Genomic DNA, 127,068 nt, shown 5'->3' with positions numbered 1-127,068 from the left:
TCTCAAACTCCTGGCCTCAAGTGATCCTTCTGCCTCAGCCTTAGTGTTGAGATTACAGGTATGAGCCACTTCACCCAGCCTTTTGTTCATTTTTGAAACTGGTTTTTTATTTGGTTATGTTTTTGAGATTCTTTTTTTTTTTTTTTTTGAGACAGGGTCTCGCGCTGTCACTTCTGTCACCCAGGCTGGAGTGCAGTGGCGCGATCTCAGCTCACTACAACCTCTGCCTCACGGGTTCAAGCGATTCTCATGTCTCAGCCTCCTGAGTAGCTGGGACGACAGGCACGCACCACACCTGGCTTATTTTTCTATTTTTTGTAGAGATGGGGTTTCGCCATACTGGCCAGGCTGGTCTCAAACTCCTGACCTCAAGTGACCCACCCGCCTTGGCCTCCCAAAGTTCTGGGATTAGAGGTGTGAACCACTGCGCCTGGCCAACACTTCTTTACATATTCTGAATGAGTCCTTGTCAGAGGTGTGATTTGAGAATATTCTCCCGTTGGCCAGGCGCAGTGGCTCAGGCCTATAATCCCAGCACGTTGGGAGGCCAAGGTGGGTGGATCACCTGAGGTCAGGAGTTCAAGACCAGCCTGGCCAACATGGTGAAATTCTGTCTGTATTAAAAACATAAAAGTTAGCTGGACGTGGTCGTGGGCACCTGTAATCCCAGATACTTGGGAGGCTGAGGCAGGAGAGTTGCTTGAACCCAAGAGGGGGAGGTTGCAGTGAGCTGAGATTGTGTCACTGCACTCCAGCCTGGGTGACAACAGTGAAATTCCATCTCAAAAGAAAAAAAATATTTTTCCGTATCTGTAGTTCTTTTCTTTCTTTTATTAAGGCCTTTCACAGGACAAAAAGTTAAATTTTAATGAAGTCCAATGTGTCAGGTTTTTTGGTTGTTGTTTTATTTTTCAAACGGGGTCTTGCTCTGTTGCCCAGGCTGGAGTACAGTGGTGCAATCTTGGCTGACTGCAACCTTTGCCTCCCAGGCTCAAGCGAGTAGCTAGGACCATAGGTGTGTGCCACTGCACCCAGCTAAAATTTTTTCCCCTATTTTTGGTAGATGATACAAAGACGGGGTTTCACCATGTTGGCCAGGCTGGTCTCGAACTCCTGACCTCAAATGATCTGCCCACCTTAGATTCCCAAAGCGCTGGGATTATAGGCTTGAGCCACTGTGCCCACCTTCTCCTATATTGTTATGTAAAAATTGTAAATTGGCTGGGCTTGTTGGCTCACACCTGTAATCCCTGCACATTGGGAGGCCAAGGCAGGAGGATTGTGTGAGCCCAGGGGTTCCAGACCAGCCTGGGTAACACAGGAGACCCCATCTCTAAAATAAAGTTAGCTGGGTGCAGTGGCTCACACCTGTAATCCCAGCTACTTGGGAGCCTGAGGCAGCAGGATCACTTGAGGCCAGGAGTTTGAGACCAGCATGGGCAACATAGCAAGATCCTGTCTCTGTTTAAACAAAGGAAGGCCGGGCGGGGTGGCTCAAGCCTGTAATCCCAGCACTTTGGGAGGCCGAGGTGGGCGGATCACAAGGTCAGGAGATCGAGACCACAGTGAAACCCCGTCTCTACTAAAAATACAAAAAATTAGCCGGGCGCGGTGGCGGGCGCCTGTAGTCCCAGCTACTCAGGAGGCTGAGGCAGGAGAATGGCGTGAACCCAGGAGGCGGAGCTTGCAGTGAGCCGAGATCGCGCCACTGCACTCCAGCCTGGGCAACAGCGTGAGACTCCGTCTCAAAAAAAAAAAAAAAAAAAGGAAAAAACCCAAGTCATATACATATATACACACACATATATACAGTATACACATATACATACACACACGCATCTATATACACATATATACATATATATACATATACATATATACATGCATATATACACACATATACACACATATACACGCATATATACACATACATATATACACACATATACATACATATATAAAATTTTTTTTTTCTTTTTAAGATGGAGTCTTACTCTGTCTCCCAGGCTGGAGTGCAGTGGAGTGATCTCAGCTCACTGCAACCTCTGATTCTCTTACCTCATTCTCTCAAGTAGCTGAGATTACAGGCGCTCGCCACCACACCCAGCTAACTTTTGTATTTTTAGTAGAGACAGGGTTTCTCCATGTTGGCCAGGCTGGTCTTAAACTCCTGACCTCAGGTGATCCACCCACCTCGGCCTCCCAAAGTGCTGGGATTACAGGCGTGAGCCACCGCGCCCAGCCCAGCTGATTTTTATATTTTTAGTGGAGACAGGGTTTTGCCATGTTGGCCAGGCTGGTCTCAAACTCCCAACGTCAGGTGATTTGCCCGCCGCAGCTCTGTCGCTAGGCTGGAGTGCAGTGGCAAGATCTCAGATCACTGCAACCTCTACCTCCCGGGTTCAAGCGATTCCCCTGCCTCAGCTTCCTGAGTAGCTGGGACTACAGGCACACACCACCACGCCCAGCTAATTTTTGTTTTTGTATTTTAGTAGAGATAGGGTTTCACCATGTTGGCCAGGATGGTCCTGATCTCCTGACCTTGTGATTCACCCACCTTGGCCTCCCAGAGTGCTGGGATTACAGGCATGAGCCACTATGCCCCACCAATTTTTATATTTTATACTTACACAAGATGGTCTCAAAATGGATCATAGGTCTAAGTTATGAGGTTTAGGTCAAGATTCATTTTTTCTGCATAAGAATGTACGGTTGTTCCCACGCTGCTTGTTGAAAAGATCCTCCTTTATTGAATTGCTTGTGTACCTTGGTCAGTAATCCATGACCTAAGTCACCTTCCTTTGGTGTGTGTCTGTCCCTTCTCCAACACCGAGCTAGCTTCACGCTGTCACTCCAGAGTCAGCGTAACATTGGGTTATGTGAGTCTTCTTTCATTTTTCCATGCGTGGTACATTTAGAATCAGTTTGTCTATATCTACAGAAAGTCCTGCTGGGACTTTGATTGGAATTGCCATGAATGCATAGATCAATTACTGAGAACTGATACCTGTATGATATAATGTCTCCATCTAAGAATGTGGTATGTCTCTCCATTTATTTAGGTCTCTTAAATTTTTTTCTTCAGATCATGTAGTTTTATTTTTATTTTATTTATTATTCTTTTTTGAGACAGGGTCTCGTTCTGTTGCCCAGGCTGGAGTGCAGTGGCACAATCTCAGCTCACTGCAACTTCTGCCTCCTGGGTTCAAGTGTTTCTTCTGCCTCAGCCTCCGAGTAGCTGGGACTACTGCACGCGCCACCACACCCAGCTAATTTTTGTATTTTTAGAGACAGGGTTTCACCATATTGGCCAGGCTGGTCTTGAACTCCTGATCTCATGATCCGCCCGCCTGGGCCTCCCAAGTGCTGGGATTATAGGTGTGAGCCATCGCGCCTGGCACCCGCCAACACCTTTTTTTTCTTTTTTAGATAGAGTCTCACTGTCACCCAGGCTGGAGTGCAGTGGTGTGATCTTGGCTCACTGCAGCCTCCACCTCCTGGGTTCAAGTGATTCTCCTTCGTCAGCCTCCTGAGTAGCTGGGATTATGGGCGCACGCCACCACACTTGGCTAATTTTTGTATTTGTAGTAGACATGGGGTTTCACCATGATGGTCAGGCTGGTCTCAAACTCCTGACTTCATGATCTGCCTGCCTCAGCCTCCCAAAGTGCTGGGATTACAGGCATAAGCCACCACGCCTGGCCCCCAGATTGCTTTTTAAAACTATATATTGCTGGGCGCGGTGGCTCATGCCTGTAATCCCAGCACTTTGGGAGGCCAAAGCGAACAAATCACCTTGAGGTCGGGAGTTTGAGACCGGCCTGGTCAATGTGGTGAAACTCCGTCTCTACTAAAAATACAAAAATTAGCCAGGCATGGTGGTGCGTGCCTGTAATCCCAGCTACTTGGGAGGCTGATGCAGGAGAATTGCTTGAACCCGAGAAGTGGAGGTTGCAGTGAGCTGACAATAGTGCCACTGCACTCCAGCCTTTGCGCTTTGCTACAAGGGTGAAACTCTGTCTCAAAAAGAAAAGAAAAAGAAAAAGAAAAAGAAAAGAAAAGAAAATGTATACAAAAAATGTCAGAATTTACTTAACAAAACAAAACAAAAAAGGCCAGGTGAGGGGGCTCACTCCTGTAATCCCAGCATTTTGGGAGGCCGAGGTGGGCAGATTGCTTGAGCTCAGGAGTTGAGACCAGCCTGGGCAACATGGTGAAACTCCGTCTCTACAAAAAATACAGAAATTAGCCAGCCATTGTGGTGTGTGCCTGTAGTGTCAGCTACTCTGGAGGATAAAGTGAGAATCACCTGAACCCAGGAGGTTGAGGCTGCAGTGAGCCGTGATCGCACCACTGCACTGCAGCCTGCATGACAGAACAAGACACTGTCTCAAAAAAGAAAAAGCATTGATTAATATGCTTAGACTATTTGCATTTAATGTAATTATTGATATATTTGGATTTAGATTTTAAAATTTTTCCATTCACGCTGTTTGTTTATTGTATCTGTGTCCCCTTTTCTGCCTTCATTTAGGTTATGTGTGCTGTTTTTGGCAGCTGATTTTAATTGTGTTTTATTTTTGAGATGGAGTCTTGCTCTGTCACCCAGGCTGGAGGGCAGTGGCGTGATCTTGGCTCACTACAACCTCTGCCTCCCGGGTTCAAGCAATTCTCTTGCCTCAGCCTCCTGAGTAGCTGGGATTACAGGTGCATGCCACCACGCCCAGCTAATTTTTTGTATTTTTAGTAGAGACGGGGTTTCGTCATGTTAGCCAGGATGGTCTCGATATGCTGACCTCATGATCTGCTGGCCTCAGCCTCCCAAAGTGCTGGGATTACAGGCTCAAGCCACTGCACCAGGCTGTAATTGTGTTTTTGAAAATATCTCCTGGCCCATCCTGGCTAACATGGTGAAACCCTGTCTCTACTAAAAAATACAAAAAACTAGCCGGGCGAGAGGCTGAGGCAGGAGAATGGCATAAACCTGGGAGGCGGAGCTTGCAGTGAGCTGAGATCCAGCCACTGCACCCCAGCCTGGGCAACAGAGCAAGACTCTGTCTCAAAAAAAAAAAAAAAAGAAAAAAGAAAAAAAAGAAAATATCTCCCGGCTGGGTGCAGGGGCTCACACCTGTAATCCTAGCACTTTGAGAGGTTGAGGTGGGCTGATTGCTTGAGCTAGGAGTTCAAGACCACCTTGGACAATATGGCAAAACTCTGTCTCTGCCCAAAATACAAAAATTAGCTGGGCATAGTGGTGTGTGCTTGTCATCTCAGCTTCTCAGGAGGCTGAGGCAGGAGGCTTGCTTGAGCCCAGGTGGTCAAGGCTGCAGTGACCTGCGATCACGACACTGCACTCCAGATGCCTGGGCGAGACCCTGTCTCAAAACGCACACACAATAAAGCAAAGGGTAGGAACAGGCAAGACCAAGCGGAAGCACGCCTGACTAGTACTTGGTGAAATGCCAGCTAGATCCATGGTGAGTTACCAGTTCATATTCTCATGACTGGGGTGGGGACAGGGAGGCCTGAGGCAGTCGAACCAGTGCCTGGTGAAGGTTTGGAGCAGGGAGGGAGCCTGTGCTCTGGGGCGGGAGTGTAAATTCTGAGAGCCACTGCTGGGGGGCGATTGGGCCTGGCAGGGCGTCTGCCCCGCGCCCGGGCATACACAGGTCCGGAGTGCGCTGGCGTTGGCAGTGTTTGCATAAAGTCCGACAGAACGGGAGCACTGGTGAGTAAATGCCGGTGTTCAGGCAGCGGAGCAGTCAACAGCAGCTAAGATGAATAACCAACGCCCTCTCAATATGGACAATTCCCACCTCAATTCTGTTGAATGGAACCAGAGACTGGCGTTCAGAGGCCCAGGAGAGGCTGGGAAGGCGCAGGGGTGAGGACGGCCTGAGGGACGGGAAGGACGGAGACCCAACTCAGGCGGCGGAGGCCTCCGGGAGGCCCTGGATGGAGGAGAGAGGGCGACTCGGGGGGCTCCGGGCATGTGTTTAGGGGGAAAGGTCAGGCCTGCGGCTCATTATTTTTAAAAAACCTGTTTGTATGTTTGAAATATTCAATACTAGGCCGGGCGCGGTGGCTCATGCCTGTAATCCCAGGACTTTGGGAGGCCAAGGTGGGTGGATCATTTGAGGCCAGGAGTTCGAGACCAGCCTGGCCAACATGATGAAACCCAGTCTCTACTAAAAACACAAAAAAATTAGCCGGGCGAGGTGGCGAGCGCCTGTAGTCCCAGCTACTCGGGAGGCTGAGGCGGGAGAGTCGCTTGAACCCGGGAGGCGGAGGTTGCAGTGAGCTGAGATCGCGCCACTGCAGTCCAGCCTGGGCGACAGACCGAGACTCCCTCTCAAAAAAAAAAAAAAAAAAAAAAAAAAAAATCCAATAATAAAGCTCATATGTGTATCAGCCCATGTCCCTTTATGAAGAAACACCGAGATGTAAGGAATGCGTGCGGCCGAGGGGTGAACTGCGGGTGATTCTCCCTCTTCTCATTTGTACTTGTATGTTCTGAAAACGTCGTCTAGCTTTTGCGTCGTTCTTACCTGAGAAAAGCCGGACAGCAGGCTTTTGGCGGAAGGACCGGTTTACACACCGGGCGGCACACGGGAGCGGCCCGCGCGGCTTTCGGAGAAGCCTCCCGGGTGCAGCGCCTCCCGCGCCCTCGTTAGCGCGCGGCGTCTTCAGGCCGCAGGTCCCCTCGGCTTGGGGCTGGGGGTTCTAGGTCACGTGATAGGGAGACCCCGCCCCCCCCCCCGCGGCAGGCGGGAGCGGCCGGCAGAGGGCGCCCGAGTCCCCGGCCTCGCTCGCGCGTTCGGGGCGGCTCCTTCCTCGCGCGCCGCCGGCCGCGTCCATGAGGGGGCGCCGCGAGTCCTGTCCGGCGGCCCCGCCGCGGGCAGCCCCGGGCCGGCTCCTGGGCGACCGGTTCCGCTCTGGCTGCGTTTCCCGCCCCACCTGCCAGTGTCGGCTCGTGCGTGCCGCCTCCCCCGGGTTATGGGAATGGAATACAGTCCCCAAGTAATAAAACGACCAGGCGGCCGGGCGCGGTGACTCATGCCTGTAATCCCAGCACTTTGGGAGGCCGAGGCGGGCGGATCACGAGGTCACGAGATCGAGACCATCCTGGCTAACATGGTGAAACCCCGTCTCCACTAAAAAATACAAAAAATTAGCCAGGCGTGGTGGCGGGTAACTGTAGTCCCAGCTACTCGGGAGGCTGAGGCAGGAGAATGGCATGAACCCGGGAGGCGGAGCTTGCAGTGAGCGGAGAATGTGCCACTGCACTCCAGACTGGGCAACAGAGCAAGACTCTGTCTCAAAAGAAAAAAAAAGAAAAATTTAAAAAGCTTCATAAGGCTGCTGGATTCTGTCAAATGCCTTTTCTAAGTCTACTGAAATGATGTATTTTTGTCTTATTTAGAGACCAGGTCTCACCATGTTGCTCAGGCTGGCCTTGACCCTGAGAATCCTCCTGCTTCAGACTCCCAAAATTCTGGGATCACAGACGTAAGCCACCATGTCTGGCCGTGTTTTTGTCTTTTAATCTGTTTATATGGTGAATTCCATTGGCTCATATTTCATGTTGAACCAATCTTGCATTCCTGGGATAAATTCCACTGGGTCATGGTGTGCAGTTACTTATATTTGTATTGTACATGTATGTGGGCTCATGGGCCTGTGTTTCAGTGTGTGGCAATGCAGTGCACCTACAATCATCAGAACAGCTCTGGAAAAGAATAGTCAAGTGAGAGGGCGTTCTATGCCTGACTTCAAGATGTGGGGTTTTTTTTTTTTTTTGAGATGGAGTCTCGTTATGTCACTCAGGCTGGAGTGCAGTGGTGCGATCTTGGCTCACTGCAACCTCCGCCTCTGGGAATCAAGTGATTCTTGTACCTCAGCCTCCCGAGTAGCTGGGATTACAGGCGTGTACCACCATGCCCGGCTAGTTTTTGTAGTTTTGGTAGAGACGGGTTTCACCATGTTGGCCAGGCTGGTCTTGAACTCCTGGCCTCAAGTGATCCATCCGCCTCGGCCTCCCAAAGTGCTGGGATTACAGGCGTGAACCTTTGCACCTGGCCCAAGATGTGTCATAAAGGTTCAGAAATCCAGACAGTGTGGCATCGGTAATAGGATAGACAAATAGATCAGTGGAACAGAACAGAGGATCCAGAGTAGACCCTCACATATATGCTCAACTGATTTTGAAATAAGCGTAAGCAAATTCAGCAGAGAAAGGAGAATCTTAGCAACAAATGGTACTAGAACGACGGGGCTACACATATGAACGGAAGCTTCAATCTATACACGACAGTACATACAAAAATCCATTCAAAACTTACTATTAATTTTTTTGAGATGGAGTCTCACTTTGTTGCCCAGGTTGGAGTGCAGTGGCACGATCTCGGCTCACTGCAACCTCCGTCTCCCAGGTTCAAGTGATTCTCCTGCCTCAGCTTCCTGAGTAGCTGGGATTACAGGTGCCTGCCACCACGCCTGGCTACTTTCTGTATTTTTAGTAGAGACGGCGTTTCACCATGTTGGTCAGGCTTGTGTCAAACTCCTGACCTCAGGTGATCCACCCGCCTCGGCCTCCCAAAGTGCCAGGATTACAGGTGTGAGCCACTGTGCCCAGCCTCAGAACTTGTTATAAGCCAAAATGTAAGGCCTACAACTGTAAAATGTGTGTAAGAATGAAAAGGAGGATGTCAGTGTGACTTAGGTTAGGGAAATGATTCTTAGGTAAACACTAAAAGCATGATGCATAAAGGAAAACCTGATCCACTGGACTTCATGGGAATGGAGGGTGTGTGCATTTTGAAAGGCTCTGAGAAGAAAGACAAGCCCGGGCTGGCGGAGGCATTAGCAAATATCCCGTCTGAGGAAGGACTCATCTCAGCATCTACGACGAGCTCCCAGGAGTCATGGGGTGCTGTGCTCTCGGCAGATGCGGGAGAGCCTCCCATCCCGTAATTCGTGTCCCCGGAGCAGCACTGCTCAAAGTCCCCTACCGATGCCCTCCTCAGCCCACAGACCCGACCCTCCGCACGTGTGCACCCACAGGCCAGGCCTTGCGGGTCTTCTTAGGACATGACCCCAACTTCGGGAGGAGGAAAAGCAGAGGAAAACCAATGAAAAGAAAGAAGAATTTACTGGTGGCCCTTTCAAGTCTGTCTAATGACCCAATTTCAGGTTAAGCCAGGCAGTGCTGACGAGGCAGCCCTGTGTTCTGCCGGGTCCCGAGGGCTCCACCTCCTCCGTGGGTGAGAAGCAGCAACCAGCCGGGGAGAAAACCACCTAGCTGCATCAAACTCTGTAGTGCTGGAAGTTAGCACAGGCGGACCGGAGATATCACAGTTCAGTTCTAGACACGGCAATAAGGCAAATGTCGCAATAAAGCCAGTCAGAGGGATTTTTTGGTTTTCCACTGCATATAAAAGTTACGTTGATACCACAGTGCAGTCAGGTGTGCAAACATTTTACAAAACAAGGCACGTGCCTCAATTTAAAATACTTTACTGACCACTCCTCACTCCCCCCCAACTAGGCTCCCACCACCCTACCCTCCCTCAACACCAATAATGATAATAATAATAATGATGATAATAGGCTGGGCACAGTGGCTCACACCTGTAATCCCAGTGCTTTGGGAGGTCAAGTGGGCAGACTGCATGAGCTCAGGAGACCAGCCTGGGCAACATGGTGAAACCCTGTCTCTACCAAACATACAAAAAATTAGCCGGGTGTGGGGGTGCGCACCTGTCCCAGCTACTAGGGAGGCAGAGGTGGGAGGATTGCTTCAGCCTGGGAGGCAGAGGTTGCTGTGAGCCGAGATCATGTTACTGCACTCTAGACTGGGCAACAAAGCAAGACCTCATCTCAAAAATAAAATAAAATGGCTGGGGGCGGTGGCTCACACCTGTAATCCCAGCACTTTGGGAGGCCAAGGTGGACGGATCACCTAAGGCCAGGAGTTCGAGACCAGCCTGGCCAACACGGTGAAACCCCATCTCTACTAAAAACACAAAAAAATCAGCCGGGCGTGGTGGTACGTGCTTGTAGCCCCAGCTACTTGGGAGGCTGAGATAGGAGAATCGCTTGAACCTGGGAGGTGGAGGTTGCAGTGAGCCGAGATGGCGCCACTGCACTCCAGCCTGGGCAAGAGAGTGAGACTCTGTCTCAAAAATAAATATATAAATAAAAATTAAAAAATAAAAAGTGATAGGCCGGGCGCGGTGGCTCAAGCCTGTAATCCCAGCACTTTGGGAGGCCGAGATGGGCGGATCACGAGGTCAGGAGATTGAGACCATCCTGGCTAACACGGTGAAACCCCGTCTCTACTAAGAAATACAAAAAATAGCCGGGCGAGGTGGCAGCGCCTGTAGTCCCAGCTACTCGGGAGGCTGAGGCCGGAGAATGGCGTGAACCCGGGAGGCGGAGCTTGCAGTGAGCTGAGATCCGGCCACTGCACTCCAGCCTGGGCTACAGAGCGAGACTCCGTCTCAAAAAAAAAAAAAAAAAAAAAAAAAAAAGTGCCATCCATCATCTGAGGCTTGAGGAAGTTGGGATCTCTTTGCTGGTGAAAGGTCTTGTTCGTGGCTGTTGACTCATCAGGGTGGTGGTGGCTGAAGGCTGGGGTGGCTGTGGCAATTTCTTTCTCTTTTTTTTTGAGATGGAGTTTCGCTCTTATGCCCAGGCTGGAGTTCAATGGCGCGATCTTGGCTCACTGCAACCTCCGCCTCCTGGGTTTAAGTGATTCTCCACCACGGCCGGCCGGCAATTTCTTAAAATAAGACAATAAAGGTGGCCATATTGAGCCTGTTCCTCTCACAAAAGATTTCTCTGTAGCACGTGATGCTGTTTGGAAGCATTCTGTCCACAGCAGACCTTCTTTCACAAGTGGAAAATCCTCTCGAACCCTATCGCTGCTGTACCAGCGAAGTTTATGGAATATTGTAAATCCTTTGTTATCTCAGCAGTGTTTAGAGCATCTTCACCAGGAGCAGATTCCATCTCAAGAAGGCACTTCTCCAGGGCGCAGTGGCTCACATCTGTAATCCCAGCACCTTGGGACACCGAGGCGGACGGTGGGCTGATCACTTGAGGCCAGGAGTTCGAGACCAGCCTCACCAACATGGTGAAACCCTGTCTCTACTACAAATACAAAAATTAGCCGGGCATGGTGGCACGTGCCTGTAGTCCCAGCTCCTCGGGTGGCTGAGGCAGAATTGCTTGAACCCGGGAGGCGGAGGTTGTAGTGAGCTGAGATTGCACCACTGCACTCCAGCCTGCGTGATATTTAAACTGGAAGGGCAGAGCAAGACTGTCTCAAAAGAAAAACAAAACAAAACAACTTGAAGCGGCAGGGTTACAGCTCCGTGATGGCCCCTGCAGGCCCATAGGCAGAATGTGCTGAGGGCAGCAGCTCAGGGCAGTTCTGCAGCCACATTTATACCCACTTTTTTTTTTTTTTTTTTGAGATGGAGTCTCGCTCTGTCGCCCAGGCTGGAGTGCAGTGGCCGGATCTCAGTTCACTGCAAGCTCCGCCTCCCAGGTTTACGCCATTCTCCTGGCTCAGCCTCCCAAGTAGCTGGGACTACAGGCGCCCGCTACCTCGCCCGGCTAGTTTTTTGTATTTTTTTTTTTTAGTAGAGTCGGGGTTTCACCATGTTAGCCAGGATGGTCTCGATCTCCTGACCTCGTGATCCACCCGTCTTGGCCTCCCAAAGTGCTGGGATTACAGGCTTGAGCCACCGCGACCGGCCTATACCCACTTTTAATTTCATGCAGATTAAGGGGCGGCTCAGGCAAAAGTTTCTAGGGAAGGGGTAGTAACTCCCACAACGCCTGGCCTGTTTTCTTTCACTTCCAGCTTGCCTTTGAATTGTTTCCTGGGCAAAGCCAGGAACCCTCGAGAGGCTCAGCCTCACTGTGGGTCTTGCCTGGCCTCCATCAACTAGAAGGCCACGTAGCATTAAGTTAATCGACCATTACTTTAAATGGCATGGATACCACTCACACAGTATTGAGAAAACGAAGTCAGATACAAAAGAGAACATGCAATGTAATTCCATTTACATAAAGTTCAAAATAGGCAAAGTTAGTATGAGGAATATAGAGGCTAGAAGACTGGTGATTTTAAAGTTCCGGGCCTTTGTACACGCTGTTCTATCTACCTAGGGTGCTGTTTCCTCGCACCATGTAAATGCAAACATACAGATCAAGTTACCTCCTGGCTGGGCACGGTGGCTCAGTGTCATCCCAGCACTGCGGGAGGCCGAGGCAGGCAGATCACCTGAGGTCAGGAGTTTGAGACCAGCCTGGCCAACGTGGTGAAACCCCATCTCTACTAAAAATACACAAAATTAGCCAAGTGTGGTAGTGGGCACCTGTAATCTCAGCTACTCAGGAGGCTGAGGCAGAATTGCTTGAACTGGGATGCAGAGGTTGCAGCGAGCTGAGATCGTGTCACTGCACTTCAGCTTGGGTGACAGAGTGAGACTTCGTCTAATAAAAAAAAAGGGCCGGGCGCAGTGGCTCACACCTGTACACCTGTAATCTCAGCACTTTGGGAGGCCAAGGCAGATGGATCACAAGGTCAGGAGATCGAGACCATCCTGGCTAACACGGTGAAACCTCGTCTCTACTAAAAATACAAAAACAAAATTAGCCAGGCCTATAAGTGGGTGCCTGTAGCCTCTGGAGGCTAAGAAGGGAGAATGGTGTGAACCGGGGAGGCAGAGCTTGCGGTGAGCCGAGATTGCACCACTGCACTCCAGCCTGGGCGACAGAGCTAGACTCCGTCTCAAAAGCAAAAACAAACAAAAAGGCTGGGCTTGGTGGCTCACGCCTATAATCCCAGCACTTTGGGAGGCCAGGGCGGGCAGATCATGAGGTCAAGAGATTGAGACCAGCCTGACCAACATGGTGAAACCCTGTCTCTACTAAAAATACAAAAATTAGCTGGGTGTGGTGGCACGCACCTGTAGTCTCAGCTACTTGGGAGGCTGAGGTGGGAGAATTGCTTGAGCCCGGGAGGCGGAGGTTTCAGTGAGCAGAGATGGCACCACTGCACTCCTGACTGGGTGACAGAGTAAGACTCCATCTCAAAAAAAAAAAAAAAAGGTCACCTCCTAATTAACTGATCAAGACCTCCCATGTTCTGCTGCTGCACGGCTGTCCCCTCCAGCACCGTGTGTGTGTGTGTGTGTGTGGGACTGGCTGGTGTTTTGAGTATCTTTGGGTTCCCGGAGGTTAGCTCAGTGTTTGACAGGGCCCTGTAGGAATGGCTAATTCTCACAGCATCTCCACGCAGGAGGGAAGGAGAGGGTCATGCCTGGGCCCTGACAGGCGTCGTGTATCTGAGGCCCCCACATCAGCACAGATCTCTTGAGGCATACACCGTCCTGCTCACTGGTCTGCTTTCTGTCTGATTGAAATTGGTGGCTTAAGCCAAGACCTTCTCACTTGCAGTGAGGAGCCCTTATGGGGCAAAGATTTCCCCTCAGCCTGCTCTTTATGAGCTCCTTCTGCTAAGCGGCAGAACTTAGCCCATGAATCAGAGGTACCCTACACTCCAAACCTTAGGAGCAGTCCAGTCACCAAAATTCAGCTGTCATTCATTGCCAGTGTAAGTTATAGAAATACTACCCACTACGTAACCACTCAGATATGAACCTGTAACAGCCACCAATCAAGTTGAATTCTCAAATATTTGCTACTTCATCCTCAATGTTTTCTTTTTTTTTTTTTTTTTTTTGAGGCGGAGGCTCGCTCTATTGTCCAGGCTGGAGTGCAGTGGCGCTATCTCGGCTCACTGCAAGCCCTGCCTCCTAGGCATGCCCTTCTCCTGCCTCAGCCTCCCGAGTAGCTGGGACTACAGGCGCCCGCCACCATGCCCGGCTAATTTTTTGGATTTTCAGTAGAGACGGGGTTTCACCATGTTAGCCAGGATGGTCTCGATCTCCTGACCTTGTGATCCACCTGCCTCGGCCTCCCAAAGTGCTGGGATTACAGGCGTGAGCCACCGCACCCGGCCTTTTTTTTTTTTTGAGATGGAGTCTCGCTTTGTCGCCCAGGCCGGAGTGCACTGGCATGATCTCAGCTCACTGCAAGCTCTGCCTTCTGGGTTCATGCCATTCTCCTGCCTCAGCCTCCCTAGTAGCTGGGATTACACGCATGTGCCACCACGCCCAACTAATTTTTGTATTTTAATAGAGATGGGGTTTTACCGTGTTAGCCAGAATGGTCTCGATCTCCTGACCTCATGAGCCGCCTGCCTTGGCCTCCCAGTGCTGGGATTACAGGCATGAACCACCATGCCCGGCCAATGTTTTCCCATTTCACGTGTCACTTGTGAAAGTCCAGCGTGTGCTACACTTACACTATGTGTGCTTTCTGTACATACCTCATAATTAAAAAGACATTTTTAGACAAACATATTATTTATTTATTTATTTAGAGACACAGTCTCATTCTGTCATCCAGGCTGGAGTGCAGTGGTGCAGTCTCGGCTCACTGCAGCCTCCACCTTCTGGGTTCAAGTGATTCTCCTGCCTCAGCCTCCTGAGTAGCTGGGATTACAGGTGCAGGTCACCATGCCCGGCTCATTTTTTTAATATTATTATTACTACTTTTTGAGACGGAGTTTTGCTCTTTGTTGCCCAGGCTGGAGTGCAAGGGCGCGATCTCGGCTCACCAGAACCTCCGCCTCCTGGGTTCAAGTGATTCTCGTGCCTCAGTCTCCTGAGTAGCTGGAATTACAGGCAAGTGCTAGCACACCCAGCTAATTTTTGTATTATTAGTAGAGACGGGGTTTCTTCATGTTAGTCAGGCTGGTCTTGAACTCCCGACCGCAAATGATCTGCCGGCCTCAGCCTCCCAATGTGCGGGGATTACAGGTGTGAGCCACAGTACCCAGTCATTTTTTTGTATTTTTAGTAGAGATGGGGTTTCACCATGTTGGCCAGGCTGGTCTTGAACTCCTGACCTTAAATGATCTGCCTGCCTCGGCCTCCCAGTGTGCTGGGATTATAGGCGTGAGCCACCATGCCTGGCCTGGATATTTTTATAGAAGTAGAACAGGCACAGGACTCTCCACCCAAAGTCACCCTGGGGCATCTCTCCCCGGGGTCTGACTGAGGCCTTCAGCACCACAGTGCTTTCTCTAGAATGGCATCTCATGAACACTGGGGGTCTCCTGCCTCAGCCTGCCCCTGGATTCCCTTTCATGGGGAATGTGAAAGCTCCCTCTTTAAGCTAATGTGTAGCCTGGTGGGGCTGGATATGTGAGGGAGGGGCAGGTGAAGAAGGAGAGGGTAGCATCCCTCAGCCCTGCGTGGCACAGGATCAGGAGGAAAGGCACATTCGAGTCGGCCAGGACCTAGCAGAAGCGACCAAGAGTGGTCAGCTCTGGGGCGGTATATAAAACTGGGGGCGGGAATATGTCCATATACTCCTAATTCCACACTGGGTGAACTGGGTAAGTTAAAAAACAAGATAAAGACATAACTAGGTGAGTCAAGTAAGTTCAAAAATAAAAATGAAGTCCGGGCACGGTGGCTCACGCCTGTAATCCTAGCACTTTGGGAGGCAGAGGCGAGCGAATCACAAGGTCAGGAGATTGAGACCATTCTGGCTAACACGGTGAAACCCTGTCTCTACTAAAAATACAAAAAGTTAGCCGGGCATGGTGGCGGGCACCTGTAGTACCAGCTGCTCGGCAGGCTGAGGCAGGAGAATGGTGTGAACCCGGGAGGCGGAGCTTGCAGTGAGCCGAGATGGCGCTACTGTACTCCAGCCTGGGAAACAAAGCAAGACTCCGTCTCAAAAAATAAATAAATAAAATAAAATAAAAATAAATAAAAATGAAGACATACCTTTCAGGGGCTGTGGCCGCACTGTCCAGGAGGGAGGCCCAGCCACAGACACCGTGCTGGCCACACACTCAGCACCCATACATACCTGGGCACCTTCCCCACAGGGTGTCACAAAAGGAAGCCCAAACAGCCACTTTAAACATTTCCTTCACTCTTATGAGAATTGCCAGGAACAAATCTAAGAGGTCATGGCATAGAAAAGAATGAAATGAAACCAGAACATTTTAGCAGCTTTCGCAAAGATGTCATTCTTGAAGTGGTCAAGAGAACCAGTCCAGGAGTCAGGCTGGAGGCATCCTTCCAGCTTCTTGTCATGAATTTTAAACCTCACATCCAGACTCCAAAGCTTAGAGGGTTAAAGAATCAGCTACTGGTCACCAAGCTCACGTGTGCAGGATGAGGGTCACGGCCAGGTTGGCTGCCTTCCGGCCCTGAGCTTTCCTGCGGGGGTGTGTGTGTGTGAACCACCTTCTTTTTTTGTGAGACAGTTTCTTTTTTTTTTTTCTTTTTTGAGACGGAGTTTCACTCTTGTTGCCCAGGCTGGAGTGCAGTGGCATGATCTTGGCTCACTGTAACCTCTGCCTCCTGGGTTCAAGTGATTCTCCTGCCTCAGCCTCCCAAGTAGCTGGGATTACAGGCAAGCACCACCATGCCTGGCTAATTTTTTGTATTTTTAATAGAGATGGGGTTTTGTCATGCTAGCCAGGCTGGTCTCAAACTCCTGACCTCAGGTGATCTGCCTGCCTTGGCCTCCCAAAGTGCTGGGATTACAGGTATGAGCCACTGTGCCCAGCCAGAGTTTCATCTTGTTGCCCAGGCTGGAGTACAATGGTGCGGTCTAGCCTCAGTGCAACTCTGCCTCTCGTGTTCAAGCGATTCTCCTGCCTCAGCCTCCCGAATAGCTGGGATTACAGGTGCCCGCCACCACGCCTGGCTAATTTTTGTATTTTTAGTAAAGACAGGTTTTTACCATGTTGGCCAGGTTGGTCTTGAACTCCTGACCTCAGGTGATCTACCCTCCTCACCCTCCCAAAGTGTTGGGATTACAGATGTGAGCCACTGCGCCCGGCCAGAACCACCTTCTTTAAAGATGATCAAGCCGGATACAGTGGCTCCTGCCAGTAATTCCAGCGCTATGGGAGGCTGAAGCAGGAGGATCACTTGAGCCCAATTCAAGACCAGCCTGGGCAACACAGGGAGACCACTTCTCTACATAAAATAAAACAATTAGCCAGGCGTGCTGGCGCCTGTGGTCCCAGCTACTTGGGAGGCTGAGGCGGGAGGATCGCTGGAGTCCGAGAGGTGGAGGCTGCAGTGAGCTGGGATCGCGCCACTGCAGTGCAGCCTAAGCAGCGGGGTAAGACCTTGTCTGGAAAATAAATACATAATAAAGGCAGTCAGAGAAGAGGTTTAGCAAATTGCTAAAGAACAAATCTGACGTACCGTCAGTTTCCTTGCAATCTTCATCTGCCAAAATGTCAATTTTGTGAACTGGGGACTAGTCAAAAACTTAAAGTAAACCCACTTTTGTGGAGGTGGGGTCGCTTTGCGTTTCCCAGGCTAGTCTGGAACTCGGCCTGCGCCCCTCAGTACCGGGGCTCGGGGCGGCGCTCGGGTGTCTTGGCCGCAGAATGGACGCGGGAGCAGCTGGGTCCGCGATGAGAGCTGGGTCCGCAGCTCTGCAGGCCTTGCGGGCTGGGGTCCCACGAAACAAAGGCGCAGCCAATGGCCGGGACGGGCAGCGTGGATCACCGGGCCGTGGCTCCCTCGAGGGTCGCGATCTCGGCGCAAAGGAGCCCCTCTACCAAGGTCGCCTAGAGGCGCGACCCCGACATGCGGAGCCGCCCCAGGGGGGCTTCTCCCGGGTCCCTCCTGTCCCGAGGCCGCCGCTTTCTCCGGGGGCCGCGCTCCGCGCCCCAGCCAGGCCCGACCCGCGCCTGCGACTCCGCCTCCACGGCGCTGCCGCTCCGGGTCTGGCCGCCTCCTCCGAGGATTCTGAGGAATCGCCGAGAAGTGTCTGCCAGTGCGAGGCCACAGCACGGGCCCGCCAGGCCCCGCCCCCAGCACCAAGCCCCGCCTACTAGGGAGACCCCGTCCCCACGAGACCCTCTCGCCCCCGCATCGAGCCTCGCCCCACGAGCCCCGCCCCTGCGCCGGCTGTACTTCGCCGAGCCCCGCCCCCGAGCCGAGCCATGCCCTCTAGGCCCCGCCCCCGCATCGAGACTGCGCCCATCAGGCCCCGCCCCTGCGCCGAGCCCCGCCCAGTAGTCCCCGCCCCCGCACCTGACCGCGCCCACCAGCCGGCTCCAACACGCCCGCGCCGCTGACTCTGGCGGCTGGAGGTGTCGACACATTCAACCCGTTCTGCTGGCTCGAGAAGGAAGTCGGCCGTCTCGCTCTGGGTCTCCAGGCCTGCGACCGTCCGCCAGTCGTCCCGAGGTCAGTAGCTCCAGCGGTGCGTCAGCCTGTAGCCAGGCCTCGCCCACGCCGGCCTCGGTCGGGCTTTCGGAAGACGCGCGCCTAGCGCTACTGAGGCCCCTGCTGCGCGGGCGAGTGGCGCGCTCCCGCGGCGGGGCGGGGTCGGGCGGGGCAGGGGTCTGGGGCCGGCAAGGTTGCGCTGGGCAGATGCGCCGCCCGGCGGATGTGGCGCTCCCTGAAGACGTCATCGCGCCGCGAGCTCCCCTTTGGGGCGCGCCGGAAGCCCCTGCGCGGGGCGGGGGGCGGTGCTGCGCCTACGTGGGTCGTTCTCGCGTGGCCGTCATTCCCCCTAGTGCCTTAGATTCCAGCGAGCTACGCAAGCAATCTTGGTCCAGCCGAGCTTTCTTCCCCAAATCACGTAACCCTTGACCTTATTCCCCCAAAGAACCGGCCTCCCGGGAAGGACCGCTCTGGCGGAGAAGACTCGAACGGCTCCCACCGCCGGGCGTTGGGGGAAAGGTGGGCGGTCTCGGTCGTGCGAGGTCGGGGAGGGAGGGTCCTTCGCCCTCCATTGCGGAGCCTCGCTCTGGGACCACCGGGAGACCGGACGCCGGGCCGCGAAGCTACCGCCTGGGGCTGCGGGGAGGAGAGCGACAGAACTGGAACGGCTCTTAGGGGCCGGCGTCAGGGCCGTCCCCAGGGTTGGCGGAAATGATGAAGGGGCCCCAGGCACATCGTGTTATTGGGCGAGGTTCCAGCCAAGGTGCCCACGCGCCTCGGGGGAAACCAGAGGATTTCTGCACCCTTTCCCGAGGACAGTTGGGTAGTGTTTCAGAACGGCCTTAGAACCAGGCAAGGCCCCTTTCTAGGATGGTGGAAAGCCTAAAGATATGAAAACAGTCTCAAGTGTCGTCTTAGCGATTGGTCGAGTAAACCGAATACGAGCGGGAGACTGCACACGATATTGCCGTTAAGAGTTACATTGGGGCCGGGCGTAGTGGCTCACCCCTGTAATCCCAGGATTTTGGGAGTGCGAGGCGGGCGGATCACCTGAGGTCAGGAGTTCAGGAACAGCCTGGCCAACGTGGTGAAACCCCGTCTCTACTAAAAATACAAAATTAGCCGGGCGTGGTGGCAGGCGCCTGTAATCCCAGCTACTTGGGAGGTTGAGGTAGGAGAATCGCTTGAACTCAGGAGGCGGAGGTTGCAGTGAGCCGAGATGATGCCACTGCACTCCAGCCTGGGTGACAAGAGTGAAACTCCGTCTCAGAAAAAAAAAAAAGGTTACATTTGGCTGGATGCGCTGGTGCAGCCTGTAATCCCAGCACTTAGGGAGGCCAAGGCGGGCGGATCTCTTGAGCCCGGGAGTTTGCGACCAGCCTGGCCAACATAGTGAGACCCCCGTCTCTACAAAAAAATGGAAAAAATTAGCCAGTTGTGGTAGTGAACGCCTGTAGTCCCAGCTACTTGGGACGCTGAGGCAGGAGGATGGCTTGAGCCCTGGAGGAGGAGGCTGCAGTGAGCTATTGTCTCATCCCTGCTATAACGAATTTGCCATAGATAGGTTGTTTTATAGGCCTGAAGCTCAGAAGCCCAAAGTGAGTTTTAGGAGGTTAAAATCAAGGTGTTGGCAAGGGTAGTTGCTTCTGGAGGTTCCCAAGGAGAATCTGCTTTTCCAACTTCTAGAGGCCATCTTCTTCCATCTTCAAAACCTGCTGTCTCTGCATAAGAACCCTCACGATAATATGCCGGCCGCCCAGATACCCCAGGATAGCCTTCACATCTCAATATTCCTAATATTTGCAAAGTCCCTTTTGTCACGTAAGGTAACACCACAGGTTTGAAGATTCGGATGTTGACATCTTTCAGGGCCATTCTTATTTTTAAAAAGGTACTGTTGATAATAATAGTTAAAATGTAAAATATTTGAAGGGATTAATTCGGAACCAAAAATGAGTGACTGCGGCCGGTGGAGATCCTGGGAACATGTGTCCAAGGTGGTTGGGGCAGCTTGATTTTATACGTTTTAAAGAGATATGAGGCATCAATGAAATACATTTAAGATATACATTGGTGGGCCGGGCGCGGTGGCTCAAGCCTGTAATCCCAGCACTTTGGGAGGCCGAGACAGGTGGATCACAAGGTCAGGAGATCGAGACCATCTTGGCTAACACGGTGAAACCCCGTCTCTACTAAAAAATACAAAAAACTAGCTGGGCAAGGTGGCAGGCGCCTGTAGTCCCAGCTACTCGGGAGGCTGAGGCAGGAGAATGGCGTAAACCCGGGAGGCAGAGCTTGCAGTGAGCTGAGATCTGGCCACTGCACTCCAGCCTGGGCGACAGAGCGAGACTCCATCTCAAAAAAAAAAAAAAAAAAAAAAGATATACATTGGTTTTGGCCGGATCTCAGCTCACTGCAAGTTCCGTCTCCTGGGTTCATGCCATTCTCCTGCCTCAGCCTCCCGAGTAGCTGGGACTACAGGCGGCTGCCACCTCGCCCAGCTAGTTTTTTTTTTTTGGTATTTTTTAGTAGAGACAGGGTTTCACCGTGTTAGCCAGGGTGGTCTCGATCTCCTGACCTCGTGATCCACCCGTCTCGGCCTCCCAAAGTGCTGGGATTACAGGCTTGAGCCACCGCGCCCGGCCAGAACTCTTGACTGATAGAAACGGAGGGTGTGTCCAAAGTTTTCAGGAGGGCCCAGCGGCTCTCCAAAACCTCTCCTCACAGCCTCGCCCATTTCGCGTCAGCCACAACAAATCATCGTCAATCTGTTCCATCATCTCCAGTCTGGTAGCAAAAAGGAGTATCTCAGGTTTGCTTTATTTTAGTGTTTGGGGAATTCTTGGAATCCGGCCTGTTTGTGGGAGGAGGCAGGGGCTGCCAGAGCTGGAGGGATGGTCTGGGGGAAGGCGGGTGCAGGCGCCGGTTCCGGGAGATTAAGTGGAAAGGCTGGTTGGGGGCAGACGGTGGGAAACGGGATGCGGACGTCAGGCTTCACCCCCAACCGAGGGGGGAGTGGGGAAGCTGGGGTAGTAACTGGAACGAGGCCCGGGGACTGAGCTGGGCACGCTGGAGGCTCCGCCCGCCCCCGCCTGGGCGGAAGGAGCGCGAAGCGGCTCGGGCCTTGGGTCTGCGGCGGCGGCGGCGCCGGGTGAGCGGGCGCGGGCGGGGGCAGAGAAGCAGGGGAGACCCCCTCCGTGTTTTTCTGAGGTTCCCTCCCAGCCGTTTAGTATGCGGCAGGGTGTCCAGAACTAGCGGGTTCGAGGGACTCGACGCGGGCGGGGGTCCCAGGGACCGGGAACGTTTGCACGTCGCCTGAGCGTGGCCCGTGTCTCCCTAGAGGGTGGCCCTGCGCCCCTCGGAAGTCGCCTTGTCCACGTCCCCATCACGTCGGAACCGAAGGACCTGAATTGGCCTCCGAACGGCCCCTCCCGTGTGGCTCCCCGGGGCGGGGCGGCTCAGGCCTTGGGCGCTGCGGAGACCTCCCGCCCTAAGGTTGGGAAGGTCTGGTTTCCGGATAAGGGACCGTTAGGGCCGCTGTTCAGACCCCTGCCTTGACCAAAGCAGGCTGCTGGCTGGTGGTGGCGGGTTCCTGAGTGTGCTTTAGCCCTGGCTGTGTAGGGAGCCAGGGCCTCCTCCAGTCACAGAGAAGGGCGTTTACACCCGCATTTTCATGGGGTTCTCAGTGGGATCTGTGACCCACAGAGGTTCAGAAGGGCCTTCCTGGGATACAGCAGGGTCTGGCCAAGCCTGAGGGGTGGGGACGGGGCCACTCCCACAGCCCTAGTCCCAGATGGTCACAGGAGCGCTGGCCTCCCTGAGCCCCCACCAAGCTTTCTCAGGAGGAGGACACCCTGGGGCCACCTTTCATCTGGCTATGGAGGACACAGGAGTGTCGGGCTGGATGTGCGGAGCATGTGCAGCCTGGGCAGCTGCCTGAGGCTCTCCTTCCACCCCCCCTGCCGTCCACAGCACCTCCCGATGACTAGATTCTGGAGTCAGAGTTTGGGTGACCACACCCTGGTCGGTTTTGCTCACGTGCTTCGGGTCGGGTGGATTCAGTTCCTCCGCGTGGGGCCATGGGGTGTCACCGCCCTTTACCACTGTCCTTGCAGGCCTGGCGCCCAGGCGTGTGGACCCGAGCCCAGCCTTGCCTCTTTCCTCCTGGTTGGTACCAGGGGCCTCTTCCCTCCACTCATCCGGAGTGGACCAGCCGCCTCTGAACCAGCCCCGGGAAGAGGAGTGCCTGGCACACAGACTCAGGCAGCTGGGGGTGTCGGGGCACCAGGAGCCTCTCGAGCGGTCCTGTTGGCCGTCTTTCTGAAGGGCAGCTGGGGTTGCGTCATTTCCTGGAGTGGATCCTGCCAGCTCCCTGGGGCTTTTGGATGAGAGCCTCTCCCCAGCCCTGCCCGCCCTTCCCCTCAGTGTGGCATCAGGGCTGCTGCTTCCAGGGAGGCCTCCTGGCCGTCGAGCCTCCTCTCCAGGTTCCTGCCCTGCTGTAGTCCCCAGGCCAGTGCTTGGCAGGTGCTCAGGGAATGTATCCACCTACCGAGGTTTGGGGTGGCTGTCTCTGCCTGACCACTTCCCTTCCCCAGGCCCCTGGCAGGTACCTGAGCTGTGCTCACAGGGCTTCGGGAACCTCCTTCCATATTCAGGGCCTGTGCCTGGGGAGGTTTCAGGATGTGGCAGCCGTGCCCGTCCCAGGCTGACTCTCCCAGCTTGCCTGGCAGTCTGGCCTCTGGGCTGGTGTGCCGTGGGACAGGGGATGTGCCCTGGCCTGGTGCAGAGTCCCCAGCCCCAGAAGGGGGCCATGGAAGCTGGCACCCCAAGTGACTGCACCACCTGCTCTGTCTTGCTTGGGACACTGGCCGGGTCCAGGATCCTGGCATCCTGAGAGGTCTCTGGCTTTGTGGGCAACCTGCCTGGCCCGCCCAGTCCTCCTGTCCTCAGAGTGAGACACAGGCCAAGTGCACAGACTCCCTTGCTCCCCTGCGGGGGCCTCCAGGCTCACAGACCACCCCACCCTACCCTGTCCTTGCCCAGGCAAATGAGAGGCATGGGCTTCCTGGACTGCTGCTGTCCCGCCCTCTATAAGGCAGGAGGAGGTGCCCACAGAGGCTGGGTGGCGACAGCCAGGTGGTGGGCTGGCATCTGTGTTCCCAAGCTCTGCTGCCCATGGTGGCCTTTCTGGGGGTGGGTGCTGGTCCCTGCCCCCCTGCCCCACTCCCGACGGCTGCTCCAGAGACGAAGGTGGGGAAGGTGCTGAAGAGGAAGTGTTTGCTCCGGGAGAGGCTGCGGCTCCTCCTGAAACATCAGCCCTGTGGGTCCTGTTTGGACTTTTCTCGTTTGCAGAATCTCCGGCCCGTGAAACCGTGAGGGGATCTGGCCAAGACGTTCTCTTCCTTCTGCCTCCCACCCAGCGGCTCTTCACCTCCACCATGAGCCTGGACATCCAGTGTGAGCAGCTGAGTGACGCTAGGTGGGCCGAGCTCCTCCCCCTGCTCCAGCAGTGCCAAGTGGTCAGGTACACTTGCCCTCGGGGTGGCCTTGGGGTGCTGGCAGGGGCAGGCTCACGGGTGGCGGCGTCCTCTGAAGGGTGCACTGCTCTGGAATGCCTTGTTTATGGACGTGAAGTATGAATTCCGTGCAGCTTCCACGTGCATGAAATGTGATTCTTGTGCTTCTCGTCGACCATTTAGAAATGTAAAGCCCATTCCAGGCTCATGCAGTGTGGGCCGGCACTGGCCAGTGGGTCTCTGGCTCTGGTGTCTCCGCGCGTCTCCCTCCCTTGCAGACATGAGGGCAGGACACAGCTGGGGTCCCCTCCGTGAGCCTCCGTGGGGCGCTGCCTGTCCCTGCCAAGCTGGGGGCTGGGAGTCCTTGGCCCTCGAGGTCCTCACAACCCCAGTGGCTTCACAAGCAGGACATGAGTGCCTGGGTGGGTCTCATCTTGTCTCTTTCTAGCTGGTTATTTGAAGTAGTGTCAGGTTTGCGGAGGGTTATGAGGACTGTACGGGGCTCCCTGGTGGGGTGGTCCTGTGTACCTGCGGACGCTAGCTCTGGCCCAGCACCTCCAGGCAGAGTCTGCTTTTCCGTCCTGCCCTTTTCTTCTTCCTGACTGGTCCAGGATTGCGTGGCCCTCAGTCCTCCGTCTCCTTAGCCCTCTCCACGTCTGTGACTGTCCCCTCATCTCTCTGGTTCTGGTGGTCTGAGGGTCTGGCCGTGCTCCTGTAGGACGTCCTCTCTTGGGGCTTGTCTGATGGTTTCTCATGGTTGAAGTCCCGCATTTTTGGCAAGAATCCTCTTCACTGTGACGCCACTGCCTTTCCTCCTGTGACCGATCAGTGCCTTCGAGAGATACTTTAAATTCTTTTTGTTTTTAGAGACAGGGCCTCACTCTGTCACCCAAGCTGGAGTGGTTCCATCACGGCTCCATCATGGCTCATGAAGCCTCGACCTCCTGGGCTCAAGCAGTCCTCCTGCCTCAGCATCCCGAGTAGCTGGGATTACAGGCACCTGCCACCACGCCCGGCTACTTTTTGTATTTTTAGTAGAGACGGATTTCACCATGTTGGCCAGGCTGGTCTCGAACTCCTGACCTCAGGTGACGCCCACCTTGGCCTCCCAAAGTGCTGGGATTGCAGGTGTGAGCCACCGCGCCCGGTCTGAATTTTGTAATTTCTGTCTTTCCTTCACATTGATCAATTGTCATTCTTTTGTGAGCAAGACCTGGTTTTTTTCCTAGCTGTATTTATTCAGTTATTCATTTAATCAGGAAGGACTGGAGTATGTGTATTTGTCATGTTAGAAGCCGGTGTCACTGTGTATTTGCTCCGGTGTCTGAACTACCTGCTGCGTCCTGTTCCAGGCAGTTCCCATAGGTGTTACCTCAGACAGGTTTGATTTTTTTCCCTAGAGACAGACCAGGAGCTTTTGTGCTTCGTGCCTCAGGGTTGGAGGTGAGGAGCACGTGAGGCCTCAGGCACACGTCTGCATACGTGCAAGCATCTTAAAACTTTCTTTTTTTTTTTTTTTTTTTTTTTGAGACGGAGTCTCGCTCTGTCGCCCAGGCTGGAGTGCAGTGGCGGGATCTCAGCTCACTGCAATCTCCGCCTCCCGGGTTCACGCCATTCTCCGGCCTCAGCCTCCCGAGTAGCTGGGACTACAGGCGCTGCCACCTCGCCCGGCTATTTTTTGTATTTCTTAGTAGAGACGGGGTTTCACCGTGTTAGCCAGGATGGTTTCGATCTCCTGACCTCGTGATCCACCCGTCTCGGCCTCCCAAAGTGCTGGGATTACAGGCTTGAGCCACCGCGCCCGGCCTTAAAACTTTCACAGAACAGTTCCCCTCTTTTTTGTTTCATTTCTGCAACGTCCTGTGTGACTTGCCGTGCTGTCTTCTGGGCCCGCTGATGGGTTGTAATCTGCGCGTGGGGTAGTGGAGGAGCCTGAGCGTGGCCCGCATGACCCTGGGGTCCGGTTGCAGGCTGGACGACTGTGGCCTCACAGAGGCACGGTGCGGCGACATCGGCTCGGCACTCCGAGTCAACCCTGCACTGACAGAACTCAGCCTGCGCAGCAATGAGCTGGGTGACGCCGGCGTGCACTGCGTGCTCCAGGGCCTGCAGAGCCCCTCCTGCAAGATCCAGAAGCTGAGGTGAGGTGGGGCCTGGCACTGCCTCTGGCCTGGTGCGGCCTGCTTTGGTAGCCCGGCAGCAGGGGACAAAGCTGCCAGGGGCTCGTGGGCAGCTGTGGGTGGGCAGGCGGTGGCAGCGGGCATTTCCAGCATCAGCCAGAGGCACACAGGGCTGGTGGCCTCACGGCGGGGGGACAGGGCCCCTCCTGCCTTGTCCCAGCCCCTGCGCCCAAGGTCTGGGCCCGCCCGCCATCCCTGGCCTTCCAGCATCACCACAGGACCCCTGCTGAAGGGTGTGTCTGCAGACAAGGTTTCCCTGAGCCGAGCCACACGTGTGCCCTCCTTCACTCGGCCTGGAGACCCCAGAGCCCTGTCCAGGGAAGGAGCAGTACAGACCTACCGCCTGCAGAGCGCCGCTCTGGGCTCCAGGCTCTGGCAGGTGAAGGGTGTGGCAGTTTGGCTCAGGGGAGCCCTGCTGACGGCCAGGTATGCTCCAGCCTCCAGAACTGCTACCTGACGGGGGCCGGCTGCGGGGTCCTGTCCGGCACGCTACGCTCCCTGCCCACGCTGCAGGAGCTGCACCTCAGTGACAACCTCTTGGGGGATGCGGGCCTGCAGCTGCTCTGCGAGGGACTCCTGGACCCCCAGTGCCGCCTGGAAAAGCTGCAGTGAGTGTGTCCCCTGCCCCGGGACCCATGCTCTCCACTGCCTGTCCCCCAGCCAGCCCCCTATATAGCACATCGCCTGCCAGGAGCCGTGAGGAGGGACTCAGGTCACAGGGTCCTTGTGGTGCTCTCCCCTCTCCATGATGCTGGGACTGGGGGGATCTGTCGTCGCCCTCCCTCCCCCTCCAGTTGCCCTTTGCAAGGCACAGCTGCCCCAGGACCTGACAGTGGGAACAGACCTGGCCGTGAGTCCGGCTCCACTCACCACTTCAGTGTGTGTGGGGGGCCCGGCCACTGTGAGTTGACCACGGCCTGGCACGTGCAGGCGGCCCTGCCCTCCAGAGGCTGGTTTCTTAGTCCTGGGCCTGGTTGGGCCCCGAGGTCCGAGGTCGGGGAGGGGGTGAGGGTTTTCCGGAAGGAATGCCGGTGTCCACAGAGGCCTGGGCCTCTGGATGAGTCTGGGGGGCCCTCAGCACTGCCACCTGATGCCTAGGCAGGAGAAGGCTCAGGGAGAGATGAGACACCAGCACCCCCCTGCACTCCCTGGCATCACACCCTTGGCTGGTGCACATTCCTGTGTGGTGCTAAGCTCGGCTACCCCCCAGGCTTGAGTATTGCAACCTCTCGGCTGCCAGCTGCGAGCCCCTGGCCTCCGTGCTCAGGGCCAAGCCGGACTTCAAGGAGCTCACGGTTAGCAACAACGACATCAATGAGGCCGGCGTCCGTGTGCTGTGCCAGGGCCTGAAGGATTCCCCCTGCCAGCTGGAGGCGCTCAAGTAGGCCCTGGGCCTTGGGGAGGTGCGGGGTGTGGGCCGGGGGGTCCCATGCTGCTTCATGCGTGACCTGCGTCCCCAGGCTGGAGAGCTGTGGTATCACGTCAAACAACTGCCGGGACCTGTGCAGCATCGTGGCCTCCAAGGCCTCGCTGCGGGAGCTGGCCCTGGGCAGCAACAAGCTGGGTGATGTGGGCATTGCAGAGCTGTGCCCAGGGCTGCTCCACCCCAGCTCCAGCCTCAGGACCCTGTGGTGAGTCACCTCCCCGAGGCCTCCTTCCTGGAGGGTCAGGGGCCGCGGGCCGTCCTCAGAGCCCTCCCCCACCCGCTGGGCGCACCTCAGGCCATGAGATGGCGCTGAGGAAAGTCTGGGGGGGGTCCATGTCCTGCAGGATCTGGGAGTGTGGCATCACCGCCAAGGGCTGCGCGGATCTGTGCCGTGTCCTCAGGACCAAGGAGAGCCTGAAGGAGCTCAGCCTGGCCGGCAACGAGCTGGGGGACGAGGGTGCCCGGCTGCTGTGTGAGACGCTGCTGGAGCCCGGCTGCCAGCTGGAGTCACTGTGGTGAGTGTGGCTGTCGCGGCAGGGCCCTGTCGCCCAAGAGAGGGCCAGGGTCACCAAGGAGACCCGGGGAGGAGTGAGCGACTCCAGTGGAGGTGCTGGGCTCAGCTCTGGCGTTCAGAATGCATGGCCCAGGGAGCAGCCTGTGGTTTGATAGTAACGGCGCTTGGGGCTGAGGACCAGGTGCAGGTGCCCACACCTTGGGAGGCTCTCAGATGTTTTTGCTCAGGTCCATGTGGGGCTTTCAGGAGGAGGGCCAGTTGCAATTGTGGGCCAGCCTGGTCCGCGGCCAGGCCTCAGTCCCGCCTGTCCACAGGGTGAAGTCCTGCAGCTTCACAGCCGCCTGCTGCTCCCACTTCAGCTCGGTGCTGGCCCAGAGTAAGTTTCTGCTGGAGCTGCAGATAAGCAACAACAGGCTGGCGGACGCGGGCGTGCAGGAACTCTGCAAGGGCTTGGGCCAGCCCGGCTCCGTGCTGCGGGTGCTCTGGTGAGTGCGAGAGGGACACGAGTACACATATTTGGGAGGTCATGTGCACGTGTGCGAGCACATGGGCGAGTGAGCACAAGTGTCTGTGTGAGCACGGGTGTCCGTGTGTGCGAGCACATGGGTGAGAGTGAGGGCAAGTGTCTGAGCACGGGTGTCCGTGTGTGCGAGCACATGGGCGAGTGAGCGCAAGTGTCTGAGCACGGGTGTCCGTGTGTGCGAGCACATGGGCGAGTGAGCACAAGTGTCTGTGTGAGCACGGGTGTCCGTGTGTGCGAGCACATGGGCGAGTGAGCACAAGTGTCTGAGCACGGGTGTCCGTGTGTGTGAGCACATGGGCGAGTGAGCACAAGTGTCTGTGTGAGCACGGGTGTCCGTGTGTGCGAGCACATGGGTGAGAGTGAGCGCAAGTGTCCGTGTGTGAGCACATGTGGGTGTGAGCACGAGTGTGTGAGCATGAGTGTGCACATGGGTGAGGCGTATGTGAGCACGTGTGTGTGAGCATGAGTGTGAGCATGGGTGTCTGTGAGCACATGGGCAAGAGAGCACAAGTGTCCATGTGAGCATGTGTGAGCACGAGTGTCCATGAATGTGAGCATGTGTGAGCCCGAGTGTCCGTGTGTGTGAGCACATGGGCGAGAATGAGCAGTGTCTGTGTGAGCACAGTGTGAGCATGTGTGTCTGTGAAATCACATGGGTGAGAGTGAGCCCGAGTGTGAGCACAAATGTCCGTTTGTGTGAGCACATGGGCATGCGAACGAGTGTTCGTGTGACCACATGGGCGAGAGTGAGCATGAGTGTCCGTGTGTGAGTACATGGGTGAGCACGAGTATCCGTGTGAGCACGTGTGAGCACGAGTGTCCGTGTGTGAGCACATGGGTGAGAGCACTAGTGTGTATGAGCGTGTCTGAGCACATGGGCGAGAATGAGCGAGTGTACGTGTGAGCATGAGCGAGAGTGAGCACGTGTCTGTGTGAGCATGTGAGCATGAGTGTCCGTGTGTGTGAGCACGAGCCAGAGGAGTGTCCGTGTGAGAATGTATGAGCACAACTGTGTGAGCACATGGGCAAGAGTGAGCACAAGTGTTCGTATGTGTGAGCACGAGTGTCCATGTGTGAGAATGTGTGGGCATGACTGCCCGTGTGTGTGAACACATGGGCGAGAGTGAGCCACGTGTCCGTGTGTGTGAGCACGAGAGTGAGCACATGGGTGAGAGCACGAGTGAGCACGTGAGCATGAGTGTGTGAGCACAAGCGAGTATGAGCACAAGTGTCCATGCGATCACGTGTGAGCATGATTGAGCACATGGGTGAGAGTGAGCATGAGTGTCCGTGTGTGAGAACATGAGTGAGCACGACTCCGTGTGTGTGAGCATGAGTGTCCGTGTATGAGCACATGGGTGAGAGCACATGTGTGAACACGTGTGAGCACGAGCACGAGCGAGAGTGAGCATACATGTCTGGGAGCATGTGAGCATGATTGAGCACATGGGCGAAGAGTGAGCACGAGTGTCCATGTGAGCACGTGTAAGCATGATTGTGTCAGCACATGGGTGAGAGTGAGCATGAGTGTCCGTGTGTGAGAACATGAGTGTGAGCACGACTGTCCATGTGGGAGCACATGGGCGAGAGTGAGCACGTGTCTGTGAGCATGAGTGTGTGTATGAGCACAGCAAGAATGAGCACACAGGCAAGAGTGAGCGTGCGTGTCTGTGTGTGAGAACATGAGTGTGAGCACGACTGTCCATGTGTGGGAGCACATGGGTGAGAGTGAGCATTAGTGTGTGAGAGCACGTGTCAGCACGAGTGTGCGTGTGCATGAGTACATGGGTGAGAGCGAGCATGCATGTTCATGTGCTGGGCAAGGCAGGGTGGTGGCACCACTTTGAGTTCTCTTTTTAGCTTTGAAAGAGGTCATAGTTCATGAAACCTGAGAGCTTTATGCGGCTCTAGCCTCCCTGGCCACCCTGTGGTCCATCTTCCTGGAAGCCCCGCCCACCTTCCTCCCTCGCGGGAACCCTGCCCGGCTCAGGATGTCTTTCCGGGTCAGGATGTCTTTCCGGATTTCCTCCCTTTGTTGAAGGACGTTTTTCTTGCAGCTTCCTGAGAAATGTTTCTGCAGAAGGTAATTTTTGGAGGCCTTGTGCCCCTGCTCTGCCCTTGGATCATTTAGCTGGGTATAGCGTGTGCCACTGTGCCCAGCTTTTTTTTTTTTTGAGACAGTCTTGCTCTGTCGCCCAGGCTGGAGTGCAGTGGCACGATCTGGGCTCACTGCAAGCTCCGCCTCCCGGGTTCACGCCATTCTCGTCTCAGCCTCCCGAGTAGCTGGGACTAGAGGCGCCGCCACCTCGCCCGGCTAATTTTTTGCATTTTTAGTAGAGACAGGGTGTCACCATGTTAGCCAGGATGGTCTCGATCTCCTGACCCGTGATCCACCTGCCTTGGCCTCCCAAAGAGCTGGGATTACAGGAGTGAGCCACCATGCCCGGCCTAATTTTTTTATTTTTAGTAGAGATGGGGTTTCACCATGTTGGGCAGGCTGGTCTTGAACTCCTGACCTCAAATGATCTGCCTGCCTCAGCCTCCCAAAGTGCTGGGATTACAGGCATGAGCCACTGTGATCTTGTGCGCATGATCTGCTTTTTCTCAGCAGTTTTTCCAGATTTCTTTGTCCATTGTGTTCGGGGTTCCATGTGCTTGGCTTTGATGTGGGTCTTGTTCTTTGACTGTGCTGGATACTTGGTTCTAAGAAGATATGCCTTTGCTGATTTTTTTCTCTCTTTTCTTCCCTTTCTCTTTGGTGTGCCCATGAGCCTGTCCTGATGTCTTGTGGACTGGCCCTCTAATTGTGCTCTCCAAATTTTCTTTCTCTTCGATGTTTTATTTTTGGGAGATGTTCTTATTTACCAGCCAGTCTACTGAATTTCCATCCTCAGTGTTTTGTCTTTTGTTTGCTATTTCCCGTGTGCCTCTTGCCAGGGGCTTTCCATGGGTGGCTGGTCATCCTGGGCTGGGCACCAGGTTCTGAGTGAGGCCTCGGAGCCCTGGACAGTGGGCCCTGCAGGCTAAGTCATGCTGGACAGGGGGTCCTGCAGACTGAGTCATGGCTATGTTTCCCGAGGGCTTCCTCCTGCTGGGGGATTTCCAGTTGCCTGCCAAGGGACACCATCCTGGCTGCCAGAACCTTGTGGGTGTTCCAGGTGTGGAGAGGAACCTTGGGTCCTGGTCACTGCAGACTGGTTCCCCCTGAGCCACCGCACAGGGTGGGGGTCCTGCAGCTTCTCTGGCCCCCACTTTGGAGAGGCCCAGCACAACTCCTTGGCCTTGCTGTCCGGCCTGTGGCGGCTCCACCCCGGGAAGTGGGTGTCGGGTCTTGTCTCCTCCACCCTCTTGTCTGGCCTGTACCCTCGTTACTCTCTGGAACCTCAAGTCTGTTGTCCACTCTGTGCCTTTCTTGGTGGTCTCCATAACCTCGTTTCCCCACAGCTGCCCCTTGGCCTCTGGCTGGCTTCGAGAACTCTGAAGCCCACCCCGAGGAGAGGCAAGGGGGTGGGTGTGGCTCTCTGGGTGGACGGCATCTCCCTCCTGTCCTTTCTCCTCCCTGCGGAAGGTCTCAGATGTCAGGCTGCCGTGCCCCACTTGTCTGTGTGGCCTTTGTCTGTGGTGGGGAACCTGCCCAGGGCCATAGAGGGACAGTGAGACAAGCTGCCAAGGCTGAGCCTTGGGGACGGCCCCACCTGAGGGTCCCGAGTTGCCGAGCACAGGTGTCCGTCGGTCCTTGGGCTTCGCGGCGTGGGCCTCCATCGCACCGCCCAGGCCCAGGCTGCTCGGCCGGTCATGTGGTGCCAGGCACGCCCCGCACCCTGACCCCCACCCTGCTCCACCCAGGCTTGGCGACTGTGATATGAGTGACAGCAGCTGCAGCAGCCTTGCCGCGACCCTGTTGGCCAACCATAGCCTGCGCGAGCTGGACCTCAGCAACAACTGCCTGGGGGACGCGGGCGTCCTGCAGCTGGTGGAGAGTGTCCGGCAGCCGGGCTGCCTCCTGGAGCAGCTGGTGTATGTGAACGCGTTGGGCGGGTGGTGTGGCCAGGGCTGCCCAGGGAGGAAGGCGGGGGTTGGGGAGGACACAGGCCCATGCCTCCCTTCTGGCCTCTGTGCAGCCTGTACGACATTTACTGGTCCGAGGCGATGGAGGACCGGCTGCAGGCCCTGGAGGAGGAGAAGCCATCCCTGAGGGTCATCTCCTGAGGCGCTTCCTGCCGCTGCTCTCCCTGGACGACCGGCTTCGAGGCACCCCTGGGGCTGACCAGCCCCTGCCACGTCCTCGCCCTGCATATCCTAGGTTTGAAGAGAAACGCTCAGATCCGCTTATTTTTGCCAGTATATTTTGGACACTTTATAAACCATTAAAGCACTTTCTTGGCAGGAGGGGCTCTTGTCCTTCCTGGGGTCCCTGCGAGTTGTGCTGGCATCAGAGACGACACCACCTCACGTGGCATGGGTTTCTCACTGCCTAAGGGACCTGCACCAGGGAAGCAGCCCAAGGCCCTGGCTGTGCTCAGCTGGGTCCTGTGAGCCGTACCCCACCCACACTGGGGAGCACAGGGCAGGCCCTGCCTGGGGTGGGGGATGCCCCTTGGTTCTGCCTGTGCAGGGTGACGCCTGCTGGGAGCTGCCCGCAGGCCCAGCCACTCCCACAGCTTCCACCCTGGAGCCTCAGGAGCTCCCAGCACTGCCCAGCGCAGCCCGACCTGGGGTCCTGCCTGGAGCCCAGTTCTCGCCCCAGCTTTGTCTGCAGCTCTGTGTGGGACGGTGGGGCCCACCCTCAGGGGCAGCCCATCTTGCCCACGGGTGGGCAGCTGATCAAGGTGGGCCAGCTCGGGGTGCCCTGCCCTGCCAAGCCAAGAGGGGGGACGCTTGTCAGCTTTCAAAGGTCTGATGCTGAGTCAGCAACTACAAATTCATTGCAAAGAAGTTCCCCGGCAACCCCCCTTTTTTGGACAAGGTCTCTCACTCATCCAGGTGGGAGTGCAGTGGTGCCATCTCGGCTCACTGCAGCCTCGACCTCCGGGACTCAAACCGTCCTCCCACCTCAGCCTCCCAGGTAGCTGGGACTACAGGCGTGCACCCCCACACCTGGCTAATTTTTGTATTTTTTGTAGAGACAGGGTCTTGCCATGTTGCCCAGGCTGGTGTTTGGTCTTGGGTATTACTGGTGTGAGCCATCGCACCCGGCCCAATAAAGCCCTTTAAAGCGACCCAGGGGCTGGGTGCGGAGGCCGGGCACAGTGGCTCACGCCTACCTGTAATCCCAGCACTTTGGGAGGCTGAGGTGGGTGGATCAGGTCGGGAACTCCTGAGGTCGGGAGTTGGAGACCAGCCTGGCCAACGTGATGAAACCCTGTCTGTACTAGAAATACAAAATTTAGCTGGGCGTGGTGGCCATGCCTGTAATCCCAGCTACTCGGGAGGCTGAGGCACGAGAATGGCTTGAACCTGGGAGGTGGAGGTTGCAGTGAACTGAGATTGCGCCAGTGCACTCCAGCAACAGAGCAAGACTCCGTCTCAAAAACACATACATACATACATATATACATACATACCTACATTAAAAAATGACCCAGGATCTTAGTTTCTTAACTATGACCCCCCTAGTCAGGGGAACAGGGCTCCTTGGGGACATGGGTGATGCCAAGCCTGGGGCAAGAGATGCCCAAGGTGAGTTCGGAGCATCTCGGTGTGTGGGGAACCAGAGCCCTTGGGTGCTGTCTGGGGTTGAGTTGCTGCCGGAAAGGCTCCCAGGGGCCGCCTTTGGGACACGGCGGGCGCCTGAACACAGAACTCATCGCAAGCCCCGCCTCGTCCTGCTCCTTGGGAAGAGCAGACGGTGACCACGAGCAGACCGCCACCCCCGCCGGCCGTCACCCCCGCCGGCCGTCACCCCCGCCTGCCGTCACCCCCGCCTGCCGCCACCCCCGCCTGCCGCCACCCCACTGGCCGCCACCCCCGCCGGCCGCCACCCCCGCCGGCCACCACCGTCACCCCCGCCTGCCACCACGCCACCGGCCGCCACGGGGCTCAGAGCATCGGGGGATGCAGAGCATGGGTGGAGTGACAGTGGGGTCCCACAGGAGTGAGGGAGGGGAGAGGGGCCCCCACAGTGGGGAGTTCCTCCTGAGGGGTCAAAGCTGCCACCTGCAAAGAGCAGATGCTGAGGCCCCGTGTGTCCTGCCGCACAGGGCAGGGCCGCAGAGGCCAAAGCTGTGAGTAGCTGTGACTGGAAAAGGGATTTGCTGGGCACCGGGCGTGGTGGCCACACAGGACATCTTCCTGCCGAGCCCGGGAGGCTGCTCTCATGTGTGCTCCACATTACAGCCCTTGACATACAGGGGTTGAAAATTTCCCCAAAAGTAGTCAAAGAAAAAAAGTAAAGCTGTTTAAAGCCTGGGGCCCTGAGGCAGAGCAGGCAGTGTGGGTGCATCTGGCTCCTGGAGTCCCCTCAGGCTGTGTCCAACCAGCCACCGACACCCCTTACCTCCCCCTTGCTAGGAACCGGGCTCAGGGAACCCCTTTTCTCTCCATTTGTGTTTGAAAATTTTCATGGTAAAGTTTAAAAAATAGTGGCCTGGCTGGGCACGGTGGCTCACGCCTGTAATCCCAGCACTGTGGGAGGCCGAGGCAAGTGGATCACCTGACGTTGGGAGTTCAAGACCAGCCTAGCCAATGTGGTAAAACCCCATCTCTACTAAAAATACTAAAAATAGTCGGGAGTGGCGGCAGGCACCTGTAATTCCAGCTACTTGGGGGACTGAGGCAGAATTGCTTGAACCTGGGAGGAGGAGGTTGCAGTGAACCAAGATGGTGCTACCGCACTCCAGCCTGGGTGACAGAGTAAGACTCCATCTCAAAAAAAAAGTGGCCCGAGAAGGCAGCTGCCCCTCTCCAGGAATCCTGTGTCCACTGCCCAGTGGTCGCCGGCCCTGGGACAAACGCAGTAGAGGGTGGGTGCTGGACCCTCCTGGGGCCTGGGGGAGGGGCTGCGTCCGGCACCTGCTCTCTCTGGGAGGCAGGGCGGGGCGGGCGCCAAGTCTTTGCTCAGGCGCAGAGGCTGAGGCTGACCCCGGTGCCTCCCGTCCTCTGTGGTTTTCCCCAAGTGGGCGCTGGGTGTGAGAGCAGGCTGGGGGGCTGCACTGGACCCCAAAGCAGGACACGGGGAGCTGCGGGGAGGGCTGGAAGCCTCAGACGTTCGTTGTCACTTTATTGGTTCTCTTTGCTCGTGAAGATGACCCTCAACTCGGAGCCAGAGGCGTCATGGCCCCAGCATCCGGGTTCCAGGCCCCCCGGAGGGGCCAGCTCAGTGATCTCTGACCCCGTCCGCGTGTCCTCCAGGGCGGTCTGTGTGAAAGGAAGGCTCTGAGGAAATGGCTCAGCGTCGCCGCCTGGATCCACTGCCTCTCAGCTATGGAGTGTTTGTGGACGAACGCCCACGTGAGCTGCGGAGGTGGATGTGGAGCCAGGGTGGACTCCTCCAGGCCTCAGTGCACCCGGGGCCCACGGAGTGCAGAAGGGGTACTGTGATGTCCCTGCCGGGGCCATGCCGTGGCTGAGTGACACGGAGCTTGGTGGGCCAGAGGCCACGGGGCTGACCAGGCAGAAAGGGGAGGGAGGACCTGGTTCCTGAGGGACACGCTGCCCCAGAGCACACCCTTGCCACGCCAGCCAGCTCCCGGCACTGGAGAAGAGCACACGTGCACACCACAGGTGGCCATGCATGTGTACACACACACACACGTGTACACACGGAGATGAGGCTGCGCTGGGGCCTCCTCCACCCCTTGCCTTCAGCCTCGCCAGATGCACGGGAGAAAAGGAAAAGAAAACCTTGAGGGCAAGGCTGGGCACGTGGCTCCTGGTGGGACTCACACAGGAGGAGGCCACGGAGGCCTGGGCTCTGGGAGGCTCACGAGGCAGCCACGGCCCAGGTCAGTTTGGAGTTGGTGGCCCCTCGCCCTCGGCCACCCCAGGCTCCAGCAGGTCTTCGTCCAGCCCCAGCGGGTGCTGGTCCCCGTTGCCGACGGCGCTGCCCCGGTCATCCTTGCTCTGCTGCTTCTGCCGTCGGGTCTCCTTGTACCTCAAAGTGATGTCCCTGGGGGCAGGGGGCAGTGTCATCACCTGCTTCCACACCAGCCCCCACTGCAGGCCCCACGGACAGCTGGCACCTCATCCCTGTGGAGGTCCAGGATGGGCTGGGTGGGGGCCGGGTACCCTGGCCCTGCGACAGCAGCCGTGGCTGACTGGAGCCCTGAGGAGCCTGGATCCACCAGTGCAGAGTGAAGGACCCGAGGGCTGGGTCAGGAAAGGCCCCTCCCACAGAAGCAGCCAGAGGGCTGGAGCAGGGACAGGAGGCACCACCACCACCAAACTCCCACAGCGCTTGCGCCAAGAGACCCGGACAGCAGCCCTCCTTCGGAACACACCCGCCCGCCACCACTCACCGCAGGAAGAAGCGCCAGACGGTCCAGGTGAGCACCAGGACGGAGCCGAGGGTCCAGCACTGGGAGATGTAGAAGGGCAGGGACAAGGTGAGTGTGTGGGGGTCGTACTTCACCACGATGAGCAGCTCCGTGGCCGTGATGGCCGCCACCAGCCATGCCTGCGGGCCCAGCTTCTTGTGGGGCTTCCTGCAGGGGTAGCAGGGGGCTCAGCGTTCCGGGCCCCCCAGGGTCCTCCAGGAGGCCTTGCCCAGGCCCCAGCCTCCCAGTCTCTGCTCCCCGGCCCCCTGCCCCCAAGGGGTGTCTCCACCCGGACCCCCGCCCCGGGGGTGTCTCCGCCCGGCCCCCCGCAGCCCTCACGGGTCATCCATGAAGTCGTAGATCTCGCGCATGGCCACGCCACCCACGTTCACGAAGAAGACGAGCCGCAGGAGGACCAGGTAGTGCTCCGGTGGCATCCACAGCACAAACTTCAGGTAGAACGTGTTCAGTTCTGCCAACAGGAACTAGGGGAGGAGAAGGTGAGCACCAGCTCTGGCCCCCAGCCCGCCACGCCGTCGCGAGGCAGCCCGGCCTTACCACCAGGATGATGCCGCACACGGCCAGCCAGCGACGCAGGCTGGAGGCCGGCTTCCACTCGAAGCGAACCCAGCTGTAGGGCGTGAACTGGAAGGCGATCCTCTTCATCTTGCCCCTGGGAACCACAGAGCCGGCAGCCTGAGGACGGCAGCCCACCGAACCCCACCCTGCACCATCGGGCCACAGACTGTTCCTGGTCACCCGGCCCCGCCCTGCGCCAACGGGCTGGCTCTGCTCCTGGTCACCCGGCCCCACCCTGCGGCATCGGGCCACGGACTCTGTTCCTGGTCACCCAGCTGCTGCCTGGCCGCTCTCTGAGGTCTGGCCACACAGCCACAAGCCCTGCCTCCCCACAGCCCTCTGCTGTTCAGTCTCTTCCAGTCTGAGCAGCGGCCGCAGCGCCTCAGAGGGCGCTCCACGGCGCCATGAGCTGGCCACGTGTGCAGAGGTGTCCAGGCAGAGCCGGGGCACCCACAGGCAGGAGGGGAGACCCCCGCCCCCCAGGCCTTTCCTTAGACTTTTGTATCTTTTTAAAATTCCAAAGTCATAATGACAAAGTACCAGCAACTATTTCATAACCAAAGCAACCAGGGGAGGGAGAAGCACGGAAGGATCCCAGAGCCCCTGAGCCAGGCCCGCCGGAGACTGAGGAGCGAGGTGAGTGGGTCAGACGCCGTGGCCACCATGAGGGGCGGCCAGGCTCAAGTGACAACGGGTCAGACGGGAGGTTCCGGGAGGCAAAGCCCCGCAGTCACCCCGCTGAGCCGCACGCTGGACAGGCCTGGTGCTCGGGGTCCGCTGGGGCACAGACGCTGAGGCTACCTCTGGGTAACCCGCACCCAGCCCTGCCCTTGCAGCCCCCACGACGTACTTGTAGGTCGGAATGTTCCAGAGGCCCTGCCACTTGTACGTCTTCAGGGACAGCCACTCGAGGGTCTTCATGCCGCAGTAGATGCCCAGCCCGTTGCAGACAAGCACATCCATGATCCACTGCGGGGAGGGGCCAGCACTCGTCGCAGGGGTTGGGGGGTAACGGGGCCCCTGAGGAAGACCCCAGCAGGGCACAGGGGAACCGAGAATGCCCCTCAGCCTGCACCCACTGCCCTGGGGGCTCTGCCGGCACCTACGTGGTCCCACCAGCACTCGCTGAAGTTGGGCAGCTGGTGCTCCAGGCTGTACTCCAGGAACTCGAACATCACGCTGATGATCATGCACATCCACCAGTCTCGGATCATCAGGGTCTGCGGGTGCCAGGGTCAACCAGAGTGTGGGATGTGCTGCCATGCTCGGCCTTGCCCACGGGTGCACACGGCCCCCACCCCGGCTGGCAACATTCTTGGAGTTGAGAGCACTGGCAGGACCCCCAGCAAGGTCTCAGGGTGAGTGTGGGGTGGGCGGCCCCCCAGCGAGGTCTCAGGGTGAGTGTGGGGTGGGCGGCCCCCCAGCGAGGTCTCAGGGTGAGTGTGGGGTGGGCGGCCCCCCAGCGAGGTCTCAGGGTGAGTGTGGGGTGGGCGGCCCCCCAGTGAGGTCTCAGGGTGAGTGTGGGTGGGCGGCCCCCCAGCGAGGTCTCAGGGTGAGTGTGGGCGGGGTGGCTGCCCCTCCAGCAGCCTCGATGCTATCACTGTCAGCAAACAAGGCAGCATCCCCATGCCCGGGGCCTGACACCAGACTGCCGGGGTACTGGTCCCTCTGCCAAGCCAGCCGAGGCTGCATGCAGGGGCTGCCGGGTGCGCTGCAGGGTCCAGCGGGTACCGCTCTTGGCCCCCCAGGTAGCACAGGGCCCCTCAGAAGTGGGACGGGGCAGTGCCTGAGCCCAGGTGGGGCCGGGACTTCCTGCCCTGCTGCCTCTCTCCGCCGCCCCCACCCTGAGGACGGAGTGAGGACCCGGCCAGGGTCCGGGCTCGGCTCCAGGGATCCAGGGAGGATGCAGCGCGACACCCTCCCACCACACTCAGAGCACCCTGAGCTCAACCCCACGGGCCCAGAGGACAGGGCAGGCCTGAGAACTGGGGCAGGGTGGCCGCGAAGAGGAGGTGCCGTACCTTCAGGTACCAGCCAAGAAAGTGCGCGGGAACGAAGCCATCCAGCTTGTCCTGTGGGCGACAGGGTGTGACCCTTGACCCTGGGGCACAGCCACCCCCACCCCCCACACTGGCAGGTCAAACCCACAACCGAGCAGCACCTGCCAGACGCTGGGAAGAAGGCCAGGGACTCACAGGTGCTGCTGTGGCCTGTGGAGACCACGTCCCTGACAGCCTAGAGAGCGGGGCCCGGCCATCGTGAGCACCACCCAAACGGACAGGGCCTCAGCACATCTCTGGGCCAGGAGGAGACCCCACATGTGGGCCAAGGGGCACGGGGGGCAAGGCAGGAGCATGGATGGTGCCTGGTCCGGCACAGGCCACACCTGGGGAGGGATCCACCTCAGGGCTCCCGGCGTCTTACCCAGACGTTGTGGAAGGGGTCAGTCTCGTTGTCTGGGTCATAGATGAGGCAGTTTCCCCCATAGTGTCTCTCTGGCAGTGGGACTCCCAGCTTGGGGTCAACATACTTCAGAAACTGCCGGCCGTCCTGGACAGTCTGCAAGGCCAGTGCCCCGTCAGTGGGGCTAGAGTTAGTGGTGGCAACTTGAAACGGGAGATCATGGTTGTTTATTTTTTATTTATTTTTTGAGACGGAGCCTCACTCTGTCGCCCAGGCTGGAGTACAGTGGCGCGATCTGAGCTCGCTGCAACCTCCACCTCCCGGGTTCACGCCATTCTCCTGCCTCAGCCTCCAGAGTAGCTGGGACTACAGGCGCCGCCACCACGCCCGGCTAATTTTTTTTCTTTTGTATTTTTAGTAGAGACGGGATTTCACCGTGTTGGCCAGGATGGTCTCCATCTCCTGACCTCGTGATCCGCCCGCCTCGGCCTCCCAAAGAGCTGGGATTACAGGCGTGAGCCACTGCACCCGGCCGGGAGATCATGGTTGTAAATTGCATCTCAGTCACCCTGGAGGAGGGCAGCGCCCTGTCTCAGCAGCCCTCCCACCCCAGGGAAATCCTGGTGGGATAGCGCGTACAGAAGGAACCCCCGGCACGACAACCCAAGTCTCCACACCTGTGCTCCCCGGGGCCAGGTGGGCACAGGTGCGCTTCAGGACATGGGGGACTAGGACCACTGGACAGACAGCAGTGGGACGGGGCCCCGAGTTCCTGCTGCGCAGCCCCACCCCCGGCCCCTCCCCACACATGTGCTCTGGCCAACACCCTCACAGAAGTCACCCTTGTGGGGCATCACTCTTTCCTCACCCAGACGCTGGCATCAGCCAGATGCACCTCTTGGCCTTGGGGCAAGGTAGGCTCTTGGGCCTGACCTCAAGGGAGGTTTACATCATTTACAGACGTCTGAGCACACAGTGAGCTGTGGCACCCAGGACCACGCAGCCCACCCAGCACCCAGGTCTCAGTCCCTAATATTCAGGAAGGACCCAGGGCTCTTAGAGAAGGGGTTGATTCCAGGACTGGGGTAGGGAGTGGACAGGAGGAGCCTGGAGCATCCCGCAGTGCTAGGAAGTCAGGATGTGCTCAGAAAAACAAAACAAAAAGCCAAAAACTCAGTGATGGCGTGTGAAAGCAATACAGGAACCAAGTGGAAACTCCCAAAGGCAAAAGAATTTGGGCACCATGATAAATACAGCAGCGCTGAAATAAATATCCACGTGTAAGACACGTATCTGTAATTCCGCACTGACGTAAACAAACACGTGAGGGAATACCTAACGGAAGAGAAGCAGGATCTCTCCCGTGCACAAGAGTTCCAGGTAGCGCACAGACGCACACTCCAAGGAGGGCAACGAAACTCCCCTCTGTGCAGGCTGCACCAGTGACCCCCTGTGGAGAATGCACTACGGATTGACCGTGGAAAGCCTGACAGACACACCTCACCTGGTGGTCAAGGTCCACAGCACCACAGGTGCATCATGGTGATGGTGCCAGTGTGTGCCTTCACCCCAGATGAATCATGAGAAAACATCAGACACATCCTCACAAACCCTGGTGCCAAAGCCAGAACAAGACATTCCAGGAAAATTAAAGGACAGTATCTCTTACAAATATGGATGCAAAAATCTCAGATAAAATGCTAGGAAAGCAAGTCCGGCAATATGTAAAAAGGCACACCCTGCGACCAAGCAGGATTTATCCCAGGAATGCAAGGTTGGTTCAGGATAAGAAAATAAATGTAATTCATCATATTAACAAAGGGGGAAAAACACCCATATGATCATCTCACTTGATGCAAAAAAAACATGTAACAAAACTCTTACAACCTTTCATGATAAAAACACTCAACCAACTAGGAATATACTAGAATGTTCTCTACTTGGTAAGGGAGATCTATGAAAAACTCTGAACTTTCTCCACTCGGTAGGGGAGATCCATGAAAAACTCACAGAATGTTCTCCGCTCAGTAAGGGAGATCCATGAAAAACTCACAGAACGTTCTCCACTCGGTAAGGGAGATCTATGAAAACTCACAGAACGTTCTCCACTTGGTAGGGGAGATCCATGAAAAACTCACAGAACGTTCTCCACTCAGTAGGGGAGATGCATGAAAAATTCACAGAACGTTCTCCACTTGGTAGGGGAGATCCATGAAAAACTCACAGAACGTTCTCCACTCGGTAAGGGAGATCCATGAAAAACTCACAGAACGTTCTCCACTCGGTAGGGGAGATCCATGAAAAACTCACAGAATGTTCTCCACTCGGTAAGGGAGATCTATGAAAACTCACAGAACGTTCTCCACTCGGTAAGGGAGATCCAGGAAAAACTCACAGCTAACACACTCAGTGGGGAAAGACCGGATGCTTTTCCCCTAAGATCAGGAATCAGGTAAGAATGTCCATCTGGCCAGGCACAGTGGCTCACATTTATACTCCCAGCACTTTGGGAGGCCAAGGGGGATGGATAGCTTGAGCCTAGGAGTTTGACATCAGCCTGGCCAACATGGCGAAACCTCACCTCCACAGAAAATTTAAAAATTAGGTGCGGTGGCTCACTTGAGGCCAGGAATTCTGAGACCAGCCTGGCCAACATGGTGAAACCCTGTCTCTACTAAAAATACAAAAGTTGGGTGTGGTGGCACGTGCCTGTAATCCCAGCTACTTCGGAGACTGAGGCACGAGAATAGCTTGAACCTGGGAGGTGGAGGTTGCAGTGAGCCAAGATCATGCCACTGTACTCCAGACTGGGTGATAAAGCAAGACTATGTCTCAACAAAACAAAGCCAGGCGTGGTGGCACATGGCTGTAGTCCCAGCTACTCAGGAGGCTGAGGCAGGAAAATCACCTGAGCCTGGGAAGTTAGAGGCTGTGGAGGCCTATGATCGCACAACTGTACTCTAGCCTGGGCAACAGAGCAAGACCCTGTCTCCAAAAAAAAAGAAAAAAAAAAGCCCATCCTTGCCTGTTCTAGGAAACATTGAGCTGCAGGTTCTGGCCAGCGCAGCTACACAAGAAAATAAAAGACATCTAGACTGGAAAGGAAGAAGTAAAACTCTATTTGTAGAAGACATAATCTTGACTATAGCATATTCTTAAGAATCTACCCCAACACCCCACAACTCTTAGAGCTAATAAGTTCAGCAAGGTTGCAGGATGCAAGACCAGTCACAAAAATAAGCTACATTTCCATACACTAGTAATGAGCAATGCAAAAGTAAAATTAAAACAGTTCCACTTACAAGGGCATAAAATGAATAAGATAACTGGATGTAAATGTAATAAAGGAAGTGCAAAACTTAAACCCTGAAAACTCTAACACATTGTTGGAAGAAATTACAGACCTAAATAAACAGAAAGCCATCCCATTTTCAAGGACTGAGTTAATATTGTTAGGATGACACTACTCCCAAAACAGATTTGCAGATTCGATGCAATCCCTATAAAAAATTCCACCTGTTCTTTCCACAGAACTGGAAAGGGTGATCCTCACATTTGTTTGGAAATGGAAGAGATCCAGATGATTCAAAACCATCTTGAAAAAGAACAACCTGGGTGGACTCACACTGTCCAATTTCAAATGTCACTTGAGGGGTATTCCACTACATTCCTGACCAATCCACAAAACTGTCCAGGTCACCAAACACAAGGAGCCTGAGAAACTGTCACTGCCAAGAAAGAGGAGCCCAGGGCGGCAGGGCGGTTCACACCTGGAATCCCAGCACTTCAGGAGGCTGAGGCGGGCAGATCATTTGAGGTCAGGAGTTCAAGACCAGCCTGGCCAACACGATGAAACTAAAAATTACAATAAATTAGTGGGGGGTGGTGGCGGGTGCCTGTAATTCCAGCTACTTGGGAGGCTGAGGCAGGAGGATCACTTGAACCCGGGAGGTGGAGGCTACAGTGAGCCGAGATCACACCACTGCACTCCAGCCTGGGTGACAGAGTGAGACTCCATCTCAAAAACAGATAAATACTAAAAGAAAGAGGAGCATGGGAAGACACATGCAACCTGGATGAACCTCAGAGGCACCGTGCAGGGCGGGAAGAGGCTGCCCACTGCATGATTCCGTGTATAGGACACTCTCAGAGACAGAAGCGTCCTTCACCAGCAGTCAGGGGTCAGGGGCGGGTACGACTACCAAGGGGTAACACAAATGAATTTTGGGGCCAGTGGAATTGTTGTACATCCTAATTGTGTTTCTATAAGTCCACACAAATGCTAAAATTCATAGAACGTACACTACCCCAGAAAAGCCAATTCTGCCATGATGATAAAAAATCTGGTCACGCACTGACAGAGTTTTAAGACTGGGAATAGCAAAGTCCTTTGTAACCTGAAGACAGCCCCAAAATGTGTGTTTAAACTGAGTTAAACGGAACAGAGAGTATTAATAAAGTAAGCATTTGTGGCAGCAACACAGCCTGACCCAGGAATTACAAAGGAGCTGCATCTCCCACCCGCACCCGCCCGTCTTGCGGAAGGTGGTCAGGATGGGGAAGCAGCACACACAGCCACACTGGTCAACCACAAAACACAGACACAAAGACCCTGTCCCTCTGGGCGCTGGGGGCCCCTCTGAGGCCCAGATGTGCCCTGGCCACACACATGCTGGCCTGCATCGCAGGTCCCTTGCTGCTCCCTTCACGCCCAGTCCCTACCCGCACTCAGACAGCTGTGGGCAAAGCCACCCTGGCAGCTGCACCACTGGCCCTGCCCTCGTCTGTGTCCACACTTAGGTGTGGCCCTGCTACACGGCCACAGTCAGCCCCCCACCAGCAGATACTCCTGGAGGCCCCCCGCGGCTCGGCCTACGTTTTGAGGTCTAGCCCTGCTTCCTCCCATCACTCGAGGGCCACACAGATGCTCCTGGAGGCCCCCGCGGCTCGGCCTACGTTCTGAGGTCCGGCCCTGCTTCCTCCCATCACTCGAGGGCCGGGTGGGCAAGGCCTCCTTTGTCACCCTGCCTGGGGCCAGACCGTCACCTAAGTTCCCAGGTATCCAACCCAGAAACACGGCTTACCTGGAAGAGAATAAAGATGAGAAACAGCTCGTAGACCACACTCACGCAGAGCCAAAACCTCCAGTAAGCTACAAAGACAGATGACAGAAGGTGAGTGCGCCCGGCCCAGGCCTCCGGGCCCCGCTCAGCCCCAGGCTGGCTCCTGGCTCCTTCACACCCGGTCTCTTCTGGGCCCCTCACAGGTCCCTGGAGAGCCTTTATAAAGCTGTAACTGAGAATTAGGCACAATTTCCCTCTAAAAAGTGAATTTTTTTCTTCATTTTTTTCCATTCCAGCCCTTAAATCTTCGGCCCGTGAACTGCTGCACAGAATCAGTCAGCAAACATCCCTGTCCTGTTCACCAGTGACGCTTCTAACCTTGTGCCATTAAGTCTGGGGTAGGTTTCTGGTGGATATTTCTTTTTGAGATGGAGTCTCTGTCGCCCAGGCTGGAGCGCAACCTTGGTGCAACCTCTGCCTCCTGGCTCGAGCGACCTCCTACCTGAGCCTCCTGAGTAGCTGGGACCACAGGTGACTGCCACCGCATCCAGCTAATTTTTTTTTTTTTTTGGAGAGATGGGGTTTTGACATGTTGCCCAGACTAGGATACTTTTTTATCATGTTAAAAAATTTTTTAAATTCCAGTATGTTAAGTTTTTGTCATAGATGAATATGAATTTTTGTTTTTCTGCATTTAAGGGGATTAATTTTTTCATGTTGATGTGATGAGTTACGTTAATAGACTTCTAATGTGAAACCATCCCTCAATTCCTGACTTCCCACGGCTCCGAGCAGCTCATGGCAAGACACGCAGACGTGAGTTCTTAGGACCAAACGCAGGAGGCCCCGACGTACTCAGGGGAAGACGGCCACCATGGCTCACAAAAAGCCGCCCTCCATCGGCAGGAAATACAAACGCCCTGGTGTTCTTCGGAAAAGCTGCTTAGGGAGGTCTGGGACCCAAGACAGACAGCTGAGATCACAAACTGATTCCTCACGTGCGGGGTGAGAACCTGAACACTTCCCAGTGGCCCAAGAGCTAAAGGTCGTGGTGAGACTAATTTGGGGCAGCCCTCGCCCGACACTGACTGAAGGGGACACCTTCGGAGCAGGTGCCCGGCCTGCCGGCATTCTCTGACACTGACTGAAGGGGACACCTTCGCAGCAGGTGCCCGGCCTGCCGGCATTCTCTGACACTGACTGAAGGGGACGCCTTCGCAGCAGGTGCCCGGCCTGCCGGCATTCTCTGACACTGACTGAAGGGGACGCCTTCGGAGCAGGTGCCCGGCCTGCCGGCATTCTCTGACACTGACTGAAGGGGACGCCTTCGCAGCAGGTGCCCGGCCTGCCGGCATTCTCTGACACTGACTGAAGGGGACGCCTTCGCAGCAGGTGCCCGGCCTGCCGGCATTCTCTGACACTGACTGAAGGGGACTCCTTCGGAGCAGGTGCCCGGCCTGCCGGCATTCTCTGACACTGACTGAAGGGGACACCTTCGCAGCAGGTGCCCGGCCTGCCGGCATTCTCTGACACTGACTGAAGGGGACGCCTTCGGAGCAGGTGCCCGGCCTGCCGGCATTCTCTGACACTGACTGAAGGGGACACCTTCGCAGCAGGTGCCCGGCCTGCCGGCATTCTCTGACACTGACTGAAGGGGACGCCTTCGGAGCAGGTGCCCGGCCTGCTGGCATTCTCTGACGCTGACTGAAGGGGACGCCTTCGGAGCAGGTGCCCGGCCTGCCGGCATTCTCTGACGCTGACTGAAGGGGACACCTTCGCAGCAGGTGCCCGGCCTGCCGGCATTCTCTGACACTGACTGAAGGGGACGCCTTCGGAGCAGGTGCCCGGCCTGCTGGCATTCTCTGACGCTGACTGAAGGGGACGCCTTCGGAGCAGGTGCCCGGCCTGCAGGCGCTCTCTGAGGGGACAGCTATACCCATGAAACCACAATGTTCTGAGTGGGCCACAGGTCACCACGTCCGGGGCTAACTTCCCTCCCCGCCACTGCCGAGTCGAATCTTTCTCACATTTCTCCTGTTGGGGAAGGCCCCAGATCAGAAAGGTGATCTCGGACTCCTCTCCCCACTCAGGCTTCACATGTGACCAGCACCAGGCTGCCGCCTCCGAATACCCAGCAGGCCCTTGGTCTGCATTCCTGCCTCGCTCCCCGGAGCAACTCCAGACCTCCCTGACCCCAGGGCCACCTCCAGCCCCCAGCGCTCGTTTGCCTTTCTAAACATCACACCACAGGGGAAAGACAGACAGGCAGCCTCAGCAGCCCTGACAACACTGTGGCTGACTCAGCCTTCAGAGGGAGCCAGGAAGAAAATGCAGTTTACACAGAAGGGGTGCCCGTCTCAGTGGCCCAGGACCTTCCGCCTCCCTCCGAGCTGCAGCCAACTCAAGTTTCCAAAGAAAGCGGCTCCCTCCACGGCCGGGCTGGGCTCATTTCCACTCTTCCTCATGAGGCCCAGTCGCTAATGGCTACGGCTACAGCCGCCGGACTGGGCATTCCTGGGCCAGACCCAGGGGAGTGGGAAGAAGGTGGGCAGAGCCCACAGGGACCACCTTTCTGGAGAACCCTTCTCCCTGCCCCTCCCAGAACCTCCGCTGCACAGGATTCACTTGTCCACTTCAATGTGTTGTGACTGCAGAGGGTTGAGGGCTCCCTGCCGGCCCCCAAGTTAACAAGACACGTGGAAGAAGGTGGCTCCAGGACAGGCTTCCCCATCAGTAAATTGAAGACTGGCAAAGTAACGTGGAATTTATGCCAAGCAAACTAAACTAACAGAAGAAAGGTAGAGCAGAGCTCAAACCAAAACTGAACACCCTGGGAACTCCCAGTCCTGCCCAGCAGGAGGGGACAAGCCACAGCTCAGAGGAGCCATGGCTGGAGCTTTCAGAAGCATCAAGACCTTCAGGCCCAGATGCTCCACATCCCACCAGGGGACCTGCAGCCGGAGCTCCTAGACTGCACGGAGCTGAGGACCTCCCGGGAGTCTCTCCCTGTGCCGGGGCCACATGCCAGGAAAAGCTGCTGCCTGCTGACCAGTCTGCCCCACTCACGGCTGCGTCCCAGCACCCGGTGATGCCGGCACCCAGGAGGGATTTGGTGCATCTCCAAGCAAGGACGGCCACTGGCTGAGCTTCCGGCAGCTCTTCTTCCCTCCAAATCCACCCAACAAACATGTAACTGCACCAGGCTTTTCACTGTGTGACAGGCAGTTTTTAGACTATCGCTGCACGTTCCACTGCTCTGCTGAGCAATCCAAACCCGTCTGAGGCAAGACCGTCTGTGCTCAGCCGACTGGGCAGACAAGAGCCCTGGGCCCTTCCTACACAGCTGTCAGTCAGCAGAGCGGCCCACCAGGCACTCAAGGAGCCCTTTCTCAAGGCCCTGGGAAAGGAAGCGGCCAGCGAGAGCAGCCTGCTTGGGTCACCGGACGGCTCCCCGCTCAGGGCCTCTGGGGATGGGGAAGCTTCACTCACCACCATGGCGCTGACCCTGGGGCAGACGCCGCTCTCCCGGGGCAGACGCCGCTCTCCTGGAGGCCAATTTTATAACACGTATCACGGGCTTAAACTGTGTGTGTCCTATAATTCAATACTTACTTCTGGGACATTTTATTAAATGAATAATCAGATATTTACACAGAGCATAGGGAAAAAATTCACCACAGCCTAGTTTATTAAAATAAAACTGGAAACTTTCTAAATATACAGTATTATGGCTTAAATAAATTGGTTAAATGTAGTACATTCAAATGACAGCTAAACAAGCAGTCATTAAAATTTCAGCTGTCAAAAAATTAGTAAGGAAATGATTAAAGTCATTTAAACCTAAATGACTAAAGTCATTTAAAAAATCAGTAAGGAAGTGCCGGGTGCAATGGCTTACCCTGTAACCCCAGCACTTTGGGAGGTCAAGGCGGGTGGATCATGAGGTCAGGAGATTGAGACCATCCTGGCTAACACGGTGAAACCCAGTCTCTACTAAAAATACAAAAAATTAGCTGGGCGTGGTGGCGGGCGCCTGTAGTCCCAGCTACTCTGGAGGCTGAGGCAGGAGAATGGCGTGAACCGGGGAGGTGGAGCTTGCAGTGAGCTGAGATCGCACCACTGCACGCCAGCCTGGGCGACAGAGCAAGACTCCGTCTCAAAAAAAAAAAAAATTATAAGAAAATGACTGAAGTTATTGAACCTGAAGTGGGGAACGCACGAAGCCACACGTTCAGGATTCCAGTCTTTCGAGGTCGTGAATATGTCCATATACACAAACGTGAAAATTTAACAGTGGTTATTATTTGTGGGTAGTTTTATTTTTAAGTATTTTTTGCATTTTTGAAATTTCCTATAATACCTACTCCTGTTGAACCAGAAACTATGTTTCTAATTACTTTGTGTGGCCACTCTGGGGAAACCACCAACCCTACAGAAGCCTGAGCCCCTCCCTGGGGTGGGACGTGGGGACAGCGCACTGAGACTGGGGGAAGCTCTGGCCCACGAGGGTTTGTTAGAAGTCAGGGCCATAAGGTGGGGTGGAGGCCGAGGCAGAATGTGCTGGGCAGGGGGTGGGCAGCGCCTCACAGCCCCACCTGGAGTCTGCAGTCCCCGGCCTCACAGCCCCACCTGGAGCCCTCTGCCACCGGGTCTGTGGAAAGAGGAGGCAGAAGCAGGAAGATAAGGGCCGGAGAGCCCTGGACAGGGAAGAGTGAAAGGGCCAGAGAAGGCCTGGAGGGACCCTTGGTGGCTGGAGGAGGAGCACACGGCCAGCTGAGAACGCCACGTCCTCGTCCACGTGGGAAGTGGCCTTGGAGACCTTGGGGAGGGCCGGGCGGAGGGGAGGACGGGACACTCACACCCAGCAGCACAGACACAGACGGCTGCTCAGAACAGAACTGCCACGGGGCACACGGAGAAGGAAATGGCAAGTTACCTGGATGAGGTCTGGAAAATGGCCCGTCTTTAGCTTGTGTGACTCCAAAACATAAGAAAACCAAAATACTGGCCACAATACCTCTGCAAATAAAGAACAAACAGCCCCTCAGTGTGTGCAGGCTTCTCCCAGGAGGGAGGTGGGAGGCTGCAGGGACCCCCAGACACCCATTGTGGAAGAGCTGGGGGGGGAGGAAGGGCCCGATGCTGGGGCGGGAGGAAGGGCCTCGGGCAGAGCTGGGCAACTCCGGGGCGGGCAAGGCCCGGACACCTCCACCACCCTGGGCCCAACATTCGCCCTCACATTTGCTGCCCGCCCAGTGGCCGGGAGCCCTTGTGCTCGGGCTGCTGGTGGTTCCCAGTGTCCCATCAGGAAGACACTCGCTCTACAGAGGCCACCAAACGCCCCCCATGTGACCATCAGCGATCACAAAGCCCACATAGGAAGAAGGCGTCAGGAGCTACTGCCTCCCTGATCCAGCACGCAGGACCCCCAGGAAGTGTCTCTAGAGAGTTCTTGTGTCTTTTTGGGGTCAACTCATCCAACACCAACAGGACTCCTGTGATTCATAAGATGGAAGCATGACAGCTGTAGCTGCAACCAAAGACGCAGGCTCATGGGAAGGAGGGCGCGAGGGGTTCCCTCCTCGGCAAAGCTCTTTGGGGCAGGCCTCAGCCAGAGTCTCAGTGGGTTTCACTGAGAAGCAGCTTAGGCTGGTGGACGTGCAGACACACAGCCCTGGCCACAGGCACACTGCTCACATCCGCCCCCACATTCGACGTGTGGACCTGCTCTGTGCACCCGCTCTGTGGATGTGCTCTGTGGACGTGCTCTGCGGACCCGCTCTGTGGATCTGCTCCGTGGACCTGCTCCGTGGACCCGCTCCATGGATGTGCTCTGCGGACCCGCTCCATGGATGTGCTCTGTGGACCTGCTCCGTGGACCTGCTCCATGGATGTGCTCCGTGGATGTACTCTGTGGACCTGCTCTGTGGACCTGCTCTGTGCACCTGCTCTGTGGACCTGCTCTGTGGATGTGCTCTGTGGACCTGCTCCATGGACTTGCTCTGTGGACCTGCTCTGTGGATGTGCTCCGTGGACCTACTCCGTGGACTCGCTCTGTGGACCTGCTCTGTGCACCCGCTCTGTGGATGTGCTCTGTGGACCCACTCTGTGGACCTGCTCCGTGGACCCGCTCTGTGGACCTGCTCTGTGGATGTGCTCCGTGGACCTACTCCGTGGACTCGCTCTGTGGACCTGCTCTGTGCACCCGCTCTGTGGACCTGCTCCGTGGACCCGCTCTGTGGATGTGCTCTGTGGACCTGCTCCGTGGACCCGCTCTGTGGACCCACTCTGTGGATGTGCTCTGTGGACCTGCTCCGTGGACTCGCTCTGTGGACCTGCTCCGTGCACCCACTCTGTGGATGTGCTCTGTGCTCCCGCTCTGTGGATGTGCTCCGTGGACCCGCTCTGTGGACGTGCTCCGTGGACCCGCTCTGTGGACGTGCTCCGTGGACCCGCTCTGTGGACGTGCTCCGCACTCCCACTCTGTGGACATGCTCCGTGCACCCGCTCTGTGGACGTGCTCTGTGCTCCCGCTCTGTGGATGTGCTCTGTGGACCCGCTCTGTGGATGTGCTCTGTGCTCCCGCTCTGTGGATGTGCTCCGTGGACCCGCTCTGTGGACGTGCTCTGTGGACCTGCTCTGTGGACGTGCTCTGTGCTCCCGCTCTGTGGATGTGCTCTGTGGACCCGCTCTGTGGATGTGCTCCGTGGACCCGTTCTGTGCTCTGCAGGCATTCGGATGCACCCATCCTCTCCGCTTGTGCTCAGCTCGGGGTCTGAGACCCCCTGGCCGCTGCATCACCCAGTCCCTCCCACGGCTCAGTCGTGCTGTGCTGACAGTCACACCTCGGTGTGTTCGCACGCTGGGCTGCTTCTGGGTTTGGCTGCCGTGAAGGAAGCTGCTGCGTGGGGGCCACAGAGACAAGCTATCTGTTTTTAAGACAACAGTCTTAAAAAATACCTCATAACAACTTCAGTCCGAGAAATTCCCCTCTCTGCCTGCAGGAGTGCCTGGTCCTGAAAGTCCTGAGTAGACAGAGGCAGGTGAGGCCAAGCCCCGCCGGAGGCTTGCAGGACGGAGGATGGAGGAGGGCACAAGGCCACTGGCCCCTGGTGCAGCTGGGACAAGGGTCTGGTGGTTCTGGGCAGGTGCTGCTCTCCACCCAGAGCCCCGAGGGTCTCACCCTTGGCAGGACATTCATGGCCCCCCAGGTGAAACCAGAGTTTCTGACGCGGTCTCCACCCAGGCCCCAGCTCCCACACTACTGCTGTCAACCTCCAGGGACAGAAGCAGAGATGCCCTCGCTGTTGGGTTCAGCAAGGTGGGACCCGCGTCCCTGTCACAGGTGCCCCTCCCGAAGTCTCTCAGTGCTGAGGGTTGGGAGGTGTGAAAAGTACCTTCCAGGGCCCCCTGAAGCCAGACAGGCCCCACCTCAGCTGTGCCTCCACAGTGCATGGAGCGGGTGGTTAACATTCAGTGGAAAGACACTGAAATCATCTCCTGTCCTCCCCAGAAAAGATAAAAATGAAAACAGGAACATGGGCACTGGCCAAGGAAAGCTGCTCCTGGTGCAGGCGCGCGTCACCCCCGGCCGCCATCCGCCCGACAGGCACGCGTCACCCCCGGCCGCCATCCGCCGACAGGCACGTCACCCCCGGCCGCCATCCGCCCGACAGGCACGCGTCACCCCAGGCCGCCATCCGCCCGACAGGCACGCGTCACCCCAGGCCGCCATCCGCCCGACAGGCACGCGTCACCCCAGGCCACCATCGCCCGACAGGCACGCGTCACCCCCGGCCGCCATCCGCCCGACAGGCACGCGTCACCCCAGGCCGCCATCCGCCCGACAGGCACGCGTCACCCCAGGCCGCCATCGGCCCGACAGGCACGCGTCACCCCCGGCCGCCATCCGCCGGACAGGCACGCGTCACCCCAGGCCGCCATCCGCCGGACAGGCGCGTGTCACCACAGGCTGGTGCTCCCCGAAACAGCCCATGGCACCCCCGACAAGGCACGCCGCCCAGAGGCCAGCTCAGACCAGGTCACACGGGACTCTAACCTGGCCACACATCACATGTTTATGACAACTTTATAAGGCTAATTTGTTCATAAGAATTACTTGCTGGGTGCAGTGGTTCACACCTGTAATCCCAGCACTTTGGGAGGCTGAGGTAGGTGGATCACTAAGTTCCACCTGGCCAGGAGTTCGAGACCAGTCTGGCCAACATGAAACTCTCGTCTCTACTAAAAATACAAGAAATTAGCTGGGTGTGGTAGCAGGAGCCTGTAATCCCAGCTACTCAGGAGGCTGAAGCAGGAGAATCACTTGAATCTGGGAGGCAGAGGTTACGGTGAGCTGAGATCAAGCCACTGCACTCCAGCCTGGGTGACAGCAAGACTCAGTCTCAAAAAAAAAAAAAAAAGAATTACTTAAGTACTTGAGAAGGTGTGTCCATTGGGTAAGAATGAGGGAAGTGCTTTAAAAGGAAAGCAAATATATTGCATTTCAAAAATAAGTTTTTAATTTTAGAATGGTTTTAAATTTACAGAATTATTGTAAAAATAGTAAAAGTTCCCATATCTCACACGCCTAGCTTTCCCATTAACATCTCACCATTAATAAGCCAGTGCTGGCCGGGCGCGGTGGCTCACGCCTGTAATCCCAGCACTTTGGGAGGCCGAGGTAGGTGGATCGCAAGGTCAGGAGTTCGAGACCAGCCTGACCAACACGGTGAAACCCCGTCTCTACTAAAAATACAAAAAATGAGCCAGGCGTGCTGGCGGGCACCTGTAATCCCAGCTACTCAGGAGGCTGAGGCAGGAGAATCACTTGAACCCAGGAGGTGGAGCTTGCAGTGAGCCAAGATCACACCACTGCGCTCCAGCCTGGGCAACAGAGCGAGACTCAGTCTCAAAAATAAATAAACAAATATTAAAAAAAAAAAAAAAGCCAGTGCTGCCACACGACTGCCGAGGCCTACGCCTCCTTTGTTCTCCCCTGACGTCCTTCCCCCTTCATCCACCCCCACCAACAATCTCTTCCTCGACATCTGCTCGTCCTGTCTCTTCAGGCTCCCTTAGGCTGGGACGGTTTCTCAGACTCTCCTTGTCTCTGATGACCTGGACGGTTTGGAGGAGGCCTGGTGAGGAATTCTGTGGAACGTTCCTTAGTGAGACGGTGGGCTGTGCCTCTGTGTGGCCGGGCTGGGGTCGTCAGGGTTGGGAGGATCTGGCAGCAGCCTCACCATCGGCCACACTGTGAACATGACCAGTGGATGCTGACCTGACCACCGGGCCCAGGGGTGTCTGCGGGCACCTCCACTGCAGCGTCCCCATCCCACCGCCCCCTCCGTGCTGCACGCCCAGGAAGGAGGTCGCCATGCACAGCCCGCGGCGGGGCAGGGAGGAGGGAGGTCACCACGCGCAGCGCACTGCGGGGCAGGGAGCTCACCACCTCCTGGAACGGGGGCTCTACCTCATTTACTGAAAACCTTCTGCAGGGACGGTTGGTCTCTTTCCCTCTATTTATTCAATCAGTTATATCAGTATGGGCTTGTGCATGTTTATTTTATACTTTGGGTTATATTCTAATACTACTTGATTGATTTGTTGCTCTTTGGCCACTGGGAGGCTCTTTCGCTGGGACATAATCCTGTGACTGTGGGGTTTTGTTCACCGAGCTCCTCACTTTTTTTTTTTTTTTTTGAGACGGAGTCTCGCTCAGTCGCCCAGGCTGGAGTGCAGTGGCGCGATCGGCTCACTGCAAGCTCCGCCTCCCAGGTTCACACCATTTTCCTGCCTCAGCCTCCCAAGTAGCTGGGACTACAGGCGCCGCCACCACGCCTGGCTAATTTTTTGCTTTTTTTTTTTTTTTTTTTTAAGTAGAGACGGGGTTTCACCATGTTAACCAGGATGGTCTCGATCTCCTGACCTCGTGATCCACCCGCCTCGGCCTCCCAAAGTCCTGTGATTACAGGCGTGAGCCACCGCGCCCGGCCGAGCTCCTCACTTCCTGGCACTGCCAGGATCAGCTGATCCTGGGCATTTCTTGTTCCGGTGCTAGAATCAGCCATTTCTTGTCAGACAGAGCCCTGGCCCCATGGACTGGAGGGCACTAGGAACCAGGATCTGGGCCTGGGTGTGCTCACTGCTGCAAGCATAACTGGTTCTAGTCCCCCTCAGCTTGCAGAGCAACAAGATACGTGTGTATCCATTAACCACTGCACACACACTGTTTAACCATCTGTGTCTCTTCTGGGCTAAATGTGCAATAGTAATCCACCATCACAGGGGTCACTCCAGCCTCCTCCCTCTGATTACCCAGAGACTCCCCTCCTCCTCTTTCTGATTACCCGGAGACTCCCCTCCTCCTCCCTCTGATTACCTAGACTCCCCTCCTCCTCCCTCTGATTACCCAGAGACTCCCCTCCTCCTCCCTCTGATTACCCAGAGACTCCCCTCCCACAGCCATCACACACACCACAGTGACAAGAGCTGCCACCCAGCACCTCTGTGGAGAAAAACTTTATCGACTAGAGCAGCGTCAGTGTCATTCCTTTTGCCTCTGGCCTTACAGACGCTGCTCATTTCCAAAGTTACGCAGCACCTTCCTCTGAACACCCTTCAGGAAGGTCACAGAATGCATTTGCAGTAGTTAAGATTCTCGTCCGTCGGCCTCCCCCGCTGGGACCCCCATGTCCTCAATGAATGTTTAAAATCTGCACAAGGTCTGCTCTTGTGTTGTCCAGTTCTACAGGTTCGGACAAATGCACAGTCTCGTGTACCAACCAGGACGGTGCAGCACAGAGCGGCCTCACTGCCACACGCATGCTGCGTTCTGTCCACTCTCCCCTTTCCCCAGGAAACAACGGATGCTTTCACTACCACATCATTTCACCTCTTCCAGGTCATCGAGCTGAAATTGCGGTGCGTGGCCTTCTCTCTTAGGAACGTGGATTTCTAGAAACGTGGATTTCAGGTTCCTCCCTGTCGTCGTGGCTTGATGCTCATTTATCGTTACTATCTGTCTCTACGTCTGTCTTTCGTAAATTACCCAGTCTTGGGTATTTCTTTATAGCAGTACGAAAACAGACTAATGGACCATGTTACCCAGGCTGGTCTGGAATTCCTGGCCTCAAGCAACCGTCCTGCCTCAGTCTCCCAAAATGCTGGGATTACAGGTGTGAGCCACCCTGCCCAGCCTGTCTTTCTTCTTCTTGAGCTTTAAGAGTTCTTTGCATATTTTGAATACAAGTCCTTTGTCAGATAGACGTTTTGTAAACATTTTTAACAGCTTGTGGTTCACCTTTTCATTCTCTCAACAGCGTCTTTTACGAAGCAGAAGTTTTAATTTTTTCAAGGTCTCACTCTGGGGTCTAGGCTGGAGTGCAGTGGTGCTATCGTAGCTCACCACAGCCTCGACCTCCTGGGTTCAAGCAATCCTCTCGCCTCAGCCTCCTGAGTACCTGGAACCACAGGCTTGTACTACCACAATTAGCCAACTTACCTCTTCCTAATTTTTAGTAGAGATGGGGGGGAGGGGTCTCATTATGTCGCCCAGGCTGGTCTTGAACTTGTGACCTCCAGCAATCCTCCTAGATTGGCCTTCCAAAGTGCTAGGATTAGGGGCATGAGCCACACACCCAGCAGACAGTTTTAATTGTAATGAAGTCCAGTTGATCAAGTTTTTATTTTCATGGATTGTGCTGCTGGTATTTTATTATCACCAAACCCAAGGTCACTATACTTTCTCCTGTGGTTTCTCCAAGATGTTTTATAATTAAGGCTGAGCATGAGAGCTCACATCTGTAATCCCGGCAGTTTGGGAGGCCAAAGCAGGGGTTTGAGACCAGCCTGGGCAACATAGTGAGACCTTATCTCTACAAAAAATTTTAAAAAGTAGCTGGGTGTGGTGGTGCACACCGGTAGTCTTAGCTCCTTGGGAGGCTGAGGCAGGAGGACTGCTGGAGGCCAGCAGTTGGAGGCTACAGTGAGCTATGACTGCACCACTGCACTCCAGCGTGGGTGACAGAGCAAGACCCTGTCTCAAAAACGAACAAAAAGAGAAGTTTTATAGCTTTTCATTTTACATTGAGGCTTATCTAAAATCCATTTAGAATTAATTGTCGTGAGAAGTGCAAGGCCTGTGTCCAGATCTGCACGTGGATGTCCTGTTGCTCTGGCGCCAGTGTTGAAAAGGCCGTCCTCTCTCCACGGAATCGCCTTTGTTCCTCTGTTAAGGATCAGCTGCCTGTAGTTGGCGTGCCTGTTTCTGGGCTCGGTATTTTGGTGTATTTTTGACAGGAAGTCTTGAAATTGTGTAGTGTCTGTGTCCAACTTTGTTATTCTTCAGCTCTATGAGTATATTTATATGCATTGTTTCATATGTATTACAAGTAAGGATATTTATATTTTAAGTGTATTATATTTATATATGTTACATGTATTTTATTGAGTAAAATGTGTGAAGAGGTTTAATTTACTAAGTTTAAAATGGGATAAAAATGTAATGGGCTGGTGAGGAAAGCTGGACACTCCCCCAAGGTCACCCCGACACAGGCAGATCAGTGAACGGTACCGTGTCCACGCAGTGGAAACTCCCCAGCGAGCCACTGGCAGGCACAGCAAGGACGCCCTCCAGCGGGTGAGTCTGGGCCAGAGGAGAAACTGCGTTCACAAGGAGCAGGGGCCGGCAGCGCAGACCCCGCCCTCACTCAGGCAGATGCACAGGCACTGCCCGAGCCGGGGTGACCCGAGCGCAGGGAGGCACTCTGAGCACAGGGTCAGAGGAAACTTGAACAATGAACATTTTCCACACCTCCATGCAGTGGTGGGCACACAGGGGTATGAATCCGTTAAAAGTCATCAGCCGTATGCGCGAATCAGACATAGATTATAGGTCAATAAAGCTGACTCAAGAAAAACAAAACGGGGCCGGGCGCAGTGGCTCACGCCTGTAATCCTAGCACTTTGGGAAGCTGAGGCGGGTGGACTGTCTGAGCTAAGGAGTTCAAAACCAGCCTAGGCAACATGGTGAAACCTGTCTCCACCAAAATATAAAAAAATTAGTGGGGCGTGGCAGTGCACGGCTATAATCCCAGCTACTCAGGAGGATGAGGCACGAGAATTGCTTGAACCTGGGAGGTGAAGGTTGCAGTGAGCCGAGATCATACCACTGTACTCCAGCCTGGGCAACAGAGCACGACTCTATCTCCCAAAAAAAAAAAAAAAACAGGGAAAAAAGAAAACTGTCCCCCAAGGTGGGGAACCTGTTAGGTGCATAAAAACAACAATGACAGCAAGCTGAAGGAAGACACACTAGCTAGTTTTATAACTTTTTACCTTTAATAACATAAATATTAACTTTAGAAAATAAGGCTGGGAGCTGCGGTGGCTCAGGCTGGTTGTTCTGGCACTCGGGGAGGCGAGGCTACACGTTCGAGGCCAACCTGGTCAATGTTGACAGAAAAAAATAATTTTTTTTCCATCCTGGGTAACACGGTGAAACTCTGTCTCCACTAAAGATACAAAAAACTATCTGGGCGAGGTGGCGGGCGCCTGTAGTCCCAGCTACTCAGGAGGCTGAGGCAGGACAATCGTGTAAACCGGGAGGCGGAGTTTGCAGTGAGCCGAGATTGCGCCACTGCACTCCAGCCTGGGGGACAGAGCGAGACTCCATCTCCAAAAAAATAAACAAATAAAAAAAAAAAATAAGCCTAACTTCTAGAAAGTATTTTCTTTTTCTTTTTTTTTTTTTTTTTTGGGATGGAGTCTCACTGTCAGAGGTGGAGTGCAGTGGCGCAATCTCGGCTCACTGCAAGCTTCACCTCCCGGGTTCATGCGATTGTCCCGCCTCAGCCTCCCGAATAGCTGGGACTACAGGCATGAGCCACCACGCCCGGCTAATTTTTGTATTTTGAGTAGAGACAGGGTTTCACCATGTTGGTCAGGCTGGTCTCGATGTCTTGACCTCGTGATCTGCCCGCCTCAGCCTCCCAAAGTGCCGGGATGACAGGCGTGAGCCACTGCGCCCAGCCTAGAAGGTAGTTTCTACATAAGAAATCTACCCTTGAGGACATCAGATAATTCTCGTATTAAAAGTAAACCAGCCCCGCCCCAGCCTCCTGGATACTCGGTGTGTGGGCACCCTGCGTGTGGGCGCCCTGCGTGTGGCCGCCCTGCGTGTGGCCGCCCTGTCTGTGGCCGCCCTGCGTGTGGCCGCCCTGCGTGTGGCCGCCCTGTCTGTGGCCGCCCTGTGTGTGGTGTGTGGCCGCCCTGTGTGTGGCCGCCCTGCGTGTGGGTGCCCTGTGTGTGTGGCCGCCCTGTGTGTGTGGGTGCCCTGTCTGTGGCCGCCCTGTGTGTGGCCGCCCTGCGTGTGGCCGCCCTGTGTGTGTGTGAGCGCCCTGCGTGTGGGCGCCCTGCGTGTGGGCACCCTGTGTGTGTGTGGCCGCCCTGTGCGTGTGTGTGACTGGGCTCCTGGTGTGCAGCAGTGCGGGTCCAGGCCATGAGAATGGACTCGGGACAGGTGCACCACGGCAATTTCACTGGAAGGAGCCGCAGAGCCACGCTCAGTGCCAGGGTGACCTACAGCAGCCGAGCCTTGCAGGAAGGAGCCCGGAGCAGGTTCCAGGTGCCAGCAGCAGAGGATGGGTGGCTTCTTTTGTGCCCTCAAAGAGGGTGAGGGGGGCAGAGAATGTGAGCTGGGAGCACATACAGTGTCCCCAAAACAGAACCTCAGAGAAAAATGCCCAGGGCCCTGTGAATTCCCGTCTCCTGGCCCCTCTCAGTGAACACACACAGGGGCTCCCTGCTGTAGAGGACAGGATGGCAGAACCCAGCCTCTCATGTCGGGGGCCACTCAGGAGAGGCCAGCACTGGGTGAGGTGGGGGACATGCCCTCCGCTGCTGCCCCCTCAGGGGTCTAAGCTCCTGGCCCCTCTGGGTCTGGGTCACCCAGTGCTTCCCACAGGACCCAGGCCTGGGAGGGCAGGGTCTGACTTGGGGTGGTGAGGCTTTGTGATGCGCCTGGTGGGGGCCTGGTGAATGCTTTCGGGGAGCACTCCCAAGACACCCCCTGTACTCCTGCTCTTGACAGTTCCTGCCATGTGGGACACTTGAGGTGAGACCCAGTCCTGCTTCCCAATCCACCTGCCCTGCTGTGCCCGGCAGATGCCACAGACCCTCCTAGCCAGGTGCTGATGGATGAATTCAAGAAAGACCAAGTCCTACTTGAAAGCTCCCTCTAGGCATACATGGGGCTCCTGCCCACTGCCTCGCTGCCTCCAGAGCCACAGGTCCAGGGGCCCCAGGCACGGCACATGCTGCCTCATCTATTTCTGGAGCCTAGTTACCCAGTGCACACCAGGCCTGCAGGTTCTGCACGTGACCCCTGCTGGGATTGCCTGAGAAAGGGAGAAGGAGTGAGCTGGGCCTGCAGGACGGGAGGCGCTGGCCAGGCCAGGCCTGGGAGCAAGCTAGCAGGAAAGGGGAAGGGCCGGCAAAGCTGACTGGGAGAGGGATGGCAGCGAGGTGGGAGAGAACCCACAGAGCATGCAGCCAGGAGCCGGGTAGGGAGACCAGGACAGGAGAGGCCACCTGCGCCTCCCAGGTGAGGATGGAGGGTGAGCTCCTCTGGGGAGCAGGCCACACAGCCCTGGGTCCAGGCACCCCAATGGCAATTTCTAACCAGAAATGCCCCACTGCCCCCAGGGAGAGGGGCTCGGTTATGAGGTCTGCTGTGCGTGATTCTAAAGCATCCCGGTCGCCTACAGACAGGGCACTGGGCGTGCTTGTGTTCTAGAGCCCACAGGGCTGGTGGCAAGTCAATGGGCAAACAGGGCTACCAACGCCCTTGCAAGCGTGGCGACGTTTGTACCATGCCTACCCATCACGCCACCCAACACTCACGAAGACATCGAGACTCCTGCTTTACAAAATGAAGTGCTGGCCCGAGAGCTGTAGGGACAGCGGAAGTCCCACAAACCCCCGGGCTCCCGCCAACCAGAGCCGACTTGTGGCCCCAGCACCAACAGGCCTCCAATGCCTCCTTCCACCTCCGTCCCCACCCTGGTGCTGGTCTCCGGACCCTGCTCTGGCCTCCTCCCGCTGGAGCAAACGGGGACCAAGCCCTGATGGTGACTGCGGCCTTGCTGGGCAGGAGGCAGCCCTGGGCAGACACACCCTGGGTGCGCGTCGGAGGAGCAATGCGAGAGGAGAGTCTCGCGGTGCAGAAAACTCAAGACTGATTTATAGGCTCGAAAACCAGCTTCTCGGCCGGGCGCGGTGGCTCAAGCCTGTAATCCCAGCACTTTGGGAGGCCAAGACGGGCGGATCACGAAGTCAGGAGATTGAGACCATCCTGGCTAACACGGTGAAACCCCGTCTCTACTAAAAAATACAAAAAACTAGCCGGGCGAGGTGGCGGGCGCCTGTAGTCCCAGTTACTCGGGAGGCTGAGGCAGGAGAATGGCGTGAACCCGGGAGGCAGAGCTTGCTGTGAGCTGAGATCCGGCCACTGTACTCCAGCCTGGGCGACAGAGCGAGACTCCGTCTCAAAAAAAAAAAAAAAAGAAAACCAGCTTCTCTTCCACACACACTTCTGAGACTGGCGTCAGATTCCACGGAATTCAGGCAGAGGACACACCCAACGTCTAGCCTGCCTGTGGAGATACACCTGAGAAGATGAGTTTACTCACTTCCTGACCACATAAGCAAGGTCGCAGGCTGCTGACCAGATGGTCAGCGGTCCGTGTCGGCCCCCGTCCGTGCAAGAGCCCCACGGGCCGACGGAACCAGCATGTGGCCACCACAGGAGCCTCACCCCCGGAGACGCCCAAACTCAAGGGCTCAGCCCTGTAGCTGCTGCAGCTCGTTCCAGCCTCTCAACATGCAAAACTCAGGGGAAACGTGGCACAGGCTGCCGGCCACATGGAGATGACATAGACTCCTGGCTCCCAGTGACAGGCGAGGGGGCTGACCAGGAACGCCGTGCAGCACCAAGGGCAGTCCCGGGAGTCCGCGCGTCAGAAGAGACACTCAAGGGAGAGGCTGGCGGCCCCACGCAGCCCTCTGGTGAAGGCCTTCTGAGCCCCTGGCAGCCCGAGCAGCAAGGACGCACACCCACCACACAGGGGCACAGGGCAGGTTCAGAAGGCAGGACGAGATGACAGGTTACCTCTTGGTGTTGTAGGCCGTGTCCTGAGGTGTTTCCTCCAGCAGCGTCACATAGCCAAGCGTACAGGTGAGGATGAAGAGCACGGTTAAGGTGTGGGCTCGCCTGAAATCCAAAAACGCATAAGCGTGGTGTCAGAGCCTGGGCAACGTTGCTAAATACTCACGTAACAGGCCCCAAATCCTCTCTACATCAAGGAGAGGGCTTAAACTCCACGCTCCAACTCCCAGCCAGCAACTGGCTGCAAGTCCCTGGCTGGGTAACTCCGAGATGACCCAGCGTCTGCTGGCCAGTCACAGCTGAGACCAACCCCCAGGAGGCTGGACAGGAAGAGCCCTGCGTTCCCAGGGAGCTGAAGGCTGCTGCTCACAGGGCATGTGCCGCACATGGCGTCCAGGGCAGGTGTCTGCTAGTAAGAGCAACTGGACACATAAACATGGTGCTCTTCACTGCGCAAGACAAGCCGAGACAACCCGTCTTTCAGTCCATGAAATAACATCTGGCATTCAGTGCAGCAGCCCAAGAAACCAAGAGCTGAGAAGGGGCCTGAGCAGAGGCCTGCAGAGTGACCGCTGCCAGGTGGGGGAAGATGCGAGCCGCGGGTCTGTCGTCCTCTGGCCTGTCAGAGCCCAGACGTGGGAGGAGGAGGCAGGGCACTCCCTTTGCAGTTTTGTCTTGTCCCATTGCTGGTGGAAAAGCCCACAACCAGCCCAGTACCAGAACCAGGGGCCACTGGACCCCAGCCACTGCCTGTGCCAGACACTCGCCTGAGACCCCTCTGCACAACCACCTGCAAATGGAGGCAGAGACCCAGTTCGTCAGTTCCTACATCCACCAGTGTGTCCTCAGAGGATGTACCCTCCGTGCCTCAGTTTCCTCATGTCTAACCCTGTTCCTACATCCACCAGAGTGTGTCCTCAGAGGATGTACCCTCCGTGCCTCAGTTTCCTGTCTAACCCTGTTCCTACATCCACCAGAGTGTGTCCTCGTGTCTAACCCAGGTCCTACATCCACCAGAGTGTGTCCTCAGAGAAATGATGCACCCCCTCCCTGCCTCAGTTTCCTCATGTCTAAATGGGGGAGCTTCTGACCTCCAAGGACATCATGAAAATTAAGTGAACAACGCACTTAAAGCATGTTGCCCAGGACTTGCCTCCATGAAACATAAACTATTTGTGCCCTAAAGAAATGAAAAGGCAAGGCACAAACTGGGAGAAGATATTCACAATACACATATCTGATAAAACTTTGTAGGCCTCACATGTCTGCAGTCCCCACACTTTGGGAGGCTGAGACAGGAGGATTGCTTGAGCCCAGGCGTTCAGGACCAGACTGGGTAACACAGTGAGACCCCATCTGTATAAAAAATTAGCCGGGCATGATGAGGGCACCTGCAGTCCCAGCTACTCGGGAGGTGGTAGATTTGCTTGAGCCCAGGTCGAGGCTGCAGTGAGCTAGGATGATCGTGCCACTGCACTCCAGCCTGGGAGACAGAGCAAGATCTCTCTCAAAAAAACAAAACAAAAGACTTTTTATCCAGAATTTATAAAGAACTCATACAGCTCAATAAAAAATTTAATGAAAAAATACGCAAATAATTGAACAGACACTTCACAAGGAAAACATTCAAATGGCCAATAAGCACATGACAAATGAGGAGCGTCACTGGTCACCGTGAAAGCAAATCCAAGCCATGACACAACATAAGTACACATCTGCTAGAACAGCTGAAGTTAAAAGCAGCACAACGCCAAGGGCTGGTGAGGTCTCAGAGCAAGATGCTCATGCACTGCAGGTGGGACTGCAAAAAGGCACAGAAAAGTGAGACCTACGTCCACCATCCAGCCAGCCACACACTCCCAAATGTGGACCTGAGATAGATGAAAACACAGGTCCAGTCAGACTTACATGCAGATGTTTCAGGTATAATAACCTAAAACGGGAAACAAACCAAAACTCTATCAGTGGACGAAAGGCTGTAGTCCCTCCGTACTGCAGAGCACGGCTCAGCACTCAGAGGAACGTGCTGCTGGCAACGGCCTCAACGTGGACGGATCTCAAAGACACGCCACTTGGGAGGCCCAGGCAGGAGGACTGTTTTCGGCCAAGACCAGCCAGGGCAACATCGTGAACATCGTGAGATCCCATCTCAAAAGATAAAGAAAGAGAAAGAAAAAGAGGCTACAGAAGCCAGGCACAAAAGAAACCTCCCATCTGCTGCCACCCACACACAACTCAAGGAAAAGAGTTTACATCCACGAAAAGCAGACTGGAGCAGAGACACGGGCCTTCTGGGTGATGGAATGTTCCAGTGAGCGTGGTTGTGGCGGTGCACGGACGTGTCACCTGAAAATGGGTGCTCCATGGAACGCACCCACACCTGGATTCAGCCGGTTTCATGAAGAGCCAGGGTAGAGCTGCAGGAGTGCAGGTGGGGGCTCCAGGCTAGACCCTGGCCAGAGTCCACCTGTGTTCGGAATGCTGCCCTTTTTATCATTTTTAATCCTAATTAATCTTGCACATTCACTCCACATTAATTTTAATCCATATTAGTTTAAACAGCAGTTTGGCAAGTTGACACAAATGATTCCATTAGGATTTCGACTGGAGTGGAATTGAATTTACAAAGTAGTGTGAGGAGAACTGCTGGGTGACTAACATTTAGGATTCCCATTCATGAGACACGGACTATTTCTCCATTTATTTAGGAGTTGTTTTATGCCCACCCGGTTATGTTAAGCAGACTAGCCCTGCGGGGGAAAGAGAGATCAGACTGTTACTGTGTCTATGCAGAAAGAAGTAGACATGAGAGACTGCATTTTGTTCTGTACTAAGAACAATTCTGTAACCCGAGCCCCAGCCCTGTGCTCCCAGAGCATGTGCTGTGTTGATTCAAGGTTTAATGGATTTAGGGCTATGCAGGATGTGCTTTGTTAAAAAAGTGCTTGAAGGCAGTATGCTTGTTAAAAGTCATCACCAGAGGCCCGGCGCGGTGGCTCAAGCCTGTAATCCCAGCACTTTGGGAGGCCGAGGCGGGTGGATCACGAGGTCAGGAGATCGAGACCATCCTGGCTAACATGGTGAAACCCCGTCTCTACTAAAAATACAAAAAACTAGCCGGGCGTGGTGGTGGGTGCCTGTAGTCCCAGCTACTCGGAGGCTGAGGCAGGAGAATGGCGTGAACCCGGGAGGCGGAGCTTGCGGAGCTTGCAGTGAGCCGAGATCGCGCCACTGCACTCCAGCCTGGGTGACACAGCGCGAGACTCCATCTCAAAAAAAAAAAAAAAAAACAAAAGTCATCACCACTCTCTAATCTCAAGTACCCAGGGACACAAACACTGCGGAAGGCCGCAGGGACCTCTGCCTAGGAAAGCCAGGTATTGTCCAGGTTTCTCCCCAGATGATAGCCTGAGATATGGCCTCGTGGGAAGGGAAAGACCTGACTGTCCCCCAGCCCGACACCGTGAAGGGTCTGTGCTGAGGAGGATTAGTGAAAGAGGAAGGCCTCTTTGCAATTGAGATACAGGAAGGTATCTGTCTCCTGTTGGTCCCTGGGCAATGGAATGTCTGGGTGTAAAACCTGATTGTGTGTTCTATTTACTGAGATAGGAGAAAACCGCCTTAGGGCTGGAGGTGAGTGTGCTGGCGGCAATGCTGCTCTTTACGCCCCAGATGTTTTTGTGTGTGCACATCAAAGCACAGCCCCTTTTCTTAACCTTGTCTATGACACAGAGACATTTGTTCACATGTTTTCCTGCTGACCCTCTCCCCACTGTACCCTACTGTCCTGCCACGCCCCCCTCCCCTTCTCCGAGATGGTAAAGATAATGATCAATAAATACTGAGGGAACTCAGAGACCGGTGCCTGGCGTGGGTCCTTGGGTCCTCTGTATGCTGAGCACTGGTCCCCTGGGCCCACTTTTCTTTCTCTATACTTTGTCTCTGTTTCTTTTCTCAAGTTTCTCGTTCCACCTGACGAGAAACGCCCACAGGTGTGTGTGTGGCGGGGCTGGGTGGGGGGGCTGGTCCCCTTCAAGCCCCAAGTGAAGAAAACAGAGAATGAATTATTCTTCTTTTTTGAGACAGGGTCTGTCTCCATTGCCCAGGCTGGAGTGAGGTGGTGTGATCTCGGCTCACTGCAACCTCCCGCTCCTGGGCTTAAGCAATCCTCCTGCCTCAGCCTCCTGAGTAGCTGGGACTACAGGCGCACACCACCACGCCTAGCTAATTTTTTTTTTTTTTTTGAGACCGAATCTTGATCTGTCACCCAGGCTGGAGTGCAGTGGTATTGATCTCAGCTCACTGCAGCCTCCGCCTCCTGGGTTCAAGCAATTCTCCTGCCTCAGCCTCCTGAGTAGCTGGGACTACAGGCACGCACCACCATGCCCAGCTAATTTTTGTATTTTTAGTGGACATGGGGTTTCACCATGTTGGCCAGGCTTGAATTTTTTGTATTTTTGTACAGATGGGGTCTTGCCATGTTGGCCAGGTTGGATTGTTTTGTATTTTTCGTAGAGACGGCATCTTGCCATGTTTTCCAGGCTGGTCTCAAACTCATGAACTCAAGTGATCCGCCTGCCTTGGCCTCCCAAAGTGCTGGGATTACAGGCATAAAAGTGAATTCTTCTGCCATATTTTACAATACTCGGCATTTAAGACAACCAGAGGTAAATAAAAGTTTCATTGTAACTATCAACCACCTTTTTTAAAAAATACATTTGCATTTGAGTCCTAAGCCATGAGGAGACGCAGGGCACCTCAGCCTTCCCGCTGAGCTCAGTACAGTGGGGTCCTTCAGAGACCTGCCACAATCACAGCAGAGGACCCATTTCAGAAGGCCCCGTAGACCTCCACTCCTAAGGGTGCCTGGATTTGGCGACCCAGAAACTCGCTCTCCGCTCAACACTACACTTACAGAACGCGTCTTCCTGGAGACAGCCCTTCAGGGGAAACGGGCTGGGGCTCCGCTGGGGCCCAGGAGTCCCGTGTCCCCCGGCCTGCCCCTCCATGAGGCCCACCCTTTCCTCCATACAGGTGACATCAGATTTCGGTGAGGAGAGTAAGATGACCCCGGTTAGGATAAGAGTCAGGAGTGTTTGGGGGCAGGTGCCGTGGCTCACACCTGTAATTCCAGAGTTTTGGGAGGCTGAGGCAGGAGGATCAACTGAGCCCAGGAGTTAGAGACCAGCTCGGGCAACATAGTGAGACCCTGTTTCTACCAAAAAAAAGTAAATAAATAACTGGGCGTGGTGGCATGTGTCTGGCCCCAGCTACTTGGGAGGAGGCAGGGTGAGGGGAGATTACTTCGGCCCAGGAGTTGGGGGCCACAGTGAGCTGAGATCACATCCCTGCACTCCAGCCTGGGTGACAGAGTGAGATCCTGTCTCAAAAAAAAAAAAAAAAAAAAAATGAAAGAATAAAAGAAAGAAAAACAAACCAAAAACAACAAGCAGCGTTTAGATCACAAAGCCACTGATGTGATGACGAGCAGGAGCGCGGTGGCTCTGGCTGTGTACGTGCCCGGCCAGGGCACCTCCATGCAGTGTGTGTGGTGCCTGCAGGCAAGTCAGGGCTGTAAGTGACACTGTGCAGGTCATACAGCAAGGCGGGCAGCGGGGCCTGGAGCCTCCTGGACACTCGGCCATCACAGCCACTCCCTGAGCCTCCGTCCCAGCCGCACCCTGGAGAAGGCACAGCCTGCCTTCCTGAGCCTTCCTGAGCCTTCCTTCCAGTGGAGTGAGACCAGTACAGGCGGGCTAAGAAACCCTACACGTTACAGAGAAAAACAAGAGGGATGGGAGTGATTAGGGAGGTTAAAACAACTATTTTTGTTGCAAAGCCAGGTCCCAGTAAAACCATGCCAGGAGGGCTCGTGGCCTGGGAGGCATCTCCGGAGACCACAGCAAGGAAGGAGCATGAGGAGCAAGCAGTCTCGAGCTCAGCCTCCATCCCCAGCAGTTCTGAGAAACAGCAGGGACCTCTCCAAAGGGTGCACATGGCTGAAGTGACCTTCGGAGGAGCCAGGGACAGCCTCATCCTGGGGCTTCCTGACGAGGCCCATCTTGTAAGAGGAACAAGGTCAAGGGGCTCCAGACACCCAGAACGCTGCCGAGGGCCCACAGCACAGACAGACAGGGTGTGGTGTGCACAGGAGCGGGACTCTGCCTGGCTGGAGAGCAGGTGCCGGGACAGGAGCCTGTTGTGAGGGAGGCCTCCAGTGGGGAAGCTAACAGGGCCTCCACAGGACCCTGCCTTGGAACCACACGGCCGCCCCACGTGAGGGGTTCTCACTCTGGGCATAACGTCTATAAGAAAACGGGTGGAGGAGCCCCAGCCTAAGGGAGGTTAACCATGGAAGAGAAGACAGCCCATCAACCTGCTCAGATGCAGAATGGGAGACCCAGAAGCTAGATCAACCTGAGGACACTGCTCACCCCTGTTCTGCAAGAGACCAGCAGGACCCAGAGGAAACCCCTCGTCCTCTCCACGTGGGCTCAGGAAGAAGATGGGAACAACCAGGCCTCAGGGACACCCAGAATGCCACCACTCTACACACAGACCCACCGGAGGAGGCGGCTGCTGCGCTTGGCCCCACCCTGACCCTCAGACGTGCCCGCACCCCAGTCACAGCACAGGCTCCAATTCACATGCAGGATCCCAGGAATAAACGCAAAGCTTGAGGGGTGGGGCGAGCAGCCCGTGTCCCTATAGCACACAAAGACAGGATCACATGCTAACACAAGTTAAAATTAAAACTTGACTTTGGTTTTTCTTTGTGAGATGGAATCTTGCTTGCTCTGTCACCCAGGCTGGAGGGCAGTGGCGCGATCTCCGCCTCCCGGGTTCAAGCAGTTCTCCTGCCTCAGCCTCGTCATGCCCGGCTAATTTTTGAATTTTTAGTAGAGACTGGGTTTCACCATATTGGCCAGGCTGGTCTCAAACTCCTGACCTCCGGATCCACCCACCTCGGCCTCCCAAAGTGCTGGGATTACAGGTGGGACACACGACTTTCCATGACAAAGACCTTCCTGTGGTTTCTAAAGTGGCCACCGACCCGACACTCACTCCTTGTGAAGCCCAGGGAAACCCTGATCATTAACCAACCCCGACCCGACACTCACTCCTTGTGAAGCCCAGGGAAACCCTGACCATTAACCAACCCCTACCTGACACTCACTCCTTGTGAAGCCCAGGGAAACCCTGACCATTAACCAACCCCGACCCGACACTCACTCCTTGTGAAGCCCAGGGAAACCCTGATCATTAACCAACCCTAACCCGACACTCACTCCTTGTGAAGCCCAGGGAAACCCTGACCATTAACCAACCCCGACCCGACACTCACTCCTTGTGAAGCCCAGGGAAACCCTGATCATTAACCAACCCCGACCCGACACTCACCCCTTGTGAAGCCCAGGGAAACCCTGATCATTAACCAACCCTAACCCGACAACATCTTTCCATTTCCCCAAAACACAGAGATTACCTGAAATACAAAGACAACCTTTGTCCCTTCGGGTAAATGTGCACAGCCATTGAGGGGCCACCACGTGCCCAGCACCCTCTTGGCCCTGGGGAAGCAGAAATGGGAAGACAGAGGACCCAGCAGGAAGGGAGGCAGAGGGTAAGGGACCCAGAGAAAGGGCACAGCAGCCCTGCAGGAGGACATGTCTCAAAGCTGCTCAAACCCAATGCTCCTGGAAAGTACGATCCGTATTAGTGAGTTCCGGTCCTTGTGCTACACACAGCATGACCTCCACACATCTTGGAAGTGACAGAGTGCTGCTCGAGATAGCACAAGACTCTAAAGGCAGACTTCTGTGTCCCTCTCAGGATGTCAGTTCTGTTCAATGGCTCCTCCCACCCCCCTGCTGTCTGGGCAGACTCCCCGGGAAGGTGTGGGTCCTGTGATCAGACACAGAACAGAGCTGTGATAAATCCTGGGAATTCAGCCACTTCACTAGGGTGAGGCCATGGGGACAGCTGGCTCCCTGCCACGGGGAGTGGAAAAGGCCCAGCTGCCTCCTTGGAGATGACCAGTCTCATGCCCACTCTCATGGTGGGCAGGAAGGCCAAGACCAAGAGGAAAATGCCAAGGAAAGGCCATGCCCAGATGGGCTGCTCAAGGCCTGCGAGAGGCTCCTGGACCGGGCACTGGCCCTCCTGGCTCTGACCAGCAAGACCAGAAAGACTTCATCTGGCTATTCGTGCTCCCAGGTACAGGCAAAGCTGGGAAAGCCCAATCCAGGACAACAGAGAAAGGCATCTTCCAGAAACCTGGGGTATCTGAAGGTCAGAGGTCACCCCACACACAAAGTCCGGGGGTCACTGAGAAGGCTCATTCGAGGCGCCCATTCCGAGACATAAACATAAAAACTCTCGGAACATCACAGTGGTCCCCGGCGGGAGCTGATCAGCAAGTGTGGTCATCCGAAGCTGCTTCAGCGTCTTCCACGGACAGGCGACAACGTTCACAGGCACCTCGCCAGGTAAGGGGTCTCCAGGTGTTCTCCCAAACAATTTCCAGACCACACGAGCTGCCACGTCTTCGCATAGCGCTTCTCGGAGTCTGTGGATCTAAACGTTTTCCTCTGGACATTCCCCACAATTGTCCTTGCTACCCTGAATGAATCTAGAGAAGAAGAGCTCAGCCTTGTGCTCCCAGCGCCAGGTAAGCCCTGAATCTAACTGCAAGCCCTATCCCTAAGGCTGACAAGCAATCACAGAGAAACAAAATTCACACACGGCAGCCAGCACTGGCCGGAGGAAGTGCACCCATCCTGGAAAATGAACGCCCTGGCTGGGTGTGGTGGCTCACGCCTGTAATCCCAGCATTCTGGGAGGCTGAGGCGGGAGGATCACTTGAAGCCAGGAGTTCAAGACCAGCCTGGGCAACACAGGCGGACCCTGTTTCTGTTGAAAATAAATAAATAAAAATGAATAAAAAATAAAAAGTAAAACTATCTAAAACACAAAATTAAGAGTTAAAAAAATGCCAGCACAGGCCAGGCGCGGTGGCTCAAGCCTGTAATCCCAGCACTTTGGGAGGCCGAGACGGGCGGATCATGAGGTCAGGAGATCGAGACCATCCTGGCTAATACGGTGAAACCCCGTCTCTACTAAAAAATACAAAAAACTAGCCGGGCGAAGTGGCGGGTGCCTGTAGTCCCAGCTACTCGGGAGGCTGAGGCAGGAGAATGGCGTGAACCCGAGAGGAGGAGCTTGCAGTGAGCTGAGATCCGGCCACTGCACTCCAGCCTGGGTGACAGAGCAAGACTCCGTCTCAAAAAAAAAAAAAAAAAAAAAAAAAAAAAATGCCAGCACAGCAAATCAGTACAGGTGGACTCAGGAGGTCAGTGCAAGGCTCTGCAGGTAAACAGAATTCTCACCAGACAGGCATTGAGTTACCTGCCACACGGAAGCATGAAGCTCCTGCCTCTGCACAGGGAAGGGAGGAGGTACAGCAAGAATCTGCCCCACGCGTCTCTACAGGGACAGGGTCGAGGGGAAAGCCAGAGCCAGAGCCACCCACCAAGAAGACCCAGGGAGGAGCTACCCGGACCAGCCAGCCCCATTGCACCCGCTCCTGGAGAGCACCCCGGCCCCCTTGGCCTCCTGACAGGCAAGCCCTTCTATGCCCAGGTGTCTGTGTCCCAAATACCCCTTGTGGGCAGGGACCACTGGTCTGTGCTTCTAAAGAGACCAGCACCTCCCACCTTTGAGCTGCTGCTGCTGCTTCCCTGGTACTGGGTGGGCTTGTGTGTGCCCCCTGGCTTCCGCCACACTCAGAACCCCTCCAGCCAGCACATTTTGTGCCTTCTGAAGTTCCATGCCTGTGCCAGAATCTAAGCTTCTTGTTTAGTTCTCTGCTGTGTCCCGTAGAACGGTAACTGACACAGTAGGGGTCCCCAAAATGTGCTGAACGGCCAAATGAGAAACAAGGAGAGCCAGTCCAGTCTTCTTGCTCCAGGACCTCAGAGACTCCGGTGGTCCCCAGCTGTGCTGTGCGAGGACGGCCTGAAGGGGTGTGGCAGGGCACCTGACGGAGAGGCCTGATGTCCACAGGGCCGGGAGGCCAGAGGGTCCACGTGGCAGGCACCCCATCTCCTCTCCCTCCCGAGGGCCCCACAGCCACCTGGTGCATTCATCTCCCCAAAGGAGAGCTCGGATGCCCTCCCCGCAACAGCAGCTGCCCACACCTCATGGAAGACCCTGCGTGGGGCCTCCTCCACCCTAACCCACTTTCCCACCACTTGGACAGTCTCTCTCCAGAGCTTTGGCTGCCGGTGACAGGCCAGGGCCGGTTCAGTCTCTGTCTGTGGTGGTACCTTCCCCTGACATGTCCATTACTCCTCCATCAGGCTCTCTCACCCCTCAGATTTGCTCTCCGACCATCCCACAGTACGGTTCTCTTGGAAGCGTCCATACAGCCTTCCTTCCACTGCTGGCCGCAGGTGCCTGTCTCCCACACGCTTTCCTGGGGCTGGCGCCATCTCTACTGCCCCTGTGCCCCCCGGCCTTCCACAGGATGGGAACTGGGCACCTTGCAGTCAAGAAAAGCCAAACCCTCCTCTCACGAAGCCTGCTTTCAGGTGGACGGCTTGATCCTTCTCACAGAAGAGCATCAGCAAAGGGCCAGCCCAGGGTCGCAGCCATCGGGAGGAGGACCGGCGCCTGGAGCCTGTCTGGACACAGAGTGCCACACTCCAGCTGCTCCCGGGGGCCTCTTCCTTCTCCACCCCCATTAAAGGCAGAGTGGCGGACAGGGGGACCCCAAGGTTTAGCTGAGGCTGAGCTGTGCAGGGAGGAGGCGCTGGCCCCGCTAGGGGCAACTGAGGAGAGAAACAGAGCCTTGATTCGACGAACACCGACTACATTCCTGAAGCACGCACAACACTCTGCTAATCAACACGATCGCCACGTGGGGCCGGGGGCGACACACAAGATGATTTCCTGCAGCCGCAAGCAGAGGAGCAACCACAGGCAGAATGACGGGGGACACAGGCGAAGCTTGGACCGCAGGACAGAGAGAGCCTCGTTTCTGGGGTGACGCTGGAGGCGAGCGGTGGGGAAGGGGTCAGGATCGCAGAACCGCGCGGTCAGAGGCAAGGCGGGCAGGGGTGGGGAGGGCGGCGAGAGAGACGCAAAGTGGCCGCAGGGAGGGTCTGCCCAGGGTCTCCCCCGCCTACAGCGCCGCCCTCCGCCCTCCGTCAGACCCGGCGTCGGGAGCTCGGTCCGGCCGCTCCCCGGGACCCGGGGGGCGGTGCTGCCACACCCTCGAATCCCCGGCCGCAGCCCTGGACTCCAAGACGGCGGGAGGGCGCTGCCGGGGACCCCCAGGCCAGCGGTGCCGGGACCCCCAGGCCGAGGACACCCTCGCCGCCCCGCAGCCGCCCCCCGCCCCTCACCAGAAGAAGGTGTTGGTGCCGTCGTCGTAGACCTCGGACTCGGTGCTGCGGCGGCCCGCGCCCGGCCCGGTGGCTCGGCCGGCAGACGGCACGTCAGGCGGCTCCTCCAGCGAGGCCTTGCCCGCGGGCACCGGGGACTCGGGCCGCGGACCCCCGGCGTCCCTGCGCTCGCCCCTCCGCATGGCGTTTCGGCCCGGAGCCGCTCCGCCCGGCCCCTCGACCCCACGCACACCGGGTCACCGGCTAGAGGACGCGCCGCCCACAGCGCGAAGAGCGCCGGGAAGGGGTCGCGGCGCTGGCCCGCGGGGTCTCAGGAGAGCGGCGCGGGGCCGGCCAGGAAAGGGTGTGCGGTGCATTGTGGGGCTTGTAGTCCGCGCGGGGCATACTGGGCCTCGTGATCCGGCGTCGCCAGTTGGACGCAGTGCTTGCTGGGAAGGATGCCGCCTGGTTGCCAGGAAACCAGAGCCGAACCGCCCTGCGGCTGAGGTCGCGGGAACCCAGCTGCGGGTGGCGCGGGTCTCGCCAAGGCCGCCAGAGCTTGGAGGTAACCACAGACATCCCCGGCGGCCTGGCCCCAGTCCCTCCACCCCTTCGCCCCTTCCTCGCCGACAGATCCCGGAGCCCAGCCCCGTTCTCCTTTTGGGGCGCTTCTCGATCCTTCACCCCAAGCGCCCAAGCGATCTGGGTCATTCTTTTCCGCCTCCCGGACTGGAGTGCAATGGCAAGATCTCCGCTCACTGCATCCTCCGCCTCCCGGGTTCAAGCGATTCTCTTGTCTCAGCTTCCCGAGTAGCTGGGATTACAGGTGCCCGCCACCAGGCCCTGCTAATTTTTGTATTTTTAGTAGAGACGGGGTTTCACTATGTTGGCCAGGCTGGTCTCGAATTCCTGACCTTGTGATCTGCCACCTCGGCCTCCCAAAGTGCTGGGATTACAGGCGTGAGCCACCGCGCCCGGACTGATCTGGGTCATTCTTTCGCGAGATCGCGTGAAATTGGGCGGCGAGAATGGTGCGGACACGCTGGTTTTGGTTGACCCAAATTGTTGACATGGTACCCCGCAAAAAAATTAGCTCCTGAGCCACTTTGAAAAGCAATGTGGCAGCTCCTCAAACATGGAAACACGTGTCCACGCCAAACTTATACACAGCGCTCATGGCTGCAGCATTTTGATAACAGCAGCATGTTATTAGCCATAGAGGAGCGAAGCACGCGCTTCTACAGCACGGCTGGACCTTGAAAACATCATGCTAGGCAGGCCGGGCGCGGCGGCACACCCCTGTCATCCCAGCATTTTGGGAGGCCGAAGCGGGCAGATCACTTGAGGTCAGGAGTTCGAGACCAGCCTAGGCAAAGTGGTGAAACCCCATCTTTACTAAAAATACAAAAATTAGCCGGGCGTTGTGGCGCAAAAATACAAAAATTAGCCGGGCGTTGTGGCGGGCGCTTGTAATCCCAGCTACTCGGGAGGCTGAGGTGGGAGAATCCCTTGAACCCGGGAGGCGGAGCTTGCAGTCAGCCGAGATTGTGCCACTGCACTCCAGCCTGGGCGACGGAGGGAGACTCCGTCTCAAAAAAAGAAAAGAAAAGAAAAGAAAATATTATGCTAGGTGAAAGAAGCCCGTCACAGGAGACTACGCCTTTTGTGATCTATTTGTATGAAATGTCCAGGAAATGCAAATCCATGAAGACAGAAATTAGATGAGTTTTCACCGGGGGCTGGGGAAGGGGTAATAAGGAGCGACTACAAAGGGTAGCAGGTTCCTTTTGGGGCGATGAAAATGCTGTAAAATTGACCTCGGCTCTTATCTGTGAATGTCCTAAAAACCACTGAACTGTTCGCTCGAAACGAGTTGAACGGGTGAACTGCATGGTATGTGAAGTATATCTCATATCAACTTTATTGAAATATAACTCACATACTAAATACATAAACGTATTTGCGGGGCTCCTGCACAGCCACGCCCAGCAGGGATGGGGCCTGTGACAGGACCTTCACCCCAGCTCCTGACACACAAGGCTGGGCAGTGGGGGACGCGCTGGCCCCAAGAGGCGTGCTGTTGGGCCTCCCCAGGCCTGGCCCCCTGCCCCAGGCCCTGGCCCCCTGCCCCAGGCCCTGGCGCCGTCCAGCTGGGGTCGGCTGAGTGGCCAGAGCAGCCAGCTCCCGCCCATGCCATCTTTCCAGCAATCACCCGACAGGCCTGGTGCCCTGTGAACCATCCTTCAGGTCCCCTCCCAGACCTCTTCCCATCCCAGCCGGTGGCGCTCACATTCCAGGCGCCTCTCGGTGGTGTTGGGGTCATTTCCTGCGTATGAGTGTTCCCTCAAACTGCACAGAGAGCCCTCCTGCCGTCCCTCCGGGGTGCAGAGGCCGGGGCGGGGAGATGTACCGGCCCCACTGGGGTCCCTGGCCCCAAGGACGCTGCGCGCGAGGCGGCCTCGCAATGACGCGCTGGCCAGTGGGCTCGGGGGCGGGGCCGGGGGCGGGGCCGAGGATGGGGCCTGTGGGCGGGGCCTTGGGACCCGGAGTAGCGTGATCTGGAAGGCGGGGCGCTGCCAGACCGCTCGGCCCCGGCGCGCAGACCACGTGTTCGTTGCCCATCACTACGGAGCTCTGGCCAAGTGCCAAGTAGAATTCCCAACGCTTTGTAAATGCTAACTATTGTGATCTCTTTTTTTTTTTTTTTTTTTTTTAAACAGAGTCTCATTCTGTCACCCAGGCTGGAGTGCAATGGCACGATCTCGGCTCACTGCAACCTCCGCCTCTCGGGTTCAAGTGATTCTCCTGCCTCAGCCTCCGGAGTAGCTGGGATTAAAGGCGCACCCACCACCATGCCTCTAATTGTTGTATTTTTAGTAGAGACGGGGTTTCACCAAGTTGGCCACGCTGGTCTTGAACTCCTGACCGCAGGGTGATCTGCCCACCTTGGTCTCCCAAAATGCTGGGATTACAGGCGTGAGCCACCACGCCCGGCCAACTATTATGATCTTAACACACCCCTTAGGTTCTATTTTTGACTGTCACTTAGAGACAAAAAAAGCTAAGGCAGAGAAAGGTTGGTGACAGCTACACCCACCTCTTTCCAGACCCCGGAGCCTCTACCCTGAACCCCTGCACTCTACAGGGAGCTTTCTACCTGCAGTTTTGCACCTGGCGTCTCATATCTGAGTCTCACATTACCCTGTCCCTGTCTTCACCCCAGCTGCATAAGTGCACCCCCCCCACACCCAGGCATGCGTGGACTGGCAGAGTCCATTGCAAGAGATGGGCCTGAGAGGCAGGGGTGAGGCCGGAGGTTTGTGGTTCAGGGAGGACCGCGGCTGGTGTTAGGAGGCAGTGGAGCAGCTTGGAGGATTTGGTTCTTTGAAATGCTAGAGCAGCAGAACTGGGGGTCCCCCGCCTGGGGAAGGGTGCACGGGACAGAAGCCTTCTTCAGCTGCGGAGATGCCCACCAGGAGCCTTAGGGCGCTGGAACTTTTAAGAAAATGGTCGCCGGGCGCGGTGGCTCAAGCCTATAATCCCAGCACTTTGGGAGGCCGAGACGGGTGGATCACGAGGTCAGGAGATCGAGACCATCCTGGCGAACACGGTGAAACCCCGTCTCTACTAAAAAATACAAAAAACTAGCCGGGCGAGATGGTGGGCGCCTGTAGTCCCAGCTACTCAGGCAGGAGAATGGCGTAAACCCCGGAGGTGGAGCTTGCAGTGAGCTGAGATCTGGCCACTGCACTCCAGCCCGGGTGACAGAGCGAGACTCCGTCTCAAAAAAAAAAAAAAGAAAATGGTCAATTCCGGCCTTACCCAGGGACAGAGCTGGCCAGAGTCACATTTATGGTAGTAAATAGTGAATGCTGGCGAAATGCTTTCCAAAATGCCCTTGCAAGGAAGGGAGAGGAAGCCCAGGAATTTCTAAAGTAACAATGCCTGTTATAATATTTCCCCTGGTGCGGTAAATCCGTAAAGGTGAGTGGATTACAGAAAACTTACCATGCCACATGCACACCTGTGCCTGGGAGCTTTCTCCGGCTTGTTGGAGGAAGTGTGCACAGCAGGACTGCTCCCCAAGTCAAGAAGCTGGAACGGGTGGAAATTTAAGGCCCGGAAGTGTTGGGGAGGCAGCAGGGAGACCCAGTTGTCCCTGCAATGAAGACATGAGGGGTTTGGGTCCCCACCCCAATGCCAGCCTGGTGTGGCAGGCAAGGACGGCTTCAGGTGGACCTCAAGGGCAGAGGCCCATCTGGGAGAGGGTCTCCCCTGCAGGGGCCTGAGGCTGGCGGTCACCTGCCAAGCACTGTCAGCCAAGAGGCTGGAGCCAGCAGGATGCTTGAGACCAGCCCGGAGAGAATACAGGGGCAGGGGCTGCCTCTGAGCAGTGCTCTGGACGAAGCATTAGTGTCTGTGGCCACGCCCAGGAGGCTGTGGGGTGGGGGAGGACAGGTCTCTGAGGGGCCCAGAGCAAAGGTAATGACAACTGGTGCTCACACCTGCCCGAGGGATTTCACCTGGGCGCTCCCTGGCCCTCGCCGGCTTTGTCATCTGACCTCTCCACGGGTGGCTGCCATATCCCCCAGTTAAAAGGCGGCTTCAGGGATGGAGGAGCGGACTCTGCTGCACGTTGGGCTTCAGGGGGAGGCGGTCTGGTGGACGGGGTCTTCTGAAGTGGGAGGAGGAAAGACAGAGGAGCAGGGTCCAGGGTCCACAGAGGAAGAGCAGGAGGCCTGCGGGGCCTTTGACCAAAGTTCTCTGCCAACGCAGGGCAGGGCCAACTGCCAGGACGTCTAGGTCAAACTCTTGCCTCTTAGGAGCTGCATTCAAACCCGGAAGCCAAGAGTCAGGCTGAGTGTGGGGGAAAGAAAGTTTAAAGTAATAGACTTGAATATGGAAATAAAGCAAATTTAATAAGACAGTTTATTGAAGTGTTACGTGTTTGTGTTAGAAAATTTGAAAACAAACATAATGAAGAAAAGCATAATACACCATCCTTCATTGACATTGTTAAGCAAATGTAAATATCAAATATCAATCTACTCTTCCCATATTTTAATGCACCTTAGCTTAGTTTAAATAAACATTTTATACATGTTTGTGATAGGAGCATCAAACCACCATGGCACACGTTTACCTGTGTAACAAACCTGCACGTTTTGCACATGTATCCCAGAACTTAAAGTAAAAGAATATTTAAAAAAATAAATTAATCTCTGCCAAGTGCAGTGGCTCATGCCTGTTATCCCAGCACTTTGGGAGGCCAAGGTGGGCGGATCACCTGAGGCCAGGAGTTTGAGACCAGCCTGGCCAACATGGTGAGACCCCGTCTTTACAAAAAATACAAAATTAGCTGGGTGTGGTGGTACATGCCTGTAGTCCTAGTTACTCAGGAGGCTGAGACAGGAGAATCCCTTGAACCTGGAAGGCGGAGGTTGGGGTGAGCTGAGATCGCGCCACTGCACTCCAGCCTGGGCAACAGAGCAAGACTTCACCTCAAAAAATAAAAAAAAAAAAATAAATACATCTATTTTAATCTGCAAAATTTTTTTATACATTTGTAATCTATGTTTTTTTATTTAACAGTATAACATAAGCATTTTCCTATGTTCTCAAAAAGTCTTTGAAAGTATAACTTCTAATGTCTGCTTAATCAGCATATAAATATGAATACCACGTTTTCGCTGATATTTTCCTATTGTTGAACATTAGTGGTTTACAATTTTTGCTGCAAATGACATATATACGTGTTTTCATTACTTTGCATCTTTTTTAGAACAGTTTACAAAAAGTTAGATTAATGGACCAAAGTCTAAACAATTTTAAGGCTCTTAATACGTATTATAGTCGAATTGCCTTCTGAAAGGGCTGTACTGGTTTTCTGTCCAGATAGGACTGGGTGGGGTCCCCCTCCCTCTCCACCCTTCACTGAGTGTGAGGGAACTTCCACAACGGGTGAGGCCCGCGGCCAGTGCAGCCACCTCAGTGAGCTCTCTCCCCTGAGGCTGGACGAGCTGGCCTTGCAGCCAGGACTCTGGGAGTGACAGGATTTCTCAGGTGATGCCCACGGAAGGTGTGGGGGGAGGAGGAACAGTTTCTGCAATGAAACTTGGAATGCTGAAAAAGTCATTGAAAAAGAGCACAGCAGCTGTGTAGACAGCAGAAGTGATGCCTGAGTAACTCACACGACCTGCCAGCAGATTGCTTTAGCACAATGACAACGTGAGCACAGAGAATCCTGGGCAGGCTGAGCTGGGGACTGGGGAGCCACACCCGTCACGGACAGTGCAGGAGCTGGGCACGTGGATCTTGCGTGTAAGTTCCACCCATGCTCAACAAGCCTTGCAGATTCTGTTTCTGAACTAGATCGAACTTGGCCGCTATGACTCTCTGGTGAGACTGCTGGATGGTCCCTGTCCCGCTTACCCTGCTTTCTTCCATGGGAAAAGAGCTCACATGCCCCAGGCTTCCTTGCCGTAGAGTGTGGTCATGTGACTAAGGGTGCCTCCTTCACCCTTTCCTCTTCCCACTGGCTGGAATGTGGATGAGGTGACCGGAGCTTGAGCAGCCGTTTTGGACCAGGTGATGGGACCATATGTTTAAGGCGGCACAGCAACAAGCTAAAGGCATTCTGGGTCTCTGATGACTGTAGTGCGGCCATGCTAGTCCAGGACTAGCCAACTCCAGACTTTTGTTTTGTTTTAAAGACAATCTTACTCTGTCACCCAGGCTAGAGTGCAATGGTGTGATCTCGGCTCACCACAACCTCTGCCTCCCAGGTTCAAGCGATTCTCCTGCCTCAGCCTCCCGAGTAGCTGGGATTACAGGCATACACCACCATACCTGGCTAATTTTTGTATTTTTAGTAGAGACGGGGTCTCACCATGTTGGCCAGGCTGGCCTCGAACTCCTGACCTCAGGTGATCCACCCGCCTCGGCCTCCCAAAGTGCTGGGATTACAGGTGTGAGCCACCGCGCCTGGCCAACTCCAGATTTCACTTACAGGAGAAATACACAGCTTGTCGAAGCCACCACCATTCTGCACACAAATCTTAATATGTCCCATTTGGATTTGCTCCATCTGAGTTCACAGGTCCTCGGCCACCACTTCACTCCCTTGTCTTTGCCAAAGTGGTAAAGCTGTGGTCTCTGCTGCTGTCCCAGCCTGTCAGGAGGTCCCCCAAGGAGAAACATGGGTGGGGCCATGTTAACCCTTGGGGAAACCGGAGCCAACTGTCAGCCCTGGGCCTGAACCACAGTAAAGGGCTGCTGGGCTTGCCGGGGGTGCTCTGGCCCCAGCGGGCCTGGTGCTGTTTGGTGTGACAGCGTCTGCCTGCAGAGCCCTGTCCCTGCTTCCCCAGCTTCCCAGCAGCTTTCAGAAGCGGACTCCTCGCCACACACACTGCAGACAATGCCTGCCAGCCCGCAGCCTGGGCCCCCACTCCCTGCATCCCCTCCATCCTCGGGGCACTCCACTGGACGGTCACTCTCAGGACACCCAGAGTCTGCCCAGCTGCTGCCCTCAGCCCAGGCTGCACAGAACGTGCTCAGGGCCTGGGGATGTGGGGTGGGGGACTCCTCCTCCGTTGTCTACACAGCCTGGGGCCAGCCACGTGTCCCCAAGACTCCAAGGACTGCCCAGCTGGGGCCCAGAAAGCAGGGACTCGGGTGGGAGAAGACAGTTTCTTTGGGAGTCTGTCTCGTCCTTAGTCCTCCTTGCCCCAGTTTCTCCTCTAAGGGAATCAACACTGGACCTGTGGGCTGGGGAGGCCGTGGCCTGGGCTGGGGAGGCCGTGGCCTGGGAGGAGGAGGCGGTGGCCTGGGCTGGGGAGGCCGTGGCCTGGGGTGGGATGCTTTTGGAGGGAACATGGGGATGTGTGAGCAGGCGTGAGAGAGGCAAGGCAAGTGGGGGTGTTGGTGCCAGCTCTGTCAGGGGCTCTGTGCCATCCTGCTTCCCCCTAGGACCAGGTGTCATGAGCTCCATCTCACAGTGGAAACCCCGTTCTCGGGAACTCTAGCCTAGGAGTTCCCCACCTGCCCCTCCGGCCCCTGACCCGCCATCTGGGCTCCAGGAAGGTGTCGCAGACCCCAGGGGCTGGGGGACTCTCCTGGCCCGGACGCCAGCTCCTCCCCGACTACACCCAGGCGCAGAGGCTGCGGGACGCCGGAGGAGGAGGAGGGAGGGGCGAACCCCACGCGGAAGTCAGGTAGGAGCGCCCGCCACTGGCAGCTGCTCTCCTGGCCGCCAAACCCCGGCCGGAACTGCAGCCGCAGCCAGCATGCAGGTGAGTTCTGCGCTCAAAAGGGTCCACACCTGCGTGGCCCCAGCCACACCCACACCTGGGCCACCCGGCCCCAGCCACCGGCCGCCAGCCCCACCAGGAAGGCACCTGTGTCCCTGCAGGCTGCCAGGTATGGTGAGGGTGAGAGCCCGGCTCAGCTAAGCTGCCTGCTGGACCCCTGGGGCACGCTGGGGGTTGGAAGTGCTGGAGGAGGGCAGTGCTCCTCCCTCCAGCTCGGGATTCTGAGGACACCAGGGCCGGGCTCTTAGCAAGTGTGTGGGACCGGGAACCTTTACCAGAGTCCTCAATATGAGATGGAGCGGGCAAGTCCACCGGGGCTGGGGCTGCTGGTGAGGACCCCAGACCCTGCAGCTGGTCCCTAAGGGGGAGGGGCCGTGGGCTCCAGGCGGGCTGCCCCAGAGTTGGGAGCTGCAGAGTGGCCGGCGGGCTGTGGGCTCTCTGCTCCCCAAGGAGCCCTCCCCAGGCACAGGTGGGGCCGATTGCTGCAGCTGGATTCCGATCTGGGGGTGGGGGTGCAGAGCAGAAGGGGGCGCGGTGCAGGAGAACACACAGGAAGACATCCTTTCTCCCCTCTGCCAGTGAAGAGGTCACCTGGGGCCAGGGGCCAACACCTGGGCGGGTCAGCACCTGGTTGGCCCAGGGAGGAGGCAGTGGTGAGGTGCAGAGTGAAACCAGACTCTCTCTCAGCCTGCCAGGGCCTCCACCCGTGGGCTGCACAGGCGGCCTCTTGCTTCACCTCTGCCCAGGGCTCTCCTCCGCCCTCCACATCCAGCTCCGACACCCTGGCTGCTCAGCCCAGCACCTGATGCCCCTTGGCCTGAGCTCAGGGTCCCCACTGCCAGCCCCTTCCTCCCATGCTGGGGGTGGAGGAGAGACTTGGGGCTGGCCAGGGACTGGGTTGGGAGAGGCAGCACCTGGTCTGCCAGAAGTGAGAGCATCAGTCCTTCAAAAAGGACAGTTATAGCCGGGCCTGGTGGCGTGTGCCTGCAGTCCCAGCTACTCTGGAGGCTGAGGCAGGAGGACTGCTCAAACCCGGGCGTGATGGCGTGTGCCTGCAGTCCCACTTGGGAAGCTGAGGCAGGAGGACTGCTCGAACCTGGGCGTGGTGGCATGTGCCTGCAGTCCCAGCTACTCTGGAGACTGAGGCAGGAGGACTGCTCGAACCCGGGCCTGGTGGCGTGTGCCTGCAGTCCCACTTGGGAAGCTGAGGCAGGAGGACTGCTCGAGCCTGGGAGTTCTGGGCTGTAGTGTGTTAGGCTGATTGGGTGTCTGCACTGAGTTCAGCATCAATATGGTGACCTCCCAGGAGCAGGGGACCACCAAGTTGCCTAAGGAGGGGTGAACCGGTCCGGGTCGGAAACGGAGCAGGTCCAAACTCCCGTGGTGATCAAAAAGGACAGTTGCAGACACGGGGAGGACTTGGTAGTCCCAGCTCCAGGCTGGATCTGAGCATGCCTTTCCTCTGCTCTAACCCCTTCCATGGCTCCCCACTGCCCCTGCTGAAGTCCAAGCTCTCCAGTTGGCCAAGCAGCCCTCCCTGATTGGCTTCTGCCAACCTCCAGCCTCCCCTCTGGCAGCTCCCTTCTTGTCCTTTATGCTTCTGCAAAGCTGAAGTGCCAAGGACTGAGTCCCTGGACTCAGTTTCCATAGGTGCTGAGTGCTGAGTCACCAGGAGTAGTAGCTACCAAGTCCTCCTTGGAGGTGCTGAGTGCTGAGTCCCTGGGAGGTGCTGACTGCTGAGTCCCAGATACCAACTGCACCCTGATTCTCAGGGCCTGCCCACACATATTCTTTCTCCCAGGAATTCTGCTCCCATTTTCTCACCTTCTGCCAACCTCTTACCCTACAATGCCAAGCTCCATGCCTCCTCACCTGCCAAGTAGGCCCCTGCCCCTGCATCCACGAACGCCATGCACTGCCTGGGAGGGCTGCATGCAGGTCACTCCGTCAGTGTCTGGGGATGGACGGGCACATGGATGGGTGAACTGACAGATGACAGACTGGGCAGCTGGGTGGGCGGACGACTGGCTTCAGGGCCTCCAAGGGAAGGTTTGCTCAGAGGATGCGTAGGCTGGGCAGAGGCTGGGCACTGTGGCTCACAAGGTGGGCCTCTGTGTGCTTGGGACTGCGGTGGGCGCAGGAGGGGACCCTCCGGGGATGAGGAAACTGAAGTTCTCAAGGGCCAGATTCCCAGAGGGCTCAGGGTGCTGGCCAAGAGGCCTGACGTGACCTCAGGAGGAGATGAGGCCCAAACACCTTCCCATGCACACCTGGGGGGACGTGTGTCACGGGACCCCTGGCCAGGCCTCTCAAGAGCAGGGTGGGGTCATATCTACACAGCCGTCTCCTCTGCCTGCCCCCAACCTGGAGGCTGGACTGGGAAGAGGAAGGATGGGCAGGACCCCCAGCTCCGTCCTCACACTCCAGCCCTTGGAAGGGTCTCCTGTGGGCTACAGTATCTCTAGAAGCTTCCTCATTGGGAGCCGGGGGCTTGCCCACTGGATGCTGGCCTATGCCCACAATGGGGGTGCCAGGGGCCCCCCACCAACTCCTTGGGGCCCTGGATTACTGGGTGTGTTGCCGGCGAGGGCTGTGGTGCAGGAAGGACGGGGAGGACAGTGTGTGGTTCTGTCCACCTTCTTCCTGTGTCTGCACACCGCTCAGGTGACTCTGGGGGCTGGGGTGAGGGCACCCTGTTGCACAGATGAGGAAACTGAGGCCTGGGGCGTCTCAGTTGTGTCAGAGCCACGGCCTGGCCAGCTGTCCACCCGGAGCTGGCCTCCCTCTCTGGGTTTGCAGACGGCAAGGCTGGCTGAAGCTTCAGAGGTCCCAAGACTGAGTGTGTAGGGCCAGCCCCAGTCCCTGCCTTGGGAGCTGGGAGCCTTTGGGCCCACACACAGCTTTCTGGAGGTGCAGCCCATGGACTGGGGACATGGGGGTCCCAGACATCTCACTGTGGATAAACCTCTCACTGTGGATAAACCGAACAGTCTGCTTGGGTGGAAGCAGAGGTGACTTCAGGTAGTCCAGCCCCCACCTGTGAAGACCCCGAGGGCGGTGTGGAGAAGCCAGGCTCCCGTGGCTCCATAAACACAGGCCCTGGAGATGGAAGGACAGATGGACGGCCCAGTCCTGGAGGCTTGTGGCTACGGCCCCGGGGATGGGCCGGTGGGTGTGGCTCCGTAAACACTGGCCCTGGAGATGGATGGACAGATGGACGGCAGGTCCTGGAGGCTAGTGGGCCCAGAGTTCCGCAGCAGAGTCTCAGAGCCTGAGGCCTGTCTGGCTGTGTGTGCTGGGGGGCTCCACCCGTCTGGCTGTGTGTGCTCGGGGGCTCCACCCGTCTGGCTGTGTGTGCTCGGGGGCTCCACCTGTCTGGCTGTTGGGGGGGCTCCACCTGCCAGCCCTAGTGCTTCTGCCTGGTCTAAGGGACCAGCTAAGGGCAGCCAGGGGCTGGCACGCCCCAGGTGTGCGTGTAGCTCTGCCCCGGGTGGAGGCCTCCCTGTCAGCCCACATCAGTGATGAGGGCTCCACACCCCACTCCCCGGGGTAGGCTGATTCGGCTGTTTCGAGGCGTGGGGTCATCACCCCAGGGCTGCACAATGTCTTTGGTGGGGAAGAGGTTTCTGTGCCTCATTTCTGGGGTGAAGGATGACTTCCCACCCTGACCCTTGAGAGTGATCCCCAAGGACAGTCCCTTCTCCCAGGCTTCTCTGAAAGTCCCACCTGGTCTGGGGTCCCTGCCTCATCCCTTCCTTCTCAGGGGTCTGGGCTCATCCTGCCTGCTTTCAGCTTTGGGCCCAGGCTGATGGGAGGGGGTCTCTAATTTCAGCGTCTGCCAGAGGAGCTGGGGTTCTGGGCAGAGGAGGGACCCTCATCCTGGGTCTGAAGCCAGGCATGTGAGGGGCCATTCCCCCACAAACCCCACTGACACACTTCCCGGGCTCCTATGGAGGCAAACCACAGAGCCAGAGTGGTGACGCCCACGTCCCCCGGGCCACCAGTCCCCTCGGGCGAGGCTGCCCTCTGCATGAGACAGAGGTGCCTCTCCCACCTGGGCAGGTGCCACGCCCTTCCCTGCATATCTGTCTGAGGATGGAGGTTTCTCCTCTGACCCAGGACGGGGGAGAAGTTTCAGTGTGGCATGCCACACCTGAGTGCAGGTATCTGTCCGTGGGCTGTTGGGAAGGCCAGGCAGGGAGTCAGAGGAAGGGCTGATTGAGGCAGGAAGAACTGCTGGTCTAGGACGGGGCAGAAGGACCAGGTGAGCCCCGTGGGCCAACTAGGGCAAGAACCTCCCCACCCAGGGAGGCTGCAGTGTGGCGCTGGGCACTGAGATGGTGTCTGCGCAGCCCATCTCCCCGTGACCGGGGCGTCGGATGCCTCAGAGCCCCAGGGAGGCTGCAGTGTGGCGCTGGGCACTGAGATGGTGTCTGCGCAGCTCATCTCCCTGTGACCGGGGTGTCGGAGGCCTCAGAGCCCCAGGGAGGCTGCAGTGTGGCGCTGGGCGCTGAGATGGTGTCTGCGCAGCCCATCTCCCCGTGACCGGGGCGTCGGATGCCTCAGAGCAGCGCTCCCCAAACTTTTCGGCACCAGGGACTGGTTTCACAGAAGACAGTTTTTCCACAGCTGTGGGTGTGGTGGGATGGTTTTGGGATGAAACTGTCTCACCTCAGATCATCAGGCACTGGATTCTCATAAGGAGCAGCTGAGATCCCTGCATGTGCAGCTCCCAGCAGGGCTCTCGCTCCTGCTAGAGTCTGATGCCTCCGGTGATCTGACGGGAGGCGCAGCCCAGGCGGGAACGGGAACGCTCACCCCCTGCTCACCCCTGCTCACTCACTGCTCACCCCCCTCTCACCTGCTCACCTCCCTACTCACCCCTGCTCACCCCCTGCTCACCCCCTGCTCACCTCCTGCTCTCCTGGGTTCCTGACTGGCCAAGGACTGATACTAGCTGTGGACCAATCCCCTGCCTGAGAGCCTCCCATTCTGGGGTTGGTTGGATGCATTTCCTGGCTTCTGTGGTTGAGACACTAGAGAGAATGGGGAGACCTGTCCCGGAATCAGTAGCTCCTGGTGTGTGTGGGGGGGGGGGAGCTGGAGGGCAGACCTTGACTAGGGTTACAGACTTAGCGAAACAAAATAAGAGACAGGGCCAGGCGCCTGTAATCCCAGCACATTGGGAGGCCAAGGTGGGCGGATCACCTGAGGGCGGAAGTTCGAGACCAGCCTGGCCAACATGGAGAAACCCTGTCTCTACTAAAAATACAAAATTAGCCGGGTGCAGTGGTGGGTGCCTGTCATCCCAGCTACTCGGGAGGTTGAAGCAGGAGAATCGCTTGAACCCGGGAAGCGGAGGTTGCGGTGAGCTGAGATCATACCGCTGCACTCCAGCCTGGGCAACAAGAGGAAAACTCGGTCTCAAAAAAAAAGGAAAAGAAGAAAAAAAAAAAAAAAGAAACAGACACCCAGTCAAGCTGAATGTCAGATAAACAACATTTTTAGTGTAGGCGTGCACCATGCAATCACTGGGGCATCTATCCTACCCTACCCTACCCTACCCTATCCTATCTATACTACATCCTCCTGTTGTTTATCTGGAAATGAAGTGTGACTGGGTGGCTTCTGTTTTACCCGGCAGCCCTCAAGGGCCAACAGGCTCAAGCAGTCAAGTGAGACTTTCCGGAGGAGGCAGGTCTTGAGCTTGGCGAGGATGCAGCAGGGAGAGGGGAAGGACTCAGGTGCAGGGACCGGGTATGATGCAGCCAGAGATGGCATGGGGACTGCCTCAGTAATTAACAAATATCAGGCGGACGCTCTGAGGCCCTGCAAATTCCCCTCCTCCGGAAGGTTCTGGCCCCAGACTCTCCTGTCCCTGTGTCTGCTGGGATGTGCCTGTGGCAGTCACCCCGCGGGAGCCCCGTGTGCTGTGCCCTGCAGGCACTCACCTCGCCTGCTGCAGGACCCTCCCTGTGTGAGGATGGCATGGTGTCCATCCGTCTGCCCAGCCCCTGGGACCTCATGTGAAATGGGGCCGCTGTGAGTGCCCTTGTCTGCACCTCCAGGGGTGGACGGGCTGGGCCAGGAGCTGGGAGCGTTCGATTTTAAACACAGTCCAACAGGTTTCCAAACCCATGCTCTGATACGCACAGCACCGGGAGTGTGCAGGGGTGCCTGTGGCTTCTCCCGCGCATCGGCGTCTCCTGGTCCTCTGACCTGCGTTTCCCTGGCTGTTCTGGCGTTCCCGTCGCCTCCCCTGTCGGCTGCTCACCATGCTCCTCTTCCGTACAATCCCGCTGGCCTCTGTGGGCTGCATCTTCCCTTTTGCATTTGCAGGAACCCTCACGTGCTTCCGTCTCCACAGTCTTGTCGGTTGTTTGCAGGAGGTCCTGGCCCTCTGGCCTGTCACCCGCCTACAGCCAACTCCTTGGGACTCTGCTGTTCTTGCTGTGGGGAAGGACGGTGTGTGACTATGTGGTCTGACGCAGGGACCCGCCAGTGAGGGGCCTCTTGCCCCCAATCACATCCTCCTATCCCTTTCTCTGCCCCCAAACCCCCAGGGCAAAGACAGCCTCCGGATCCTGGTGGAGCCCGAAGGGGACAGCTTCCCTCTGATGGAGATCGGCACCTGTGAGGTGGGTGTCCGTGGGCCCCTCCCGGGCCCCCCCGGCCCTGTCCTGCCCCTTCACCTGCACCTGGCCCGGTGCCTCCTTCCTGTAGGCCGAGGCCTCTGAGCAGTGGGACTATGTCCTCGTGGCCCATCATTGCACCCAGGGAGACCCCCGGCAGGTGCGGCAGCAGCAGTTCCTGGAGGAGCTCACGAGAAAGGGCTTCCACATCAAGGTGGGCTGGTGCCCAGCGAGGGGCACGGGGTGTGGGGCTGGTCACGGGAGCATGGAGGGCCAGGCTTGGAGGCTGTCTCCTGGGCTGGAGGACTGGGGAGAAGCAGGGGCGTGAGAAGCGAGGAGGCTCCGTGGTCTGGGCCAGGGCTGCAGAGGGAGGGAAGGTTCGGAGGTGGAATAGAGGGTCCCGTGTGCCCCCCAGCCCCAGATGATACAGGACCAGAAACGGGTCTTCTTTGGGATCCGTGCTGACAACAGCATCTTCGACCTGTACCGCACCCTCCTCCTGGAGCCCGAGGGGCCTGCCCCCCACGCCGAGCTGGCCGCTCCGACCCCCGTCCCGGTCACCACGAGGTGAGAGGCTGCACCCAGAGCTGCGGCCAGGAGGATCCCTTGCCACCCGTGTGCTTGGTCCAGACCGGGCAGGAGACAGTGCCAGGCTCCGGGCATCGCCAAGGCGGGACAGCCACGTGGTCTCAGGGCAGGGGCCACAGGTGTGAGACCCACTGGCTGTGTGAGCCTCAGCTTCCCCATCCCAATAAAGGATCATGGTGGTTCTCACCTCTCAGAGCGTTCTGAGGGCCCCGTGTGGCTGCCTTAGTTCCTGGGGACAGAGTCAGAGCCAGCCTTAGGGGGTGGGCGGCATTTGCAGAGGCCCAGTGGCCCCTCCTGGACCAAGGCCAGTGTCTCTTGAAGACGCCTCCTCTCCAGGTCTGATGCCCCTTCCTGGACACTGTCCCTGGCCTCCCAGGCACAGACCCAGAGGCCCGGCAGGGACAGCCTCCTCACTCCCTCAGGCCCTGCTTCTCCCCAGTCCTCCAGCCCAGGAGGGAGCCTCCAAGCCTGGCCCTCCATGCCCCCATGACCTGCCCAGCCCCATCCAGGCCCCGCAGGGCTCAGCCAGAGCCTGCTTTGTGGACCGGCCAAGGACACTCCTGGCAGTGGTCACGAGGCAGTGGAGGGGGCAGCGGATCCGTGAACAGAGAGCTGTGGGTCTTCAGGGGTCGCGAGGGGGCATCAAAGGAGGGGAGGTGGCTTCAGGGGGCACGTGCCTGCGACGTGCCCTGGGGTGTCCAGGAGCCATGTCTCTAGGCACAGGGGGAGGCTCGGAGCCCGGCTCTGCCGTCGGACACCTGGTTGTGCTGCTTTGTGGCTGTGTGGCCTCGGGACATTCCCTTTCCTGAGCCTCAGTCTCTGCACAGACAGAACAGCTCCCAGGGTATAAGGAGGGTGTGTGCGGATAAAGGCCGGGGTGTGCTCTGGACACAAGGGGCCCGCAGGTGGGAGGTGTGGTTGGAGGTGGGGGCTGTGGTCTGGGATTCTGGGAGGGACGGGCTGGGAGGAGAGGAAGCCCCCAGCCCAGCCTCATCCTGGACTCCGTGGGGCAGGTCAGGCCCTGGGAGCACTTTAAGGAGGGTGTGGGGGGAGCTCCCGGATGGGTTGTGGATTCTGGGTTCCGGTCAGGGCTGGCAGGCTGGGGGCTCCGCCAGGACAGGGAGGGGCCTGGGCCTGGCCAGACCAGAGGGCAGGTCGAGACCTGGAGGCAGGGTCCACTGTGGTCACACGGGCCCACCCTGCTCTGGCTCTTGAATCTCAGAATCCGAATCGTGAACTTCGTTGTCATGAAGACCAAGACCTCGGCTGGCGGTGAGGGCAGGGCTGGGGCACTGACGGGGCGCCGCGGGCAGCCTCCTCCAGCACTTCACTCCCCCTGACTCGTGAGCCCCTGTGACCCACAGAGACCTTCGAGGATCTGGAAAAGGACGGGGTCTTCGAGGCCAGGTTCCCCCTGCACAAGGTGAGGAGTGGGCAGCCGGGAGAGGGCCTTGGGGTGGGACCCTGGAATGGGGGCTCTCATTCCCTGTCGCCCGAGCCAGGGGGAGGGACACCTGAAGAAGACGTGGGCAGGCTGGAGACACATGTTCCGCGAGCAGCCAGTTGACGAGATCAGGTAACGCTGGCCAAAGAGATCACAGCGTCCCCCACGGACGCCCCCAGATACCCACGGGAGCCCCCACAGCCCTGCAGACTAACCCACACACACCACCCGGAAGTTGCCACCCCCTGTGGATGCCTCCACACCACCACGGCTGCCCTCACCCCTGTAGACGCCCCCACACACCACCCAGAAGATGCCCCCACACTGTCCACACCCCCACAGATGCCCCCATGCCAACAGACGTGCTCCCCATTCAGACTCACTGATGCCACCAAAGGAGAGACCCGCCTCCCCCACCCGTCCCTTCCTCACCGCCGCCTCCCCCCACCCTCGTCCCACCCCCACACCCCCCTCCCACCCCCACCACCCCTCCCACCCCGTCCCACCTCCACCACCCCTCCGACCCCCGTCCCACCTCCACCACCCCTCCGACCCCCGTCCCTCCCCCACTGCCCCTCTCACCCCCGTCCCTCCCACCCCTACTACCTCCCCCCACCCCCGTCCCACCTCTACGCCCCCTCCCACCCCCGTCCCTCCCCCACCGCCCCCTGACAGCCACGTGCCCAGCGGAGTGGGCCTTGACCGCTGCTGCCTGCAGGAACTACTTTGGGGAAAAGGTGGCCCTGTACTTCGTCTGGCTGGGCTGGTACAACTACATGCTGGTGCCGGCCGCCCTGACAGGCCTCTTGGTCTTTCTGAGCGGATTCTCGCTGTTTGATGCCAGCCAGATCAGGTGGGCTGCAGCAGGGGCCGGGCGTGGGGGTCCGGGCTGAGCCCCGCTGCCAGGAGGAGCTGGCCCCAGCCTCATCCCTGCCCCTTCAGCAAGGAGATCTGTGAGGCCCACGACATCCTCATGTGTCCCCTCGGCGACCACAGCCGCAGGTACCAGCGGCTCTCGGAAACCTGCACTTTCGCCAAGGTTTGTCACCTCTGGGTCCACCCCAGGGCCTGCGGAAGATGGGCACAGTGCGCCCACCCGGAGGTGGGGAGGCCAAGGCCTGGAGCCCTGCAGAGCTGCTCAGTTTCCCCACAGGGCTGACGGGGAGGCTCAGCCCCAGCCCACCCCCGCTCTCCCCGGCTCACCCCCCCGGCTCACGCCCCCCGGCCCACCCCCCCTCCCCGGCCCACCCCCCCTCCCCGGCTCACCCACCCCCTTCCCCGGCTCACCCGCCCCCTCCCCCGCTCACCCGCCCCCCTCCCCAGCTCACCCGTCTCCTCTCCGGCTCACCCCCCCCGGCCCACCCCCCCTTCCCGGCTCACCCACCCCCCTCCCCGGCTCACCTGCCCCCCTCCCCAGCTCACCCGTCTCCTCTCCGGCCCACCCATCACCCCCCCAGCTCACCCACCTCTTTGACAATGACGGCACGGTGGTGTTTGCCATCTTCATGGCTCTCTGGGGTGAGTTGCTGCGGGACGCCTCTACGGGGCCGGGGGAAGTGCCAGTCTGAGCTCCAAGGTCCACCCGGCGTAGCGCGGTGATGCCCCTCCTTGCCCCCGCCACAGCCACGGTGTTCCTGGAGATCTGGAAGCGGCAGCGTGCCCGCGTGGTCCTGCACTGGGACCTGTACACGTGGGACGAAGACCAGGTGAGGTGGAGCTGGCAGCACAGCTGAGGCGGACCTGGGCACAGGCTGGTGCCCTGCATGGCCTACATATGCCTGTCGCGTTTGAGGCGTGTGTCCTGTGTCTGTCTCCCCGCGTGTGGGGCATGTGTCCCGTCTGTCCACCTGTGAGGCATGTCCCTGTGTCGGTGACCCCACATGTGGGGCGTGTGTCCCGTCTGTCCACCTCTGAGGCGTGTCCCTGTGTCCGTGTCCCCACGTGTGGGGCGTGTGTCCCGTCTGTCCACCTGTGAGGCGTGTCCCTGTGTCCGTGTCCCCACGTGTGGGCCGTGTGTCCCGTCTGTCCACCTGTGAGGCGTGTCCCGTGTCTGTTGCCCCACGTGTGGGGCATGTGTCCCGTCTGTCCACCTGTGAGGTGTGTCCCGTGTCTGTCTCCCCACATGTGGGGTGTGTGTCCTGTCTGTCCACCTGTGAGGCGTGTCCCCGTGTCCATCTCCCCACGTGTGGGGCGTGTGTCCCGTCTGTCCCGTGAGGCGTGTCCCTGTGTCCGTGTCCCCACGTGTGGGACGTGTGTCCCATCTGTCCACCTGTGAGGCATGTCCCGTGTCTGTCTCCCCACGTGTGGGGCGTGTGTCCCGTCTATCCACCTGCGAGGCATGTCCTTGTGTCCGTGTCCCCACATGTGGGGCGTGTGTCCCGTCTGTCCACCTGTGAGGCGTGTCCCGTGTCTGAGGCTTGCCTGGTGCTCTCCCCAGGAGGAAATGGCACTTCAGCTCATTAACTGCCCTGACTACAAGCTCCGGCCACACCAGCACTCCTACCTGCGCAGCACCGTCATCCTCATCCTGTCCCTGATCATGGTATTCGGGGGACACCGCGGTGGGGCTGGAGACCCGGGCTGCGCACCCACCCTGGCCCCCACCCACCACAGCGGTCCCGCAGATCTGCCTCATGATCGGCATGGCCCACATCCTGGTGGTCTACCGCGTCCTGGCCTCTGCACTCTTCAGCAGCTCGGCCCTGCCCTTCCTGGAGGATCAGGTGACCACAGCCGTGGTGGTGACCGGAGCCCTGGTGCACTATGTGACCATCAGCATCATGACCAAGGTGGGGCCGGGAGCGGGGCAGGCGCGAGCTGGGGGGTCTGCCGTGGCCCCAGTGAGCCCATTCGGTGCCCTCCTCCGCAGATCAACAAGTACGTGGCCCTGAAGCTTTGTGACTTCGGTGAGAGGACGACCCCAGGCCTTCTTGGGGGACCCGGCGGGAGGACTCAGGGCTGGGCCTTGGAGCTGTGGTCAGAGAGCAGGGGAGGGGGCCCTTCCTGCTGCCCCAGGGCCTCTCCCATGAGCAGGGAGAGAGGTGAGGTGAGGGCCCGTTCCGTTCCAGAGATGCCCAGGACCCACTCGGAGCGAGAGAGCAAGTTCACCATCCGCTTCTTCACACTGCAGTTCTTCACCCATTTCTCGTCTCTCATCTATATCGCCTTCATCCTGGGCAGGTAGGGCCGGCGCCAGGCTGCTCCAACCCAACTCACGAGGGCTTGTTCCACCGCCTTTAAAGTGGCAATATCCATTCTTTTAATTTTAAAAATAATTTCTGCTGAGAGCGAGTGGAAATCCAACCTAGAGACACGTGAACAAAGCCTGCAGTGAGCCCACCTTGTGAATTCCAGGCCCTGAGGTCCATCAAGACAGTCTGGTGGCCTCCCAGGCTGCTTCATGCGTTTGCAGGCACGTAACAGCACTGGCAGAAATGGCTTGTCCTGGGAATAAGGGCACCTGCTCTTTATGCTGAAAATGCACTCAGTGTCTTCCTGGGTCTGCCTGTCCACACACCCTCATGTACATGAGAGAGACAGGGTCTCACTGCCGCCAGGCTGGTGTCCAGTGGCACAATGTTGGCTGACTGTATGGTAGTCTTGACCTCCTGGGTCTCATGAGTAGCTGGGATTACAGGCTTGAGCCACCACACCCAGCTAATTTTAATAATTTTTGTGGAAATGGGGTCTCACCGTGTTACCCAGGCTGGTCTGGAATTCCTGGGCTCAAGCGATCCTCCCGCCTCAGGCTCGGTATTAGGATTTCAGGCGTGAGCCACTGCACCTGGCCAAAAAAAGGTGCACATTGATTGTGGAGCCAGAAAGGTTCATTTCACTAATTAGGAAGGTGAGATGAGAGGGATGCTGTAGGAAGGTGAGATGAGAGGGATGCTGGCTGCAACTTTACTTTTCTTTTTTTTGAGATGGATTCTCACTCTGTCACCCAGGCTGGAGTGCAGTGGCGCGATCTTGGCTCACTGCAACCTCTGTTTCCTGGGTTCAAGCAATTCTCCTGCCTCAGCCTCCCGAGTAGCTGGGACCACAGACGCCCACCACCACGCCTGGCTAATTTTTGTATTTTTTGTAGAAATGGAGTTTCACCGTGTTGGCCAGGCTGGTCTTGAGCTCCTGACCTCAGGTGACCCACCTGCCTTGGCCTCCCTAAGTGCTGGGATGACAGGTGTCAGCCACCACGCCTGGCCCTGTAGATGGTGGTTCTTGACCTCCATCCGTCTTGGGAAAGGCGTGCACCATGGCTTGCTGTGGGCCATGTATCTCCTGGCGGACCTCTCGCTCTGGAAGTTCCTGGGACTGAACCCTGGTCTCCTGTCTGCAGGCAGGAGGACACTGTTTATGTGCTGGGGCTGGGGCTGGGGTTGGGGAGGACACTGTGGGGCCTCAGTGTCAATTGGTCCAACCCTGTGTGCTGAGTCCTTGGTTGTTGAAAACCCTAGTGAGCTTCTAGTCCTCCTGAGGGGGCTTTGTGGTCAGGTAGGAGGCCCAGGGACCTTCCAGCTGCAGCTGCATTCTCCGAATCAGTGCCCCCAAGTCACCAGGCAGCCAAGTCCTGAGGCTTCCTGGGGCTCCCGGCAGCGCTGGATTGCTTCCTGAGTATCTCCCCTGAAAGCCTGATGTCTTGAGTGGACTGCAGGCCTCTCCAGTTCCCTTCTACCTGTAAGGTGATACCTGATAGTGGTGTCAGCAGCCTGTCATTTTATTTTATTTATTTACTTTTCGAGACAGTATCTTGATCCATTGCCCCAGGCTGGAGTACAGCCTCAAACTCCTGGTTCAAGCGATCCCCCTGCCTCAGCCTCCTGAATAGCTGGGACTACAGGCATGTGCCACCATGCCTGGCTAATTTTTTATATTTTTTGTAGAGACGGGGTTTTGTCATGTTGCCCAGGCTGGTCTCGAACTCCTGGGTTCAAGCAATCCTCCTGCCTCGGCCTCCCCACGTGCTGAGATGACAGGTGTGAGCCTCCGTGCCTGCAGTCGCCAGTTTAATTGTGACTTGGGAGTGTGCGTTTACATTAACATAGATCCTGCTAAAGAGACCTCCAGAAAGGCCGTGTCAGCAACAAAGTCACCCACGGTGTGCGAAACGTTCCATCCTGAGCCAACGGGCAGTCTTTTCATTTTTTTTTTTTTTTTTTTTTTGAGACGGAGTCTCGCTCTGTCCCTGGGCTGGAGTGCAGTGGCCGGATCTCAGCTCACTGCAAGCTCCGCCTCCCGGGTTCACGCCATTCTCCTGCCTCAGCCTCCCGAGTAGCTGGGACTACAGGCGCCCACCACGTCGCCTGGCTAGCTTTTTGTATTTTTTAGTAGAGACGGGGTTTCACCCTGTTAGCCAGGATGGTCTCGATCTCCTGACCTCGTGATCCGCCCGCCTCGGCCTCCCAAAGTGCTGGGATTACAGGCTTGAGCCACCGCGCCCGGCCAGTCTTTTCATTTTTTAAATGTGCCTTTAAAAAAATATTGGTGAGGGGCCGGGCACGGTGGCTCAGGCCTGTCATCCCAGTATTGGTGGAGGCCGAGGTGGGCGGATCACGAGGTCAGGAGATCGAGACCATCCTGGCTAACAGGGTGAAACCCCGTCTCTACTAAAAAATACAAAAAGCTAGCCGGGCGACGTGGTGGGCGCCTGTAGTCCCAGCTACTCAGGAGGCTGAGGCAGGAGAATGGCGTGAACCTGGGAGGCGGAGCTTGCAGTGAGCTGAGATCGCGCCACTGCACTCCAGCCCGGGCGACAGAGCGAGACTCTGTCTCAAAAACAAACAAACAAACAAACAAAAACTGGGGACCAATACTACTTTTTTCCTTCTGGAAGCTCTAGGACCTTCTTTTTAAACTGGGGACCAATACGGGGTGGGTTTTTCTTTATCACTGTGCTGGGCAATCGGTGAGCCCTTCCCATTGAAATCTTGTGTCCTGTCTAGGCTCCTTAAATTTTCTTCTTTTTTAAATACTTTTTTCCCTCAGGTTTGGTTTTAAAAATGTTTCCTTCTGCTTTCTCTTCACGGAGCTTCTGGTCCTTGCGGGCTTGTTGACCACGCTCCTCACATTTTTCGCCGGCGCATCCCGTCTCTATGTCTCCTCCTGTAACATCTGGGGAGATTTCCTTCACTTTGCCTTTTTCTCCATCCATTGATTTCTTTGTTTTACATTTAACTATTAAAGTCTTAATTTCTTTTTTTTTTTTTTTTTTGAGACGGAGTCTGGCTCCGTCGCCCAGGCTGGAGTGCAGTGGCCGGATCTCAGCTCACTGCAAGCTCCGCCTCCTGGGTTTGCGCCATTCTCCTGCCTCAGCCTCCCGAGTAGCTGGGACTACAGGCGCCCGCCACCTCGCCCGGCTATTTTTTGGTATTTTTTAGTAGAAACGGGGTTTCACTGTGTTAGCCAGGATGGTCTCGATCTCCTGACCTCGTGATCCGCCCGTCTCGGCCTCCCAAAGTGCTGGGATTACAGGCTTGAGCCACCGCGCCCGGCCTAAAGTCTTAATTTCTAAGAGTGTTTTTTGTTCCCTATTTATTTTTTACTCACAGCATCCCATCTGTGTTTTTATTTTCTTGAGGATTTCAATTAGGTTTTCCTTCTCCCTAAGTTCTCATCTGTTCCCTGATTATCTCTCGTTTCCTAAAGGGTCCATTTTTGGTTTTTAATCATTATCCTCCTGTTACACAGGTGGTTTCCCTCTTGTGAGTAAACCTTCGTGGGTATTCATTCATATTAAGGACCCAAGATCTGAATTGATTTTTCTCGATGGATGAGATGGGTCTTTATAATGGCTGGGACTACAGGCTCACGCCACCATGCCTGGCTAATTTTTGTATTTTTAGTAGAGACAGGGTTTCTTCATGTTGGCCAGTCTGGTCTTGAACTCCTGACCTCAAGTGATCTGCCTGCCTCAGTCTCCCAATGCTGGGATTTCAGGTGTGAGCCACTGGACCTGGCCCACAGTTGAACATATTTATTAATCTTGAGGAGTGGCATAATAGTAGCTACATCCATTGCACACTCACACATTCTATCATTAACTCATTTAATCTGCACAATAGCCCTATAGAGCACAGCTGATCTACAGATTAGATGACTGAGAATCAGAGAGGTTAAGAAACTATCTCTAGGACACACAGCCAGTGGGTGGTGGAACAGATAAAAACCCCAAAGTCTGGCTCTAGAGCTTAGTTCTAGGCAGTGCCTCTTTGCACAGGGGGTCTCTTGGAAAACAGAGGTGAAAATGTATCTGGTTTCCCATGTTACACTACAGCAAATTTTCTTTTTGACAATACGTTCCTTTATGGTTCTATTTTTTCATGCCACTGCCCCCACCAGCCCCCACCACACATCTCTACAAAGAATAGAATATTAGTTGGGTGTGGTGGTGTGGGCCTGTAGTCCTAGCTACTTGGGAGGCTGAGGTGGGAGGATGACTGGAGCCTGGGAGGTGGAGGCTGTAGTGAGCCATAATCTCACGATTGCACTCCAGCCTGAGTGACAGAGATCCTGTCTCAAAAAAAAAAAAAAAACCTTAAACGTTCAAATCCCTGACTTGTAAGGAATTTGTTTTGCTGCAAGGGGCAGAGGAGGGAAGCCTGTTTGAAATGAGGGAAACCTGTTTGAAATGCCTTCTTCATCATACCCCAAATTCTATTCTTTGCTTATATATTGTCTTTTCATGGATTCTGACAAGTCCAGGGCTAGCCCCTTGCTGTGTTGGGTATTATTGCTTTATGCCTTACTGTAGGGTGGGGCTAGCTGCTGTCCATCACTCTTCTTTTCTACTTTTTTAATGATTATTTACGTATGTTCATTCTTTCAGATGAATGTCAGAATCATTTTGTCAAATTACCTAAAAATTCTGTGAGACTGGCTGGGCACGGTGGCTCACGCCTGTAATCCCAGCACTTTGGGAGGCTGAAGTGGGCGGATCATGAGGTCAGGAGTTTGAGACCAACCTGGCCAGCAGGGTGAAACCTTGTCTCTACTAAACATACAGAAATTAGCCGGACGTGGTGGTGCACGCCTGTAATCCCAGCTAATCAGGAGGTTAAGGCAGGAGAATCACTTAAACCCGGGAGGCGGAGCTTGCAGTGAGCCGAGATCGCGCCATTGCCCTCCAGCCTGGGCGACAGAGCAAGACTCTGTCTCAAAAAAAAAAAAAAAAAAAAAAAAAAAATTCTGTGGGACTGTGGGACTTGGCTTAAGATCGTAGAAGTAAAATGATACATTATTTCCAAGAAAATCACCATAACAAATGACCACAGCTTAGTGGCTTCAAACAGTCAAATTATTACCTCCCAGTTCTGCAGGCCACAAGTCCCAGATGAGTCCCACCAGCTGAAAACCAAGGGGTTAGCAGGGCTGGGCTCCTTCTGGAGGCCCCAGGGGAGAATTCGTTTTCAGCTTCTCCTTGGTGTATGGCTGCTCCTCCCCCTGCAGAGCCTGTAGTGTGGGGCTGAGTCGTTCTGACTCCCGAGTCCCTCTGGGTCCTGAGTCCTTCTGGGTCCTGAGTCCTCCTGGGTCCCGAGTCCTTCTGACTCCTGAGTCCTTCTGAGTCCTGAGTCCTTCTGGGTCCTGAGTCCTCCTGGGTCCCGAGTCCTCCTGACTCCTGAGTCCTTCTGGGTCCTGAGTCCTTCTGGGTCCTGAGTCCTCCTGGGTCCTGAGTCCTCCTGACTCCTGAGTCCCTCTGGGTCCTGAGTCCTTCTGGATCCTGAGTCCCTCTGGGTCCTGAGTCCTTCTGGATCCTGAGTCCTCCTGACTCCTGAGTCCTTCTGGGTCCTGAGTCCTTCTGGATCCTGAGTCCTCCTGGGTCCCGAGTCCTCCTGACTCCTGAGTCCTCCTGGGTCCCGAGTCCTCCTGACTCCTGAGTCCTTCTGGGTCCTGAGTCCTCCTGGGTCCCGAGTCCTCCTGACTCCTGAGTCCTTCTGGGTCCTGAGTCCTCCTGGGTCCCGAGTCCTCCTGACTCCTGAGTCCTTCTGGGTCCTGAGTCCTCCTGGGTCCCGAGTCCTCCTGACTCCTGAGTCCTTCTGGGTCCTGAGTCCTTCTGGGTCCTGAGTCCTCCTGACTCCTGAGTCCTTCTGGGTCCTGAGTCCTTCTGGGTCCTGAGTCCTCCTGACTTCTGAGTCCTTCTGGGTCCTGAGTCCTCCTGACTCCTGAGTCCTTCTGGGTCCTGAGTCCTCCTGACTCCTGAGTCCTTCTGGGTCCTGAGTCCTCCTGACTCCTGAGTCCTTCTGGGTCCTGAGTCCTTCTGGGTCCCGAGTCCTTCTGGGTCCTGAGTCCTCCTGGGTCCCGAGTCCTCCTGACTCCTGAGTCCTTCTGGGTCCTGAGTCCTTCTGGGTCCTGAGTCCTTCTGAGTCAGGCCAACTCCCAGCTGCTCCCTGTCCCCATGGAGGGACCCTTGTGATTACACCAGGAAAACCAGATAACCCGAGATAATCTCCCCATCTTAAAGCCAGCTGATTTGCAGCCTTAATCCCATCTGCCGTGTGAGATAAAATTCCTTTGCCAGGTAAGTGGTCACAGGCTCCAAGAATGAGCACGTGGATGTCTTTGCAGCCCCTCGCTCTGACTACAAATACCTCCTGCGTTTTCTTATGGAAGAACAAGGTTCTCCACGCAAGTCTTTCATGCTCCTTAGTAGTTCTATAGTTTTCTTCATGTAGACCCCACAGATGCCTTGTGAGTTTCAGTCTCGTTATGGTATAACTTGTGCTGGTGTCTGCGGGCGACCGATGCTTTCTCACGCCACATTTCCCTGCAGCTTTTCCCCACACAGACAAGCCAGTTCTGCTGGATGCTCACTTTGTATCCACTTGAGCACCCGATTGATTTATCCACCCAGCCTTTCAGTTGTTTTATTTTGATTTTCCAGGTATATAATCATGTTTTCTAAAAAGAGCCATTGTTTCCTTTGCAAATATATACTATTTATACTTTATATTTCTCTTGTTGATTTGCAAGGAATTCCAGAACCGTGTTAAATACCAGCTGTCGTGAGCTACAATAGGAATGCTTTCGGATTTCACCACTGACCACGAGCCTGACTTTTGGTTTAAGATAGTTCATGTATTTCTCATATTATGGAAAGCAAGTGATTTTAAACACAAAATAACCCAATGTGCCGTTTCCAGGGGGAGAAACTGAGGCCACCTGTAACAGACAGTGTCTGGAGCACGTGTCAGAGCCTGTGGCCTCGCCTGTATGTGTGTGTGTGTGTGTGAACGTCCACGTGCAGGTAGTTTGTCTGGGAGCCTGTGGTCTCCCCTGTGTGTGTGTGTGTGTGTGTGCGTGCCCACGTGCAGGTGCGGTTTGTCTGGGAGCCTGTGGCCTCCCCTGTGTGTGTGTGTGTGTGCGTGCCCACGTGCAGGTGCGGTTTGTCTGGGAGCCTGTGGCCTCCCCTGTGTGTGTGTGTGTGTGTGTGCGTGCCCACGTGCAGGTGCGGTTTGTCTGGGAGCCTGTGGCCTCCCCTGTGTGTGTGTGTGTGTGTGCGTGCCCACGTGCAGGTGCGGTTTGTCTGGGAGCCTGTGGCCTCCCCTGTGTGTGTGTGTGTGTGTGTGCCCACGTGCAGGTACAGTTTGTCTGGGAGCCTGTGGCCTCCCCTGTGTGTGTGTGTGTGTGTGCGCGTCCACGTGTGGGTGTGGTTCGCCTGGATGTGAGCACTTGTGCCCCGCTCACCTGAGGGCCTGCCCTGCCTGTTCTTTCCTCTCTGCTTCTGTCCTGCTGCACCCACCCTGTCCGAGGCAGGCCTGCAGTGCCCCAGACCTCCCCTTCCCCCCCAGGATCAACGGCCACCCCGGGAAGTCCACGCGCCTGGCAGGCTTGTGGAAGCTGGAAGAGGTCAGTCGCCCCCAGGCTTCAGGCCACTGCTCCCCTGCCCTCCCCCAGGACCCCTCCCTGACTCCTCCTCTCTGGCCCCGCAGTGCCACGCCAGCGGCTGCATGATGGACCTGTTCGTGCAGATGGCCATCATCATGGGCCTGAAGCAGACACTCAGCAACTGCGGGGAGTACCTGGTCCCGTGAGTGCCGACCCCGCCCAGCCCCGGGAGCCCCCGGCCCCTCCGCCCCTGCGCCCTCCCCGCCACGCAGCTCTCCCCGCAGGTGGGTGACCCACAAGTTCCGCTCTCTGCGGGCCTCCTTGGCCGGGCACCTGCCCCGGGACCCCGAGCTCAGGGACTGGCGGCGCAACTACCTTCTGAACTCCGTCAACGTCTTCAGCCTGTTCGACGAGTTCATGGAGATGAGTGCGTGGGCGCTGCGGGGCGGGGGTTCGCGAGACTAATGCGGGGCGGGGGTCCACGGCCATGAGCGCGGGGCGCCGGCGAGCCTGACCCCCGCCCCGCAGTGATCCAGTACGGCTTCACCACCATCTTCGTGGCCGCCTTCCCGCTGGCGCCGCTGCTCGCGCTCTTCAGCAACCTCGTGGAGATCCGCCTTGACGCCATCAAGATGGTCTGGCTGCAGCGGCGCCTGGTGCCGCGCAAGGCCAAGGACATCGGTCAGGCCCCGCGGGTGCAGGATGGGTGGGGACCGGGCGGCCTCAGGCCTGTGGGCTTCCCGCTGGCCACGCCGGCTCAGCTGGACATAATCTGTGATCTCACACCGCAGACAGCCCCCAGCCCTCCTCTGATGGCCTCGGCCTCGGATGTGGGCTGAGCCTGGGTGGGAGGGTCCCAGAGTGGGCGGGGCGGGGCGCTTTGTAGGCCCCTCCCACAAACCTTCAGGCTCTCACGGAGGGGCTTGACGTCCCCAAGCGGGACCCAGGTTCTGCCAGTGGCTGGGACCCAGGTTCTGCCAGTGGCTGGGGCAGGAACAGAGCAGCCGGCCTGTGTCCCAAGACTGGTCACGTGGAGATGGACAGGCAGCAGGGGAGCCACAGGGGCTGGGGCGCTGGATGTGGGGAAAGGGAGAGAGGTGTTAGGGAGGCCCCCAGTCTTGGGGCCCAGGTTACAAGGTCTTACCCTGGGGTGGGAACCCACGAGGTGGAGTGGCTTGGGGGAGAAGTTCAGGAAGATGGAGGGATGAGGGTCCTGGGTCCCTCCCTGTCCACGTCAGGGTGAGGGGTGCAGGAGCGCTGAGGCCATGCTCTGCCGTGGCTGGGGACTTCCTCATGAATACTGTGGCCCTAGGGCTGCAATGGGACACCATGCACAGAGGCATGGCAGGCCCGTTGGCCGGGGGTGGGGGGCAGAACGAGCCGAGGGAGACGAGTCAGACCGCTTGTCCACTGCTCTGGGGGCAGAACCAGCCGAGGGAGACGAGTCAGACCGCTTGTCCACTGCTCTGGTGCAGGGACCTGGCTGCAGGTGCTGGAGACCATCGGTGTGCTGGCGGTCATCGCCAACGGGTTGGTCATCGCCTTCACATCTGAGTTCATCCCCCGCGTGGTCTACAAGTACCGCTATAGCCCATGCCTGAAAGAAGCCAACTCCACCGTCGAGTAAGGCCTCACAGTGTCTGGAGACCCCGAGGAGAAACTGGCCCCACGACAGCCAAGCCCTGGGGAAACCCAGACTGTCTCTCCTGGGAATGGCTGGATCTGTCAATACCCCTGGGGCTTTAATGAGGCTGGGGCCCGGGGGTGGCCCCTGCCCTGTGCCCACTGACTGCAGGCCCTGGGCTGGAGGTCAGGGATAACTGGCCAGGACCGCAGTTGGGGGTGAAGTTCCCAGACCTGGCTGCCTCCTGAGCAGGCCCTGCCAGAACGGCTTCCTCCCGACGTGAGGTTCCGCATGTCCTCTTCTGATTTATCCAGCTCTCTGACCTGGAGGAACCACCAAACCAGACTGGGTCCCCAGGGTCAGTCCCTGGCAGGGAAAGTGGCTGGTGATGTCCAGAGTCCCCACAGCACCCCCAAGCCCCTGGATGTGAAGATGTGCTTGGCCTGGGAGCCCCATCCCACTGGAGGCAGTCTGTGGTGTGGCCCCCACCTCACTGTTTGCTCCATAACACAAGCTAGAAGCACCCTGGGGCCTGAAGGGGCCGCCCTGGAAGACACCCCACCCCACACTCTTCCCCCCTCTCCCCAGCTGCCTCAAGGGCTACGTCAACCACAGCCTGTCCGTCTTCCACACCAAGGACTTCCAGGACCCCGACAGGATTGAGGGCTCAGAAAACGTGACTCTGTGCAGGTTTGGAACTCCCCATCCCCCAAGAATGCCCTCTGAACTCCCGACCCCTGACCTCAGGTACTTCCTTACCCCAGATACAGGGACTACCGCAATCCCCCCGATTACAACTTCTCCGAGCAGTTCTGGTTCCTCCTGGCCATCCGCCTGGCCTTCGTCATCCTCTTTGAGGTGAGCCGGAACCGGGAGAGGCCTTGGAGTGGGTCTGGGCAGTTCTCTCTCCAGCCCTCCTCCCCGGCCCGGAACCCCCAAATGCCTGCTGGCGCCTGATCCTGCCGGACCTCTCCTGTGCTGCCCCTAGCATGTGGCTTTGTGCATCAAGCTCATTGCGGCCTGGTTCGTGCCCGACGTCCCTCAGTCAGTGAAGAACAAGGTTCTGGAGGTGAAGTACCAGAGGCTGCGTGAGAAGATGTGGCATGGAAGGCAGAGGCTGGGCGGGGTGGGGGCAGGCTCTCAGCCCCCGATGCCCGCCCATCCCACCCCAACCTCCATCTTCAGTGCCAGGAGCACAGACGTGTAGGGCCAGAGCCCGTCTAGAGGCCACTAGGAGCTGAGACGGTGCCACCACCAGCACCTCCCACCAGCTCACCGCTATGCGTGTTGAGGGGTGCTGTAAGAAGGCCATGCCTATGGGGGGCCACAGGAGTCCCCTGTATGTTCAGGGCATCTGGAAGCCGCCGGCCTGTTCCGCCTGCTCCGTCTTTGTGGGGGCTCTCAGGCTTGGCACAGACCTGACTTGAACTCTGGGTGATTCCGGGCACCCACAGAACTGGGAGTAGGGGGCTCTTCAGGCAGCCACAAGGCAGGAAAACTGGCGCAAGTTTCCTGGGCCTCCCTCTGACTTCTAGGCGCCAGATCCGGCCATGCCCCCATCCTGGCTATTGGGGGTAGCCTGAGCCCACCTTGCTGGCCTGTTCCCTTCAGCAAGCAGTGGCTTCTGTAATAAAATTAAACCTGTCTGTCTTGCTTTCCTGGCCTGGCTGGGTCCCGGGTGGATTATATCTGCCCTCAGGGCTAGATGGGAAACTGAGACCCAGAGTGTGGAAGGTTTGGAACCAGGTGAGGGCGCCGCAGGCCACCTGTCCCTTCTCCGGTTTTCCATGGGCTTCCAAGGGAGGGGCGCCTATGGGAGTCCTCTCCTCCCTGCACCTGGGGTGTTGAGGGTAGCAAGAGAAGACATCAGGGTCACTTGGGGGTGAGGTGGGGGTCAAGACAGGCTTCCTGGAGGAAAGGGAAGAGGTAGGGGCGGGCGCGCAGAACCCTGCAGGTGGTGGACGCTCCAAAGAGACCCCAAGGCTCTGGGGCTCCGGGGCTCTGCAGGCTGGCTGGGCTGGTTTGGCCACTGGCAGCGGCTCCCGGGCAGCAGCGCAGCCTCCAGCGCCAGCCTCCGGCGCAGAGCGGGACGCTGGGGTCCGCCCCCGCCCTGGCTGCGGGGCGGGGCCGCACCTGCTGCCGCCGCCGGGGCTGTTGCCGCTGCGCACCTGGCTCAGGTGAGCTGCCCCGCCCCCGCCCCGCGCGAGCCCAAGTCCTGGCAGCAGGTGAGTGGCGGTCGCGATCAGACCCGCGAAGGTGAGTGGAGGTCGCTGTCCTCCCAGAGCCGCTGCAGGCCTGGAATCGGGGGCCCGGGGCGCTGCTGGTCCCCGGGCGCGGTCTCTCAGGAAGTGGCTCGGGGCCGGGGAGGTTCCCGCGTCGCCCGGAAGCCCGAGCTCGCCCGCGTCCTGGCCCGTTCCAGGCCTGGGGGAAGGGAGGAAAGTGGGCGAAGGGGGCGGGGGCCGCCCTTTCCTCTCCCGGACGTGGTCAGCGGCTTTTTGGTGACCCTCGGCGCAGAACAGAGCGTGGCGAGGAGCGCCGAGGCTCGCGGGGATCCCACCTCGGTCCCCCAAGCCGGGATCCCAGCTCGAGGCTTCCTGAGGCGCCGAGGGCGGACCAAGAGTCAGGCTGGGGCCCGAGCTCGCCGGGCGCCGGGTGGAGCTTCCGCCATCCGCGCGCCTCTGCCCGGGCCGAGCGCCCCGAGCCGCACCCCCGTGCCCGCCCCCCGCGCGCGTCCCAGTCCTCCGCCCTCCGCACCTGGAGGGTGCCCAGGGCGCATGTGGGCACGAGGTAGGGGAGCGAAACGGAGCCCCTCGGCCTGTTGCCCACGTTCCTGATTCAGGACCGGCGCAGGGGGCCCAGCGCGCGCGGGGAGCGGAGGGGCGGCGCGTCGGAGCTGAGCGGGAGTCACCCGCAGGCTGCTGGGTGCTGAGCACCAAACCCACCGGGCAGGGGCGGCCGCGCACCGAGGGCGCTGGCTGGGTCTGAGGGCGGGAGGAGCTGGCGCTTTCTAAGGACCTCAGGGTGCCCAGCAGAGTGCGGTGGGCAGTGCGAGGCGACCAGGGCCAGGCTTGGACTGAGATTCTGGGCGCCTCGAAAGAGCTGTGCGGGCGAGGGTCGGAGACTGTGGGTTTTCATGCTCACCCTGGACGGTGGACTTGGGGGCTTGGGGGCGGAGGACCTTAGCAGAGAGAGGGAAGGAGGGGGTGCCAAGTCACCTCAAGCCAGCCCTGAGAGATGGTGACGCCGAGACCGGTGCACAGAGCAGCCGCCCGGCCCGGGCTTCGGAGTTGGCGGCTGACCCCGGGGCCTGTGCTGGAGGCCCTGCTCCCGCTTCCTGCGGGGGTGCCCTGGGCTCTGCTGTGCCTGCTTCCTGACCTGCAGTGTGGGGAGAACCTTCTTGAGGGGCTTCCAAGGGCCCACTTCAAGGAGGGGCTGGTACCAGGCTCTGTGGGGGAAGGGATGCTGTCCGTCCAGCTCTTTACGATCCCGAGCCCAAGGTCCACCATCACCCTAGGCTGAGTGCCCGGACACAGGAGGGTCCTAGCGGGGCTGGGACTCAGGCAGGTAAGTACCTGGAGAAAGCTGCTGTGAGGCTGCCTAGCCAGGGCCAGGAGGCTGGAGGGCAGCCCCTCCATGATGAAGCCCTGCCCCCATGTGGCTGAGGGCAGGGCCAGGGGCCAAAGGAGACCCTTGTCTGATTGTGTGGGCAGCACGAGCCACCGGTCACTGGGTGCCGAGTCCCAGGTCAACCTGGGGGGTGTCAGTGTGGTGACAACAGGAGATGCCGTCTGCCCCTCACCTGCTCTGAGCCAGGATCCTCAGCCCCCTGTGTTTGCTCCTTATCTGGAAAAGGGGGCGCTGCCCTCCCACCCCAGCCTGAAGGGAAGGTCCGCAAGATGCCATAGCCCCTTGCAACTGCTCACCCATGCGGGGCCTGGGAGAGGGACCGGGAGAGGGCTGACGAGCTCTGCCGGAGCCCCATTGTTGACTGAAGTTTCTGAAGGTCCCCGTTCTCCGGGTCAGAGGTCAGAGGCACACCGGAGAGCAAACCGGCTGGCCCCTTGGCTCCTGAGTGTGAGTCCTAGTGGCACCGGGGAGGCTGCACGGTCCCCCGTCCTCCTTGTGTGTGCGCAGGATGGCCCTGGCTGGGGTCTTCTGGCTGGAGGACCCCCCACCCATTACCCCCGGAACCTGCCCCTTTGAGCACCCCCCCACCCCACAAAACACACACACAACACACACACAAACACACACACACACCACACACACACCACACACACACCACACACACAACACAAACACACACACACACCACACACATACAACACACACACAACACACACACAAACACATACACCACACACACATACACACAACACACACAACACACACACAACACAAACACACAGCACACACAACACACACACCCCCACACACAACACACACACACCCCACACACACACAACACAAACACACACACCACACACACACAACACACACAACACAAACACACACACACCATACACATACAACACACACACAACACAAACACATACACACACCACACACACATACACACAACACACACAACACACACACACAACACAAACACACAGCACACACAACACACACACCCCCACACACAACACACACACACACCCCCCCCACACACACAACACACAACACACACACACAACACAAACACACACAGCACACACAACACACACACAACACACACAACACACACACAACACACAACACAAACACACACAGCACACACAACACACACACAACACAAACACAGCACACACAACACACACACCCCACACACACATACACACAACACACACACAACACACACACACACCCACACACAACACGCACACACACACCACACACAACACACACACACACCCACACACAACACGCACACACACACCACACACACCCCCCACACACACAACACACACAACACACACAGCACACACACACACCCCACACACACCACACACACAACATACACACACAACACACAACACAAACACACACAGCACACACACAACACACACCCCACACACACACACAACACGCACACACAACACACACACACAAACACACACAGCACACACAACACACACACCCCACACACACACAACACAAACACAACACCACACACACAACACACACACACAACACACACACAACACACACATACACACACAACACAAACACACACAGCACACACAGCACACACACACCCCCCACACACAACACACACCACACACACACCACACAACACACACACACACCACACACAAGACAAACACAGCACACACACCCCACACACACACAACACAAACACACACTACACACACACACCACACACACACCACACACACATACACACAACACACACACACACCACACACACACCACACACACACCACACACAAACACACACACACAAGACACACACACAGCACAGAGGAAAGTGCCGTGCCTGGGTGGGTTGGGGCGGGCCCCAGAGGAAGGAGCCGCTTGACTCAGAGCTACAGGAAGAGACAGGGCAGGCGGGGTGAGAACCACCAACTGCCCGTCCTCCCGCCCGCCTAGGGAAGGGGTGGGTGCCTGGGTGGGGTTTAGGTTTAGGAGAGGATGTGACTGCAAGGCCAGGAAGCTACAGGAAAGTTCTGATTAAAATACACATAAACACAAGCCAGGTCCCCACCGCGCTTGGTGATGCACCCAGAGCAGCCTTGGTGCTGTGGACACTCACTGGGACCCAGCGGAGGCGAGAGTTTGCTCCCAAAGGCACATCAATGACCAACATTTGCCCCCCCGGAGGAAAGAACGGGAACCAGGTGACTCTGTACCTTCCCTGCTGCTCTGAGTGAGCCTGTGTCAGGGCCTGGCTGAGAGGAGGCCTGCGGTGCACAGGACCCATGCATGCATGTGTGTATGTGTGTGTGAGAGAGTGCGAGAGAGCAGGAGGCTGTGAGTGTGGCATCAGCGGCCAAGGGTGGGTGTGAGGTACAGTGTGTGTGCTGTGGGGTGCCTGTGGTCCTGGGCTCTGTGACAAGTGTTGCAATGGATGTTGTATATACTCAGAAGGTGTGTGAGGGGTCTGCAGCCTAAGCTCTGTGCAGTGGTAATGGGAGCTGTGTGTGGTAGGAAGTGTGCTGTGTGGGAGGTGCAAGCGTGCACACGGGCTGAGACTGAAGCTCAGTGCAGGTGTGCTTGGGCAGAGGGCTGTGTGTATGTGATGTGTGCAGGGGAGGGGAGGCAGAGGAGTGGGTGCAGGGGAAGGTAGGGAGGGGAGGGGGTGCAAGGAAAGGTGTGCAGGGGAGGGTGCAGGAGAAGGTAGGCAGAGGAGAGGGTGCAGGAGAAGGTAGGCAGAGGAGAGGGTGCAGGGGAAGGTAGGCAGAGGAGAGGGTGAAGGGAAAGGTGGGGAGGAGAGAAGGTGCAGGGGAAGGTAGGTAGAGGAGAGGGTGCAGGGGAAGGTAGGGAGGAGAGAAGGTGCAGGGGGAGGTAGGTAGAGGAGAGGGTGCAGGGGAGAGGGTGCAGGGGAAGGTAGGCAGAGGAGAGGGTGCAGGGGAAGGTGCACAGAGGAGTGGGTGCAGGGAAAGGTGGGGAGGAGAGAAAGTGCAGGGGGAGGCAGGCAGAGGAGAGGGTGCAGGGGAGAGGGTGCAGGGGAAGGTGGGCAGGGGAGAGGGTGCAGGGGAGGGCACCTACTTTCTTGCTGTGCTCATATCCTGGCAGTCTGCCCTTGACTTCCAGAAGGCTCTGAGGCTGTTTTGGAGGGAGGACTTTGAGGTCTGAGCTTGGGGCAGTCATGGAGGCACTGCAGGAGATGCCGGGGGTTCTGCTGGGCTGGGGGTGTGTCCTCCCGCACTTGCTGTGAGGAGTTGGTGGCCTGGGAAGTGTGTGTTTTAAGGACCCTCAGTGGGTGGTTCCCCTGGGTCAAAGACTTCCCTTGGACTGTCCTCCACCGCAAGGGCTTCTTCAAGGACCCCCTTGCCATCCCCCATGGGAGTGCACCCCATGCCATGTTGGTTCCCGAGGAAACTGCCAAACAGCCAGACCTGGGCCTCTGACTGTGCTTCACCCATGCAGAGAGAATAGGTGGCAGGCTAAGAGGACGGTCCCTGCTACCGCCTCTGGGGCCTTAGCGGGGAGGAATCCTGAGGGAGCTGGGGTGCAGAACCTTAGGCTTGATCCCCACATCCCCACTTCCACTGTGTCCCTGCAGCAGGGAGAGGCGTAGACAGTCAGTGCCTGTTGGATAAACAGGGTGACCCTGTGGTACCCAGTGAGGAGAGGCCCTCAGGGCCCTGGGCTGCCAAGGAAGAGGCTCTGGGCTCCTCCCTGCGGCTACCTCACTGAGGAGCTTTGGGAGACTTGAGGTGTGTGTGGCTGCTGCTACGGGCTGGGAAAGGGCCCAGGACCCGGGACCTATATCCCCACTGGGCCCCGCTCACCCTCCAGCCTCACAACCGCAGGGCGAGGCTAAACTGAGGTTCCCAGGGCGTTTCCCGAGGCGTTTCGAGGTGTCTGTGCTCATGTGCACTCCTGACTGTATCAGACGTGGTCAGAGCTGGGCACCCCCCCCGGCTGTATCCAGACATGGCCAGAGCTGGGCACCCCCCCCGGCTGTATCCAGACATGGTCAGAGCTGGGCACCCCCCCCGGCTGTATCCAGACATGGCCAGAGCTGGGCACCCCCCCCGGCTGTATCCAGACATGGTCAGAGCTGGGCACCCCCCCCGGCTGTATCCAGACATGGCCAGAGCTGGGCACCCCCACCCGGCTGCATCCAGACGTGGTCAGAGCTGGGCCCCCCATGGTATAGGGCACATCACTCACCCCTGCCCCAAGACCAGGCTGTGTCTCTGGCACTGCAGCACCCCCTGCAGTGGCAGCTCCATTGAAGGGGACAGCCAGGAGTGAGGCCAACTGCCGTCTCAGGAGACAGGGTCCCACCTGGTGTACGTCCACTGCACCCTGGGGTCGTCATGGTGGCCCCAGGGCCGGTGGAGGTGGTCCTGGACTTGATGGCTCCTCCCTGTGGCCCTGGGCTGCATGAGGTGATGCCCATTCTGGCCACATGTAAGGGGCTCAAAGAGACACCTGCTGGCCTCTGAGAACTCTGCCAGCATCCATGCGGCTGCTCAAGGTGGCATCTGGTCAGGGCCAGTGCTGTCTGTGGCCGGCAGTTACTGGTTAACTCATCCTGTTCCTGTTTAACTTGTTCCCTGGGGATGGCGGCAGCCTCTGACCCGTCCAGGTGCCCTGTCCAGCTGACTGCAAGGACAGAGAGGAGTCCTGCCCAGCTCTTGGATCAGTCTGCTCGGCCGAGGAGCCCGGTGGAGCCGGGGGTGACCCTGGAGCCCAGCCTGCCCCGAGGAGGCCCTGGCTCAGCACCATGCCAGGTAGGCAGGTCAGAGAGGGATGGGCTTGAGTTCCCACTCCCACCTCCTGCCCCTCAGGCTAGCTTCACGTTGTGCATCCTTCTCTTGTCCCAGGCGCTCTGCCTGGCCACATGCCGGGGGTAAAAAGGCCCCTGCTCACCCCTCCCTCTGGGCCCTTGGCCCTGAAACCAGGGCGAGTGGTGAGGATGAGCCCTGTACCCTCTCCTGCCTCAGACCAGGCTCATGAGGTCAGTAAAGCCCAGGAATACTAGGAGTGGGCACTGCTGGGGCCCACAGCAGGGGTGTGGCAGATGTGAGCTGGTAGGAGACCATACCCCACTGAGAAGATGGCAGTCTCACTCCCGCTAGGGCTCATCACCCTGATGTAAAGATGAACAAGTTCAGGCCTCAGGTGGTGAGGAGGGCTTGCCTGTGGCCAGGAGCAGAGGGCCCCAAGACCCCTGAGGCAAGAATGAGGCCAGCTGCTCCAGGCTCCCAGCTCTGCCCATCCAGGTGGAAGGTGCTGGCACACTGGGCATCTGGGTCCCCAAACCCACTGGCGCCTACACTGTCTGCAGATCCCCCAGCAGAGGCAGGCCAGGCTGAGGGGCGCAGTGCCTGGCCCCTCCTCTGAGACAGGCCTCACGGTGTCACCAGGGGTGGGCAACAGGTGCATCTGGGAAATGGGGGGCTGGACTCACGTCCTGGGTGGACAAGCAGCCAGATGGGGCTTGAGTGTGGGCCTGAGGCAGCTCAACTGTGACTGGTCACTGCTCTCTGCCCCCTCAGCACAGGGTGGGTGGAACACACAAAGCCTGGCCACTACTGGGGGAAGACGTGCCAAGTGCTAAGCCTGTCCTCATGGGACTCATGGGCAGACATGGTGTGACTGCCAAGCCACACAGAGGCCTTATTTCTTCCTGCACCACGGACCACTGTGGACGTGGACGTGGCAGGGCCAGGCACCCTGGCACAGCTGACCCACTGTGTCCTCTCTCTTCAGGTGTCTGTGATAAGGCCCCTGACTTCCTCTCCCCGTCTGAAGACCAGGTGCTGAGGCCTGCCTTGGGCAGCTCAGTGGCTCTGAACTGCACAGCTTGGGTGGTCTCTGGGCCCCACTGCTCCCTGCCTTCAGTCCAGTGGCTGAAAGATGGGCTTCCATTGGGAAATGGGGGCCACTACAGCCTCCACGAGTACTCCTGGTAAGAGACCTGGGTATCCAGGGTCAGAGTGACCTCTCAGACATGCCAAGGGCAGTGGTCTCCCTGACCAACGCCTGGGTCTGTAAACACCTGGCCAGACATGACATGAGCAGAGTGCCTCTGTGGACCCAGATGGAGGGTCAGTGATGTCAGGGACAGACCCTCGGGTCCACATGGCCCCTGTAGACACACACTTTGTAACTGCCCAGGGCTATGGGTGTCAGCAAAGTCTAGGGCCTGAATGAACGCTGACCATCTGGCCAAGCCTGTGATCAGAGGACCTCCAGGCCCCAGACCCAGGACTGGGATGGCTGTTCTGAAACAAATCTGCACCCCTTCCAGGTTCAGGTCATTTCTCTTGGCTTAAGGCCCAAGAACCACCCAGGAGGCCCAATTCTGCAGCCTCCCTGGGCGAACCCAGACAGGTGGGGTTCTGGGGTGTCCACTGGTATCCACGGCCGACCCTGACCCTGGCTTGGTATCCCCAGGGACAAGGCCAACTTGTCAGAGGTGCTTGTGTCCAGCGTCCTGGGGATCAATGTGACCAGCGCTGAGGTCTACGGGGCCTTTGCCTGCTCCATCCAGAACGTCAGCTCCTCCTCCTTCACTCTTCAGAGAGCTGGTGATGGGGGTTCCCCAGGTGGAGGGTAGGAGGGGACCTAGACCTAGTGAGGCCCAGGGACCTTGAGGCTTGGGGGCTGCTGGAGGGGCAGCGGCTCAGGCAGCCCATCGGCAGGCCCTACAAGCCACGTGGCTGCGGTGCTGGCCTCCCTCCTGGTCCTGCTGACCCTGCTGCTGGCTGCCCTGCTCTATGTCAAGTGCCGTCTCAACGTGCTGCTCTGGTACCAGGACGCGTATGGGGAGGTGGAGATGAACGGTGCGTGGGGCCCGCGTGGACACGAGGAGGGGTCGCCACGGCCTCCCTGAGATTGCGCTGCTGAGCTCAGCTTTGGAGGCGTGGGGCGGGGAGGAGTTAGCCCCAGGGGGCTCTGTGCGGGCCCGGCTGGGGTTAAAGTCCGGAGCGGGTCTGCCTCTGTTCACGTGGGAGATGGTTAGGGGTGTTGGGGACCCCCAGGGCTGGAGTAACGCCTCAGGAGCCACCGGGATGACTGGCCGCCATCCGCAGACGGGAAGCTCTACGACGCCTACGTCTCCTACAGCGACTGCCCAGAGGACCGCAAGTTCGTGAACTTCATCCTGAAGCCGCAGCTGGAGCGGCGTCGGGGATACAAGCTCTTCCTGGACGACCGCGACCTCCTGCCGCGCGCTGGTATCCCGGGCCCCGCCCACCCGGAGGGCCCGCCCCACTGGGCCCTTCCCCAGAGGTCCCGCCCCCACAATCGGGCCCCGCCCCACCACCATCCCACCGGAGCCCCGCCCCCACCACCGAGCTCCGCCCCATTCCCCGCCCACCCCGAGCCCCGCCTCCACCACGAGCTCCGCCCTACCGATCAGGGCCCCGCCCCCGCCCCTGTGCCCCCGCCCCTGAGCCCCCGCCCCGCACCTCCGACGCCCACCCTCCCGCAGAGCCCTCCGCCGACCTCCTGGTGAACCTGAGCCGCTGCCGCCGCCTCATCGTGGTGCTTTCCGACGCCTTCCTGAGCCGGGCCTGGTGCAGCCACAGCTTCCGGTTGGTCCTGCGCGGGGTTGGGTGGGACCCAGCTTAGCACCCACCCCCCTGACGGTCCCGCCCCGCAGGGAGGGCCTGTGCCGGCTGCTGGAGCTCACCCGCAGACCCATCTTCATCACCTTCGAGGGCCAGAGGCGCGACCCCGCGCACCCGGCGCTCCGCCTGCTGCGCCAGCACCGCCACCTGGTGACCTTGCTGCTCTGGAGGCCCGGCTCCGTGGTGCGGAGCAGGCGTGGGGGGCCGGGGCGAGCGGCGGTTTGGAGATGGGCTGTGCCCGGGCTCCAGGCGGGGACCCCTCCGTGGGGAGCTCTGCGGCACCACGCTTTCTGAATGGGCCCTGGGGGGAGGTTCCGCTGCCTGGGACCCCGATGCGGGGAGCGGCCCTTGAGGGCCCCGGAGCCACGGAATAGCTGTTGCAGGACGTGGAACCCACGGGCAGCCGCAGGTGTGCCCTTGGGGGCCAGAACGCCAGGGGCTTCCGAGGTGTTCACACCTGAGAACCGCCCCAACCTGGCCCCCAGACTCCTTCCTCCGAGTTTTGGAAAGAACTACAGCTGGCGCTGCCGCGGAAGGTGCATTACAGGCCGGTGGAAGGAGACCCCCAGACGCAGCTCCAGGACGACAAGGACCCCATGCTGATTCTTCGAGGCCGAGTCCCGGAGGGCCGGGCCCTGGACTCAGAGGTGGACCCGGACCCTGAGGGAGACCTGGGTATGCCCGCCCAGCCCCACTTTCCGACTGGAGAAGCTCAGCACGGGGCGGAGTGGGGAGAGGCACAGGGCAGAGGGCCTGGAGGGGGCCCCAGGTGGTGAGGACTGTTCCTGGCACGGACAGCCCCTGCACCGCCTCTCTGCCCGGGAGGTGCTTGGCCCTCGGTCTACCTGGGAACTTCCTGGGCCTCACAGGCCATCACAGCAGGGGGCGAGCAGGGGCAGCCCCTGGCAGTGGGTCTGGGCCAAGGCTGTGGGTGGCCACCTCAGGCGTATCGGTCTCCCCATCCCAGGTGTCCGGGGGCCTGTCTTTGGAGAGCCATCAGCTCCACCGCACACGAGTGGGGTCTCGCTGGGGGAGGGCCGGAGCAGTGAAGTGGACGTCTCGGACCTCGGCTCGCGAAACTACAGTGCCCGCACAGACTTCTACTGCCTGGTGTCCAAGGATGATATGTAGCTCCCACCCCAGAGTGCAGGATCACAGGGACAGCGGGGGCCAGGGCTGGGGGATCGCTCCTCTGCTCAGCAGGACCACACTCCCTGCCAGCAGCCCTGGGACCCTGGAGGAAAAGGCTGTGGCCTCAGGGGTGCCTCCCAGTGCCAGAAAATAAAGTCCTTTTGGATTCTGCCTGGGCCTCAGTCTCCTCTCATGCGGCAGAAGGTTTCGGTTCGGCTCCCCTCTGTGGCTCTCTCAGCCCTCCACCCCTCCCTCTCTCATCCCCACCCCACAAATCACCAAATCTGCCCTCTCTCCATCCCCCTTCCTAAGCCAGCTCAGGCATGTCCCATGCTCACAGTAGCCTCCTTGGGCCTCCCTGCCTGGTGACGTGACTGTTCCTAGACCCCTCCCATGCAGGCAGATTCTGGACGGAGCAGGGCCCTTAGAGACCTCAAGTTCTGAGCGTCACAGAAGATTTCTGTTTTAAAAATATCCACAGTGACTTCACAAATAAATGGCCTGGCACTGGGTGAGATGGATGGAGGTGTCCGAGAGCCTACTCGCCCCCAGACCTCAGGCAGCCAGTGTGAGAGCCCCAGGCAACTCCGGGCCCAAGGCAGGCGGAGAGGGAGTTGGGTTCTTTTACTGAATGAGTATAGCCCACGAGGCAGCCCCCCTCTTCCCACTCCGGTCACCCTCTGCTCTTGAGGCCCCCAGCTCTGCTCCATCTGTGTCTGTGGTGCACCTGCTGCCCACCCTGTCCCCTCTCGGCCCTGAGGTGTCAGCTGTCCCTCTGCTGGGCTCTCCGTGTCCTGCATCTTCTGACCTTGGGAGGCTTGTGTGTGAGCCCAGGGGGTGGGTGTCCTCAGGAGCAGGGGGGTGCCTGGGGACACCTCACGTCCCAGGATCATGCTGCCAGCCACAGGGTCAGGCCAGCCATGGAAGGACACAGGGCAGTGACTGTTCATGGCCATCTTTATTCCCAGTGCTGGCTATCCCAAGATACTGCCAGGCTACGGCCAGCCCCACCTCTGCCAATGTGACTGGATCACCACCCCATACCCCAGAGCAGCCTCGAGCCCTGCCCCACCCCTGCCCTGCGGAAGCCAAGTCCCCAGCTATAAGCCCCTGCCCCTCCTGGTGGCCCAGGACTCTCAAAGGTGCACACAGGGGTCCTAGCGAGGGGCCCCTCGGTCATCAGCCTTCTCCTCCAGGCTGGGCCGCCCAGCAGCCCGGAGCTGAGTCTGTCCCTCAGACGCTGGGCCACGTCACCTTCTCCTCCTCCAGGAGGCTTCACCTATGGGCCCAGGAAGTCCTCCTTCCGATAGCCCTTCTACAGTGGAGAGAGGCCCAAGGTCAGGGTGCATGTCTGCCCGTGCAGCCCTCTGCCCTCTGTCCCTCCTGCAGTGTGCGGGGTGTGGCCCGGACCCTTCCCCTCTGGGTCCCTGGTCTCCATTCTCCCATTGGCCTCTTCACTGTCTGCTCCACATGGGTTTCCGTGACCCTCCCCCGGCATCCCATGCCCTGCACCGGGTCCCGGCTCGCTCTGGGCTCGGGAGACGTACCGCCCGGAAGTCACGGTGGAGCTTGTTGTACTGCCACAGGTTGGCCAGGAGGCTGGATGCTGCCCGGGAGGACTTCTCACTGTCGGGGCTGAGGGTGGAGGGGAGTCAGGAGGGGACACACAGCCAGGAAGCAGGGTGGGCTGGGAGGACCCCTGGCCAGGCTGCTGAATGCCTGGGTCGGCCCCTACCTGTCCCGCTTCTTCTTGATGAAGATGAGCTTTCGGAGCCCGTCAAAGTACAGCAGGTCTCGGGCGGCAATGGGGCTGGCCACCACCAGGTTGTTGAGCACAGCTATGATGTTGACCAGCACCTCGGCTGGGGGCGATTTCTCACCCACGCTGCCCGGCAGCTTCTCGATCAGGTGGCTCACCACCTTCGTGGCTGTGGGAGGCCGGGGGTCAGTCTACACCCCTACTCCCGGCCACCTGGGCACCTGGGGTCCCCTGCCTCTCTCAGGGAGCTGGACTGACTCCAGCGGCCTGAAGCCCACATGTAAAGACAAAATTGATGTGTGGGCCCAGCAGGGTGGGGACGAGGGTCTGCCTGACTCACACATCTCGTCCTTGTTCCTAGCATTCCGAGACAGGTTTCGGATGAGGCCGGTCAGTGAGCGCAGCTGGTGGTGGTCTGCGGTCCGGACACGGTCTAGCAGGGGGTTCAGGATACGCTCCTGCTCCAGGGCCAGGCGGCTCAGCACCCCCGCCCACTGTGGGGAGGGAGAGTGTGAGCCGTGACCGGAGGCCTCAGACCCTCACCTGGGGGGGTCCTGCGACAACCGGGTCGCTGCATCCTCCTGCCACCCTCAGGGGGGCCTCTGCTTCCGCCTTTGCCCCCCAGTTGGGGACATCATCCGCAGCCTGGATCAGGTGCCTCCCTTCAAACCCAGGGCAGAACTTCCAGTCCTCCCAGGGCCCAAGGCCTGCCCCACTGGGACACTGACCTCGGAGGTTCCGCGGGCCCCCTGCGTCCCCTACCTCCTCCCCTCCCTCTTTCCCCTGCCCTCCCCTGCCACAGCATGAACCCCTGGGAGCCCCTCGGGTCTGGGTTGGGTGCCCCACCCTGCGGTCGCCTGCCGTGATGTTCTGCAGCGCCCCGGCGGCGGCCTCTGTCGTGTGCCGGTTGAGCTCGCAGCGCTGCAGCAGCCGGTTGTACAGCCCCACGATCTGGGGGCTCCACAGCCACTCGAGGCCCTTGGGGTCCTTGGACACCTCTGCGAAGGTGAGCGCATCGGCGGCGAGGGGCAGCTGCGCCGGAGCGGGGGGAGTCAGCGGGGCGGGGTGAACGGGGCCGGGGTGAGCCGGGCCGGGGTCAGCGGTAGGCCAGGGTCAGTGGGGCGGGGTGAGCGGGGCCGGGGTGAGCGGGGCCGGGGTGAGCGGGGCCGGGGTGAGCCGGGGCCGGGGTGAGCGGGGCCGGGGTGAGCGGGGCCGGGGTGAGCCGGGGCCGGGGTGAGCGGGGCCGGGGTGAGCGGGGCCGGGGTGAGCCGGGGCGGGGTGAGCCCGGCCGGGGTGAGCGGAGCTGGAGTCAGGGGGCGGGGTGAGCCCGGCCGGGGTGAGCGGGGCGGGGTGAGCAGGGCCGGGGTGAGCGGGGCGGGGTGAGCGGGGCGGGGTGAGCGGGGCGGGGTGAGCGGGGCGGGGTGAGCGGGGCTGGAGTCAGGGGGCCGGGTGAGCGGGGCCAGGGTGAGCGGGGCCGGGGTGAGCGGGGCCGGGGTGAGCAGGGCCGGGGTGAGCGGGGCGGGGTGAGCGGGGCGGGGTCAGTGGGGCCGGGGTCGCAGCACACCCCCACGCCCCGCCCAGGCTGGTGCCCACCTCGCGCAGCCTCCGGCTCTGCGGCGTGAAGCAGCCCACCACCTCTCCCGGCGGCGCCCCAGCCAGGTCCCTGCGGCCGCGACCCTCCAGCCGCTGCAGCGCGGACGGCGGCATCTCGTCGTACAGGCGGTAGGACAGGTTCCGCAGCACGCACACCGCGTTCTCCACGCTCTGCGGGCAGGGGCGCGGGTCAGGGCGGCGGCCCGGGGTGCACGGCCCCCCGCTCCCGCACCGCGCCCCTCACCTTGTCCTCGCATTTGCCCACGTCCAGAGCGTGGTTGATGTAGGTGACCAGGGCGTCCACCAGCCCGTGGCACTCCCGCATCTTCTGGCGAGTGGCCTGAGAGGCTGAGCTGAGGTTCCTGGGGACCGAGGCGGATCAGAGCCCCCCAGGGACCCCCCATCCCAGGCCCCGTCCCATCCCATCCTGGGCCCTCGCACGCCCATCCCCCAGTGCGGGGCGTGCGGTGTGTGGGGCTGTGAACGCCAGGCCAGGCGGAGTCCCTACAATGAACCTGCCCGCAGTCCCCACCCCACTGCCTCACTGCCCGAGGCTGGCGCACCTGAGGAAGCCGGTGGCATTGTAGAAAATCTCCGCCTCCGAGGCGTTCTGCTGGATGAGGGGGGGACCCCCAGCCCCGGACAGGGGGCTCAACACCAGGTCAGTGAGCTGCTCCAGCGTGTCTCTGGCCAGGCGGTCCTTCAGGTGGTCACTGGATGAGAGGTTCCACAGGATCCCTGGACCACGGGGGAGGCTGCTCTCAGAGTCTGCCCTCCAACCCCCTCCACTTTTCTGGGCATGGAGTGAGGAGGTCCTGCCTCTCCCCAGGGGCTGGCCTGGTGTTCTGTGCCTCACCCACAAGCCCTGCTGGGGAGACCCTGGGGTGGCATTTGGGGTGATAGAGCTGGGACCAAGCAAAAGGGGACAAAATGTGGGGTGTGGTGAGCAGACTTGGTGCGGGAGGTGGCTCCAAGGAGACAAAGCCACAGGACAGAGTGGCCAGGGGTCCAGGAAAGAGGCGGGCAGGGGAGGCCCAAGTAGAAACATGGCCAGCAAAAGGGACAAAGGGACAGAAGGGAACCAAATGGGGTGGAGGGATCAGAACAGAGGAGAGAGGACAGGCAGAGGAGGGACAGGAGGAGGGGGACAGGCAGAAAAGGGGGACAGGTGGAGGAGGGGGAACAGGTGGGAGGATAGGCGGAGGGGGCAGGTGGAGGAGGGGGACCAGGTTGGGGGGACACAGAGGGAGAACAGGAGGAGTAGGGGACAGGCAGAGGGGGTAGGTGGAGGAGGAAGGACATGGGGGAAGCGGGGGACAGGTGGAGGGGGGAAGGCAGAGGGGGGACAGGTGGAGGGGGCAGGGGGAGGGGGGAAGGCAGAGGGGGGACAGGTGGAGGGGGGCAGGTGGAGGGGGGCAGGTGGAGGAGGGGGTAGATGGGGGCAGGGGGAGGGGGTAGGGGAAGGGGGGAAGGCAGAGGGGGGACAGGTGGAGGAGGGGTAGATGGAGGAAGGACAGGTGGAGGAGGGGGTAGATGGAGGAAGGACAGGTGGAGGAGGGGGTAGATGGACGACAGGTGGAGGGGGGACATGTGGAGGGTGGCAGGTGGAGGAGGGGGTAGATGGAGGACAGGTGGAGGGGGGACAGGTGGAGGAGGGGTAGATGGAGGAAGGGCAGGTGGAGGAGGGGGTAGATGGAGGACAGGTGGAGGGGGACAGGTGGAGGAGGGGGTAGATGGGGGACAGGTGGAGGGGGCGGGGGGAGGGGGGAAGGCAGAGGGGGGGCAGGTGGAGGAAGGACAGGTGGAGGAAGGACAGGTGGAGGAAGGGCAGGTGGAGGAAGGGCAGGTGGAGGAGGGGGTAGATGGAGGAGGAGTAGATGGAGGAAGGACAAGTGGAGGAGGGGGTAGATGGAGGACAGGTGGAGGGGGACAGGAGGAGGGGGTAGATGGAGGACAGGTGGAGGGGGGCAGGTGGAGGAGGGGGTAGATGGAGGACAGGTGGAGGGGGGCAGGTGGAGGAGGGGGTAGATGGAGGAAGGACAGGTGGAGGAGGGGGGACAGGTGGAGGAGGGGGACAGGTGGAGGGGGGAAGGCAGAGGGGGAGTAGATGGAGGAAGGACAGGTGGAGGAGGGGGTAGATGGAGGACAGGTGGAGGGGGACAGGTGGAGGAGGGGGTAGATGGGGGACAGGTGGAGGGGGCGGGGGGAGGGGGGAAGGCAGAGGGGGGGCAGGTGGAGGAAGGACAGGTGGAGGAAGGACAGGTGGAGGAAGGGCAGGTGGAGGAAGGGCAGGTGGAGGAGGGGGTAGATGGAGGAGGGGTAGATGGAAGAAGGACAGGTGGAGGAGGGGGTAGATGGAGGACAGGTGGAGGGGGACAGGAGGAGGGGGTAGATGGAGGACAGGTGGAGGGGGGCAGGTGGAGGAGGGGGTAGATGGAGGACAGGTGGAGGGGGGCAGGTGGAGGAGGGGGTAGATGGAGGAAGGACAGGTGGAGGAGGGGGGACAGGTGGAGGAGGGGGACAGGTGGAGGGGGGAAGGCGGGGGGGGTAGATGGAGGAAGGACAGGTGGAGGAGGGGGTAGATGGAGGACAGGTAGATGGAAGACAGATGGAGGGGGGTAGGTGGAGGAAGGACAGGTGGAGGAGAGGACAGGCAGCACCTGTGACGTTTTTTCGAAGCTCATCGTCCTGCTCCCGCAGTGTCCGCAGCAGCTCAAAGATGCCGTTCTCCTCCACCAGGGCCAGCTTGTTGTCAGCATTGTCGTAGATGAGGTTGCGCATGGCACCCGTGGCGTGGCGCTGCACTTCCTGGTTGGCGTGGTTGAAGAGCTTCACCAGCCTAGGCACGGCCTGAAGGCTGCGGGCCTGCGGGCGGAGGCATATGGGGGCGCACAGATGCATGTGGATGGATGCAGACTATGCACGTGTGTGCAGATGTGTCCAGGTGCGTAGATGTAGATATGCAGGGGATGCAGGTGTCTACAGGTGTATGGAGGTGATGCAGGTGTATACGGATGTATGCAGGGGATGCAGGTGTCTACAGGTGTACGGAGGTGATGCAGGTGTATACGGGTGTATGCAGGGGATGCAGGTGTCTACAGGTGTACGGAGGTGATGCAGGTGTATACGGGTGTACGGAGGTGATGCAGGTGTATACGGGTGTATGCAGGGGATGCAGGTGTCTACAGGTGTACGGAGGGGATGCAGGTGTATACGGGTGTACGGAGGTGACGCAGGTGTATACGGGTGTATGCAGGGGATGCAGGTGTCTACGGGTGTACGGAGGTGATGCAGGTGTCTACGGGTGTATGGAGGTGACACAGGTGTCTACGGGTGTATGCAGGGGATGCAGGTGTCTATGGGTGTACGGAGGTGATGCAGGTGTCTACAGGTGTATGGAGGTGACACAGGTGTCTATGGGTGTATGCAGGGGATGCAGGTGTCTACGGGTGTACGGAGGTGACGCAGGTGTCTGCGGGTGTATGGAGGTGACGCAGGTGTCTGCGGGTGTATGGAGGTGACGCAGGTGTATATGGGTCTATGGAGGTGATGCGGGTGTATGGAGGTGACGCAGGTGTATACGGGTGTATGGAGGTGACGCAGGTGTATGCGGGTGTATGGAGGTGACGCAGGTGTCTGCGGGTGTATGGAGGTGACGCAGGTGTCTGCGGGTGTATGGAGGTGACGCAGGTGTCTGCGGGTGTATGGAGGTGACGCAGGTGTCTGCGGGTGTATGGAGGTGACGCAGGTGTCTGCGGGTGTATGGAGGTGACGCAGGTGTCTGCGGGTGTATGGAGGTGACGCAGGTGTCTGCGGGTGTATGGAGGTGATGCAGGTGTCTGCGGGTGTATGGAGGTGACGCAGGTGTCTGCGGGTGTATGGAGGTGACGCAGGTGTCTGCGGGTGTATGGAGGTGACGCAGGTGTCTGCGGGTGTATGGAGGTGACTCAGGTGTATGCGGGTGTATGGAGGTGACACAGGTGTATGCGGGTGTATGGAGGTGATGCGGGTGTATGGAGGTGACGCAGGTGTATGCGGGTGTATGGAGGTGATGCGGGTGTATGCGGGTGTATGGAGGTGACGCGGGTGTATGCGGGTGTATGGAGGTGACTCAGGTGTATGCGGGTGTATGGAGGTGACGCAGGTGTATGCGGGTGTATGGAGGTGATGCGGGTGTATGGAGGTGATGCAGGTGTATGCGGGTGTATGGAGGTGATGCGGGTGTATGGAGGTGATGCAGGTGTATGCGGGTGTATGGAGGTGATGCAGGTGTATGCGGCTGTATGGAGGTGATGCAGGTGTATGCGGGTGTATGGAGGTGGTGTATGCGGGCGTACAGAGGTAACGCAAGTGTATGCAGATGTATGCAGGTGATGCACGTGTATCCAAACTGTACCCTACTGCTCTTCCTCTGCTGAGGGGACTCTGGACCCAGTGGGGTCTGCCTGGTCAGCTTGGGGACCATGAGGGGTGGTCAGTGAGCAGAGGTCAGTGGGAGGTGGTGGGGCCCTGAGGGAGGTCACCAGGGGCAGTGAGTGGGTGGTCGGGTGGTCACCTGCTTCTTGGCCGCTGCATCACTGTAGCACTTGTGCTGGATGTAGGCCGCTCCCAGCACCTGCAGGTTGGGGTCTGAAGCCATGAGGTACTTGACTGCTGAGGGCAGGTCAATGTCATCAAAACTGCGGAGCCAGGGGTCAAGGGTCAGGCTAACTTTGGGTTCAGGCTGGGCCTGTGGCAGAAGCCCCCTCCCTGTGCCAGGCCCAGACACTCACCCACTGCTGAGTCTCTGCAGGGTTCGGTGGCCACAGTAGCTGTTGAAGCCACGCACGTCCGGCAGGTGGCCCGAGTCAGCCAGGCTGAGGCTGCGCACAGATGGCGCTCGGGCCACAGGCTCCAGGATGGCCCCCGGCGCTGCCCCACCTACCCCGCGGCTCCGGTGGCTGCTCTGGAATCGCTGCAGGGTCCGCATGGCAGGGGCACGGATGGTCCGGCTCGGGGAAACCTCGGCGGCCTCGGGCCAGTCCAGCCCCCCTGCCCGGCTCGAGCTGGAGCTGGCCTGGCGCTCGTAGGCAAAGCCCCTGTAGGTGGAGGTGGCTGCAGGCTCCAGCTGCTCAGACACCAGGCTGTAGCGGTCGTCCAGGCCCCCGGACCCCAGCCGCAGCGAGCGCAGGGACAGTGTGTCATAGTCGGCCCGGCTGCCAACCCCACTGCGCTCGTGGAAGGACACAGGCCTGGCGGGCATGGGAGGGGTGGGCTGAGCACCCCCGTACCCAGCGGCCCCGAAGGCGCTGCCCCCGTTGTGGGCAGAACTCAGCCTCCGACTGCAGCTCAGGTCTACGGCGGAGCGGGAGGACCAGGAGGCTGGGCTGCAGGCTGGCTTGGCGACGGGCCGGAAGCCCTGTGGGTCGAGAGGGGGCAGTGAGGACGTGCCTGGGCTCACCTGCGTCCAGCCCTGCCGCAGAGCCTCCCCCTCTCCGAACTGCAGAGCTCAGATTGTCCCCCTCGGGCTGGGCCCGTTGCTCACCGAGGTCTTGTCCCCACTCAGGCCCTGAGAGCGAGAGCTGAAGCCAGACTGCAGGGTGTGGTACTGCCCCCAGGATGTGCCTGTGGAGAGGGACGGTGGTAGCCCAGCTCTGCCACACAGCAAAGCCCCGGCTTCCTGCCTCCTCCCCACTCCATCGCTATTCGCAACCCCAGGAGCAGCCTCCAATCCAGGGCAGGGAGGCCAGGGGCTTCGGGGCCAGGACCTCCCCATTCCTGCCATGGCCTGGTCTCCTCACATGTCAGCCCTGGTGGTCCACCTTCCACAGCCCACCCCCCAGCTGTGCCTCCTCTGCCCAAGAAGGCAGATGCGCTCACCCACTGACCTCCTGGTCGCCTGGAGGAATGTGCCAGGGACTCTGACATCAGTTCTCCAATCCCTGCCATGGTACAGCGCCCAGCCTCCTCCTCCAGGAAGCCAACCTGGCCTGCCCCAACTCACACTGACTCCTTTTGAGCCCCTCCTGTGCCCAAATCTCATCTGTGCCCAGTCACAGGAGAGTGACACTGTCTCCCTGGACCAGTATGCCCTGTTGCAGTGCTCTCTCCCACCCGGCAGAACCCGAGGCAGGGGCCACACCCACCCCGTCCAGCCACACACACGCCAAGGGCAGCTGCGTCAGCCCGACTCCACAGTGAGTGGACAGACAGGCGGGTGGACAGAGGGTGGAGGGCGGAGGGTGGATGGAGAGACAGGCAGGAGGAGGATGGGAGGGCTGCTGTGACTGTTGGAAGGATAGACAGAGTGGTGGACGGAGGGGTGGGAGAGCCGGCGACAATGGTGGGTCCCGCAGGTGGATGGTGAGTGGGGAGAGGGATGGACTCGTGGGTGGGTGCAGAGAGGACGGGCTGATGGCGGGGGCATGAGAAGGCCCAGCAGAGCGACCACTGGCTGAGGGGCTCAGTGTGGGGTACAGGGAAGGGGGCCATGGCCCTCCCACAACTCTGCCCAGAGCTGGATGCTCTGTTGGGGACACCCCCACAGCAGGGGCCCCAGACTCACCCTGGTTAATGGGGCTTCTGGGCCGGGGCTATTAACTCTCTGACGCTGGTGAGGCCCAGCCTGGAGTAGGGGCACGCCCCAGCCTGGGGACCTCACCCCCACCCCCCAATTATAATCCACCCCCCTCTAATTGGCAGGGTAGCCAGGGTGGTAATTAACCCTTCCCTCACCGTCCTCCACCCCATGACCCCTGGGCACCCAACTTGGTCACCAGCAAGGCTGAGGCCCCTGGAGGGAGGACCCCACAGTCCAGGCCGCCGGGCCGGCCCTTCCGCTGGGTGACCTTCACTTCCCCCCGGCCAGTAGCTGGAGACCAGTCCTGGGGGTCCCCTCTAAACACCACGATGAACTGGCATCTGGGTCCCTGGCATTCTGGGAGGTTCCTCTTACTGTCTGACCTTAATCCCTGTTGCTGTAGCTGGCGAAGGAGGAAATGACGTTCTAGAACCACTGCCCTCAACCACAGCATCTGCGTGCTCCTGTCACTCACACTCACACGCATGCACACGCACTCGCGTGAGTGGGGCCAGGATTCCGCCACAGGTGGGTCTGGCTGGCACTGAGGGGTGCTCCTCCACCTGCTGTTCCCACAGAGAAATCTGGGTCACTCCAGCGGGGCCCTCCCCTCTAATTCCTCAGGGAGCCCCTGGTCCAGACAGGCCTGGCTTTCCTCCAGGACTTCCCAGCACCCCCACACCTCTCCCCGCTTTCCTGTTCTGCTCATTCCCATGAGGTGTGGGAGAAGCGTGGGTGTCTGGGTGTCCCTGAGACCGTGCGTGAGCCTGTGCTTCTGGGGCAGTCGCGTGCGTGTTCCGGGTTTGCCGATTGAGGGGCCTGGCCCGCCTGCCATGTGCCAGCCTTCCCTGTCATCCCCCACGGGGGAGGCTCTAGGCTGAGGACACAGGTGGGGCCTGGCCAGGCTCTGTCCCTGGAGGACCCGGGGGTCCTTGCTTGGATGGGGAGCCCCACCCATGGCTTCTCCCTACGCCCGTTGGGGCGGGGTGCGTGACTCAGTGTGAGGCCTGGTGAGTCAGGAGACAGCCTCACTGCGGCCTCTGCCCTCGCCCTACCACCTCCGCCCGCAGACACCTCTCTCCGCCACCATCGTCCCTGCCGCGGTCCCCTCTGCCCGGCACCTGCCTTGTGCCTTGGCCTACCTCTGGCAGTCTGCGCCTCAGGCTCGGGCTCAGCGGCCCCGTTGTGCCGCGGCTGCTGTCCCAGCTGCAAGAGGCGGGCGCGGACCTGCTCCTGGACGCGGGCTGCCCGCAGCCGCTCGGCCTCTGGCCCCTCGGCGCCCCGGCGGTCCAGCTGCAGGTCAGAGGGCAGCGCCAGGGAGCACACACCGGCCTCGGGCTGCAGGGCCGACAGCAGGAAGTTACCATCCTGCATGGCGGCAGGTCCACCGGGCCTAGGCCTGGCGGCCGCCTCCAAACTCAACTATCTTCACGTCCTGTCCCTCCAGGCCCTCTCCCTGAAGTCCCCGCCCCGCCAGCCTCACCCAGGGCCGCCTGGAGACAGACGCCTGCCCAGCCCTGAGCGCAGCTGGGGGCGGGGACACCTGGCCAGGTGGGAGGGAGGGGCCACCGCCTGCTTAAGGTGGAATTTGGGCGGAAGAACAGGCCCTGCATGGCCCCAGGTCCCAGCCTGGCCTCCTGCCTCCTTTTCTCCCATCCCACGACAGGGCCACGGGGGCCCTGGGTCCTTCTTGTTCTCAGCCTGTAAAGGCCGGACCGAGCCCTCTGTTGTGGGGCTGGGACAGAGGGGCCCTCTGTGTCCCGAGTGTCAGGGAAGGGCAGAGGTCCTGAGGGGGCCTATGTCC

The 127,068-nt window shown here is 58.2% G+C and overlaps 5 protein-coding genes, 1 long non-coding RNA gene and 1 pseudogene across 10 annotated transcripts; 4 read left to right on the top strand and 3 right to left on the bottom strand.

Annotated features, from left to right (window-relative positions):
- Positions 1-13,734: 13,734 nt before the first annotated feature.
- LOC112428937 (uncharacterized) lies at positions 13,735-18,301 on the bottom strand. The gene is made up of 2 exons (XR_003021014.2): positions 18,162-18,301; positions 13,735-17,873 (listed from the first exon to the last, which is right to left on the bottom strand). It is a non-coding gene; the product is annotated as an uncharacterized lncRNA (long non-coding RNA).
- LOC105494132 (ribonuclease/angiogenin inhibitor 1) lies at positions 18,195-32,841 on the top strand. Of its 2 annotated transcripts, none has more exons than XM_011762272.3 (10): positions 18,195-18,317; positions 23,717-23,820; positions 25,783-25,953; positions 26,430-26,600; positions 27,203-27,373; positions 27,453-27,623; positions 27,763-27,933; positions 28,247-28,417; positions 32,302-32,472; positions 32,577-32,841. In XM_011762272.3, the coding sequence occupies exons 2-10, from the start codon at positions 23,735-23,737 to the stop codon at positions 32,662-32,664; spliced, it is 1,371 nt and encodes a 456-aa protein (XP_011760574.2). In that variant the 5' UTR covers positions 18,195-18,317; positions 23,717-23,734; the 3' UTR covers positions 32,665-32,841. The 2 variants fall into 2 exon arrangements, with proteins under 2 accessions (XP_011760574.2, XP_011760575.2); XM_011762273.3 differs by lacking the exon at positions 18,195-18,317 and adding an exon at positions 18,659-18,815.
- Positions 22,827-23,672, top strand: LOC112428940 (uncharacterized; annotated as a pseudogene).
- A 2,799-nt stretch (positions 32,842-35,640) lies between the features above and the next one.
- On the bottom strand, positions 35,641-75,975 carry LOC105494131 (phosphatidylserine synthase 2). Of its 2 annotated transcripts, none has more exons than XM_011762263.3 (12): positions 75,822-75,975; positions 62,148-62,249; positions 49,911-49,993; positions 44,996-45,063; positions 39,933-40,067; positions 39,530-39,580; positions 38,615-38,728; positions 38,359-38,477; positions 37,488-37,602; positions 37,269-37,414; positions 36,912-37,097; positions 35,641-36,562 (listed from the first exon to the last, which is right to left on the bottom strand). In XM_011762263.3, coding segments are annotated over exons 1-12 (1,284 nt in total). In that variant the 5' UTR covers positions 75,824-75,975; the 3' UTR covers positions 35,641-36,399. The 2 variants fall into 2 exon arrangements, with proteins under 2 accessions (XP_011760565.1, XP_011760564.1); XM_011762262.3 differs by lacking the exon at positions 75,822-75,975 and adding an exon at positions 73,553-73,912.
- A 5,596-nt stretch (positions 75,976-81,571) lies between these two features.
- LOC105494174 (anoctamin 9) lies at positions 81,572-104,552 on the top strand. 2 transcript variants are annotated; one of them, XM_071073992.1, is made up of 23 exons: positions 81,572-81,822; positions 88,404-88,478; positions 88,564-88,686; positions 88,888-89,039; positions 90,283-90,332; positions 90,425-90,483; positions 90,563-90,636; positions 91,223-91,357; positions 91,447-91,543; positions 91,962-92,022; positions 92,128-92,210; positions 92,942-93,046; positions 93,129-93,293; positions 93,374-93,410; positions 93,573-93,684; positions 101,286-101,343; positions 101,427-101,524; positions 101,607-101,749; positions 101,851-102,003; positions 102,798-102,945; positions 103,535-103,636; positions 103,711-103,804; positions 103,935-104,552. In XM_071073992.1, the coding sequence occupies exons 1-23, from the start codon at positions 81,817-81,819 to the stop codon at positions 104,151-104,153; spliced, it is 2,349 nt and encodes a 782-aa protein (XP_070930093.1). In that variant the 5' UTR covers positions 81,572-81,816; the 3' UTR covers positions 104,154-104,552. The 2 variants fall into 2 exon arrangements, with proteins under 2 accessions (XP_070930093.1, XP_070930092.1); XM_071073991.1 differs by having other exon boundaries at positions 81,743-81,822; positions 101,724-101,749; positions 103,935-104,550.
- A 546-nt stretch (positions 104,553-105,098) lies between these two features.
- LOC105494130 (single Ig and TIR domain containing) lies at positions 105,099-115,524 on the top strand. 2 transcript variants are annotated; one of them, XM_071073994.1, is made up of 10 exons: positions 105,099-105,171; positions 111,215-111,375; positions 112,358-112,556; positions 113,045-113,178; positions 113,293-113,433; positions 113,683-113,826; positions 114,084-114,186; positions 114,255-114,405; positions 114,708-114,897; positions 115,190-115,524. In XM_071073994.1, the coding sequence occupies exons 2-10, from the start codon at positions 111,369-111,371 to the stop codon at positions 115,351-115,353; spliced, it is 1,233 nt and encodes a 410-aa protein (XP_070930095.1). In that variant the 5' UTR covers positions 105,099-105,171; positions 111,215-111,368; the 3' UTR covers positions 115,354-115,524. The 2 variants fall into 2 exon arrangements, with proteins under 2 accessions (XP_070930095.1, XP_070930094.1); XM_071073993.1 differs by lacking the exon at positions 105,099-105,171 and adding an exon at positions 108,418-108,807.
- A 748-nt stretch (positions 115,525-116,272) lies between these two features.
- Positions 116,273-126,726, bottom strand: LOC105494129 (plakophilin 3). Its single transcript, XM_011762259.2, has 13 exons — positions 126,407-126,726; positions 124,230-124,309; positions 123,478-124,103; positions 123,261-123,384; positions 121,366-121,570; positions 119,269-119,443; positions 118,950-119,067; positions 118,706-118,876; positions 117,959-118,144; positions 117,453-117,606; positions 117,089-117,281; positions 116,901-116,988; positions 116,273-116,668 (listed from the first exon to the last, which is right to left on the bottom strand). Exons 1-13 carry the CDS (start codon positions 126,636-126,638, stop codon positions 116,633-116,635), a joined length of 2,388 nt encoding a protein of 795 aa, XP_011760561.1. The 5' UTR covers positions 126,639-126,726; the 3' UTR covers positions 116,273-116,632.
- Positions 126,727-127,068: the final 342 nt, after the last annotated feature.

Source organism: Macaca nemestrina, chromosome 12 (assembly GCF_043159975.1).
Source record: "Macaca nemestrina isolate mMacNem1 chromosome 12, mMacNem.hap1, whole genome shotgun sequence".
NCBI lineage: Eukaryota > Metazoa > Chordata > Mammalia > Primates > Cercopithecidae > Macaca > Macaca nemestrina.
This window is presented reverse-complemented; position numbering and strand designations above follow the sequence as displayed.

Bases quoted from the DNA above. Each gene is read 5' to 3' on its own strand.
- LOC105494132 (XM_011762272.3), top strand. From the start codon at position 23,735: ATGAGCCTGGACATCCAGTGTGAGCAGCTGAGTGACGCTAGGTGGGCC. The intron at 25,954-26,429 runs GTGAGGTGGGGC...GGTATGCTCCAG, and splicing joins TGCAAGATCCAGAAGCTGAG to CCTCCAGAACTGCTACCTGA. The intron at 26,601-27,202 runs GTGAGTGTGTCC...GCTACCCCCCAG, and splicing joins TGCCGCCTGGAAAAGCTGCA to GCTTGAGTATTGCAACCTCT.
- LOC105494131 (XM_011762262.3), bottom strand. From the start codon at position 73,734: ATGCGGAGGGGCGAGCGCAGGGACGCCGGGGGTCCGCGGCCCGAGTCC. The intron at 37,415-37,487 runs GTAAGGCCGGGC...CTCCTCCCCTAG, and splicing joins TGTGCGGCATCATCCTGGTG to TTCCTGTTGGCAGAACTGAA. The intron at 36,563-36,911 runs GTGAGTGGTGGC...CCCTGCCCCCAG, and splicing joins GTCTGGCGCTTCTTCCTGCG to GGACATCACTTTGAGGTACA.
- LOC105494174 (XM_071073992.1), top strand. The intron at 92,211-92,941 runs GTGAGGTGGAGC...TGCTCTCCCCAG, and splicing joins ACACGTGGGACGAAGACCAG to GAGGAAATGGCACTTCAGCT. The intron at 101,525-101,606 runs GTGAGTGCCGAC...CTCTCCCCGCAG, and splicing joins TGCGGGGAGTACCTGGTCCC to GTGGGTGACCCACAAGTTCC.
- LOC105494130 (XM_071073994.1), top strand. The intron at 113,827-114,083 runs GTATCCCGGGCC...ACCCTCCCGCAG, and splicing joins CGACCTCCTGCCGCGCGCTG to AGCCCTCCGCCGACCTCCTG. The intron at 114,187-114,254 runs GTTGGTCCTGCG...CCCGCCCCGCAG, and splicing joins TGGTGCAGCCACAGCTTCCG to GGAGGGCCTGTGCCGGCTGC.
- LOC105494129 (XM_011762259.2), bottom strand. From the start codon at position 126,638: ATGCAGGATGGTAACTTCCTGCTGTCGGCCCTGCAGCCCGAGGCCGGT. The intron at 121,571-123,260 runs GTGACCACCCGA...CTCCGCCCGCAG, and splicing joins ATGCAGCGGCCAAGAAGCAG to GCCCGCAGCCTTCAGGCCGT. The intron at 118,145-118,705 runs GTGGGCACCAGC...GCTCCGGCGCAG, and splicing joins AGAGCCGGAGGCTGCGCGAG to CTGCCCCTCGCCGCCGATGC.